Here is a 144,179-nt window from a genome sequence, read left to right as displayed (position 1 = left end):
ACGTATTTGTCTTTAATGCATTGAATTTTAGTGACAGTTCCTTCTTTAGTACTTTTGCAATATGCTTTGGCTCTTGCACTCTGAATCTATATGTTTGAGCTAATTTCTTGTTGATAGCAAGTAATGCTTATAAGCATACATAGGTCCTCTGCACTGGTCTTAACAACTCATAGAAACAGTGCATCTGTTTTGATCTAATCATAATTTTGAAACCACTGGTTCATGATTATGGCTCACTTTTCTATTCAAATACCTGTTTTGAACTTTGATAAAGTTCTCAGTGCTATTCTTTTTGAATAACTTCTTTCAAGGCACCAAATATAAAATAGTACAAAATATGGAAGGCTAGTAATATCCATTCTTTATATGAAAGTGGCTTGCTTTAAGGAGGAATAGTTACAGATTTGATAGTAACATGAAAGGAGTAAATTTCAAAGTACAATAATTTTCTCAGCATAAAGTGAAATGGAAATTTGGTGTTTTTCTGGTAAGTTTGACATATATGCAGAAATATTTGAAAATTTCACTTTTTAAAATGTGTACACAGTAACTGGTTTTAGAATGTATTTGAAATTGTTCTTTTTATCTCACTTTACTCACTGGTTAAAGTATTATTCTAGAGATAATTTCACAAGAAGTGTCTTCAGAATATAAATAGTTACAGTACAGAAACCTGATTATTTTCTTGGGAATATTCTGCAAGCCCTATGAAGGCAAAACTGCCTTTCAGAAATATTAAATTAAATATTTATATATTAAACATTTATAAAATTAAATATATATTAAATTTATGTATAATTAAATATATAATAAATTAAGTATTTAATATATATTAAATTATCTATTACATGACATTTCCAAAGCAAATAGACCATTAATAAATCTAAAAGCCATTTTTAATGCTTATTGTCCTCTCCTTTTTATAGTGTTTGCTTTAATTCACCAGCTCCGTCTATGTGAAATGCTGGCTTCCGTGACACTAGAACCCTTCTGTTTTCTTGTCACTGTTCATTGCTCCCTCTCATGAGAAAGACAGTGTACACAGTTCAACTACTCTTTTCCTCTGACAGCTCTGCTCATTCTGTCCCCATTACCTTGGTAGCTTCTTTTCTTCTTTCTTCTTTGACCTGTTTGTGTCTAAAGGGTGCATGCTTCGCCCTCTTTCCTTTCACACAACTCACTCTTCCTTAGTAATCTCATCGCTCATATTACCAGCCCTAAACTGGTAATTGCCAACACATCTTTTATCTAGAGTAGAGGATGCAAACTTTTTCTGTAAAGGCCCAGATAGTATATAATTTAGGCTTTGCAGGCCACACGGTCTCTGTCACAACTATTCAACCCCACTGTTGTAGCACAAAAGCAGCCATAGGCAACGTAAATGAAGGAGCACAGCCATGTTCCAATAAAACACTGGAATTTGAATTTCATGCAATGTGGATGTAGTCCTAACTCCTAATACCTCAGAATGTAACTGTATTTGTAAATAGAATCTTTAAAGAGGTAATTAAAATGAGGTCATTATGGTGGGCCCTAATCCATTATGACTTGTGCCCTTCTAAGAAGAGGAAATTTAGACAGAATGATATAGAAGGAAGACCATGTGACAACATAAGGAGAAGACAGCCACCTACAAATTCAGGAGAGAGGCCTCGGAAGAAACCAACCCTGACAATACCGTGTGGACAACTCAGACTTCCAGCCTCCAGAACCGTGAGAAAATAAATTTCTGTTGTTTAAGCTATCCAGTCTGTGGTACTTTGTTGTGACAGTCCTATAAAACTAATGTAACATATTCTTCTTCTTTTTTAAATTAATAAATTAATTTTTTTACAGTAGGTCCTTGTTGGTTATTTATTTTAAATATAGCAGTGTGTACATGTCACACTTCTTCATTTTTTTTCAACCATTTAAATTAGGCAAAACTATTTTTACATCACAGGAGGTACACAAACAGGTGATGGGCAGGCCCTCGTTTGCTGAGCCCTGATCCAGAAGTCCCTTTTCAAGCTTCGTTTTATAAAGCAGACAACTACGTCTTCACTTCCTCAGATTTCCTCAAACTCAACCTGTTCCTAGGGCAGGTCATCCTGTCCTTCTCTGTTATCTAATCTGGTTTATACTTTCTCCTCTTTTGTGTTCCCTGCCTTGCTGAGTGGAACCACCATCTACTTTGTCACCCAAACCTTAAACCTGGTAGTTATCCTAGATTTCTCATTTCCTTCATTTCCCACATCTAATATGGAACCAAATCTTACTGATTCTGTTTAATATTTCATTGACTACGTGGTGTGTCCTATCACTTATTCTTTTATAATACTGTGCAAATTTGTCCAGATCTTTAGTCTTACTGTCTACATTGCTGCCAGAGAGACTGTCTAAAGTCTAAATCTAATTACATTGCCCTTCCAGTGAAAACCTTTTAAAGCTTCTCTGTTATCTAAATCCTAAGCTTCTGAACATGATATACATTGTTTTCCATGAGGTCTTTCTTCATCAAATTCATTCCCTAATGGACTCCTCTTTCAACAACGGTTCAAATGAAATACTTGCCATTGTCAAGAAGGGGCACAAGGCTACCTACTTCCCGGCCTTTATTTATGCTGTTCTCTTTGCAATACTTTACTTTTCCTTCTTCACTTGATGGACATTTGCTCCTTAACGATGGGAAGTATTTTTCATCTTTAGCTCTTACACAAGGCTTAGCAAAAGGTAGACTCTTCAAAAATACATGAATTATTAACTGTGATCAAAAGAGCTGTGTGAAAGATAATAACATATATATATTTGCACATACGTATGTATGTGATGTTAATGTGTGTGTGTATGTGTGTGCTTATGTACATAAATATGTGCACACAAAATCTCTGATTTCTGGCCTAACTAACAGTGGTGTAACAGGTGCAACAACTTTTAGAGCTGGGTTGAAGGATAATTGGACTCCAAAGAGTTTGGGTCCAGAACTCCATCAGTTGAGGATGTATCCGGAAGCATCAGGGAAAACATCCCTGTCCATTTCCTGCTCACTCTGTCTGTAGCCCATTCGAAGCATGCATTGTCTTTTGCTTCCAGTTACTCAAGCCCTACATGACCTTCAAGGCTCCACTTAGAGCTGTACTCCTTCAGGGATCCAGAAGCCTGTTCCCACTATTCCAAAGTTTAGTGACTATTCGTTTCTCTCTTGTAATATTTAATAACGGCGTTTAGCACTCGCTTTTAAAATTTCCTTCTGATTTGGAGGTTTGTCTTCCCTTGCTTTGCAAAATACTTTGTTAAATGGTCATCTCAGCACATAGCTTAGTCCCAAGCACCATGTAGGCAGTTGGCAATTGAAGGACCAGGTCAGAAAGAGTCCTTTGTTTGATCACTCTCATAGCTCTGAGAGTCTACCCTGTATTGCATACATGAACTTTAACATTTGAGGGGTCACTGAACTTTTTGAGAATCCAGCAGATAGTGCCCCTCAGAAAAACCATAAATGTACACACACACACACACACACACACACACACCATCTATGCAAACAATTTTGTATATGATTTTAAGGATTTATCAACGCCAGCTTACCAGACTGCAAGTTCCTTTACCTACATGTGTTCCAATACCTATGTGTTGTATTTTTTAATACTTAGCACAGTACCTAGCTGTTCAATAAATCTTGTCTAAAATAAACAGTACTGAACTCAAGCCTTTACTAGACAACATTTCCTATATTTGTATTCCATACAGTACTTAGCACAGTGTCTTGGCCATAATAGTAATTTAATAAATATTTGTTGAATCAAATTGAATTCTGCTTTCTTTGTATCTCAGAGAAATACCAATTATAGTGATATAGGTAGGTGGGGCTAAATAAATATTTACAATGACCCTTTTAACACTTAATCTTATTGTTTTAACATTCTACAGACCTGAATCCACTAATTTGAGTATATTAGTGTTAATAGATATACTCTTTTAATCTTTTTTTCATGAAGTGTTTAAATTTTAAAGCATTTAGTTAGAAAAAACACAAAGAATTCATCTGTCCTTTTATAAATGTCACTACATTCTATTTTGAGAATAATGTGAATAAGGACCAGGTCTGAGAAGTCTAAAATAAAGCATTTCTACCAGTGAAGGGAAAGTGTGAGGCACCTTTTTCTTCCACAATCAACCCAAATGCCTCACCACTTAAAACAGATTCTCTTCTGCTTGGGTAGCAATCCTGTTCTTAGCAGTTTTTGGAATAATGAACAACCCTCTTCATAATGACAGAACTTTAAGCCTTAAAAATAAAATAAATAATTAAAAAGGAGAAGGGAGAGCTGACTGATTGGAACGACACCAAATTTTTATTTTCAATGGCATTTGTAGCTGCTAGAAGTGACACAATTTATGTCAGTCTAGGAACTCGAGGTAACCAAACATAATAAGTTGTAATTGACCAAATTAAAGTCAGAAGAATTGTAGTTAGTTCATTAAATAAATAATATGGAGAATTTCCCAACTTAGCGGTGAGGTACAAAACAACAGATCATTTATACAGTAGAAAACAAGATGAAAAGGGATAAAATGAGAATAAAAACCTAACTTTCTCTTCAAAGAAAGCAAAGAAAAGACAAAGAAAAGAAACATTAAAAAAGGAAGATTCAATTAGCAAGGAAGGGAGAAAAGAGAGAAATACAAGTGGGATTCTCTATGAAGGAAAAGAACGTGATGAGAGTTTAGATCATAATCTATAAATAGTCTTTTATTTTATAAATCCTTCATGTGGTGCATAGATTACACAGTGAGCCTCCCGTGTCCTTAAAATGTATAGTCTCACAGCACATCCCTTTTAAGGCAATAACAAGCACAAAGAATTAGGTCTGGAAAATGACTTGCACTTCTCTTGATGAGGAGGGAATTTGGGAATATGGCACAAATTGTCAGGAGAGCACGGGAGGGATAAGGCTTAGTCGTCTATGAAATATTTCGGAGAAGTAGTATGCCCCGCTTCTAACTTACCAGTGTGAGGGATAATTTTAATTACCATTCTGTAATGAACCTTCCTCCAAATAACACAGAAGACCACTTTACCTGTCATTCTTCACACACGTGTCAGGTCCTGTGTTGTTTGTCTCTTCTCATCCCTTTGTTCTGATTTTCAATTCTATAAGATGCTAGGGGTGATGGAAGGGGGCTAAGGATGGAAAAGCAGAGTGTGAGAGGGTCGATATTTTACAATTAATTCTTTGATATGTTTTGTTGTCTTTTATTGTATTTTCAAGGACTCCTTTCCATAATATTTCCAAATGCTTGAAATAAAGAAGCAGTCTTTCAAATCCTATATCAAACATAATACTTTTTCCGTTTTTTAGCAGGGCAAAGAATGGCAAATGTAACAACCATCATATTTGGCACTTCTCTAGAATATTCTTTATTACTGGCCTTTATGACTTATTTTTAAAAAGAACTGTTATTTTTAAAGAAGAATTAAAATAGATTCTGACATGCCTGAGCTAGGGATGAGTTGTACACATCTGCATTCTTAGCTCTCTCTTCCCATCTGGCCCAGAGAACCAGAGTGGCTGAGGAAAAAGCACTCATCCGTGGTTGGATGAGCATGGTCAATGGATTTCCCCTCCTGTCAGACAGGTATCAAGACATTTAAAAAGCTATGCCATCTTTTTTTAGGAAGATAAATATATCACATCTTCCTTCAGTCACTTATCTTGAGAATCACTGTCTTCTGAACATTTCTTCTTGCCAGAAAGATTATAGAGTTTTATTTTTAGTATTTTCATTACAAAGGAAATGTGTTGTACTTTAACAGTTAAAAAATATATATAATCTATACTCCTCACTACATTTTTTTCACCCTAAATATCTAAATATCACTGAGTTTTTCAAAATGTCCATGGAAACAATGATTTAATATAATAAAGTTATGTGTGTCAATAAGAGTTGTACTTCTCCAAGGATTATCTTCCCTCTTCTTCGGAATAAGAAGAGTCATTCATTTTAAGAGTCACTTTCTAAAAGAGTTCTTTCTAAATACAATATCCCTACTTTCATTGTCTAAACTTCTTTTGCTGACCACAATTTTGTTGCTTTGTACATTTCCATCTTCAGAATTTTTGTCATATTTCATATACTCTCTCTGGGAAATCTCATTCTGTACCATAATTTAAAATCTTTTCTTTGTATCAACAGCTCCCAAATCTACACTCCCAGCCCAGCTCACTCTTCAGCTTTAAAACTATAGGACATATCCACTTGTTTGTTCAACATGTTCTTAAAGAAGGTCATTATTCAGTGGGAACCTAATCCAGGCCCACTCCCTCTCCCAGATTCCACCTCTTAAAGAAGATACCACAATTGACCTGGGTATCATCTTTAACATTTTCTCTTTCACAATTTCCTTTCATCCCTGCCTGACATAGTGGCATCCAAAGATATACCATATCCTGTTAATGTTCCTTCTGATACGTCTCTCAAAGTCATCCCATCATTGCCACCCCCACTGCTAGGTTCTATTACAGTGTCTTACCATCTCTTGCCTGGGGTTGCTTTTAGAGAGAAGAAAAATTCATCATGCCCAGTAATGACTCATACTCCAGAATTATCAAAATAGTTCTACATACCCCCCTCATTTTGCCCTGATCATTATGATCATTATACAGGAAGTGGCCAGAGAAGATGATCCACTTTTGTAGAAAGTCATATTCAGTGACCAAACTGTCTTTCTGAACAGTGTGGACCAGGACAAGGTAAGGGAGAGTCAGAAAGCTTCTGAAGTCAATGTTTTATGAGACTGTTCCAACACACAGCAATACCAGATGATTGTGAATGGCAGAGTACATGGAAGACCATCAAAACCTTGAGTATTATCCTCTTGTTCACTGGCTGTTGCATGATTTTCAAACTGCAAATGGACTGGAAAGCTGAAACCCTGATACCTGTTAGTGGCCAGTTGGCTGATTGGACTAGAACAGCAACATCATAATCTGAAAAGATGTCAGTGATGTTGAGGCACCACTAAAAACCCTGAAAGGGGACCAAAGGCTAGATATAGCCAATCTGCCAGGAAGATGCTTATAATCTGCTGGATTATAGTTTCCCAAGTGGCAGACTAAACATCTAGGCTACTTGGCAATAGCCCAAGATTCATTAAAACTATAACTAGGTTCAGCAAGGGCTGTAATAGCTAGAGCTATGAGAACTGCCACACTAAAAGGAAAAACCACAGATATCTTTGATTCTGTACAGCTGGCGCTGAGGTTGAAGAGCCACAATACCCCAGTGGACACCACCAGGTTTCTGCTCCGCTAAATTGTTCAAAGAACCAGGCCCAGATATTTAGGGGAAATTCTGTGAATTCAGGGTTCCATTCAGCCAAAAGCTTTGCTTTAGGCTGCAGGGATGACAGAGAGATGGGTTAAGAAGTATTTTATGTGTCCCCCTAGCACTTCTCCAGATGCAGATCTTTTTTTTCTTTTTTAATTAATTTATTTATGGCTGTGTTGGGTCTTCATTTCTGTGTGAGGGCTTTCTCTAGTTGTGGCAAGTGGGCGCCACTCTTCTTTGTGGTGTGCGGGCCTCTCACTATCGCGGCCTCTCTTGTTGTGGAGCACAGGCTCCAGACGCGCAGGCTCAGTAACTGTGGCTCACGGGCCCAGTTGCTCCACGGCATGTGGGATCTTCCCAGACCAGGGCTCGAACCTGTGTCCCCTGCATTGGCAGGCAGATTCTCAACCACTGCACCACCAGGGAAGCCCCAGATGTAGATCTTTTTGATCAGAAAAGTCCCCCTAGACTTTATGAACATTCTCAGTACCATCAAGTGAAACACCAGTGTCAATTATACATTCAGCAAGGGAGGTCACAACAATACTACATTAAATTAACTCAAAGCGTCACACCCATACAAGATCACTGTTAACTTCTTTTCCCCACTGCAAACCTTGCCCAAAGCCTATCAGTTGAATTTGAGTGTCCCTTCCCCCCATGGGACTGTATAGGATAGTAACTTTCTCCCTATACCAAACAGAGCTATAAAAATTTGAGTCCTTACCTTCTCCAAAGTTCCCCAGATTACTAGGATGGGTATGTATGGACTTCAGTTCCCCTTCGGGATAAGGAAGTTCCCCCTAATTATCTTTCTTTTTAAAGCAGTTGTGTAAGGTTAGAGAAGGAGAGAGGGAACAGGGAATGTGCAGGGTGAGAGTGGAACTAGGCTATTAAATAAAGCACATTTACCTTAGGTCTCCAGCAACATGGTGGCTGTTCATGGCTCAACCAAACAAACTTCCAATGTTATTGGCCCACCAAAGGCCTATATGGGGCAGCAAAGTCAGCATTGCTGGCGCCTATATTACAGATCTGGGGGCCCTTTGATTCAGCCATGGACAAATAGCCTTTGAGCAGCCACAGACAAATTGCTTTGAGACTGTGACCCTGAGGTTTGTATTCCTTGCTTGACTTGGGCTTAACTCACATAGAAGTCTTCTTTTTAAAAGGAATCTACCTTAATCTACACCATTTGCTATCCCATTATCAAAACAGTATACCTTAAGTGCTTACTCAATTTCGACATAAAGGCTAGGAGAGTTTTCTATGGTGTCAAGGCTGACTGCAACAATTTATCTACATGTCTTTGAGTGGGTTTCTAATTCTCCAGTGGGGTGAACTCCAACACTCCACTGGTATTGTTAAGTCAATCAGGGCAATAAGAGTCCAAAGTTTAGTCAATGCCTCATCTGGGGTTTCTCAAGGGAGCTCGTCTGTCTCAGGGAAATCTCTGTAAAAGGGCCATATCTCCCTTATAACAGCCATGAACCACTGCAACAAACAAACAGAAAACGACAACAAAAAGACCTTTGTGACCTTTTGCTGTCAATTCTAATGGATCTAAGTTAGTCATACTAGACTGTGGGTGGGGCTGAGCTATAAGCCTGCCTGGCTGTTGCATTCCTCCTTAACAAGCAATTAAGTCCCCTGCCTCTCATTTCCTCATGTCTCAAGTAAACCAGCCAACGTTCTAAACTTTGTCTGCGTCCTGTCCATACTATTCATTAATTTTCCTTCTTTCAGCCAGTGTAGTGTACATTCTTTAGTTATTGTCTGAAATGGATTGGAAACATCTGCCTACTCAGGATGACCCTTAATGTTAGTTGTCTGGGTGACAATGGGGCAGACCTGAGACTGACTACCAGATTGTCAAGGAATCCTCACCCTCCACCTTAGGAGAAAAATTAGCAGCAACCAGGGCACCATTCACGCATCTATCTCTGAACCAACTTCCTGATACTTGGCCTACAACCACCCTCCTAACGTTTCCTCATTCATAAGTAATAAAACAGAACACCATTTACTGACAGGCTGGCCATACAATTTGGTCAATATGTCTACTACTGAGTCCTATGGACCTCCCTCAGATACCATTAATTGCCCTGTGGCACTAATTTTTCCTCTTCCAGAAAGCATGTCTTTGTCAGTATCATATTCACCACCAAACTGTCAAGAACTGTGAAGGATCTGAGCTTTACTTTACAGGGGGTCTATGGATGCTTGCAGTAGATGTGAGACTCCTTTGTCAGAGTCAAAGAACTTCATTACTCATGGCACAGAAACTAGCATGAAAGTCAGCATACATTATGCAGAGTCTCCGAGCCCAAGTTCTCACAAAGAGGGCCAGATGATACCTGCATGTGCAGTAGGTTGCACTCCAGGAGATGAACTCAGAACTTGGGAACCCAAATCTTTTATAGTGGGCAGTAAGCATACCTGACTATGCCCTGGAGGGAGACATTATCTTTATTACCCCAGACAGTAAGCAAATCTGCCTCTTCCTCTGGAGGGAGATACCATCTCTATCTTCTAAGGCTGCTTTCTATACAAATATCCTTAAAAAGATAATCTGGGGCAAAGCACTCTTCTCCCAAGATACGCAGAAACATGAAAGAACCACGGAGATACTCTCTTACTTTCCTCTCTACACACTCCACCACAGCCCAGGAACCAGGTGCCAGATTCCAAGGTTCAGAATGTTTAGCTCTGACTCATTTCACCATGGTTAACATAGTACTTAGACTGTAAACCTTTCCTTTGAGAGTTCCTGTTATATTGGGACATATGCCAGTTCAAAAATCAAGGCATTCAAGGCAAAGTTATGTTGCACAGCATAATTCCTTATTCACTTTTCTAGTTTTCTTACTTCCTCTTTCACCCCTTCTTTTACCCTTTTCATGGGTAGATTATACTTCATGATAGATTATATTCCTAAAATTTAAATACTGTTTTAATAAATGAAATAGATTTTATTAAATATTATACTCAGTATGTTGAGAATATGACTAGGGAAAAACCTACTTTATTCTGGACAGCTATTTTAAAACCTAGAAAAGTATAGCCAGTACTCAAATAAAGGTGGAGACAATATGTTAAGTTTATGAGCAAATGAAGATTTACACTCTGCACAAGATTTAGTATTTGCTATTTCCCCTCAATTCTGAGAATTGCATTATAGAATGAAGTTGAGGAGGGAGGACTCTGCCTCATATTTCATTTATTTGATTAAGTTTTTACAGAGGAAATAAGATTTCAATTCAATAACTCTAAGATACGTTGTTTCAGCCCTTACCTTAATACCTTCAGTCAGATTCTATATAAGATGTTTATATAAAGGGACGATGGAATACCAGGGTTTTGGTGTAAGATCAGAGTAAATGTTAGGACATCTATAGCAGAATATACTAATGGTTCAAATTAATTCATTCCAATGGGATGTACTTAAACTGGGTGTAGCTCAGTCATAGAAAAACATGAGAAGTCCAAAATATATGCGCATATCCAGCAATGCATGACCACAAAAAAATTCTTTATAAAATAAAGAATTGAGGGAAAGTTTCCCTTCATCATCCTAAAAGTATGCTGTATTGTAATTTAGAGAATTATAAACAAATCCTAATGAGTTAATATCAACCACTTATCTTTTGTCAGACTACCCACGAGTAGGCTGCCCATTTACAGAGTAAAAAGGATCTAGAATAATCTTTGTTGCTACTTTCCTTTTAATGAAGTGCAACCATTTCTGAGATGCATATATGACTTTAGAAATACTTAACATTTCTTTAATGATGAGAAATCTCAGCGCTTACTGACAGTGAGATGGAAGGTATTACATTTTACACCATAAAACTTGCTTTCTGTTCCAGAATTCAAGTAATATGATAAGTGAGGCCTATGACATGTCCTTTAAAGATACAAGGACAGAAAGGCATGCCATTTGCTTCTAATTTTAATTGTTCTAGTGAGCAATAATTTTCGAGCTCCTTGTCAAAGAAGGGAAAATGGTAAATTAAGTTCTTATGTACAAATCCATCCAAGACCAGAATTCTCTAGCCTTCATGTAGAAACCACTGGATCATCACAGGGTTTACCTACATCCCATGGAGAAAATTATTCAAACTCATGTCTGGATTACACAGGTGATCCCATCTGTCAGTCCTTTGAAATCCTTTCTGCTCTCTGGCCTTACTTGTTCTCTGTTTTCAGCGAGTCTTCTGGCAAAAGAGCAGTAGTCAAGGCAAGCTGGGAACCAGAGTGTTATCAACTTGTTTGTGATGCTTTCTCACCTGGCTTTCTGCAAAGCTCTAATAACAAGAGGAGGTGGTATTGGCCTGTTAATAATTAATAGCACCCAGTGCAGATGAAGCACTTCTGTCATAGGGCTTCATCAGTAAAGTCATGGTACAACAGGGGCTACAGGTTTTGTAAGCGTGAGTGGTATTTGCATATGTCAGAACAGACCGTGCATGCTAACAGCACAAACACTTCACATCTGCTTCTGTTTACTCCCATGCTAACACCCCAAAGAACAGAGGTCCTGTGTTAATTGCTCAGTTACATACTGACTGTTGATGTGTTTTCCACAGAGCTTTTCCTAAGTGCACTGTTGCAAATAAACTGCTAATGACTTTGCTTATTCCAGGCACCCTTTCAAGGAAATCTACAGCACATACTCAGATTAATGATTCCTCTATTTAGCAGTGTGTCTTGTGACTAGGTTTGCATAGAAGCAGCATCAATTAAGTAGCAATTATCTGCAAAGTGGGAAAAAAAGAGGGAAGATATAAATAAATAATGAGCATGATGCTAAAACCTCTGAGAACAACTAAAATTGAAGTCTGAGGCAAGGGCACTGACTAGTGAACATATTTTTCCCATATTTTCTTACCTGAAACCCACAGAGCCCCTGCAAAATCCAGAACAATTACAAACACTTATGTTCTTAAGTGATATTTTTATATTTGATATTCAAGGTGACCACTATTTTGAAAGAGCAAAGAAATGAGAAAACAGAGCTGTATCTAAACACCACTAACAAGACAGTTTAGAAAATGAGGGAGAGAGGGAGAGGAAGGATTGGCCTATAAATGTTTGTTTTGTGAAAGGACTCGACTAAAACATATTTTCTATGGACTAAAACATATTTTCTATGTGCCTTAGTAACAGAGGTCAGCACCATGTCTCAATTTATCCCTCTATTCTTGTCAAGCAATGGCCTTTATTAGTACCTCATAAGACTTATCTGGAAAACTCTACATTATCTGCCTGTAAAGAAAAAGAACAAATGGGGTTCTGAGGCAATACAAAGTGTTCAAATTAGTAGGCTTGGTAACAAACTTTATAAGATTTATCTTTCCTTACTAACCTTGGCTTATAACAGCCAGATAGGTTCTTTCAGCTCAGGATCCCCTTAGGAAACACACAGAAAGGCAGAGACCCTGGTGGCATCCATCTGGCCTTGGTCCTTATCAACCAGGATGTTTTTGACCTCAGTCTCTTTCATTAACATGGACTGGGCAGAATGTGAATTAGAGCAGTAGGCAAATGTTTTAAGGTTTCTCCAGAAGATCTAGAGCCCAGTAATTCCTTTGATAGTTTTTTCCCCTCAGGGCTCAATGACTATGATAGTTCAAAAGTGTGGTTTATTTTCTTTTTTCACCTACAATGATCATATTTTCCTGCTCCTAAATGATGACATTTAGTTTGACAAATATACATGAAGAAAGACAATTACAATTGTGTAATGTATTGACTAGAATACCATTAGGCTAATGTAACAAAGAGACCCAATAAAACAGGAGTTTACAGAACAAAGAAGATGTTTCATTGTAATATCCCAATCCAAAGGGAAGCTCCTGGCTGCTGGGCTGGTCTGCCCCATGTGGTAAGTCATGGACTTTGGTGACCATGAAGGGGTACCCCCCAGATTTTCTTAAAGAAAACCTGCTAGAAGACAAGCTGCTGCACCTTCAGATCCTCCAAGACATTCATGTTGATGCCATACTAGCCCCCCAGGCTACTCTCAGCCAATGACTAAGCATGGTCGGGGTGCCAGAGCCAGGCCATCTTTGCCTGATGCAGGACCTTCTCATGGGAAATTCTGTTCAGGGAGTCCACATTGGCTTGGCTGACATTTCTCAGAGATGTTCTTTAGTTTGGAACATACCCTGCCCATCCTTCTTACCTCCTGCTCTCCTTTCACAGGTGTCAAAACCGCGCTCAGGCCAAAAGCCTCTCCCCACCTCTTCTTCTCCCTCTCCCCTTTTAAATACCTTTCACAAATATTCCCTCCAATATTTGTTGTAGGTTCAAGCTCATTTAGCTGCACTACTTTCTTGCAACTGAGAAGTCTTTAAACTTCTGCAGGTACTCACTCTTTTACCTGAAACCCTTTGAGCCAAAGGGTTTTCTGAATTCAGAATATGGTGCATCTACCTTATATTATATACTGACGCCATCTGGAGTATTATGCAGTAAAATCCAAACACACACACACACAAAGTAGGATAAATAGAGGCTATACATGATATCACATAATTATAGGTCACTTTATTGCCAATAAATACGTCTAGATCAGAGTGGGAATGGTCTCTAAATAAATTACCAAAAAAAAGGTGTTTGGTTTTCAGAATTGTGAACCTATATCTTTTGCACTATTGTTAACAGTTACTGTAGGCTCAGATCCATAATTTCCCCCTCCTTACTTTATTGAGCTGTTAGATCCCAGTCCAATAGTTCTCACGCTTCAGCATCAATAAAGGGGGCAGTTTTCAACTCCTAAATTTTTGTTCAGTAGGTCTAAGGTAACACCTGAGAATCTGCCTTTTTAACAAGCTAGGCAGGCCCATCACCACCTGTGATTCTGATGCAGAAAGCCTTGGGATTCACACTTTGAAAATACTGTCCTAGACTTTATGCTTCACTATGGTAAACTACTAATGTCCTTAGTTCCAGGTGTAATCTGGATTTTGAGGCTTTTTGTTTTTTAAACGCAGAAACAGCTAACTCACTTATTCTCTTGTTCTTCCTCTCTGAGTCTGGCTACTTCTGCAGACAAGTCCTATAGCCATTGACTTCCTAGTATGATATTAATTTCACCAATAACTCTTCAGGGATGTTTATCTTGCAATGGCAGGAGTTAGCTTTTTGAACTGAAATAGAGCTGAATAATTTCCACTTATCTTTGAATATCTGTCTCACCAGAGTATCAGCTTGAGCTTACAGAGTTGTGCAAGGAGGCCCCTGTTCCCCTTATAGTTGGAGTTATAGGTAGAAAAACTTTAGATACACTCTAATGGGTAAATGAATCCACAACAGGTGTAGCAGAACAACTGGCATGAAATAAATTTGTAAGTGTCCTCTCAACTCAGGACTACTTTTAGCTTGGTTCTCTTGCAGGACCAATTTTCTTTTGAAGGAGTTAAAACAGTTATATTTCTAAACTTTCCTTTCCCCTTCCAAAGATATTTCTGATTTTCTATTTTAAGCTGAGTGCTTCCTGAAACTGGAGACTAATCAGAGACTGGAAGGTGATATTTTAAGAGGACAGGTTAAGGGAAAAAAAAAACGTTGTTTGTAAAAGGATCTGGGTATTTATTTGGGCAGTAAGTTTTCTGCAAATAAATGTTTGCTCCCCTCGTAATAGGAATTTAAAGTCCTCTGCTAAGCACAGCTTGAATGGTTATTAATATTAATAAGGGAAAACACAAGAAAAACCATGTCCAAAAGCATCCTTTAGAATTACATAAATACCATCATTTCTACAGTTTTACAATTATCAAACTGAAGAATATGACATTTTGCCAGGATTTAACTGGAATTAGAGGTTAAATGTGGTGTATATCCCTGGAGAAACAATTTTAAGAAAATGTTAGAAAAAAACTAATAATTTTATGCTAAAATAAACACAGGCTTTATGGTACAGAATATGAAGTTTGTGTGCTTTAATTAGTAAAACACATGCCTGTTAAGAAATATCATAAATAAAAATGCCTCTTTAGTCCAAGACCTCACATCCTATAGAGCTCTGTCTTCTTTCTCAGTGATTCAGGGTAAGCTGGTGGGTAGAAAACACTGCAGTTGATTGTGACATGTGTGGTTAGGTATTTCCTGTAAAGAGTGTAAACGTGCCTACTTTGTTATTCTAGTGCCTGCTCTTGAATTCTCCATCTCAACTGGCAATATATGGAGTTGAAAACTGTATGAAAATTGTGTTTTAGTTATGCTACTAAGGATATGCAACAGGATGTTAAAGTTGAACTATTTCTGACTCTGTTTTGGCTAAAGCCCCAAGACAATATTTGCCAACTATTCCACATTCTAAAGCTAGACCACCTATGTAGGACTTGTAAAGAAATGGAGGAAATGAAGAAGGAATCCACAAAGCCCTTTTCCCCCTTCAGGTAACCACCTATAGGAGTCAATAGGGGCTGAGGAGAAGCCCTAATTTTAGATGACTGGACATTTTAATTGCTGAAATGAAACTTTCTTTTTGTGACCACACGTGATCAGAAGACTTTTTATTACCTATGAGTGACCCCAAAGTCATAATATTTCCTTTCAATTTCATCTGCATAGCAGAGAAAATAACCCTACAAAGTGGGTTTTAACGAACATTACAAAATAAATTTTTTTTATTAATACCTGTGACTAGGACATGAATCAGGAAAAAAGAAGCCATATGAGGCAAAATTCAGAGCTTTCTAACAATTCTTTTCTTTTTGTTTGCTTACATTTGTGAACCCTAAGCTTCCACCAAAACAGGACTTTTCCTTTCCACTTTACAATACATTCTCTGCTTCCCTCTCCTACAGGTCATGAACTCTTTCCCCATTCAATGCTGTCCTTGGTGTTCGTTTTATCCATACTTCACTTGATTTAAAATATTGGGATGGAATTGTGGTACTACCTTCTACAGCGTCTATATTCTCCCATTTGATGATGCTGGGATGACGGTAAGTGTCTCTCAATTTCCAGAAATACTTAAGCTAAAAACAGAAAATTACACTCTAAAAGATATGGTAAATAAATAACAGTTATAACATTAAAAAAGTGCTTATCATTTGGCTTATAAATTCCTGACCTGCTTACCAGTTTATCTAACCAGGAGGAATAGACTGGGATCCAGGTTATATAAATTGACTTAATCCTATTATTATGAGAACTCTGACTTCCAGATCACAAGACATTTTTTTCCAAGCTGAGCAAAGGAAGAATTCATTTTACCGTCAGGGAAAATATTTTTTAAGGAAGTCTTTTTAAGTATATGAGAATTGTTTTAAAAATTCTCTAAAACCAGAGGCATAAATTCATACTGAGATGCTTCCTAAAGGTTACATATCAAATACTGAGAGATGTCAAAAAATGGATCTTAAGAAGACACTAATAATAGATGCAAATATGAACAGATATTTATGGGGCACCAATTGTTAGGCACTGTGCTGGTTCTGGCCATATAGTGGTAAATAATGGATAGTTCCTAGTCTCTAGGTGTTCACAGGGGTAGAAAAGAAAACATGTGATTCTAAATTAATATTTAGAATCATGCGTATGATATGAGGATATGTGAAAGATAAAATGAGAGATGACCACAGGAAAGGGGTTATCTCTGTTAGGAAGTCAGGGGAACCCTCTGGTCAAAGGTCAAGTCAGCACTGGCTTTTGAAGAACAGATCAGGAGCTGATGGGAACTTCCAGCTGAGGAGCAAAAAGGGAGGATGCCCACATGCAAAGCAGCGTGGGGTATTCAGGGACACCACTAGCAGATTGGTAAAGCTGCAACATTAAATGCACCCGGACAGGAGTGAAGCTAGTAAAGGAGGCTAGCACGGCCAAAAGGAGCAGGTGATAAAAGGTCTTTGCTAAGGAACTTCACCTTGAGAGCAATGGGAAGTCAGTCAAGGATTTTATGCCAATGAGAGAGAGATGAGGAGATGAGCATTTTAGAAGAATTAATCTGGTGCAAAATAAGACATGAAGTAGAGGGCAGGGGAGTCTATAAATAAGTAAAAAGAAACCAGATTCCTAGTGGCAGAGGAAGTAGAGAGAGGAGAGACAGCTGCTTCTACTGGAAAGAACTGCCACTGCCAGGATGAGGAGTCATTGCTGGGATGATGCTCAGAGGAACAGGAAGCAGAAAGCAAACAAAGCAGGAGAGAGCTCTTCTTCCTCTTTATCCTAGCAGAATCCCTCCAGTGTCTCCTACTGCACAGCCTAATAGCCTTCACCATGGACGTGAGACGCAGAAATGTGCTTTGCAGAGTTCCAGCACTGGCATCACAAAGCCAAGTATGGAACAGTGAGTCTGGAGCTAACAGACAACAGCTTGATAAGCAGCACAAATGGAAATCAGAAGGTCTTGGGCTGTGTGTGTGGAGGAAGGGGCTTGCTAGAGAGAGGACCTTTCTAATTCTGGCTTTAATTCAGTGACTTGATGAGTCTGCCCACAGCCTAAATTTCAACTGGACACTGAGCAGTCCTTCCTGATGAGCCAGCTGCTCCGGAAGATAGCTGAGGGGCACAGTTCTGCAGACGGAGAGGTCCATATCCTTAATGCTTTTGTAAATTTTGAAAATAAGTTAAGGATAGGATGCTAAGAAATGCACTCTCTCAAATGCCAAGGAATGTGCCTAGGAGACAGGAAGTTTATCCTGAGATGCAGAGATTGGAAGAGCTGGACAACTCTTTGGCACAGAGTCATCTCAGTGGGTGGGATAATTGTACATCTTAATTGTCTTTGGACCCCAGGTCAAGAGATCTTCTCCCAGTTCCTCAAGGCTCTTTTAAGAAACATAGATAGTAGACTCCAAATTTTTTAAGTAGTTGATATGATTAAAGTAGCCTATTGAAAAGATTAATCTAGCAATGACACGTTAGATGAAAAGGAGGAGTGAGAATCTGGAGACAGGAAGGACTATTAGACAAGTAAGCCTATGGTCTGACTTATGGTTGTGACCGGGGAACTAGGAAGACAAAAACATAAACATCATGCGAGAGGGAAAGGAGAACCGAGTGAAATTATAGCAAATGAAACTTATCACATAATTTTATAGCCTGTTGTTAATATGTCCATCTCCTTTGCTAGACTCTGAGCAATGTGCTTACAAAGACAGTTTCTCATTTATCACTGTTATGGAAGGAGGAGGGAAACAAACTCTAAAGGAAGAGTTGTAACACTGTTAAAACATCAAGAGAGCAATACTTCTCTGAGCAGCTTAGTGAGAAGAGTATCCCTGGTGGAGACTTGGGGGAGGCCGCCAAAATAAATGTGAGTGGTGTTGGTAGCTGCTGGACGGTAACCTGAGAGATACTGGCAGGCTCAACCTGTGGCAACTGGGAAAGTCATGAAGTCCATTGTCATCAGCAAATGTCATGCAATAATAGCTGAGTCTATGAGGCTGTCAAGTAGATGGAGAGGGGCACACATTTCTTCAGTGCTTGTAATGGCTGCCAAAGCAAAAGTATCTAAAAACTCCACAATCCTGTTCATAGAAGGGACCACCTCGAGGATAGGACAATTACAGTGATGATGGTGGTGATAATGTAGCATCTAAACATTAAGTTCCTTCCATGAGCCAGGAGCTAACACATATGTTATCTTATTTAATCCTTACAGGTGATTATAAAGTAGATACCATATTTCACTCTACAAATTATGGAACTTGGATTTAGTAAATTTAATTAGTCAAGATTACATGGAAATAAACAGAAGACCCAAGCCTGCTGTCTTAAAAGACTATGATGTGAACTACTAGGTTTTGTAAAGACGCTCAGGACCAAGAGCTCAGCCTTCTTCTTCTCAGCCCTTGCTCCCTACAAGAGATTGTGTGACCTTGGACAAATTACTCACTCTCGGTTTTAATTTTCTCCTTACTCAAGCTGAGACAGCTGGATTTGTACTTTATTTCTATGATTTCTACCATTCTATGATTCCCCCTCTTCACCTACCAATCTGCAAAGATGAAATTGGTTAAAAATTTAAAAAGCAGTAGAGAAGCAAAAGAGAGAAAATAGAGTAAATATTACTGCTCTTTAGTTCAGGAAAATATTTGTTATTTGTTAAGCAATATTTGCTTACAATACAAAATATTTTATATAAAATATAAATACAAAGGTATTTGCTTCTTTTTTTTTTAAACATTAAGTGGCTTCTCTCCTTTAACTGTTCCTTTTTTATATTATAGTACTCTCTTTGAGGTTATTTTTAGTTATTTTAAAGTCCCATTCCTATTACTATATTAATTCTGTTTTTTCAAGTGTAAATTCAGATTGATGGTTTTATTGCCCTGTCCTTCATAATGTTGGTGCTTTTTTTTTTTTTAACATCTTTATTGGAGTATAATTGCTTTACAATGGTGTGCTAGCTTCTGCTTTATAACAAAGTGAATCAGTTATACATATACATATGTTCCCATCTCTCTTCCCTCTTGCATCTCCCTCCATCCCACCCTCCCTATACGACCCCTCTAGGTGGTCTTAAGTATTTGTGATTTGTGATTCTTGATCATGAACTCAACTTTCCAAGTGCTATTTCCCACTAGATTGTCCATGGCCAACTTAAGTTTGCTGTAGATTTCTGTAGATGCACTTTATCTGGTTAAGAAGCTCTTGTCTATTCTTAGATTGCTAGAAATTTTATCATGAATTGCTTTAATTCATCTATTGTGTTTTTAATATCACTTACAATATTTTTTATTTTTTGTTCTATTGATTATCATTTTTCCCATTCTTTCCTTCTTTTTAGCCTTTGTTATACTTCTATTACTTTATTATAATTTCTATTTCTTCATATATTTCTTCAATCATTTTAAAATTCAGCAAGATACTTTGCAACTTTCTCTGGTTGTTGTGACTGCACTTTCAAGGCCCATTCATATGAATGCAGCCGCTTTCGCTGTGAGGTGTTTGCAGGACATGGGGTCCCAACTACTCTCCTTGCACTGGTTTAACGATACTCTCCTATTTCAGGTGAGTGTTAATAGCTCATTCCCGAGTGCCCTGGGGCTGTGTCATGTCCGATACCCTTGTGCCTGGTTATGGTATCAATTGCATATATATGGTTTTGAGTATACTCTTCAGTTTTGGCAGTAAAGAATTTCCCTTTCTTTTATTCTGTTCTTTTCTTTAAGCATGGCTGTGATTTATGTGGTTTTGTTTTATTTTGTCTAGTACATCTATATGTTTCCATGTTGCTGGAAAGCATTAATGTTATAGTAAACATTTCTCTATGTGTTCTTTACACACTAGTTTAATTTGTTTTTCTTAGAATAAATTCATACATATGAACCTTCTGATAGAAAAAAAAGCAATTTGGGCTTCTGATTTTTCTTCCAGTTGTCATGCAGCAAGTTTACCAGTTGACACTGATACCAGTAGTATCTGAGAATACCTGTTTCTCCAGAGACATACTATATCTTGAAGGTTGAATAAAAGGTCACTAAGTGAAGAAGAAGAAAAGACATTCTTTCCAAACAAAAAAGAACAGTAGGTGACAGTGCAAAGAAATATTCAAAACATGTGTTTGGGGAGTTACAAGAGAGTCACTAGGATCTAATGGAAAAGTCATAGCTTCATGAATCATTAAGTATTAAAAATCTTTGCTCTGTTACTTCCCTACAGACATCCTGGAAAAGTGGATAAATTAATTAACCTCTTAGATCTGAATTTTGTCCCCTGTGAAATGGTAGTCATCCACTTTTTAGGTCTCCAGTATTAAATAAAATATGTTGGTAGTGTACCTAGTAGGTGATCATTCCATAGTAAGTTGTAGCTCATATATTCATGCCAACAACAATAGAGCCATAATAACATAGAGTTGAGGCAGAGGATGGAAAATAATCCTGACTCCATAGTATGAAGGTCTCTTGAGGTCAGAAAAGGAAAAGGTTTAGATTTATTTTCTGGGCTATGTAAGATAAGACTTTTTGATTTTGCAGTTTTAAACCAGCCATGCATTCCTCAGATAAACCTCATTTGGTAATGATATATTGTCATTTTTATATATTGCTGAATTTGATTTGCTAATATTTGCTGAGGAGTGCGAATCTATTAACACAAAGGATAGTGGCCGTAATTTTGTTTTTCTTATGAAGTCTTTTTTATTTTAATTTTAGAATCTGGGAAATGCCAAACCCATAGAATACATTGGGAATTGCTCTATTCTCTTCAATTTTCTGGAAGGGTTTATTTAGAATTGGTAACATTTTTTCTTCAAATATTTGTTCCCCAGTAAAACCATCAGGATCTGGAGTTTTCTCTATGTAAAGGTTTTAACTACAAATTAAGTTTCTTTAATAGATATGGGGTTATTCAGGTTATATATTTCTTTTTGAATGAGTTTTGCTAGTTTGTGTCTTTTAAGGCTTAAAGATATTCATAATAATTTATTTTTACTGCTTAACTATCTATAGATTCTCTAGTGATGTCACCTCTGTCATTCCTGATATCAGTAATTTGTGATTTCTCTGTTTTATTACTAATCAACTTGGATAGAATTTCAGAGATTTTATCGTCTCAGAGGGCCAGCTTTTGTTTGTGTTGATTTTCTCTATTGTTTTTCTGTTTTATAATCTATTGATTTCTGCTCTGATATTTATTATTTCCTTTCTTTTACTTCATTTGGTTTTAATTTCCTCTTCTCTTATTTCTTAAGTTGGAAGCTGAGGTTATTGATTTGAGACCTTTCTTCTTTTATAATCTTTGTGTTTAGTGCCACAAACACTGTAGTGCTATAAATTACTGTATTACTGTATCTCACAAATTTTGGCCTGTTTTCATTTTTGTTCAGTTCAAAATACTCTCTAATTTTCTTTTTTCATTTCTTCTTTGTCCAATAGGCTATTTAGAAGTATGTTATTTCTAAATAACATATCTAGTTCATATCTTTGAGATTTTTAGAGATCTTTCTCCTAATGACTGTTCTATGATAATTATGACCAGAGAATATACTGTATATGACTTGAACCCTTTTAAATTTATTAAAATTTGTTCTATGATCCATATTATGGCCTATCTTCGTAAATGTTCCATGTGCACTTGAAAAGAATGTATATTCTGTTGTTGTTGGATGGAATGTTTTACAAATGTCAAGCAGGTCAAATTAGTTGATGGGGTTGTTCAAGTCTTCTACATCCAGACTGACTTTCTGTCTATTTGTTTTGTCAGTTACTGAGAGTGTGGTATTTAACTATCTGTCCATAATTGTGGATCTGTCTACATCTTGCAGTTCTACCCAGTTTTTTTCCCCATGAATTGTGTAGCTCTGTATTAGATGCATAAGTGTTTAGGATTGTTTTGTGCTCTTAATGAATTTCGTTTTTATTATTATGAGGTAATTTTCTTTATCCTCATTACAATTCTTTGCTCTGAAATCTACTTCGTATGATATTATAGCTATTCTATCATTTTTAAACTAATGTTAGCTTGGTATTATAATATTTCTTATACTTTTATTTTTAATCTATTTGTGTTTTATAGTTAAAGCACATTTCTTGTAGGCAGCGTATTGTTGGGTCTTGCTTTTTTACCCAATCTAACAGCTTCTATCTCTGAATTGGGGTGGGTAGGTTATTTTCATTTCATCTGCATACTGATATGGTCAGGTTTAAGTCAATTACCTTGCTATCTGCTTTCTGTGTCCCATCTGTTGTTTGCTCCCCTTTTCTTCTTTTTCTGCCTTCTTTTTTGATTACAGACTATCTTCCATGATTGCATTTTATCTCCTTTGATGGTCTTTAATTTTTTACTTTGGTTATTGTATTAGGATTTATAGTAAACATCTTTAACTAATTAGAGTAACTTCAAGTGATATTATACTGAATAGGGACCTCATAATTATATACTTTCATTTCTCTCTGGTCTTGTGTTTTTGTTGCCATATATTTACATATGTTATATACCTCACACAATATTCTTATTGTTTTTAAGCAGTCAATTATCTTTCAAAGAGACTTAAATAATAAGAGGACAGTTTTCTTTTAAACTTTTTAGTGTTATATTTCGATTTGAGAATGTGCTAAAAACTATGAATTGATTCCCTAGAAAAAGTACACATCAGCACAAAGTATACTCTAAATACTGCAGATAATTAATGGGGCTTTCTGAAACCTGAAGCCCATTCACAGACACCTGCTTTAAAAAGCAAAGTTGTCATGTAAGCAGTGGGAGTTCAAAAACACTGGAACTGGAGGTATTAGTCTTAATACGATTTCATTTACAATAACATTTGTGAGCCTTGTGGAAATTCTCATTGTAGTATATTTATAATGTCATGTTATGCAGCCATTAAATAATAATTTTGAGGACTATATTCTAACATACGAAAATGACAATGAAATATTGTGTGACAAAAATAAGACACAATTTTATACACACTGTGATCATAACTGTATATTTAAGCACGTATGTCATTTATGATGTTTTTGGCTGCAAGTAACAGAATACCTGGCCAAAAGTGGTATAAAAAATAAGTGCTTCTTTTTTCTCACTTCAGTCAGTTGTATACTTCAATAGAGGTATACTGTTTCAATGTTGGCTCCACAGTGTCAGCTTCTGTTGGCCATCATCTCATGATCATGAGGTGGCTGAACATTTCTCACCTCAAATCCTTCTCACACATCTCTAATTTAACGGGAAGCAAGATATTTCCCATAAGAAGTAAGTGCCCTTCCTTATTCAGACTACCCCTCAGCCCTCACTGGCCAGGACTGGGTCACATGCCCTTGCTGCAAAGGAGTCTGGGAAAACAAGCATTGGGTAATTTTGGCCTCTGTTGTGGAAGGTGGTTTCTTTTAGCAAGAAAGCAATGTTGGGAGACAACTGAGAGTCTCTGGCATGGTAAACATGAAAATATTCTGGAGAAAAATTCATCAAGACAATAATACATAGCAGATTATTATTGATTTGGAATATTTGTTCTACATTTTCCAAACTTTCAGAACTATGATCACAATATTTTCATGAATAATTTATTTAACTGAAGAATAATTATCTTAGGTTGAGCTAGACATAATAGTTTATAATAATTCAAGTTCTTCTTTTTCCTTTCTTAAGATGATGAGGTCACATTGGTTGTCTCCTTTACAATTTGCTAATATTTCTAAATTGACCAAAACATTGATTTCTTACATTAGAACATTTAAATGAGCTAGCCATTAACTTCTCATATTTTGGAACTTCCCTGGTAGTCCTGCAGTTAAGACTCCATGCCTCCACTGCAGGGGGTGCAGGTTCAATCCCTGGTCAGGGAACTAAGATCCCGCATGCCGTGTGGTGTGCCCAAAAAGTAAAAAACACAAGCATTTAAATTAAAAAAAAAAACAAAAAACTTCTTGTATCTTTCTTTCCCTTTCTTAGTTTTATTATTGATGGTAATAGTACCTGTTTTATGATGGAAGTATAAAATTATTAGTGTAAAATAAATATTTTTCTTCAAGTGGAATTATTATTTATTCTACTTCTCAAATATTTTTATGAATACCCAGCACATATTAATTTATTAAGTGTGGTATCATTTACCACCAAAATGATACTTACGGTATCATTTATTATGTTTAACTGAAAAGGTATATATAATCTTGTGTACTTTAAACAATGAATCTTTGTTAAAAAATTTATCTCCTGAAAAAGTTGAATGAAAACTTTTCCTTATTTTTGGAACATTTATAGATTTCTTCCCATTCACATATCTTAAAGCATTTTGATGAATCTTAATGAGGGAAGAAGTGCAATAGAGGTGACTTCCTTAGGGTATTTACTTAGAGTGAGAAGAACTTTGGTATCTTTGATAAGTTACTTAGACAAGAAAAGAAAATGAGGAGTTTTGTGGACACGATGTCAACAGATGGATTATTTTTCTTGTCTTCCCCATAGTCCTGTTGTGTTTTGTTTTTCTTTACCACTTCTATGTGAAATCAAAACATAATTTTTTTTTTTTTTTTTTTTTTTTTGCGGTACATGGGCCTCTCACTGCTGAGGCCTCTCCCGTTGCAGAGCTCTGGACGTGCAGGCTCAGCGGCCATGGCTCACGGGCCCAGCCTCTCCGCGGCATGTGGGATCTTCCCGGACCGGGGCACGAACCCGTGTCCCCTGCATTGGCAGGCGGACTCCCAACCACTGCGCCACCAGGGAAGCCCCAAAACATAATTTTAATGTTAGCATTTGGAAGATGTTGTTTGAATTTAGTACGTTCTCTCAGGCAGTTATGTGTAGGGCAATTTTAAGTCAATAATAATATATAATTGTAATTCAAGTTTTAATTTTTTCTGCTTGCCAGTGAAAACTGGATAGGAAAAGAAGGAAACAATAAAAATGTCAACATCAGTGGAAAAGTATTATTCAAAATGTACATTGTGGAGTTAATTCAAACATTTTGTCCATATCCAGTTCTTGAGTCATTTTTTGCAGTTCTACTTCACTATTTTTACTGTGTAATCTTTTAGTGCCACCAATATATTTGAAAATAAAGCTTCATTCAGATAACTGTAAAAATACTTAAATAAAATAAGAAAATACACTGTTAAAAGAAATATTGCCAGCTATTAATAAGTAGTCATGCTACTATACCTAATATTCCTGACAAAAGGGGGAGGGGCATCAAATTAGCTTCCACATTAATTCCCTTTTCAAAATTTTAGTGTGTTTGAGTTTAAAGCAATACTAATATCTTCTATCCAGACTTCTTAAAATGTATTTTTTATACCCTTGTACAGTAGATATTGAAATATATAGTGAAAACTTATATAACATCACCCATTCTACATATCCTGCAAAGTGGAATTTGGCATAAGGCTGGTTTAACTTATACAACATTCAGGTGAATTCATTACTGTCAGGAAGACAAAATAAAAATTTCAGAGGTGTTATTCTTCCTTAATATCAATCCTGAGATCATGCCATAATAGCAAGACCCGACTATACTATAATCTCCAACTGAATACTGCGCATAGGTAATAAAACATTGGTTATATATTAATCCTAAACTATACATTCCATCTCATAGTAAAATATAGTTTTTTCCCCACTTCCTCCATCTATTGATATTAGAGAATCTACTCTATCCTGAGACTAATGATGGAAATAATCAGGTTACAGGAAATTGGCATGCCACCAAACCTTTCTTAATTCATTTAGGATGCTAGTCTAATCAGGGATTATGCCAGGTATTTGACATTCAAAGTTAAGTAGAATGCAGTTCCTAATTTCAAAGATCTTAGTGTCTAAAAGAAGGACAACCAAGTAATAATACATGTCCATCATATATTTCTAGCACCGAGTTCAGAACCTGGGATATGCAAGGCATTTTAATAGTAATACTAATAATAGTGGTAACACTACTACTGCTACAACTACTACTGTTACTACTAGTGGCTGACATTTATTGAATGTTTGCTATATACAAGGCACTTTTCTAAGCACTTCATTTCATTGCTCTTAAAAATGCAATAATGTAAAATTCATTATTTGCCCATTTTTACCGGATGACAAAACAAAAGCCCAGATATCCATTGTCAAGGTATTGATTTGGCACCATGGCCAGCTCTGTCTGGTGATATCAAGGAAAGTGTCATAGATGGGGTAAACAGAAAACGGTGTATCTGAAGGCAAGAGGACATCTGTCTCTCTTCCCTTGGCCACGCTACAATTAAGTTGTCCCTAAGTATGAAAATATACAATCTTATGGAAAATAATAAACAGTTTTAACAATTAATGCTTTTTAAAAACTGTGTTCTCGTTTTACCCTAAAAATCATTTATTTTAACCTAAATCTTATTATTCTGGATTCACTGATGATGGGAAATCTACAATCACTTGAATGGTGCCATTCTCTTAGATAATTTATGTCATTAGATATGGATTGAAATAGTTTATTATTATTTTTTCTTTCTTATTTCATAATGAAGTATTCTGGAAAGATAAACAGTAGTACATTCAGGAGCTACTGGGCAAGCACAGAGTTTTGTCATAAGCATTGTTTATAATAGCCAGGACACAGAACCAACCTAAATGTCCATTGACAGAGGAATGGATAAAGAAGAGGTAGTACATATATACAATGGAATATTACTCAGCCATAGAAAAGAATGAAATAATGTCGCTTGCAGCAACACAGATGGACCTAGATATTATCATACTGAGTGAAGTAAGCCAGACAGAGAAAGACAATTATCATATGATATCTCTTATATGTGGAATCTTAAAAAATGGTACAAATGAGTTTATTTACAAAACAGAAATACAGTCACAGATGTAGAAAACACACTTATGGTTACCAGGGGGCTTGGAAGGCAGGGGGAGATAAATTGGGAGATTGGGACTGACATATACACACTACTATATATAAAATAGATAACTAATAAGGACCCACTGTATAGCACAGGGAACTCTACTCAATACTCTGTAATGGCCCACATGGGAAAAGAATCTAAAAAAGAGTGGATATATGTATAACAGATTCACTTTGCTGTACAGCAGAAACTAACACAATATTGTAAATCAACTATACTCCAATAAATTTTTTTAAGAAGTTTGTTGAAGAATTAATAAATGAAATTAAAAAGGGGCTATTACTTTAAGTCCTTTAAGGGTAGTTTTGGTCACAACTGGCTTTTTAAATTTTAGAACATCTATTTTAGATCATACCTTAATTTGGCCTCAGTAGAATAAAATGAATACTTAAAAAAGGAAACATATTTAAAGCAAAATGGTCCCAATCCCTACCTTAGAATGATGCAAATCAACTAACCTGTGTAAGAAAGTTTAAATCTCACAATTTCTTTAGAAGTTAGAAAACCTGAAAAAAATAAAAAGGTATTATATATTTTCTTGTGTAACCATAAAATCATATGCATTTCAAATTTAGATATCTGACAAGAAAGTGTTACATGTCTGTGGCAGGATTAATTTTTGCTCTGTCAGAACTGACCTGGTGCTATAGTTATTTTAAGCCCTAGAATTAAAGTGTTATGGTTGCCAAATACTAGGTGCCATCTAGTGGCCATTGAGAGGTAAGACAAATGTTCACAAGAATTCCAAAGTATCCTGATTTTCTCCTTTTTTTCATGGTGAGTTATATTTATCTCTTTCTGAATGATATAATCCATTTTAACCAGGCTTCAACTTCCTCAAATTTCTATTTCTACAAGTGAAATTACCTTCAGAGCTATTGGTGTCTGTTTAGAATCTTGATTGGTTTAACATTTCAACTTTGTGTCAAGAGATTTTCTTACTTGATTTTAGTCGAAGGGATATTCTCATCTAGTATATTCTAATTAAAATGAATGTCAGATATTGTATTGTTTTCCAAAAGTCTCAAATCTATGTTTTCATTTTCTTCCCCAAATTATAACTAAGTTGGGGATGCCCCACAAAGCTAGACAAAGGGTCAAACAGAAGTATTTGACTGCCATTAATAATGCTCATAGTTAGTCATTTTGAGTGTAGAAAGTCAATAGCTTTGGATTTATACAGAATATAGATGTAAAGTCTCAAGAAAATCTTTAACATTTTAGAATTCCCGTATTTAGAACTAGAGAGAAATGTGGACGAAAACCAGTTCTGGTGAATGTTAAGAATTCTGTTTCCAAGAACTTGTTGGAAATAAAAGATTAATAAATTATAGGGACTTCCCTGGTTGTCCAATGGTTGGGATTTCACCTTCCAGTGCAGGGGGTATGGGTTCAACCCCTGGTAGGGGAGCTGAGATCCCACATGCCTCTCAGCCAAAACACCAAAACATAAAAAACAGAAGCAATATTGTGACAAATTAAAGACTTTAAAAATGGCCCACAGCAAGAAAATCTTAAAAAAATAATAATAAATAAATAAATTGTAGTGCATCTAATGTTGTGCCTTTAATAAGCATAATAATGTGATGCATTACTTGATATTGATACTTATTCTGATTTTAACAAAAATCTATAAAGAAATGGTAAATGAGTTACTGCTCATTTGATCAAATCAAAGTGAAAATTGAGGAAAATTAACATTAACATCATCTTGACATCTGGCGTTTATATACATTTACTATATAGTTTTGATATAACACATTCATTTTATTTTGGTAAGTTATCACTCACTTTTTAAAATAAATTTATTTATTTATTTTTGGCTGCATTGGGTCTTCATTGCTGTGCACAGGCCTTCTCTAGTTGCAGCGAGCGGGGGCTACTCTTCATTGTGGTGCCCAGGCTTCCCATTGTGGTGGCTTCTCTTGTTGCAGAGCATGGGCTGTAGGCGCGCAGGCTCAGTAGTTGTGGCTCGCAGGCTCTAGAGCACAGGCTCAGTAGTTGTGATGCAGGGGCTTATTTGCTCTGCGGCTTGTGGGATCTTCCCGGACCAGGGCTCGAACCAGTGTTCCCTAAATTGGCAGGTGGATTCTTAACCACTGCACCACCAGGGAAGTCCCTATCACTCAATTTTGATCAGTCACTTCCAACTTGGGAAATTCCACATTAACCCCATGATAAAGCAAAGATTTATCAAGATTCTCTAATCTGACCTGAAAGGACATCATTTCTATGTAGCAATCCTGGTGAGTTAATGGGAAATGAAATATTTAGAACTTATGAAATATTACTTGTTTAGTAGAAATTATATACAAAATGCATGGGTGCAAAGGTTACCTTCAATCAACAAATATTTATTGAATATCTACTATAAGCAAGGATCTGGGGATATATCTATGAACAAGATACACAATGTTGTCACCTTTAAGGAGATAGTATTTTAGGAGGAATATTTAGGAGAGATATTTGATGGATAAGTGAAAAAACTCATGGTGGATTGGAAAATAAAGACTATTTAGATGCAAAATAAAAAAATAATTAAGGAGGTTCTTAACTTATTTGGTGATTTGAAGTTTGGAAACTACTTATCTAGGCCCTTCTATAAGCACTTAGAGATTTATATTGAGAGTAATTTGGTGCAATATTCTTTCCTATCATAACTAGTGCCATTATAATGAGTTAACACCTGTCTCTGAGTTTTAAAAATGAAATACTAATGAAAACAGTAACCCATCACTATAACTGTGTCCCACTATCTAAAGCTTTGAAGAGATTTGTGTAACCAGGATATTGAAATGTCAGTAGGACATAACATGAAATTATTTTTTTTACCAATCACTGCCCTAACCAGAGCTATGTTAAATCTTATTTTTCTTGTAGGTATCAGATCTCCTAAGAATATCTGAGCAGATTTCTATAGCTTTCTAGTCATTTCCAGTTATTAAAATCTCAGTTACTCTTAGTCCAAGTTGTTTCCTCCCAGCTAGAACCTCAATCACGGAAAGGGGAGGAAAATTGGTATGCTACTGCACTCTGATTCTAGACTCTTAAATTTGGGATCGGGTAGAAGGATTATGGAGAAAGGGCAAAAATCTTTTTCCGAACTGAGCACATGGTGGAGTGCTGTGTTGGGTGATGCTGCTTTCTTAGGTATCACTGGTTAACGCTGTATGGAGGGAGTATTGATGCTGGTACTCTTCTAGGAAATGTGCCTTAGCCTTGTAGCTGCTCCAACTCAGCCTCGTTCAACTTCCTTCTACTTCCAGAATAAAACTCTAGCTTCAAAACCCACTCTCAGCTTCTAGCGCTGGGGTCCCAACAAGATGATTCAAGTTCAGGTATCCTCAGCTGTGTCCATTTAATTAGTAGGAAACTGATGTATCCTTGGCATGCCAAATAGTGGGAGTGGCAGTTTTGATAGTTAGGAGGATACAGGGCATAACAAATGCTAAATTTAGAGACTGAGAGGGAGGCCTGACAAATACTAAGGACTCCAAAATTAAGGGGAGAATAGTAGTAGTTAGGTATTGTGATGAAGATTAGGATGTGTGATACATGAAACCATTGCCTAATTTATGAGCGAAGTGACCTTTGATTCCCCAATATTCTTAGGTATTTTTAATACCCAGCATAGCCTAGGGAAGACACTAGAGATTAAGCAGTGTCATTTAAAATTTTTAAGTTGAAGACCCACCATGTTTCCAGGTTCAAGATACAGATTCTAGGGAGGTAAGGAATTGGAAAAGGTTGAGTGGAAAAGGGAGATTGTTCAATTCAGTTAAACAACCAGGTAAAGTGTGTCACTAACACTAGTGGCTGGTTATTTTAAACAAAATTGGTTCTACAGATGCTGCTTTAGGTGACATTCCATACCATGTAAAATCATTTCTACAATACCTAACACTTTTGTTGCAAAAATATGATTTTCTTATTAAAGTGGTGATGAATAAATACAACCACTTTTTGAAACTGTATATGTTTCCTTTTTCCTTCATGTCTTACTGTAACTGTGAAACATGAATATTAAAACCATGTCTAGAAAATCTTTTTGAGTTCCTTAGAGAAAATCATCTATAAATACAAGGGTTTATTATTATTACATAGTGGGTGTTAGACAATAAAAAAGCCCACATGACTCATTTGTATTTGCATGGCACTTTTATTTATTTATTTTTAGCTCAATTGTCTTGATGCCATTGTAGAAATAATGCTCTATTGAATCAGAGCCCACAAAATCTGTGTGAATAATCTATTAGCACTCTAGATCACACCTGATTAATGCTAATATAAATGTGAATACAGTTTTATTGCTGTTAGAAATGTTAGTTCTACTTATTTACCTTCATTTTTTTTAATGATGGGAGCAAAGAAAAAGAAAGTCGGGTATGCGTGAAACTGATTATGGAAATTGTGCTGGTAACATATTTAAATTTCTATTCTCATCAATGCTACACTACTTGTTCAAGTGAGGAAACACATGGGTGCCTTCATTCTGAGATGTCTTATCTCATATGGGAATAGAGAAATGAGGAGCTCACTTAAATAATATTTACAAATATGCTATAAAATATTACTCATTTTGTCTTGATGTAAATCCCTCTAAAGTCGATTATACACATTCCAATATTCTTAAAATTAAATACAATAACATTTACTTGAGACAAAAGCAATATAAAGTAAAACTATTAAAGGTAGTTACGGGAAGGGGAAAATATATGCCAAGGAGTAAAAAAGAAATACAACAAAATTATTTAAAACAAAATCAATGTAAATTAAATTTAGTGGAAATAGCTGCTAGGAAGGGAAAGGTATATGCCAGGAAGTAGTAGCCATAGGGAAAGAAAGACAGGAGGTATTGAAGAAAGACCTTCTGCTTTAAAAAATTTCCATACTATTGCCCTTTACCCTCCTCTTTTTTGGAGTCTCAACAGAAAGGAAATAAAGGCTAGCATTGGAAAGGTTTAAGTTTGTTGATCCTTCCCTTTCAAAAATTAAATTGGGGCATCTGCTTAAACATGAGACACACACAGTCTTCTTGTGTTTATTTCCTACACCTACTCAAATGCCATTAAAATACAGTAAAGAAATAGTAAAGTGTTAGAAAAAAAGAAAAAATAAAGTTGGGGGAAGAAGTAAAAACTGAATGAAAGCTTTCAACACAGTTTCTAAAAATGAAACTCAGAAGGATAATTGATAACTAAAGGGGGAATTGAGGCAGTTATAAGATAAATGCCTAAGGAGGGGAGAAAAAGCAAAAAAAAGCAAGAGAATTTTCTCAAGAACTCTTGAACACAGGTATTAGAAGCACCAGCTATGAGAAAAGATGGAGGATGAGATGGATGGTCTTATTCAGAACAATTATGTCCTTGGGTCTCCTCATTCTTTCTGAGAAGCCTGCTATGATCCCCCTCACCCTTAAAGGGCACACTCCTAGTTCGGTGAATGCAAACAGACCCAGGACAAAGACACCTCATTAAGACATTTCAGAATACCATAAAGATGTTCTGAATAAAGGAATAAAAAGAAGATCCCCAAAGTGACAGACACAGGACAGGTCACAAACAATAACGGGAAATCAGAGCACAGCTGGAATTCTCTCAAGAATAACACTGGAAATTAGAGAACAATGGAGCAATATTTTCAAATTTCTGAGGACAAATCATTTTCTATTTGATACAAATACCCAGCCAAATTATCAGTAGCTAGCAAAACTATCAATCAAGTATGAAAGTAGAATAAAGGTACTTTCTAATGTGCATGGGCAAAAGAAGTATAATTCCAATACATCTTTTCTTAGGAACCTAATAAAGGGTAAGTATCAGCAAAATACAGGAATAAACTAAGAATAGGGAAAATTTAGGATTTAGGAAATGGGTGATCCAACACAGAAAACTGGTGAACGTAGGTCGTAGAATGACAGTTCTATTTCAGGCTGAGAGAGAATCAGTCCAAAGTTGAGAAAAACGAAGGTATAAGGAAAAGGTCTTACCCAGAAAAGAAAATGAAACTAAGATGAGTTTCAACATCTAGAAAATATTGTTAGGTGTTTGATAGATCTATCAAAATAATTGGCAAAAACAGTGAAAGCTACATCACCCATTACTAAAATTAATGATAAGCACCTAGATAACTAAGCAAACAAATGTTCTTTGTGAAAAAGAAATTCTAGTTCATTACTTGGGTCAGCTCAGCACAGAAAAGAGTTGCATAGTCTTAACAATGTAAACACTTACTATTGTTTAACTGAGAGCAAGGAGGCAGAAGTGAGTGAGAGGAAGTGTATAGTAGTTTAAAAGAGCTAATTAACTAGTCATAAATTAAGAAATTAAGCCGATACTGTATAATATTGATAAATCAAGTATATCTAGTATAAATAAATTCTTTAGGAATATTTAAGTTAATACCTGAAGAAACAGCTAAGAAAGTTAAAAGATTCTGCCTGTAAGGTACAGGACTGGGACGAGGGTAAGGTGGCAGAAGAGTAAGACGCGGAGATCACCTTCCTCCCCACAGATACACCAGAAATACAACTACACGTGGAACAACTCCTACAGAACACCTACTGAACGCTGGCAGAAGACCTCAGACCTCCCCAAAGGCAAGAAAGTCCCCACGTATCTGGGTAGAGCAAAAGAAAAAAGAATAAACAGAGACAAAAGGATAGGAACGGGACCTGCACCACGGGGAGGGAGCTGTGAAGGAGGAAAGATTTCCACACACTAGGAAGCCCCTTCACGGGCGGAGACTGCGGGTGGCAGAGGGGGAAAGCTTCGGCGCCGCGGAGGAGAGCACAGCAACAGGGGTGCGGAGGGCAAAGCGGAGAGATTCCCGCACAGAGGATCAGGGCCGAGCGGCACTCACCAGCCTGAGAGGATTGTCTGCTCACCTGCCGGGGTGGGCGGGGCTGGGAGCTGAGGCTCGGGCTTCGGCCGGAGTGCAGGGATAGGACTGGGGTTGGCAGCATGAACACAGCCTGCAGGGGGTTAGTGCACCACGGCTAGCAGGGAGGGAGTCCGGGGAAAAGTCTGGACCTGTCGAAGAGGCAAGAGACTTTTCCTTCCCTCTTTGTTTCCTGGTGCGCGAGGAGAGGGGATTAAGAGCGCTGCTTAAAGGAGCTCCAGAGACGGGCGCGAGCTGCGACTAAAAGCGTGGACGCCAGAGACGGGCATGAGACGCTAAGGCTGCTGCTGCCGCCACCAAGAAGCCTGTGTGCGAGCACAGGTCACTATCCACACCTCCCCTCCCTGGAGTCTGTGCAGCCCGCCACTGCCAGGGTCCCGTGATCCAGGGACAACTTCCCCGGGAGAACACACAGCACGCCTCAGGCTGGTGCAATGTTATGCCGGCCTCTGCTGCCGCAGGTTCGCCCCACACTCCAAAGCCCTCCCTCCCTGCGGCGTGAGTGAGCCAGAGTCCCCGAAGAGGCCGCTCCTTTAACCCCATCCTGTCTGAGCGAAGAACAGACATCCTCCGGCGACCTACACGCAGAGGCTGGGCCAAATCCAAAGCTGAGCCCCGGGAGCTCTGAGAACAATGAAGAGACAGGGAAATCTCTCCCAGCAGCCTCAGAAGCAGCGGATTAAAGTTCCACAATCAACCTGATGTACCCTGCATCTGTGGAATGCCTGAATAGAGAAGGAATCATCCCAAATTGAGGAGGTGGACTTTGGGAGCAAGATTTATGATTTTTTTCCCCTTTTCCTCTTTTTGTGAGTGTGTATATGTATGCTTCTGTGTGAGATTTTGTCTGTATAGCTTTGCTTTCACCATCTCTCCTAGGTAGGGTTCTATCCATCTGTTTTGTTTTGTTTTCCTTTCTTTAAAAATTTTTTTTTCTTAATAATTATTTTTTATTTTAATAACTTTATTTTATTTTAACTTACTTTATTTTATCTTCTTTCCTTCCTTCCTTTCTCCCTCTCTCTTTCTTTCTACTTTTTCTCCCTTTTATTCTGAACCGTGTGGATGAAAGGCTCTTGGTGCTGCAGCCAGGTGTCAGTGCTGTGCCTCTGAGGTGGGAGAGCCAACTTCAAGACACTGGTCCACAAGAGACCTCCCAGCTCCACGTAATAGCAAACGGTGAAAATCTCCCAGAGATATCCATCTCAACACCATCACCCAGCTTCACTCAACGACCAGCAAACTACAGTGCTGGACACCCTATGCCAAACAACTAGCAAGACAGGAACACAACCCCATCCACTAGCAGAGAGGCTGCCTAAAATCATAATAAGGCCACAGACACCCCAAAACACACCACCAGACGTGGACCTGCCCACCAGGAAGACAAGATCCAGCCGCATCCACCAGAACACAGGCACTAGTCCCCTCCACCAAGAAGCCTACACAACCCACTGAACCAACTTAAGCCACTGGGGACAGACACCAAAAACAATGGGAACTACAAACCTGCAGCCTACAAAAAGGAGACCCCAAACACAGTAAGATAAGCAAAATGAGAAGACAGAAAAACACACAGCAGATGAAGGAGCAAGATAAAAACCCACCAGACCTAACAAATGAAGAGGAAATAGGCAGTCTGCCTGAAAAAGAATTCAGAATAATGATAGTAAAGATGATCCAAAATCCTGGAAATAGAATAGACAAAATGCAAGAAACATTTAACAAGGACCTAGAAGAACTAAAGATGAAACAAGCAACGATGAACAACACAATAAATGAAATTAAAAATACTCTAGATGGGATCAATAGCAGAATAACTGAGGCAGAAGAACGGATAAGTGACCTGGAAGATAAAATAGTGGAAATAACTACTGCAGAGCAGAATAAAGAACAAAGAATGAAAAGAACTGAGGACAGTCTCAGAGACCTCTGGGACAACATTAAACGCACCAACATTCGAATTACAGGGGTTATAGAAGAAGAAGAGAAAAACAAAGGACTGAGAAAATATTTGAAAAGATTACAGTTGAAAACTTCCCTAATATGGGAAAGGAAATAGATAATCAAGTCCAGGAAGCACAGAGAGTCCCATACAGGATAAATCCAAGGAGAAATATGCCAAGACACATATTAATCAAACTATCAAAAATTAAATACAAAGAAAGCATATTAAAAGCAGCAAGGGAAAAACAACAAATAACACACAAGGGAATCCCCATAAAGTTAACAGCTGATCTTTCAGCAGAAACTCTGCAAGCCAGAAGGGAGTGGCAGGACATATTTAAAGTGATGAAGGAGAAAAAGCTGCAACCAGGATTACTCTACCCAGCAAGGATCTCATTCAGATTTGATGGAGAAATTAAAACCTTTACAGACAAGCAAAAGCTGAGGGAGTTCAGCACCACCAAACCAGCTTTACAACAAATGCTAAAGGAACTTCTCTAGGCAAGAAACACAAGAGAAGAAAAGACCTACAATAACGAACCCAGAACAATTAAGAAAATGGGAATAGGAACATACATATTGATAATTACCTTAAATGTGAATGGACTAAATGCTCCAACCAAAAGACACAGATTGGCTGAATGGATACAAAAACAAGACCCATATATATGCTGTCTACAAGAGACCCACTTCAGACCTAGAGACACATAAAGACTGAAAGTAAGGGGATGGAGAAAGATATTCCATGCAAATGGAAACCAAAAGAAAGCTGGAGTAGCAATTCTCATATCAGACAAAGTAGACTTTAAAATAAAGACTATTAGAAGAGACAAAGAAGGACACTACATAATGATCAAGGGATCGATCCAAGAAGAAGATATAACAATTGTAAATATTTATACACCCAACATAGGAGCACCTCAATAAATAAGGCAAATACTAACAGCCATAAAAGGGGAAATCGACAGTAACACATTCATAGTAGGGGACTTTAACACCCCACTTTCTCCAATGGACAGATCATCCAAACTGAAAATAAATAAAGAACACAAGCTTTAAGTGATACATTAAACGAGATGGACTTAATTGATATTTATAGGACATTCCATCCAAAAACAACAGAATACACATTTTTCTCAAGTGCTCATGGAACATTCTCCAGGATAGATCATATCTTGGGTCACAAACCAAGCCTTGGTAAATTTAAGAAAATTGAAATTGTATCAAGTATCTTTTCTTATATTCATTAAAGATGATACAAATAGATGGAGAAATATACCATGTTCTTGGAATGGAAGAATCAACATTGTGAAAATGACTCTACTACCCAAAGCAATCTACAGATTCAATGCAATCCCTATCAAATGACCACTGGCATTTTTCACAGAATTAGAACAAAAAATTTCACAATTTGTATGGAAACACAAAAGACCCCGAATAGCCAAAAGGCTAAACAATAGACTACTTAATAACGAAGTGATCACTGAAGAAATCAAATAGAAATAAAAATATACCTAGAAACAAATGACAATGGAGACACAACGACCCAAAACATATGGGATGCAGCAAAAGCAGTTCTAAAAGGGAAGTTTATAGCAATACAATCGTACCTTAAGAAACAGGAAACATCTCGAATAAACAACCTAACCTTGCACCTAAAGCAATTAGAGAAAGAAGAACAAAAAAAACCCCAAAGTTAGCAGAAGGAAAGAAATCATAAAGATCAGATCAGAAATAAATGAAAAAGAAATGAAGTAAATGATAGCAAAGATCAATAAAACTAAAAGCTGGTTCTTTGAGAAGATAAACAAAATTGATAAACGATTAGCCAGACTCATCAAGAAAAAAAGGGAGAAGACGCAAATCAATAGAATTAGAAATGAAAAAGGAGAAGTAACAACTGACACTGCAGAAATACAAAACATCATGAGAGATTACTACAAGCAACTCTATGCCAATAAAATGGACAACCTGGAAGAAATGGACAAATTCTTAGAAATGCACAACATGCCAAGACTGAATCAGGAGGAAACAGAAAATATGAACAGACCAATCACAAGCACTGAAATTGAAACTGTGATTAAAAATCTTCCAACAAACAAAAGCCCAGGACCAGATGGCTTCACAGGCGAATTCTATCAAACATTTAGAGAGGAGCTAACACCTATCCTTCTCAAACTCTTCCAAAATATAGCAGAGCGAAGAACGCTCCCAAACTCATCCTACGAGGCCATCATCACCTTGGTACCAAAACCAGACAAGGATGTCACAAAGAAAGAAAACTACAGGCCAATATCACTGATGAACATAGATGCAAAAATCCTCAACAAAATACTAGCAAACAGAATCCAACAACACATTAAAAGGATCATACACCACGATCAAGTGGGGTTTATTCCAGGAATGCAAGGATTCTTCAATATACGCAAATCAATCAAAGTGATACACCATATTAACAAATTGAAGGAGAAAAACCATATGATCATCTCAATAGATGCAGAGAAAGCTTTTGACAAAATTCAACACCGATTTATGATAAAAACCCTCCAGAAAGTAGGCATAGAGGGAACTTTCCTCAATGTAATAAAGACCATATATGACAAATCCACAGCCAATGTTGTCCTCAATGGTGAAAAACTGGAAGCATTTCCACTAAGATCAGGAACAAGACAAGGTTGCCCACTCTCACCACTCTTATTCAACATAGTTTTGGAAGTTTTAGCCACAGCAATCAGAGAAGAAAAGGAAATAAAAGGAATCCAAATCGGAAAAGAAGAAGTAAAGCTGTTTGCAGATGACATGATACTATACATAGAGAATCCTAAAGATGCTACCAGAAAACTACTAGAGCTAATCAATAAATTTGGTAAAGTAGCAGGATACAAAATTAATGCACAGAAATCTCTGGCATTCCTATATATTAATGATGAAAATTCTGAAAGTGAAATCAAAAAAACACTCCCATTTACCATTGCAACAAAAAGAATAAAATATCTAGGAATAAACCTACCTAAGGAGACAAAAGACCTGTATGCAGAAAATTATGACACTGATGAAAGAAATTAAAGATACAAATAGATGGAGAGATATACCATGTTCTTGGATTGGAAGAATCAACATTGTGAAAACGACTCTACTACCCAAAGCAATCTACAGATTCAATGCAATCCTTATCAAACTACGACTGGCATTTTGCACAGAACTAGAATAAAAAATTTCACAATTTGTATGGAAACACAAAAGACCCCGAATAGCCAAAGCAATCTTCAGAACGAAAAACGGAGCTGGAAGAATCAGGCTCCCTGACTTCAGACTATACTACAAAGCTACAGTAATCAAGACAGTATGGTACTGGCACAAAAACATAGAAATATAGATCAATGGAACAGGATTGAAAGCCCAGAGATAAACCCACGCACATATGGTCACCTTATCTTTGATAAAGGTGGCAGGAATGTACAGTGGAGAAAGGACAGCCTCTTCAATAAGTGGTGCTGGGAAAACTGGACAGGTACATGTAAAAGTATGAGATTAGATCACTCCCTAACACCATACACAAAAATAAGCTCAAAATGGATTAAAGACCTAAATGTAAGGCCAGACACTATCAAACTCTTAGAGGAAGACATAGGCAGAACACTCTATGACATAAATCACAGCAAGATCCTTTTTGACCCACCTCCTAGAGAAATGGAAATAAAAACAAAAATAAACAAATGGGACCTAATGAAACTGCAAAGCTTTTGCACAGCAAAGGAAACCATAAACAAGACCAAAAAACAACCTTCAGAATTGGAGAAAATATTTGCAAATGAAGCAACTGACAAAGGATTAATCTCCAGAATTTATAAGGAGCTCATGCAGCTCAATAACAAAAAAACAAACAACCCAATCCAAAAATGGGCAAAAGACCTAAATAGACATTTCTCCAAAGAAGATATACAGACTACCAACAAACACACGAAAGAATGCTCAACATCAGAGAAATGCAAATCAAAACTACAATGAGATATCATCTCACACCAGTCAGAATGGCCATCATCAAAAAATCTAGAACCAATAAATGCTGGAGAGGGTGTGGAGAAAAGGGAACCCTCTTTCACCATTGGTGGGAATGTAAATTGATACAGCCACTATGGAGAACAGTATGGAGGTTCCTTAAAAAACTACAAATAGAACTACCATATGGCCCAGCAATCCCACTACTGGGCATATACCCTGAGAAAACCATAATTCAAAAAGAGTCATGTACCAAAATATTCATTGCAGCTCTATTTACAATAGCCAGGAGATGGAAGCAACCTAAGTGTCCATCATCAGATGAATGGATAAAGAAGATGTGGCACATATATACAATGGAATATTACTCAGCCATTAAAAGAGATGAAATTGAGCTATTTGTAATGAGGTGGATGGACCTAGAGTCTGTCATACAGAGTGAAGTAAGTCAGAAAGAGAAAGACAAATACCATACGCTAACACTTATATATGGAATTTAAGAAAAAAAAATGTCATGAAGAACCTAGGGGTAAGACAGGAATACATACACAGACCTACTACAGAATGGACTTGAGGATATGGGGAGGGGGAAGGGTAAGCTGTGACAAAGCTAGAGAATGGCATGGACATATATACACTACCAAATGTAAAATAGATAGCTAGTGGGAAGCAGCTGCATAGCACAGAGAGATCAGCTCAGTGCTTTGTGACCACCTAGAGGGGTGGGATAGGGAGGGTGGGAGGGAGGGAGACGCAAGAGGGAAGAGATATGGGAACATATGTATATGTATAACTGATTCACTTTGTTATAAAGCAGAAAGTAACACACTATTGTAAAGCAATTATACTCCAATAAAGATGTAAAAAAAAAAAAAAGGTGTAGTACTGGTAAAGGTGGTAAAACCGTTGTGTTGGAAAATGACAACTTTTTAAATATAAGCAATTTAATCACTGGTAAATTGTTAACTATGCATATGCATCACTTGGATTAAAATAAAACTTACTTTACACAGTTACAATTACTGATTTGCGCATCTCTATTTGGGAGGTATTTCAACCACAAACTCTATGGAGTATTACCTGCATATGTTAAAGTTTTCTATATCATCCACAGTAAGCAAATCAACAAATACCCAGATGGCAAAGTATTAGGCAATATGTTTAGTAATGTCATGTTGTTGCAATTTCTCCTTATACCTGGGAAAGTTCCACAAAGTAGAGCCAGCCTATTTTTAGATATGATAACTTTGCCTGAAAATGTAATCACTTTAGAAGACTTCTCAGTTGCCTTCTGGGACTTTTAACTACGCCTATTATTACAGTTAAAAACAAAACAAAACAAAGAAACAAAAAAACCAAAGAAGCTAGTGTGAAAGAAAGAAGGTAATGTTTAAAGATATATTACTCCTCAGACCTCCAAGAATTCCTCAAAGCCTACATTCTTAAACATATTTTATGATCTCTCTGATCTCTGATCTCACTGTTTTCTTAGTATAAATGGGCAAAGCCCTCTGCTAGGAGCTAGGCTTACAATCAGTGACATTAAAGCTTAGTTCAGTTACTTTATGGTCAAGAAATACACTCCAGACATCACACTGTCTTGAAAAGATCTCATTAAAAAATATTAAGGCATTATAAATAATTTTTAAATGATAGAATAAAGATGTTCTTTTTGTTCCAGACAGCGCTTATGGGATATTTTCTGTTAAATTAATAAAACAAAGAGGCCATTAGACTGAGGTAGCTCTAATGCCATGGTGACCTATGTAAGGAAACCAAAATCTAAGCCTGTAAATGCCTCAAGGTTACAAAATTGAAACCTAAGGACAACCAATCATGAACATCCAACTAGACTTTAAGCTAGAGCCAATCAATGATTTCCTTACTTTGCTTTCATCTTTTTCCTATAAAAGTCTCTGTCTGAGCTCCTGTGGGATGCAGTGCTCCTAACCACTTCCAGTTTGGCACTGCCCTGTTCAAATCAATTTTTGCTGAAATAAACTCTTAACATTTTTAATATGCCTCCACTTATCTTTCAACATTTCCAATGGATTTGTAAGGTCAATTTTAATTGGAAAATTAAATAGTTTGAAAAATAGTTCTTTTGAAACTTTGAAAAAGTAATTGCATTAAATATATCAATCCATACAAAAAGAAAGGTTAGCTCAAAAACTGTGTTCAGTAGCTGTTATTGTCCTATTACAGTTCAGAAGAAGGCTTGACATCATATTTTTGTGTCACTATTCCAGTAATAGAACTACTTGCTCCTAAAAATATTTCTTGGTTTCCTTGCTCATAAAACAATATTTTTTTTTCCTTCTTGCAGATAAGAAAAACAGCTAACCCACTGAAAAACAATCCAGAATACTGTGTAAAGAGAAGTAAGATAAGGCACAGGTTGATTCAGAAGGATTATTCCCAGAACAACCTTGCAAGCAATTTATTGAACTGCCTTATTGGGTGGATGCGTTATTTGGGGGCAGCAAAAGATAGAGTAGATAATTTAAGAATGTGATTGGGCTTGTCAACTGAAAAAAAAACACACAAGGTAAGGTGAGTTTTATTCAGTGTCTTACTGAGGACTATAGCCCAGGAGACAGATGCTCTGAGGATCTGTTCCGAAGAGGTAAGGGGAGAGGCCAGTATATAAGTGATTTTGACTAAGAAGTACCTGCAATCCAGCATACATCTCAGTAGGTTATTGCTAGTCATAAAGAACAGATATTTCAGTTAATGATCTTAGTGCTTTTGTAAGTATGGAAAAATGCAATAATCCGTGTTCATAAACAATTTTTTTTTCCCCTGAAAAACAACTCTCTAAGGGCCTATATTGTCTGTTTTTCCTAAAGCACAGAGTGCCTCATCCTGTTCTTCATCCTGAATTTCTTTCAGGATGTACTGTAGGTCAGCAACTGCAATGGCTAATGACTTAATCCTTGCACAACACGATGGTGGGCAACATTTGTTCATAGGCTTAAAATTTTTGTCATCTTGACAATTGGCTCAAACACTCCCCTTAGAAATATGTTTTACCTGGCTATTTAGTAGCTTCTCTGAAGTATGTTCAAATGTTTGATTTTAATAAGAGCCCCTGCAGAGTACATACGGGTTGTCATTTTCTGGGGTATTGTGTTAACTTCACAATTTCATAACGGGATATGATTGTATTTCAGAAGATGTCAGATTAATTTATCTTTTGTTTTTCTGGTCATTTAGAATTTTTGTTGCTTATATGAAAGACACCAATGGCTATAGCCAACTTGGCTATACTTTATCCCATAGGATGGCAATAAATTCTACCAGTTGTACCTCAAACACTAAAATATCTTTTTGTCTCAGAGACTAGAATCTCATGTTAGAAGAGAGTGATTCTAACATGCCTGTTCTATTTTAACCCATGTATCCTTGAACATAATTTAAATTAGACACTCTCAGAATCTTACTGATGGAAGGGGAATTAAAGACCACCTAGTGGAATTCCTATCCCAAACTGAAATCTCCTCAAAGAGTCCAAGGGAACAAAGTGGGACAGCAGACCTCCCATGGAATGCCCCTCCTAGGAAGGGATATTCATTCATCAACTCTTCAATTCACTCATTTACTTGTTAAGTAATCAGTCTTAGATTGTCCAAGTCTATTACCTCTTTGGAATTTAAATTTAAAAGAGTTATTAAAAGTGATCTTTATTTCACAGGAGATTCTGTTCACAGACCATCTTAGATGATGGGATTATGATATTGTATGTTTTAAGGGCAAATACAAATTAAAAATAAGAGGCTTAATTTTCCCTGTTAAAAATTAGGAAAGATACATCCCTTTCCCATTTCTGAGAGCATTTTCTTTTGTAAACTTGCAATTGTAAATTCTTTCTCTGCCCCTTTGAGATGTATGTAAATCATTTTGAAAGCCTCTTGCTAGTTTTACAACCCAGAAATATCTTTCTCAGTGGCCTGGGATCCTTCCCTTTGGAATGTAAACATCAAAGGAGACAGTGCCCCTATCTCCCAGTTTCTGTGGGAGGTAGGAGCTTAACTCCAGTTGCAAAACTATCTCTTGTCATAAAGATATGAGAAATTTGTTTTTCCTTTGTATAAACCTAACTACCAGGTGAATTTAGGATAAACTGAGTGTGATAAATGGTGCTGTCAAGTTCTCTTACTTGAGGACTTGCTATTGTTTATCTTGCAAACATGTATATAATGGGTCATATCTGCTTGGCTATAAAAAAGGATGAGATTTCTTTCTGTCTTTCTGTCTTAGCAGATTGCCTGTGATGTGCGTGACATACTGGTTTAATGCTTATTCAAAAATAAAATTGTTTTCTTTCTCATCTACCTTGGTGGAGAGGTTTTCTGGGTTGGGAAGATTTTGCTTTTAACTATATTTCTCAAACGATATTTAAATGCTTTCCAAGAAGAACTGTTAATATGAGTCACTTGAGGGACTTAATAAACAAATTCCTTCCATAGATCTGCTGAGTTAGAATTTCTCAGGGTCTAAGAATTTGTGTTTAAAAATAAATGCTCCCTGGTGATCCTGATGGATGGGCATTGGGATACTGGACTAATTTGATTATTCGTATTGACCTATAAAAACATCTACTAAGTTCATGCATGTGAGACATTTCATGTCCAACATAAAGATAAATTACTCAATTCAGGGGTTCTACCTTATTTGAAATTTGACTTTTATATACAATGAGGCCATAACAGTACTTGGTATATAATGGTGACTCAGTGAATCCTGTTTTGTTTGTTGGCATTTTGACAATGTCAAGGTGAAAAAAATTCTATAGCCTCTCTCAGAAATCCATTTTAATTTCTCTCTTTTTTATCCATCCTTAGCTACTTATCCTCAATTCCTGATACTCCCTTTAAAGTCCCATCATCCCTTCTTAGTATACTATCAATATTTAGCATACTACATTATAAACTAAGTTTTCAAAACTTACATTCTACCCTGAGTTATTATTTACGTCTATTAAGTTTGTTCATATTTAATTACTGTAAGAAAGCAAAGCAAAACAAAACATTTGGATAATTTTTCTTAATTTTCTAGTACTTGTGAAAAGTGATAGTGCTATAAAGTATTTTCAGTTATGATGTCTTTTATTTTAAAAAATTTTCTCATTTGTTAATGTAATACCGTAATTTATAGGATTCATAAATACTATATTCTATGGATGGGTACATTTATTTTGCATAGTAACTTGTGTTAGGGACATAAGTAAGAAAGAAGTAGTTTATTTACTTAAATATTTAAACTAATTAAAAATTTGAACTGCCAAATAACTATGTCAATATTCAAGTTTATTTCTAGGTTTTTCTCACTCACTTTATAACAATTCTTATTATGATAATTTCCCAAACTGATGTATATGTTTATACCTGGGTTAATTATTAACAATATGTATTTATTATTCTGCCCCAATTCTTTTTTAAACAATGGGCAACTGAGTCTTATAAGGAGGACTGAAGTGTCACAACCATTTATTGATTGGAAATAAACTACATTATGTAATTTTTGGCGGTTTCTCTCAAAGATTTCCTGGGTCAGCTCATCAGAATTACTCATTGTTGAAGTATCGCCTCAGGGTTTAGTTCTTGGACTCTATTTTATTAATAGTTATTTAAAACTTAGGTTCATTTGGAGGAAATTCTAATTATCCAAATTTTTGCTGATATGTGTATGTATGTATGTGTTTTTTATAAACTGTGCTTGCTTATGTAACTTCTAAAAGAACCTTCAAATACAATATTACCAAGTTGAATATCATCTACTTAATTAACAAGGCCTGACAGACTGGGAGGTTATCAGGAGATAATCACAGCCCTCAGGTGCTGTGAGGCACTGGGTGCAGCCAAGTGCCTCTAATTCCCCAAGGGTGTGATTAGCTCATGATGACAATGCTCCCTTGAGTTGTTTTATTGCTTTTATAAAAAGCCTTTATTGTGGAGAACATGTTTATTTTCATCCAGGAGGAGGATGGACAGTTTAGACTGCCGAGTGAATAGCAGTTACTTCTAACTTCTGGTACACGCCATGACAAATCTGCTCATTTAGAATACTTCCCAGCCAATCTGGATGTTTTGACTACCTCAGTACTTCTGCAATAAAGCCCAACTTCCATATAATACAGCTGTAAAATTGTGTTTTCAAGTTAATGGTGTGCATTCTCTAAAATTAGAAAGTGAATCATGTTGTAGAACGGCTGCATGTGAAAAACTGACCAATGATTCAGTGCGGAACAATATTTTGTGTACACAAATGGTCTCAAACCATGATTAAAGATATCAGCTGATTTGGAAATACAAATGAATACAGGTGAAACTGTGACAGACAACAGAAAGCTTTACTTTCCTTTGAGGCCTCTGTTTCCTCCTCATAAATCCAACCCCAGTGGTTTTCGAGGTCAAGAAGAATAAAATTGAAACATTTCATTAAGACCTGGAAAGTCTGGTTGACTTGAAAGAAAAAACAAACAAATGCAACGGTAAGAGTTGTGACTTGAGTTTATTCAGTGTCTTATTGAAGACTATAGTCCGGGAGACAAAGCCTCTCACATAGCTCTGGGAAACTGTTCATAGAGGTAACGGGGGAGGTCAGTATATATGTGATTTTTGGTGAAGGGTATGGGTAATCAATTACACATCTCAGCTGTGGATTCCTGCTAGTCATGAGGAACAGATATCTTACTTAATGGTTTTAGTGCTTTTCTAAGTACCGGAAGATGCAAGATTTTGGGTTCATAACGTTTTCTCCTGAAAATATCTATCTGAAGGTCTGTTCTGCCAGTTTTCACAGAGCACAGAGTGCCTCATTCCTGATCTGATTTCCTTTCAGGGTGTGTTGAAGGTCAGCAACTGCTTTGGCTAATGACTCAGTTCTTGTCGAACCAGATGGCAAGTGACGTTCTTTCATTGGCAGCTTCACATGAGCTGGCCCCAATGACTTCTCAGAAGTCGTCCTTCCTTCTTTCACTTGAAAAGGCCAAGCTTATATCAAGATTTTGCACCGCTATTCTCTCTGAAATGGAACATTCTTTTCCCAGGTCTTCACCTGGCTGCCTTTTCTCATCATTCCAGTCTCAGCTGGGATATCACCAACTCTGAGAGGCCACCTCCCTAAAACAAGTGTTCACATACATTCTACTCCATTACCCTGTTTCAGTTTCTTCACTGCACATATTAATCATTGAAATTATATTATTAACTTGATTGTCTGAATTCACCAAATAGAATGTAAGTTAATGAGGGCAGCAACTATCTTCCTTATTCACACTTATAACCCCAGCTTCTAGAAGAGTGCTTTACATATAATAAACAGTCATATGAATACATGTTTAATTAATATATATCCAATTTGTTACCATTATATACTTTTTAGTTGCCTATTTATCATCCATTTTCCTTCCTTCCTCCTAACAGAACTCATAGGTTGTACTTTTCATCCTTCCCCCTTCACTGATCTGTCAGGGGAAACTGGACCAATGCCAACTCCAGGCAATGAGTCCCCTTGGACATATGAACCTATTTGAGCCAATGAGACTTGAAGAGGGACTTGACAGAGACTTCTGAGAAAGCTCTTCCTCATTTTCTGTAAGAGCTTCAAGAACATCTTTCTCTTTGTTCCACTGATCATGGTCAACGGGAGTCATGAAATTCACTTGTAATGAGTGACAAAAAAAAAAAAACACTTCATTTAAGCAAGAGTGTTTACATCATGTGTTGGATATAATTTCTTCAGTGTGAGGATAGAAAAATTGGATTTTCATGAGAATACAAATTTATTACAGAGCTATTTTATGAAGCCTGTAGGATCCTCTGATTCAGAGAAGCAAGGAGTGATCTCACCTAGGCCATTTTGCATGCACAAACAAGATCAGGCAAGTTAGACCATAAAAAATGATTACACAGTCACTCTTACTTTTTATATAAACAGTTCTTCATATTTCATTCTACAAACTCTTAAGTTTATTTACAATATTTTGATTTCCCATTTTTATCAGCAGAGTAGGTTACTAAATAAACTATTTAAGAGTACTAAATAAATGGTTTTAACTGCTATAGTGTATCAGAAATGAATATTAAATTCATGAATTCAATCTTAAATAGGAAAGTAAGCATTTAATTTTGAAATATAGAGAAACATATATAATGGATGATATAAAAAAAGGCTAGACAAACTATATGTAAGAGTACTTATATAATGCCCCTTTCCCCCTAAAAAGCTATATTCCTTAGTTGTACACACTAAAATGTCATACATAGAATATTTACTAAGAAAGCCTTGTAGGGCTTCCCTGGTGGCGCAGTGGTTGAGAATCTGCCTGCTAATGCAGGGGACACGGGTTCGAGCCATGGTCTGGGCAGATTCCACATGCCGCAGAGCAACTAGGCCCGTGAGCCACAACTACTGAGCCTGCGCGTCTGGAGCCTGTGCTCCACAACAAGAGAGGCCGCAAAAGTGAGAGGCCCGCGCGCCGCGATGAAGAGTGGCCCCTGCTTGCCACAACTAGAGAAAGCCCTTGCACAGAAATGAAGACCCAATACAGCCAAAAATAAATAAATTTAAAAATAAATAAATAAATACTCCTGTTCTCTGTTTTTTTTTTTTTAAAAGAAAGCCTTGTAGCTTTGAATAATAATGATAGTAGCTAACATGTATTAAGTGTTTATGTGCCAGGCATTGTTGTTCTAGGGATTTATGTGCATTAACTCAACTTAATCTTCTTATCAACCTTAGGAGAAGAGGAAATTATCCAGCAAGGGACAGTGATTTGGTAACTAGAAGAGGAAGGGCAAGATTTTAGCCTAAGTAGTTTGGCTCCAAAGTTTACCTGTGGAACCAAATTATGTGAACCCCGAAGCTGATTTGTAAACAAAAAGTAACAAAGCAGATTTTCAGCCAAGGAAGAAGACTATAAGTGTGTATTTGAACATGATCCTCATCATCTATCAGTCCACCTTCAGCAAATAAGTTAATCATTACCTTTCTCCTGATGCAGAGGCCACTATAGTGAGAATACTCATTGAATTAAGTAGCTTATAACAGAATATGGTGGCCACTGATATTATTTATTCTTAATTGAGATGGAAAAAACCACAGATATCATTTCACCATGGTCCATAAAATGAAAATAGCATAAGACAACTCTGATATTTTTGAAAACAATTTTCACAATTTCTTAGACCCTGTTAATATTCTATTTGGTCCACAAAAATATTTGTCTTGACCTTTTCCAATATTTTCAGTTACTCTTATAGGCAAGAAAGACCAAGCACATGACTGTAGCTTGCATACCTAGAGATCTGCATCACAAAAATAAGTTTCCCATGAAACCAAATTAAATTACAGTTTGAAAGGAGGGATTGACCTCATATGATGCTATGAGAAGGGTACATTATGTTTGTGATATTCTTCCCCTAAATCCAGTTAGCTCAATCCAATCATGAGTAAACATCAAACTCAAATTGAGGGGCATTCTACAAAATACTGGACAATTCCCCTTCAAAAGCATCAAAGTCATGAAAGATAAAGATGGAGAAATCATCACAGATTAGAGGAGACTAAGGAGATATCATGGCTAAATACAACGTGGTAACGAACTAGATCTGGCAACAGAAAAAGGACATCAGTGGAAAAATGGAAGAACTCTGAATAAAATCTACAGATTAGTTAATAGTTTTATGTCAATGATAATTTCTTAGTTTTAATAAATGTAACTTGGTTATATAAAGTGTCAAGAACAGACAAAGCTGAATGAAGGTTATATGGTAATATTTTTATAATACTTCTATAAATCTAATGTTATTTCAAACAAAAAGTTAAAATAAATACACACACACAAACATATATATATATGTACACCCCCACCATCCCTCTCTCAAAAAAGGAGAGGTTGAGACTGTCTCTACATGAAGATTCAAAGTGACTTCTATGATTTGACTCCTTTCACACACAATGGCAATTATCAAAGTAACGTTAAGATGATCCTTCCCTCCCAAATGATCAAGTCAATATTGGCTCTCCTATATGTTGGGACCAGATTTATTGCCTAGCTTAACTTGGAGATAGTATAGACACAGAGTGTAAATTTTACTACATGATTCTAACAATTGATTTGTTTAGGACCTAAGCACATGTGCAATCGTATATGACTCAATAAATACAGGTTGCTGTATTTATTGACTCAATAAATACAGGTTGCTGTATCTAACTTTGCTGAAACAAAGTTAGAAAATGCTTTTTATTCACTCTTCACATTTGTACTTCATTTAAATGGTGACGATTTGACTATTTTTTTGTTGTTCTTAAGTATCTAATAGTAACACTATGCCTGGATCCTCCATAAAGTGGCCATAAAATCAGATATTTTCATTTGTATGACTTACACATTGGTAATACTGAAATGCTTGCCTGTCTTTTTCTTCTGTCAAAAATATCTCACCACCTAGACTGCATACTTCTGCTAAATTTACCTTATGTTCCATTCCCCAGTCCCACCCCATATCTATGTTCTTTCAGTAAGAAATAATTTGTAAGAGTAAATTAAGAATACAATTTTCACCTTTGATTTGATTTTATTATTCATTTTCCTTACACTTATTTTCTTCTTGTAATACTTAAGAATATATAAAAATATTGCCTAGCCACTTAAGAGCTAAAAACAACCAAATAAAAATATAGTGTTAAACATTTATTATCAGGTAATAATAGTTCCATTTCCAAATCCCATCAAGTTCTCATTTCTGAAATTCTTTTTTTTTCTTTTGCGATATGCAGGCCTCTCACAGTTGTGGCCTCTCCCATTGCGGAGCACAGGCCGGACACGCAGGCTCAGCGGCCATGGCTCACGGGCCCAGCCACTCCGCAGCATGTGGGATCTTCCCAGACCGGGGCACGAACCCGTGTCCCCTGAATCGGCAGGCAGACTCTTAACCACTGCGCCACCAGGGAGGCCCTCATTTCTGAAATTCTGTTGAGAGAGACTCTTTCCTGCGTTATTGTTAAGTGACCCTGTTTGCTTCATAGTTAGTCACAATTTTATATCTCTTCTGAAAATGGTATAAAATAATGTGCAAATTCTCTAATGCATTTGCAAGATAAATATTTTCTTTTAATGACTACTAATGAACCCCTGTTTTATGCAGGGTGTGAAAAGTTGCCAAGGGGTGTAACACAATTATGATGACAAAAAGCATGAGTTTTAAAAAGCCATTTCATTTGTACAATGTGTGTGAAAATCCAGGAAAAGTCCTAAGGGAAAAATTAATTTTAATAAGCTTTTAGCCTTGCTTAAAGACTGTGTAAATTTAAGGCATGAAGACCTATGTATTAATGTATCAGGAATAATACGAGAGTTTCATCCTGTAGAATAAATCTATTTCATCATCAACCTGTTACTTTACATTTGAACTATAGCGACATTTGGTTATTTACTAGAGAAAATATATGTTATGTCTCCTAGGAGTGAAATGCTGGGTAGAAAGTTTAAAAAGGTGAAATCTTGTTTTTTTTTTAATTGGGGTATAGTTGTTTTACAATGTTGTGTTAGTTTCTACTGTACAGAGAAGTAGAGTTCCCTGTGCTATACAGCAGGCTGTCATTAGTTATCTATTTTATCTTAAATAATTTTTTGATGTGAATTTATTTATTATTAGAGAATACTGTTTATCCTATAAGCCCATTGATAACTGAAACCTAATCCTTGGAACTTCTATTTTAATAGATTCAGAGATAATCACATTTTAAAGAAGTATTTGGATTTTAAACCTTTAAATATGAATAAAGTATCCCATGAACACTTAATGATCTAGTTCCAGGTAAACTTTATTGATTAAAAAAGTCTGAAGATTCTAGGAGCTACAATACATGACTTTCTCATGAAACGGTTATTCCTGAATCAAACATAATAACTAGGAGGAAGTTTTCATATGATTTTAATAGCTAAAAGTCAAGGACATACTCCAGCATTTAAGGTGGAAGAGTCTCCATGAAGATTTCCAGGATATTTGTTTTTACGGGGTTCATTATTGCTAATAGCTCTCTTCTTCATCTTTGCTTCTACATTTAACTTCCAAAAGAACCAAAGTATGGGAGGAATTTTCACAATGGTCTCCTGAATGTGAAACAACCAAGGCAAAATAAAGGAAAGTGTTTCAATAATACCAGAGATATTATTGGTATCTTTGAGAGAGTGTGAGAATAGACTTGTGGTTAAGAATTTATACGTTAGAATCGGAATAATTTGAACTCTAATCCTGATCCTGCCACTTATTAGCACTGAGACTGTGGCCAAGTAACTTATCCTCAGTTTCCTCAACTCTACATGTGAAATAATTATAAATAGTCCTTGATTCATTGGGTTATTTTGTGATTATATAAAGTACCTTGGCACTTAATTAAAACTGTCTTTATACTGGCTATGAAATAGTTAAGTCTTAAGATCTTAAGAGGCTGGGAGATGGACATTTTAATGTTGCTATTGAAGGGGATCAGAATATGCCCCCCCCAAAACACACTACTTTGGCAGATTAACTTATTTTGAATTAAAGTTACTTAAGAAACAGATGGTGCAAGAAGGTCATTCTGACCTGCTTTGTCTCCCTGAAAGCAGGAAATAAATCTTCCAGGTGAAAGGTACCATCTCTATACCAGGAGAATAGAAGGCATCTTTATCACCAGAGATAATGAATTTAGGGCTGAGAAGGCTGTATAAACAAACCTTGTTACTTCCTCACTAATTTGCTACCCCAAGCCCACACCCCTTTGCTTGTCAATTTCTTCATAAATTTATTGTTTACTTGCCTAAAAGGTATAAAATGGCCACTTTCGTGGCCACTTCTTTGAATCTCATACTTTTATGGACTCCCTTATGCGTGAAATTCGTTTTTCTCCTGTGACTCTATCTTATGTCAATTTAATTTTAGACCAGCCAAAGAACCTAGAAAGGAAGAAGAGAAAAGTTTCCCTCCCCTACACTATATAATGAGAGAAGCAACACAGCATTCATAAAGCAAGAAAATCTTATCTCATCTTGGATCTCAAATAGAATGTTCTCTTCTTACCAAAAGTCATAGAATATAGCTCTGGTCAGTGCAGCAGAGCTTCCGAATGAACATAGGATAGAGTTACCCTTGGGGCAAGTAGGGGCAGTGCCTGGAAAGGGCCATGAGGGACTACTAGAGCTCTCCTAATATTCTGCTTCTTGGTCTTGATGATGGTTTTATAAGTGTGTTCACACTGAAAGTTCATTTAGCTGTGCACTTGTAATTGGTGCACTTTTCTGCATTTATGCTGAAACAGGAAGGGGCAGGGCACAACCTTTAAAAGAATGACATAGCTGTTGAGGACATGACATAAACTAGTTAGAACCAACTAGGTTCAAGATGGTGAATGACTGACTTCCAGCAGGCCTCATTATACGCTCATTGTAATACATCAGCATGCTAAATGACACACCCACAGGTGCCATGACAGTTCCGAGGCTGACCATAAAAGGCCAAAAAGTGGGTGGTGACCTAATCCCTGGAATAATCCTCCCACTCATTAGCCTATGAAATTACTCAGCCTATAAAAACTAACCACCCCATATTTCAGGGCCTCTCACCTTCTAAAATAGCCCACACTCTTGTCTGTTGAGTGTGCATCTCCCATGGCATCTTGCCTTCTGAGATGACCCACACTCTGTCTATGGAGTGTGCTCCACTTTACTCTGGCTCGCTCTTGAATTCTTCCCTGCACGAAGCCAAGAACCCACACTTGGTGGCCCAACCAGAGGCTCCCCTGAGACTTGGGACATGACCATCCTTTCACACCTCACTTTCTTTCCTGCAACAATGCTATACTTCAGTAAAATTTACAGTTCACACTCTCCAACTATCCCTGCATACTTTATGTTCCCATAATTTATTTGCCATCTCTTTTTCCCACTAGCATGTAAATTATATGTAATCCCTACTGGATTTTTTGGTCTGTGTTGTCTGTTTTGTTCACTCTTGTATTTCTAGCACCTGAAAAAATCTTTGGCACCTTGCAGGCACTCAAAAAACATATTTATAAGTAAATAAATGAGATAGAATATTGGCTAGAGGGTGAATGGTGTTATAGAGAAAATGAGAGAGATATAAAAGCAGATATTCTGGATAAGAACACTGGTTTAACATTAACTGGTAGAGAATTAAGAGATGTATATACATAGCTACTTAACAATGTTCTGGTCAAAGTGCTTTTTAAAGCCATTTACCTGAGACAGAGGATTTTCAGCGATGAACAAATTCATATACTAAGTATAATTTAGTTAAGTGGAAAAACCTCCATTTCAGAGCAAGTTTTGGCACCCCGTGGGTAGCATACTTGCTTTCTTAATATTAAATTCTGCTCCTGTAGAGCAATTTACTTTAAAACAGTTCCCCAGGTGGGGCACAACGTTTCTGATTATTTTCAGTGTCTAGCCAATTAGATAGCAGGGCAAGACCTAGATTAAAAAACCAAACATTGAGTCAAGTGGTTTTGGGGCTCTTTAATTTAGCTGAACCTCTTGTTTAATCACTGATTATCAAGACTAAAACTTCCAAATTGCTTTTGTATTCCAATATTGAAAATTCTTATGAATGTGAACTGCTTACAGGATCACATGAGAAAGGATGAAGGGTTCAGGATTACACATGGGGGGTGTCAAGATAACAAGAGCATAATACAATCAAATACGAACAGAGGAGGATGGACACACAAGAAAATGAATATCCCCTTACTAAGATAAATGTCATGAATCTCTTTACTTTGGCTTGCATTCTTTTTGAGAAATTACTTTATGGAGAACTTTCTTACTAACAGGGGCAGAAATATTTTCCCTTCTTTCCTTTTAGTTTCTTTGGCTGGATTAAAAATTAAATTGACATAATGCAGATTAACAGGAGAAAAACAATTTTAATTTTGAACATACTGGAGCCCCAAAGATATGACTCAAAGGCAAGGCAGGCAATTGAGGCTTATATACCATCCTGAGCTAAGGAATGAGATATGGAGGGACCTGGGGCTTCAAAGGGGAGAAAGGTGATTCACAGGACAAAGAGCAGATGTTTGGTAATCAGAAGTTTGCCCCACCATGCAGATAGGCCTTTCAGATAAAGATGTTATCTCTGTGGTAATAGCTTTCTTTCTGGTGTAGGCTCCCTATTTAAATTCTTTTAGGCAGTTAAGAGGGAGGATAGAGTTTTTCAGGAGTCTGCTGGGTCTTGATAGCCCTCAGCTCAAAATAATCCACATGCCAAAGTGACATATTTTGGGTGGCATATTCTGCTCCCTTTCACTAATTAACATTATATTGAAATATGATATAATATTCAAGACAAATTTACTGAGAGCATAAATTAAAATTAGAATATTTTACTAATAAATTTGAAAAGATAAAGAACATCACCATCAATATAATCACTCATTATACTTTAAAATAGTGCTGGGATGCAGGACACACTACCCCAAAACATGGCACCCTGGCATATTGAATATTCTAAGCTGAAGGAGTTTGAAAATCCAGCAGAATCGGGAAGGTCACTTTGACTTCCTCCCCACCCTTGCCCTACTTCCCTGAAACAGGTCATAAAACCCTTAAGTGAGAGATGCCTTCCCTATAATCAGAAGAAAGGAGCATCTTTATCTCAGAGAACAAAGGGACGCCAAGCGGACTCCTAACAAACGAGCCTTGCCAAGTTTCCCCAGTTTACTGCAATTACCTATACTCCTTAACCTATCATATTCCTCTACAACGATTCATTCGTCATCAAACTTGGCATAGAAATACAAAGGTCTGTTTCTTTGGGTCTTCATTTCTTTATGAAGGCTCTTGTGTCATGTAAAACTTATATTAATTTAATTTGCATGATTTTCTCCTGTTAATATGTCTTTGTCAGTTTAATTTTCAGATCCAGCCAGGGACCCTAAGAAGGGTGAGGAAAACTTTTTCGTTCCCTAAAACAGCTAAAATCTAGCATTTATCAAGCACCTCCTAGAAGCTGGAAACTGTACTAATTTGCCAGTATTTATTTATTTAATTTTATTTCAGCCTTAATTCAACACTGTAGGAAAGAAATTATCATATCTATCTGAGAGGATCAAGAGGAGACCCATGCAGAATTAATGGCCAGCTAATGGTCCCATAGGAAAAAAAATGGCATGAATAATATCCCAATCTCGGACTACCTAATTATTTGTAAATTTAACTTTCCTTATAATATTGTTCTAGAAGAGTAATAATATACATCAATTCAAAACAATATTCTACACCTTCAGTGTGGCTTGGGGGGTCAACATTTTTTCTTGAATTCAAGAAAGCACAAGAACACAAATTAAAAGTGAAGAATTTGCAGATATGTAGATTAAAAACATTTCAGTGTATATCCTTATGCTAATAACTTTGAAAATGTCAATGAAATAGATGATTTGGGGGAAACTACATATTATATTAATATGTATAATATTACCTCATATAGCCCAGATTTGGAGCTTAAGAGGCAGGCAACCTGGAAATGCCAATGGATGCAGACAAAAATAACCCCCCCCCAAAAGCCTGCTCTCTCTAGCCAATGACTAAGTAAGGGGCAACCTGGCAACAGAGAAAACTTTTAGAAAATAGCTGCTTTACTCCAGCTAAACAGCATAGAATAAATGGTGGCCTCATTGCCATCTACACCAGCAAAGGCCATGTAGGGATCCTGGAATTCCACCCATGCCAGGCCTTAATGAGGTGTCCCAACCTTCCCCCCACTAATGTGGTGTCAGAGACAGCAAAGAAGGTAACCAGGAATATGATTTCTGTCAGGGATGAGGTCCCACCCTGTGGAGTCAGTGGAGACCACGTGGGTGAGGAGCCTGGATTTCCAACCTTAGTAGCAATGACTAGGAGCCAGCCCCTCTCATCCTCAGTGGGGTGCTGTCAAAGGAAATCTAGTGGAGACTGAGTTCATTCACCACTGCCCAGAAGCAACAAGGTCCCTCCTCTCCTCTGCAGTGTCAGTGGAGGTCCATAGGGAACAGTAGTGAGACACTCCTATCCCTCCCAGCCAGGGAGGTATCAGTGAGTCACAGTGAGGAGCAAGAACTTCCACCCTAATCCAACAGTGATGAGGAGAGGCCCCTCTGGGCTTTGTACTCAATGGAAGCCAAGTGAAGAACCTAGATTTCTACCACCACCTGGCAGTGATGAGGCAGTACCCAGCTCCTCCTGTGGAATAGTGCCAGAGAAGCCAGCCTAAACAATGTTTAAACAACATTCAGTTTCATAACATAATACTCATGTTTCAATTGAAGAACCAGGAATATCTCTAACCACATGAGAAAACACACTCAATAAATGCCAACACCAACATGACAGAGATGTCAAACCTACCTGACAAATAGGCAGATATCATAAAAATGTTTCCAAAAGCAATTAAGAGTGTACTTGAAAAAAATGAAAAAAATATTAAAAGTCTCAGCAGAGAAATTGATAGTCTTGGCAGAGATAGAGAAGATGTAAAAAAGAAAAAGAAATGGAAATTTTAGAACTAAAAAAAATAACTGAAATAAAACACTCAGTGGATGAACTCAGAATGGAGGCGAAAGAAAATAGTCAGTGAACAAGAAGTTAGAACAATAGAAGTTATGTCATTAGAAAAACAGAGAGAAAATAGACTAAAACAAAGAAACAAACAAAAAACCAGAGCCTCAAGAACCCATGTGACTGTAACAATTGATCTAACATTTGTGTCACTGGAGGGGCTAAAAGTACTTGACGAAATAATGGCTGAAAACATCCCAAATTTGTCAAGAGACATAAAATTTCAGACTCGAGAAAGTGAACAAATCTCTAAGAGGATAAACTCAAAGAAATCCACACCAAGACACATCATCATCAAATTCTGAAAAATAAAGACAAAGAAAAATCTTGAGAGCAGTGAGACAGAAATGACACTTTGCCCCCTACGGGAGAAATAATATGAACAACAGTGCATTTCTCATCAGACACCTTAGAGGCCAGAAGGAAGTGGCATAACTTTTTTACATGCTGAAAAAAAAGAACTGCCAACTCACAATTCTGTTCCCATTAAAAAATGTCCTTCAGGAATATTGGGGAAATCAAAACATTCTGAGGTATAAAGGAAAACTAAGAGAATTTGTCACCAGCAGACATACCCTAAAAGAATGGCTAATAAAACAAGTCCTCTAAACAGAAAGTAAATGATAAAAGAATTAGTTTTGGAATATCAGGAAGGAAGAAAAAAATATAATAAGCAAAAATACTGGTAAACAATATTTCTTTTTCCTCTTGGATTTTCTAAATTATGCTTGATTGTTGAAGCAAAAATTATAAAATTGTGTGATGTGGTTCTAAATGAATATACAGGAAATATATAGTACAATTATATTATAGAGAAGGGAGAGGTAATGATGTAAAGGGAGGTAAGATTTCTGCACTTAAACTGATAAAATGATGACACCAAGAGATTGTGATTATATATTATATAATCTATAGATATTATCTATCATCTATCTACAATGACCCCAGCCCCCAAAAGCTATATATAAAAAGAGATCCATTCAAAAACACTATAACTAAATCAGAATGGACTTTAAAAGAAAAGTTTAAACTTAGTAATACACAGGAAGACAGGAAAAGGAAACAGAAAAAAAAATTTACACAGAGAACAATCATGCATACACTAGAAATGGGGAAAAGTTTTAAATCATTAATCTCAGGTGTCACCTAAAGAACCTAGAAATCCAAGAGCAAAATGAACACAAAGCGAACAGATGGAAAAGAAGAATAAAAATAAGAGCAGAAGTCAATGACATTGAAAACAGTGAAATGATGAGGAATGTCAATAAAACAAAGATCGTTTGTTGAAAAGATCTGTAAAATTGACAATCCTTCTGCAAGAGTGACAAAGATAAAGAGAGAGAAGACATAAGAGAGTAAAATCATATACAATTTTACCAACAAATATGAAAAAATATGTTTAATAAAACATTAGCAAAGTATCATGTATATTCTATGTACTTCTATATGGATACACACATACACACATCATGCATGTATGCATGTATTTGAGTGTATGCATATATATGGATACACATAAACAAAGTTTTGTTTGTACAAAGAAGAATTATTTATCATTGAAAAGTCTAATCATACGATTTAATGCATTAATAAATTAAAATTAAAAATAGATCATCTCATTAGGTATAGAACATTTTTGATAAAGTTATACTCCTTTTTCGATATAAAAAGAAATTCAATTAAAATTAAAATAAAAGGAAACTCTTAACCAAATAAAGATTATCTAATAAAAATCCAAATTATTATACCTAATGGTGAAATGTAAGAATCATTCCCTTTAAAATAAGAATGAGACAATATCTATTATCACTGTTTCTATTCAATATATTTCTAGCTTCCCACAATAGCAGCTGGAGAGGAAAAAGAAATGAAATTTGTAGGATTTTGAAAAGAAGAAACAAAACTATACTCATTTAAAGATGCTACAGTGAGCTAAATATATAATGCATCTTCATCATATTATGTGACTGCCCATCTTCTCTTCAACTGCCCTCAAAGTAGAAGGCTGAACTAATATTTTCATCTTCTTTTATAGCTAAGGCATCATCATATGACAGCTAGACATATACGTGCAAGAATCATATCTGAAAGTGAATTATATGAGGAAACATGTTTTTGGAGAGTTTTAATTTATCCTCTTATTGGTAGTGCAGAGGCATCATGAAGATATAAATTCCACCAAAATTAATCTATAAGTTCAATGCAGTTCCAATCAAAATACCCACGGAGATTTTATGGAATTTGACAAATTTATTCTAAATCTATATTTAAGAGCAAAGGTTTAAGAATAGGTAAGATAATTTGAAGATGACTAACAAGGTAGAAGGATTTATCCTACTAGCAAGAAAGACACATTAAAGCTACAAAAGGTTACTAAAAAAGAGGCAGACAAATAGGCCAATGGAATAGAAAAGAGAGCTACAGAACAGACTAACTTGAAACATGAAAACACAATGCAGAAAGGATGAGTTATTCAATAAATGGTGCTTTAATAATTGGTTATCTCTACAGATCAAAAATCTGTTAGCTTTCTATGTCAAAACCTACAAAAAGTCAGGTCAGGTAGAATAAAAATGCAAATAATGGCAAACACTTACTCAGTTCTTATTATGTGCCCAGTGTGATTCTAAGCATTTCATATATGCCAACCCACTTAGTTCTCATAACAACCCAGTGAAGTAAGTACTATTAATATCATTCCCATTTCAGAGAAAACTGAGACAAAACAGGTTAATTAATTTGTCCCAGGCCACAGAACCCTAAGTAGAAGAGCTGTGATTTGAATTCAGGTAATCTGACTCTTGACTCTCTGTGTAAGCCACTACACTGTACTGCCCCCCTTTCACATGGAAAGAGGGAACAAATTTCTTAAACAAGATTAAAAGAGTGCAAACCACAATAGAAAAGACTGTGAAAGAGGGCAAAATTTGCCACCCCAAAATATGTCTCTTGGGCATAAGGATTAGCTTAAGCTGATTATTTATAAGAAATAGCAGGTACAGGAAAAGCTCTGAAAACTGAGTATGTAGAAGTTACACTTTTGTAAGAAACATTTACATTTATAAGGGAAATCTCCATCTGTAAGGACTTCTTCCTCTGTACCAGGAAGATGATGACTAAATCTCTAGAAACTCCTTATCAATGGAGAAGACCATGACATAAACCTGCATAACAACCGTATCCTATTTACTGTGCTCTTCCTGATATCTTCCCATAACTGGCTCCTGCCCCTAACATCTTCTTTTGTCTTTAGCTGGGAATGCTACTTAAGGTGGTGGTTTGGGTCATTTTTGAGAGTTACTCAGTCTTCCTGGGTCTCTCCCATGTGTATAGAAGATACGTATACCTTGTAAAACAAACAATGTTGCCTGCCATCCAGTTCTATAAGAATCACTAGCCATTGCATTCGCTGACCTTCAGTACACCCTGAAAGGAATTCAGGACAAAAATCAGGGTGAAGCATTCTGTTTTGGATATATGGGACCCAAGGTAGTTGAGATGCCTATCTAAGGAAGAATTTCAATGGCCTCAGATTCTTCATCTTCCCATACATGGATAAGCATTACAATCATTAACTTGAGATATCTGGTTTTGTTTGTGTGTGTGTGTGTGTGTGTGTGTGTGTGTGTGTGTGTGTGTGTGTGTGTGTGTGTGTGTGTGTGTATGGTAAGCAGTAATCTTTTACCAAAATGTATACTTGACTACATGTATTTCCCAGACAAAAAAATAATAATAATTTATCTATAATGGCTTCTCTCCTATCTCTTTGAAGCAGTTCCTTAGAGCTATCTAAGAGGCTGTTTCCTTGGCTATAGCCCTCAGTAAGGTCCTTAAATAAAACTAAAACTCACTGCTCTTACATTGTGTGTGTGTGTGTGTGTGTGCGTGTGTGCATTTTCAGTTGACACCATACTATTAAACTCCTACTAAATTTGTTTTTCTGATAAACTGTCTCTTATTACAGGGGGCGGGGTCTCAGCCAAGAACCTAGAAGGATAGAGGAAAAGTTATTTTTCCTACCGTACAATTGATAATTGGACTACATTAAATTTAAGATCTTTTCATCAAATGGCAAAGATAGTGAAAACACAAGCTACAAAAGTGAAAAGATATACATCTTCACCAAAGAACTCCAATAATTAATAAGAAAAAAGGCAAACAACACAATTGAAAATAGGCAAGTGACAGAAAGTCATTTCACAAATGAGGAAACTTGAAAGGCCAATAAATGTTTAAATATTTTCAAAGTTACTACTATTTAGGGAAATGTAAATGACTTGTGTCATACTCATGAGATTGGCAGAAATCATTCCGAGGAGCTGGCCAAAACCTGAAACCAAAAGTACTCTCATATTTTCTAGTAAGAGTATAAGCTAAACAACCACTTTGGAAAGCACTTTGGCAATAATTAGCAAAGTTGAAACTCTTCGAACCTTGTGATCTAATAATTTCACTCTGGTATCTGCTCTTTGAGATACATACTGCATTGTATGTAAAAGTAAGAAAAAAATGGAACAAATGATTATAAAGAGAAAAATGGACAAATACATTTAGAATATTTCTACAATGGAATACCACATAACAGTTAACATGAATCAACAAGAACAGAGTTCAAAAACAAAAGCAAAGAAACAGGTTGCAGAAGGAATGTGCAGTGTTATATACATTTATGTAAAGGTAAAAACAAAATAATGCCACTGTTTATTCAGGAACACACCACAAGCAGGATGGTGGTTACCTCTGAGGCAAAGAAGAGAAAGGTATTTGTTCAGGAAGAAACAGAAGGGAGTTTCAAAGGTATTTTGGATACTTTATTTCTTAAGGTGCTTGATTTACTATTTTCCATACTTTTTTGTGTAGATATGAAATATATGAAAATAAAAGCAGAAAAGAAAATCTTTCCTTAAAAGTTTCTGCTTGAAAGGTCATGCTTTATTGAAATTTGATTTGGGTAGAATATCTCCAATCTAAGGATGTCAGCTACCTGAGGGATTCCTGTATGATGACAAGTTTTCCCAGCTCGAAGGGCTTGAAACAAACTCTTATTCTCCCATAGTCTTATTTCAAAATGTGGCTAGTACAATATCTGAATCTGTGATGAAGGTATTGAATGAGTATTATATACCATTGTTAAAGTTATAGATATCAATAGAGTTTAAGTGGTTTTAAAGCCACACCCTTATTCTATTGCTGAAATAGACTTCCAGCCTCCCAAGCATATTTCACTATATGATTTATTTTTTAAATTTTGGTTATTTCCTTAATTCTCATTATTTGTTTGTATGTTTTGCTATTACCTTGGGGCATGTCTCTATCTTCCATTATATTGTGAGTTTCTTGAGGGACAGAACTCTGCTTCTGTTGTGTGGAAGAGAGGTGGCATGTGTGGCAATGTTGTCTGTGCAAAACCAAAAGTTTGTGGGTCTTGTTTATTATCAAACCTCCTTTCATCATAAAAAGTAATGCCATTTAGTCTGTAATGAACTTCCAGAGATCAAAGAGAGTTATCTTGTTTGGTAATGTGGATTTTGTTATTATCATTAATATTACAGATGCTAAGGGCCAAGATGCATGGCTTACATGCCTCTATGTAATGTCACTTTCCACACAAGGGCTAAGCAGCTCTCACCCAGATACGCGACCTGTGGCAGTTACATTTCTCATGGACTGGCGATGGGGTGGACCTAGAGATATAAAAATAGTACTTGAAACTGCCTGATTGTCACATGTTAGAGACTGAAAGAGGATATTATTTTGGGATCAGGTGCTTCTGAGCTCTCCAGCCCCAAATGCTGCATGAGGAAGCCCTGTCTTAGGAGACAGTGTCAATACTTGAGAACGTTAAAAGAAAAATACTTAGGAGTTGAGAGTATGTGACAGTTTTCCTCATAGTGATTTTTATCTGGTTCCTCTGCTTTTAATATTGAAAACAATCTAATAATCTCTCTGATTTGTTATTAAAAAGACACACACAGTCTAGGAGAATATAGATTTAGGGCAGTGGTTCTCAAGCAGGGTTGAAATTGCACCCCTCCCCGCCCAAGAGGAATCTGGTAACAACTGGAGACATTTTGTGCTTGTCACAAATTGGTGATGGGGGAGGTTGTACTGGTATCTATTGGATAGAGACCAGATACATTACTAAACATCTTATAACGTACAGAGAACCCCTGGCCAAATAATTATCTGCCCCAAACATCATTAGCGCTGATGTTGAGAAATCCTGCTCAGTGGCAGAACCTACAGTATATTTGAAGGCTCCATGTGTCTGTATGATTTTCACACTTATATGTACACAAACTCTCTGTGAATTGACATCTCCGGTTTTCACTGCCCCCTTGTTCACCCTCCCCCACCCCCAGCACACACATATATATATCTTTGGTCTCTTCTTACTATTTGGCCATTGACACAGAGAAGTTCTTTAAAATAAGAATTGTTTTTGGTTTGTTGTTTTTGCTATTGTTCACATTATAAAGCAATACTTGGTTTTAGCAGAGATATGAAAGATTTACAAATGTATAAAGAATAGTCTTGAATGGTGGGAATCCATATATTTTTGTTTGTTTTTCAAATTAGAATTTTGGAAATTATTTTCCAATAATTTTCCCAATTAGAAATTAGACTGCTTATACAGTTTTGTATCATTTTTGTACTTTATATTAACCAGTCACATTTTTGACATATTATTATTCTTTTGATTTTGATGGCTACATAATAGTCCATTACAGGAGTCATCATAATTAATTTAACAAATATCATATTTTGGACATTACTGTTGTTTCCAATCTCCCCCCTCAATAGGGAATAGTGCTATATTTATATCTTTATGTGCCCCTCCCGACATTTCTTTAAAGCAAAGTCCTAAATTTTGAATTTCTGGGTCAAAGATTATGAAAAAAATTGGAAAGCCTCTTGTTACTTATTACCAATTTACTATTTATAAAGATTATACTAATTTAAACTGTCATTGAATTGTATGAAAATGGCAGTTTTCTCTACTACTGGATATTAGTATTATTGTAAAACACTCCTGAACTGGTGAAGGAGCTCAAGGAGTAGAAGATAATAAGGACAACTAGATATCTGGATATTTCTTTCATCTCATGGAGGTCAGCAGCATTATTTCAAGACAAAGCACACATTGCCTAGGCTCAGAGGTCACCAGCTCAAACTTGTCGGGAGTCAGGCAGGCAATTCACGAGTCGAGGAGGGCTTGGCAGCATGAGTGTACCAGGCACCTCCAGAAGGAGGAAAAAGACAAAGCTGCAAATGGGATTCATGGGAGTCAAACTACCTTTTCTCAATTCTGTTTAGAACTTTCTCAATCACAGAGCTTTTGGATAGGAGGAAATGTTAGATAACTTAAACCAACCACTTCACGTTACCAACAAGGAAAATGAAATCCAGGAAATTTCAGGGATTATCAGAATACTCAGAGTCAGGTAATGGTATAATTAAAGCAGCACTCAAGGTTGGCTGACTCGCAGCGCTAAGCACCTTTTACTGGATGATGCTTTGATTTGGCTTTGGGTCAGGATAGTGAAAGTACACAGTCACACAGAAACCCAGAACATGAAAAGACTCAGAGAGACCTTACAGGAAATCAAGTTGTTTACTTCAAGTAAATTATTTCTAGTAGGCATTTACTTGATTGCCTCAAAAGTATACCATCATGAATTTATTCTCTCAGACTGGCTGAAGAGTAAAGATTGACAAAGATTGAAGACAATGGGAATGGCCACAATAGTGGAGGTAGGTAACCTACATGGGTAGGTTAAAGCCAATGGCCATACAGTTTAAAATAAAGGCAATACACACATAATTCATCAGACACATAGATCCATTATATAAGATCAAGTTAGAAGGCATCATTCCTCGTGCAGTATCAACTTTAGACAAGATACAATGTATGTGAAAAGAAATATATACATATATAATATTATATTATATGTTATACACATATATAAGCAACACACATACTTTTTTTCTCTTCTTGGAGGCAAGAATAATATAAAAAATAAATACCTGAACAAGATACAGGTAGATACAAGTTAGGTTAACAAGATACAAGTTAGGTTAACAGCAAAATAGAAAACTTTTTGGCAAAGTCTTAGTAACTATTACTTTATCCTGTGGGAAAAGCTCTAGCGTATTGCAAAGACCTCCAAACTTGTAGGTCAAAGGAATTAACAAGGGAAATGTTAAATTGCTTTGCTTTCACCTGCCCTAAATTAATATTCACCACACCCCACAAGAGAAAACAGCTATTAATAATGTTTTCCCATCCTTTTCAAAATAGCTTAAACATGTATTAGACTGTTTGTCAAGCCAAATAAAGCAATTTTGGATGTGTATCAGACACTTAGAAAATGCTTTAACTCTTTCAGTAAAAGTTTAATGATCATACAACAGTCACAGTTGTTTTAGATATAAAATGTTCTAAGGATGACATCTAAATGGAAACAGATTTATAATTCAGGAGATAGCTTAATTTCTGACTGTAGCACTTACCCTCTTAGTGTTTAAATAATGAAACTATTATTGTCCATTAAATAAATCCTCATTAACATTAAAAGTCTCTTATCTGACCATCTTACAGCTGTATATCATGATTTAGGCAAGCATGTGGCTACAAATTCAGTTAAGCCAATTGATGAATATTTTGACTAAACATTAAATATTGATTAGGATTGCTAAAATCTAGGTAAATGAAAAATAATCCTTCAGGTAGGACAGATCATTTACATGGGCATAACTGAGGGATAAATCTCAATCTGTTATTTTCATAAGCTGGGACAGAACTGTTCTGCCATTGATGATAATCAAGGACAGACAGTTTGGGAATAACAGAGCCTGGAGAGGCTAAATTTGGGTTCAGACATATTTAGTATCAGGTGGCAGGAAGATAAATATCAACGGGGGCATAAACTGTGGAAACTAACCTATGGGGAGAGTCAAGGCTAGAGAAAATTTTGATGGTCACCTAAATAATAAAGTCTTTTAAAAATAATTGTAGATCATCGTGAGAACTGTAGAATCGTGTGCAATAGGGTAAACGATGACATTTGCAAATGTGGAAGATAAAGTTTTAGATAATCATGAGTATACACAGTTGCACATACTGTTCCTCAGTTAATTCTGAAAATATTCAAAGAAGTTGATCAATAATATCAAACCATAAAGTACAGAGATCATATTTGCTAATAAAATTATTTGAGTACTTTTTTTCTTTTATGGGGGATGCAAATTAACAATGACATGCCCATTATTCAGAAGTAAAAGGCAAACTGAAAAGACCGAATGATTAACTGAATCTGTGAAAAATAAAAATATGATCAGAGGGGCAAGAATAGTCATTTATCATGTCAGCTCAATTCTAATAGTTATATCTGTGAGTTAGAATGTTAAGGTCACCATTTGATATAGAAGAAATTGGAAACCGCCAGTGACAGCAAATGTTCAAGAGGTCAGTTCACATTAGATTTAAAGGTCTTTAACAACTGTGTGCAGATCGCATGTAGAAGGTGATGTAATATCTTCCCCTGTGAGGTTATATTAATAAAGTCGTCAACCTCAAGTGAAGAAGCAAAACTTCACAGTAATATGTCAAAAATTGTAATGCCAATTCATCTGTAAAAAATTCACTATGTTATTAGCTACGTTTTTTGGCAACTATTTTTGCTGCTTATTTGTGTTAAAGGTTTTTATGAGATGTGGGCTCTTTCTTTCTGGCTCAGTTGATCTCTTGCATGACACTGAATCTAACCTCACAGGTTGCCAGAGTGGTGCTATTTCAGAAATGAGTACCTATTCTGAATAGGCTGTCTGGAGGGGAAAGCCTATTTCTACTAAACAATCAGTTTAGACTGGAAATCCAACAAAATCTGGGTATATATCCTAATATTTTATAGCATCTCAATGCCTTTAATGAGTTTTCATTTTAGAAATTTCATACTATTTAATATCCTATGCATTTTTAAAGTTGGACATTCACAGCAGAAGGAGTTTTAATTCAATTCTTTTCAACAAGTGTTGAATGAGTATTCACTATGGCCAAGGCTCAGAGTAGGAATTTCAGAGATACAAACAGGAATGTGAAAAAAAAAACTTCTTTCATTATGCTCACCATCTCTAGAGACAAGAAGATGAGAGAATGGAGAAATAGTTACATGCAGAGTAAAATTGTGATGTTTGACTTTCCAATACTGTTTTATGTGTTTTATTATTTCCTGTGACTTTTGGGGGGTTGTCTTCAGTAAATCCTCCAATCAAAATTACAAAATAAAACACTTGAGCAAACATAAGGATCTATGTCTCTGACTAGAAGATATTATGTAGGAAATTTGAAATAGTGAAGAATTGGAAAACTGTTTATATTTGGTCCCAGAATTGTCTTTGTTCTTATGTATAAATAGTCTTCTCATACTGCCCCTCAGGAATGCATGAACTCCAAACAAGACTTTGAAGCCACATCACAATACATAACCCACAAGTCACTGGATAAGTTGCTCTCTCAACTTGCTCAGTTGCCCTCCATTCTACAACAAAGACAGCAACAACTTCAATATAAATAGTACTGAAAGCAATGGTATGGTCAACTTTGTGTTGTGTTAAAAAACTCCTGAGCTGTAAGACATAAATTGAAATAGTGTTTTAGTTTCAACTGCATGGAGTAGTAAAGGAAAGTAAATGCTAGGGAAGAGTGTGAATATATTCATAGCTAAATTACAATAATATGAACAGGAAAGTAAGACTTTATCAGACTTTGTATTACGAACAATCTTCTTGAAAATATGTTAGTCATCCCAAATCCAGGAACAATATATTGAACAGGCAGGATTTGGCTAAGCATGTTTTTAAGGCTTGATAATACTTTGCTCCAGGTAGAATGACATATAACCTTAACTTAGCATAAAAAAAAATATTATTCAGTTTTGTGCATTATTTTATTGAGGTATGACAAAATTTACACGTTAATTAAAACTTTTTAGGGCCACTATACAACGGGCAAACAAGCCAATATAGAAAGATCTTACTTTTTATTATTAGACAAAATGATACATGCCTACTTTAACAAAGAAATCTAATTTAAAAAAACCTTGAATAACAGGCTAATTACTAAAAAATTTTTTAGTTTTTTACTTACTGTTGATGTAATCTCATAAGTATAGATAGATGCTATAATAACTGACTTGATAACTTTGAGCTGGAAGATGAGGTGAGGGATTCTTTGAAAGAAGTATACATAAATGATAGAGATCAAGATCCCAATAAAACAAAGAAATTTGAAAAATGAAGGGGAATTAAACTAACATATTTTAATATTTTTGTGAAATAGATTCCAAATTTTAATCACATTATCCTATTAGAGAAGTGGTCAAAAATAAACAGAATAAGATTCAATAGAGAAAAATACCAAAAAATTAAAAAAAAACACACATTGCAAGAATGAAGATAAAAATTACATTGTAATGCACAAAGTACTAGACACTACTTGTCAAGCATAATCAACCACTAGCCAATAATTTAACCAGCTCAGATGAAAAGGGAAAATTAAAAAAGGAGCAAAGATATTTAACTGAAACTTTCTGTTTATTACTTCCAAGTTGACTGGGGTTCATTCATTCATGCACTGTGCCAGATAATGGGACTCTTAACAGTGGATAAGACCAACATGACATCTCTATTCATGGAAGTTATAGTCTACAGAGAGAAACAGTCAATATTTGAGTAATCAAATGAATATTCAGGTAATTAAGAATACTGATGAGTGCTATGGAAGTAACAAACAAGGTATTAAGATGGACAATAATAAGTGGCTGCCTGATTTAAACAGGGTAGTAAGGGAAAACCTGTCAGAGGAAGTGATGTTTAAGTTAATATCTGCATGACAAAAAGGAGCTAGAAATCTGAGCGTGTGTAAAAGGGAGTATTCTAGGTAGAGGGAAGAACAAGAGTCAAACAAGAGTCAAACAAGAACAAGAGTCAAAGCATTGAGACAGAAATTAGATTGGTCCCTGGAAGAAGAAACAGTTGCTGTAGCAGAGAATGTATTTAAGCAGAAGAAAGGGGAAAGTATATTTTTACATAAGAAGCAACTTATAGGGAAAGACATATGAATCGACATATCGATAAATAATTATTAATGCAGATAAAACAAATTCTAAAAGTTACCTAGTCTAACCCCTTCCTACTTAATCCAAGTCTCACTTTTCCTATTTGGATAGAACATTCATCCCCTATGACAAGGAAGGAGACTAGACAAGCAAATTCTCAAGAGGATATTTGTGTATTTGGTTTTCTTTGTGTTCTACCATATCTGGAACATTTAGCATTCCTGAAATTTATATTTTGGAGGGTCACTGGAAGACCAGAGGCCTATTTATACAGTTTACATAGGTTACATAAAATTTTTAAATTGTTTTTTGTCTTCGAGTTTCTGGAGATGACTCACCAGTTTGGGTGGTCATAACATATTAGACTTTCAAAGAAGTAGCCCAGGGTCCAGAATCATATTTTTAATTTTTATTAAAATTTCTGCTAAACCATGGTCCAAGTTGTCTTATTTTTCTTAGGTACTGTGCCTGTGGGACTTCACTGATTTGCCAGGATGTCCTACTTCAAGCCGATTTCAGAGACAGAGTAATTTGTTACAATTTTAGAAACTAGGTGAATTTGCAGAATTGGGCCATGACATAGTAATATAAATGACTTTCAAAGTAAAACTAAAATAAATAAAGTTTGTGTGTATGTAAGAGAGATAGAGACGGAGACAGAGACACAGAGAAAAAGAGGAGACTCCATTATCAAATATAGAAATTTAGATAAATGATTCTCCCCCCTATTTCCTTTGTCCCAATAGTCTCTTATGTAGTAAGAATTTAATTGCCTCTTTCTTTATACCGAAAAAAAGGAAAGATTTGAAGAACAGGGGCTTTAATTTCTATATGGAAATTGAAATATTGATACTCTGGCCTCTTACTAAGAATTGTTAAGAGGTGAACCCTCCTCCTTCAAACCAGCTCCTTTCAATACATCAAAAAAGACACCTCTTTTAAAGAAAGTGTCAGACAGACCTGAATTCTGTTGATATCTATTCTCTGGCAGAGGTTTCAGTATGTTTTTAATAAAAGTAAATGCCACCAAAATTTCCGGGCACTATGTTTCAAAGGAAAACATTCAGAATCCCAGAGAAGGTTTATAAGATGGTTACGGGTAGTTAAGCCACGCAAGTCCTAAGCCATGAGAGAGCGTGCCTGTGCTCCCCAGCACTGGGACCCAGAGCATGCAGCCATGGCTGCTGACTGCACAGCTTTCAAAGATAAAATGGAGCATGTGGACATTTAGGTGCTGACTCCAGCTAAATTGGTTAATGACTAGTATCATCTAAATAAGGTAGCAAGTTGAAAGGACTCATAATCTCTCCCTGTGCACAGATTTTAATTAAAAAATTATAATGTCCTTGTTGTAATTATTTATCAGTAACTGTGCTCCTGAGTATTGCTTCTTTTGCCTTCATCTGTTCTGTCAGCACAGCTGAACAATGAAATATTCACTTGGCCAAGATGAGGGGAAACTGAATGATTCTTATTCACCACGAAATAATACTCGAAGAACTGTGGCAGTGAGGCAAGATTCTAGGCTCTCCATTTATAACTTTGTATTTTTAGGAGAGTAACCTCGGTTTCCTGATCTGGGATGGTTAGGCTTGACATATACTGTATTTTTTCTACTTCTGAGAGGTTTCAAGAATATGACCAGAAAGCATGTTTTCTCAGTATCTAGAACTTAACATTACACATTATAACAACGGCATTTAAAAAAAATATGCCATTTCCTATTTTGTGACTGTGGAATCTGTAGTCTATAACATATGTTTCAAATAGTGAAAATTAGGAATGATGCAAAAAAACAAAAATGACTAAGCAACTTTTTGTTGATAACACCCATAATTATTCAAAACAGCAGTGAGAGAACAGACTCATTAAGCAGTGAAGCTCATTTCTGAGTCAAAAGTGGGGCTGCAGAAAATAGAGATGGATATAAACCATGTAAAAGAAAGCAAGATCTTCATAGTAGACTTCCCCTGAGAAACTAACCTTAGTAAATAAGTATTACATTTCTCCATTTCTTCTGGGGGTTCAGGAAGAAGAAAAGGAATTTAACTGTAATATGTGAGATTTAACTTTAATAAAAGAAATACATTATGAGTGTGAGCAGGGTAATAGTAAAGCACTGTTATGCAACACTTGTTAAAGGTCTCTCCTTCCTGTAACCTCCCCAGTCTGCACCTCTTCCCATTCTGGTTACATGTTCCTATTACATAAGGTATTTGAGAAATGTAGCTTGAGACTTCACCCTCTCAACAGACTTTGCATTTAGTGTGAAAAATCTTAAAAACAAGAATACCTCAAAAGCAAAAAGAATATTTGGGGATAATGATATTTAAAAAAATGAGTAGGTTAATGTATTTGTTCAAGGAAGTTCTTTAAGTTTGAATCAAAAAAGTTGTCACCAAATCCAACAACAGATACTTAAGACAAGTCTGACTTCAAGGGTAACAGACAATAAGGAGGACGCAGGGAAATTTATTAAATTGTATTTCCACACATGTTATGGAAGTGTGTCTGTAAGAGGGTTGAACACAGGAAAATGTAGCTCCTTTAATTTCTCCTAGTAATATCTTGTACTTTTTTGTGTAGAGTCTTGTTTACCTCTTGTTAGAATTATCCCTAGGTCTTCTTATTTTTGAAACTATTATAAGTGATATCTAAACATTTTTACTCTCTAATTGCTTATTCCTGGCAAATATAAAAAATTCAAGATATATATATATATATATATATATATATATATATATATATATATATATACAGATTTTGCATATACAATTATTTCTCATTATTCACAGTAGTTATGTTCCATAAAGTCACTGAATTAGAGAATATTGAACCATGGAATCCTGGGGGTAATGCAGTTATCTTCTTATGAACCTCTGGTCACAACATTTTTGTCAATCAATCAATGCATAACCTTGTTTTATGTATGTTTCTACCCAAAAACATCTTTATTTTAATCTATATTGTTGATTCATTAATATTGACTTCACGGTCAACGGCCTTATAATACACACCTGAATAAAGCTTATCTAACACACATATTTTCTCTATAAGGCACAAGACAGCACTTTAGCTCTATCCTTGGGGGCTATTTTAAACAGCAAAACCACCAAGAAAAGCACAAAATTGCATAAAATATGTCACAGTAGACTGTGAAAAGGACAAAGTCTATAATATGAGAGCTGAAACAAGAAGGCAGAATGTCACCTTGTTTGATCTCAGCTGGGAACATGTGTTGGGCGACTCAAATTTTTCACCCTTCGTGTATGTTTACAAATGACCATGAAATTGCTACCTGTACTGATTTTGCTGCCACAAATAAATTTTAACAAGTAGAAGAATTCACAAATATGGAATTCTCAAATAATGAAGATCACCTGTAGTGATTTTGCTGTATTCCCTTAATTCTAATAATTAAAAAAAAAATAATATACAATAGTGAATACAATTGTGAATGATGATAGTATTTTGGGGCTTTTTTTTGTTTTTGCTTTTTTGTCTTTCCAATCTTTATAAGTTTTATTTCCTTATATTGCCTTACTCCACTAGATAGCAACTCTGGTGCAGTGTCAAATATAGGTGGCAAGAGCAGGCATCTTCTTCTTAGTTCTAAACTCAGAGGGAAAGCTTTTAATATTTTAGAGAAAGTATAGCGTTTGCTGTAGGGTTTGTTGTAGACTCTTTTATCAGTTTAGGAAAGTTCACAAGTCCCCTTTTACTCTTAGTTTAGAGCTTTATTATGGATGATTTCTAAATATTGTCAAGTGTTTTTTTTTTGCAACTGTTGAATAATTATATATATGTGATTATGGATATGTATATATGCATTTGGGTGTATATATATATAAACATATATATTATTTATTTCTGGAATAAACCAATTTGGTTGTCACGTATAATTTTTCTTTATATAACTTTGAATTTTATTTGTTAATAACCTCTTTAGAATTTTTGTATCTATGTTCATGAGACAGATTAGCCTATAATTATTCTTTCCTGCAATGCTTTTGTCAGGTTTTCATATCAAAGTTACTTGCCTTGTAACATGATTTGGGAAGTGTTTTCTCTTTTTCTATGCTCTTGAAGAGTTTCTGTAAGTTTGGTATTACTTCTTAAATGTTAGAAATATTCACTTCTGAAGCCAACATAGCCCAAGGTTTTCTTTTGAGAAAGCCTGCTAATTATATGTTTTTTAAAGTGGATACAGAACTATTCAGATTTTCTATTTCTTCTAATGTCAGTTTTCATAAATTACATCATTCCTTGAGTTCTTCATTTATAAAAAGTCTTAGATTTATTGGCATAAATAAATTCAAGTTATAATTTTAGATGTATTGCACAAATTTTGATAGATGATATTTACATTATCATTTAATCAAAATATTTTCTACCTTCCACTGTGATTTCTTTTATCCAGGGATTATCCAGAAATAATTGCTTAATATCAAAACATTTGGATTTATTTCCAGTCGCTTTTTTGTTATTGATATTCAACTTTATTTCAATGTGTGATTACAATATTAGTTTGAGAATTGATGTGTTTCAGAATATAAATTTTATTTTATATAAGGATTTTATTATATATAAATTTTTTACTTTATATAAAGTAAATTTTATTAAGGATTCATATACACTCAAAAATACTCTGTAGTTGTGTTCAGTGTTCTCTGTATTGCTAATTATGGTCAAGTTTATTTATCATGTTTACCCATGTTTTAAATCTACATATTCTTTCAATTACTGAAGAAGATGTTAGAATTTTTCCTAACTTGACTGTAGATTTGACTGTTTTCATTTATGTTATTTTATAATTTTACATTTTTTAAAGTCTTTGTTAAATACACCCAAATTTACAATTGTTATCCTTTTTGGTAGAAAACAACACTAGGAAATATTTTTTTATTTTTTTGTAACTCTTGTTGCTTTAAAATTTACTTCCCCGATATCAATATAGCTATACCAACTTTCTTAGGTTTAGTGCTTATATAACACAACTTTTCCCACCCGATTATTTTAAATCTTTCTGTATTCTTATGTTTAGGGTGTGCTTTTTGTACTTAGTAACTTTTGCATTTCGCATCTAAAATGACAATTTTTGTCTTTTAATTGGAGTACTTATTTGAATTTTTTAATGTATTAGACTGCATCATATGTAATTGCCATCTTTACAGAAAAATAGAAGATCTGCAATTTTATGTGATTAAATCTAATAATTAGTAATGTATTTGGGTTTAAATCTACCATCTTACTATTTGTTTCCTATTTTTACAAACTTTTATGTTCTTTAATCTCTAGTCTTGTCTTCTTTTAGATTAATCAATTTTATTTTATGATTTCTCCTACATGAGTGTGTTACTTACACTGTTTTTTACTTTTCTTTGGGTGGTTAACCCAGAGATTACAAATGTACCCTTGACTTTTAAATGTGTAATATAAATTAATACTTTTACCACTTGTCAGATGAGGCAAGGAATTAGGAAAGTTTTACTCTATTTACACACTTCCTCACCATCTTTTGTGCTGTTGCCCAAATTTTACATATTTTTGAATATTTAATAAACTTTTACTTTAGAATAGTTTTAGATTTACACAAATGTTGCAAGAATATTATAGAGTTCCCATATATACAATTTCCCATTTCCCCTTTTGTTACCATCTCACATTATTATGCTACTTTGTCATAATTAATGAACCTATATTGATACCCTATCATTAAGTAAAGTCCATACTTTATTCAGATTTTCTTGTTTTTTCCCTAATGTTCTCTTTGTGTTCTGGGATCTTATCCAGGATCCACAACATGTTTACTTGTCATATCTCTTTAGGTTCTTGTCTACTGTGACAGTTTCTGAGACCTTCCTTGTTTTGATATCTTGAGGATTTTGAGGGGTACAGGTCAGGTTTTTTCTTTGTTTTTTTTTTCTTTTTTTTAAGAGTGCAGGTATTTTGTATAACGTCCTTCAATTTGGATTTGCCTGATGTTTTCCTTATGGTTAAACAGGCATTGCAAGTTTGGGGGAGGATGGTCACAGAGGTAAAGTGCCATTCTCATCACGTATCAAAGGTATGATTTATCACTGATAATATTAACCTTGATCGCCTTGCTAAAGATAATGTCTGCCACATTTCTCCAGTGTAAATTTTACCCTTTTTTTTTCTTGCTTTCCAATACTGTACTTTTTAGAAAGAAGTTACTGCACAGAATCCATACTTAAGGAGTACGGAGTCATGCTCCACTTCCTTGAAGGCAGAGTGTCTGTGTAAATTATTTATAATTCTTCTGTAAGGAAAATCTGTCTACTATTCCCTTTTCAACTATTCATTCAACCAGTTATTTACATAAGTATGGACTCATTGGTATTTATTTTATACTTTGGGTTATAACCCAATATCACATTACTTTGTTACTCAAATCATTACTGCTTTGGCCATTACGAACTCTTTCAGTTGGTTCCTGTGTCTCTTTGACATATCCCCATTGTATCATTTTTTTGAACAATTCCCTACTTTGTGGCACTACAAGACGATCCAAGCTCTTCTTGTATATTCCCTGTCCCAGACTAGAAACAGCCATTTCTTCAAAGACTCCTAGTTTCTTTTACTGGAAGATGGTATTCGGAATCAAGATCTATATTCTGGATATGTTTTTTGCTACTGAGATGCTCTTGATTCCTGTCCTCAGCAGACAGAACTAGGAAATACATGTGGTATACTGACAGATGTATTTATAGATGTCTGTAATTATTTGTATATGTAACCATCTGTTACATAAGTTAAATATGAGTTTATATTGATGTCCCTGACTCTCATCTAGTACCACATGGTTAATTCTAGTCTTTTCTTATCTGTAACTTCTCACTCCAATCTTAAGAAACCTGGATCCCACTATACATCATCTCTTTGCTTATTTGCTCAACCCCAATATACATGTATAGTGGTGCCAGAATTGTTAACCTATACTCCCATGGGAAACAACTTTATTTACTAGAGTACAGTGCTTATGTATAGTTTCTTTAATCCTTAGTTTTATAGTCTCTACTTATTTTCTAATTTACTTAGGTTAAATTTTCTCTCACTCCCTTCAATGAAGTTATACCATACATCTGTAACACAGTTAGATTCCTTTGTCACAATATGCATTCCATTATGAAGCCCACAACAGCCAAATTGATTTTTTTTAATTGCATTCATTAAGGTCTTGCTTTTTGTGCTGTAAGGTTCTATGAGTTTTGACAAGTGTATATTCCCCAGTCTTTTACATGTATTTAAAATCTCATAGATATTAGAATTATTTTGTATATTCAATATTCATTTTCATTTGACCACGTATTTACACTCTTCTTTCCTAAGCAAATGTACAAATAAAACAACCCCTGGGTTTTTATGTATAGAAACTGGTCTTATTGTGTAGATTGATAGCTGATTTGAAGCTTGAGGCACAGCCTGGGTCACAAGCATCATAATGTCAGCCTGTCAACTATCACATTTCTCCAACACAGCATCCAGTTACTTTGGACAGGGACTGGCCTGCTGGAACCTGACAGTTCAGTCACTGCCAGCAGTCTTATAATAGCTGATGGAAATTGCAAACAGTAACCTTTTCATTTAACACAAAGATTCTGTCCAAAAACCTAAAGCCTGGGAGACACCAAAAAAGATTTCGCTCAAGTCAAAGTAAAAGTTCTGGTTTTATTTTTATCTTATTTTTTAGTCTTTTTTCTTTTTTTTTTTAAATTAAGGGGTGTTTGCAACCAAGTGGATTGTTTGCAAACAACAATACTAAGAACCCTGAAACCATGAGCCCTGTGATTAAAAGTCCCGTGTCAACTGCTCTGCCTCCAGCATTAACATCTACATAAGGCCATTCTGACGACATAGGAGTGAAAGGGTACCCTTTTATCACTGGACTACACGAAAGTGACAGAAAGAAGTTAGGAGTAAAGGCTTTCAGAAGAATGTTGGTCTCTTGGGTATAACTAAGCAACCTCTGAGAAAGTCAGCGGTATTTCAACACTTGAGTACCATGCTTTGCTAGGTTATTTCAGACATTACAAGTAATGTATTGTTTAGTTGTACCCATGTACACCATTAAATGCATCACAGTGTGGCATGGATTCAGCAAGTTTTAGTCATAACATGCCAGCTGGAGAATATTAAGGGGGGAAAAATCTGTTTTCAATTTCTGCTTAATGTTCTGGTGAAAATAATGTAAGTCACTTCTGTGAAAGTATTTACCTTCCAAACACTCTAACTACTCTTCAATAATATAGGTACTAAAAGAGAGTTTTCAGTAATTTAGTGTTTGCTCACTCCCTCTACCTTACTCAGCTTTTGCATTCCTTTCTTACTCTTCATTGATGCATATATGTTTCAACATGTTTCTTTTACTTCTAGAGTTAACCTTAACACTAGACTGACACTGGCAAGTTTACGGAGCAACAAAAGTGTCTTTGTAGGCAAGAATTATACAAACACTGTGACTGTATTTTGCAATCGTTTTCCTGAACACTTTATGGCTATTTAAGCCTCATGGTGGTCTTTCACAATAAGTACTGTGGACTATGAAAAAAATGTGTAAGTTTCATTTTTGCCATTAAAAATAATTTTCATTTGCTTTGCTGCCTCAATCATTAAAATCTACCCAGAGGGATTCCTCCTTATCTACTGAGCATGTCTACTAAGTACTGCTCCATATTTAACTCGCTCTTAGATCACACCATGGCTTGAGAATTCTTTTAATCTCTTTTCCATTTATAACTGTACTGCTTGACCTTTTTTCAGCAAGGTGTCTTGTATATAAAATGTCAGTGAGAGGATTACAGACATGGGACAAAGACATAGTTTAATTAAAAAAGGTCCTGTGAGATTGAAAAAGGTTACTGGCCTAGATCACAAATATTTAATGCCAGATGACTATTTATGAGGTTAAAATAAAAAAAAAGAAAAGAAAAGATTTACTGGCCATTTGTAATTGATCAACCATTAAATTTACAAAGATTCGATTATACTTCTGATGAAAATGTTTGCTTTGTATTTACAGTAAATTAAAATGTCTAAGCTATGAGCTATGCCAGTTATAAAATAAAAATTAATTCAAATTCCCTATAAGTGAGACAATATAACAGAGGTATATAGACCTGCTTATTTTTAATGTCGAAGTTTGAATATTTAAAAACTCATTCATTGTTCCGAAGTCACGATATGAAGCTATGTATGGATTGATTAAACCCAATGCATCCATGTAACAAATGGCTTTCCCACTCATTTATCTTTCCATCCAACCTCATGTATATCTACATATATAAAAGTCAAAATATTGAACACCAGTTATTTAACCACTGATTTGAAAAGGATGTCAATTATTCAGAAGGGATACCCAAACAATCAAAAAAGGATACTACTATTAAAATCTAGTTTGACTAAAATGTGTGAAGCCAGCATAATACACAAACATACAAACACACACAGACACACACACACACACACACACACACACACACAACCTGTCAACATGAAGCTGAAGCTATGTCAACAACTAGTAATTCAGCAAGGAGGATCTTTCTTTGACTTCAGAATTTGATACTAAACCTATACTCCTTAATGATTATAATAGTACATGGGGATGTTGAAGAATGCTAGAGAGAGGTACCAGAAGTTTCATTTAAACTCTAGAATTAGCAGTCTTATAATGTTCTGAAACCAACAATCGAAACTCCTATTCACTAAACTCAAAAGCTTCCAAGCACCAAACATCTCACCTGAGCATTAAGACAGTCCTGGGCTGGGACTTCCCTGGTGGCACAGTGGTTACGAATCCACCTGCCAATACAGGGGACACAGGTTCGAGCCCTAGTCCTGGAAGATGCCACGGAGCAACTAAGCCAGTGTGCCGCAACTACTGAGACTGCACTCTAGAGCCTGCGAGCCACAACTACTGAGCCCGTGTACCACAACTACTGAACCCCGCATGCCTAGAGCCCGTGCTCCACAACAAGAGAAGCCACCGCAATGAGAAGCCTGCACACCGCAATGAAGAGTAACCCTGCTCACAGCAAGTAGAGAAAGCCTACGTGCGGCAACAAAGACCCAACACAGCCAAAAATAAATAAATAAAATAAAAAAAGAAAGTCTTGGGCTGCAGTTGTCCAACTTGAAATAAAGATCAAGTTTCCTTAAACCATGAATTAGGGATCTCATTCTTCTTTGCAACCACCTCACGGTATTAACTCTGATCAAACATTTCTTCAGGTGGATGAGAGTTTGCAATTCTTCTGCTGGAGATACTCAAGTGCTTTGTGGACTTATAGAAGGCAAGTTTTGATGTTTTTACATGACTCCAAATTCAAAAATTTAAAAACTCAGATGAAACTCCATAATTAGCATTATATCTATATTTGGATGTTTCAGGTATTTGAATGTTTTAGCCATAGAAGCACCAAGAAGAGCAGCAGTAGGAGAAAAACAAAACAAAACAAAACAGTTTCAATAAATCTGATCCATTCAGTGTCTGCATGAAATATACCCAGGAGGAAATTTCTCATGGTAATCAGGATAAAAGAATGTATTTACTTATTCATTCATTCACTCAACAGATATTCAATTTAATTGGTAATTACTATGTGTCCAGCACTGTGCCAAGTGCTAGGGATAAAATGGTGAACTAAAACATGTATACTTCCTGTTCTCATGGAGTTAAGAGTTTATTGAGGGTGAAGGAGGGACAGATCATTGTCAGAAAAATCATACTAATAAAAGTGTAATTACAAACTCAGATACATGATACCAAATAAAAAGTACTCTATGAAATCCTGTAATGAAGGAAGTTGATTTAGATCGTGGGGTGAGGGGAGTACTGGGAGTCAGTGGTCAGAGAAGGCTCAAGGGTGAGACAGTTATCTGAAAACCATGGAAACTCCTAAGACTTCAGGAGAAGTAACCTTTGTACAGACACTTTTACCACTTAAGAATCACAAGTCTTATACAGAAAAATAACCCCACTATGATGAAGCATTAGCAGAGGCAACACACAAGAAACTTAGGTCCCCAAAATCTGGACTGATAAACAACCTTAAATATTATAAAGTAAGTATTTTAAAATAATCTAAAATTATCAACACAGGAATGGAAACCATAATGTATGATAGGATAACCTATCATAATGTATGATAGGATAACCATAACCATAGACAGGAAAATTTGAAAAGAAGGACCAATCAAAATTTTTAAATTCATTAAAGAAATAAAATAATTTAATGGAAGAGTTAAACAGATTAGGAACTGCTCAAATGATGTTAGTAAACAGGAAGCTGGATCTGAAGAAATCACTTAATAGATATAAAAAGCAACAATTTTGGGGGCTGGTGAGTCCCAAGTCTGCAGGGCAGGCTGGCAGGCTGAAGACCCAGGGAAGAGTTGATTTGCAGTCTTGAGTCAGAGACAGTCTAGAGGCAGAATCTCTTCCTCCTCAAATGATCTCAGTATTTTGTTTTGTTTTGTTTTGTTTTTGCGGTACGCAGGCCTCTCACTGTTGTGGCCTCTCCCATTGCGGAGCACAGGCTCCGGACGCACAGGCTCAGCGACCATGGCTCACGGGCCACTCCGCGTCATGTGGGATCCTCCCGGACCAGGGCACGAGCCCGCGTCCCCTGCATCGGCAGGCGGACTCCCAACCACTGTGCCACCAGGGAAGCCCGATCTGTTTTTTTCTTAAGGCTTTCAGATGAGTGAATAAGGTCTACACAAATTAGGCAGAGTAATCTGCTTTGGTCAAAGTTTACTGAGCTAAATGTTAATCATGTCTAAAAATTACCTCACAGCAACATCTAGACTGTTTTTTCACAAAACCACTGGGTAGCTTTGTGTAGCTAAGTCGACACATAAAATTAACCATCACAATGAATGAATATTGAAAGATGTGGAGGATAAAGTGAGAAAACCCTACATCCATCTGAAAGGTGGTATAGAAAGAGAGATAGGGAATTAGGAGTGAATCAATATCCAAAGCAATATTGCCTGAAAGTTTGTCAAAATTGAAAGAAAACATGAGATTTTAGATTGAAGTGGCACACGAATTCAGAGCAATAAAATAAAATAAAATCCATAACTAGTCATGTTGTTATGAAACTGCAGAACATAAAAGGTAAAAAGAAAATATTCCAAGGTTCCAGAATAAAATACCAACCATCTAGTAAAGAAAGGTAATTAGAATGAGAGCAGACTGCTTATTGGCATTAAGAGCTATATAAGGTAATGGAAAGATATCTACCAAAAGCTCAGGAGAAATCAGTGAACAATTAGCTTTTATACCCAGCTAAATGACTGGTTAAGAAAGAAGGTAAGATAAAAACATTTTTTTCAGACAAAGTCTGAGAGCTTTTCAACCTGTGGGCTTCACTGAAAGAAATATTAAATGATGCATTTAAGTACCAAAAAAGAAAGAAAAAAGAATTTTGAAGAAAAAAACTAGGATGCAAGAAACAATTCTCCCAAAGAAATTTTAAATATTTCGGTAAACTAAATAAGCTTTAATTGAAAAAAAACATTTTTTTGAAGATTTTAAAAGCAAGTAGTATCTAAAATACTAGACAACTAACATAAAAGAGGGGAAGGATAAGTTAGAAATTAAAATTTTCTAATCTTTTTGAGAGGATATTATTTAATATTATTTATTGCTAAATTTTGTTCTGTCAAGAGGGAATGTTAAAAACAAAAGGACAACTGCTAGAACACATTTCTAATAGAACACATTTCTAAATTAGTAGAGGAATAAAAGAGAAATTAGAAAACTTGAGCAGAAAGAATAAGCAAGAAAGCACGTAAAATAGTAAACAAAATAAGGTGGTGGAAATAAGTCCAGATATATCATAATATCAAAAAATGTAACTAGATTGATAAAATATTAACTTTATTCATCATATTGAATTTGTTTAATCTAGCTTTGTCTCATGAGAATACCTAAGCATCAAAACACAGCAAGGCCAAAAGTAAAGAGATGGTAAATGATATACTGAAAAATACTAAACAAAGAAAGCTACTGTTGCTATGTTAATTTCAAATAAAACAAATGTTAAGTTTAGCCCATGGAATAACTAGCCCCTTGAATAATCTTAAGTCACTGTATTTATATTCGCTGGAAGAAAATTAGTAATTGAATTTATTAAGCTGCTAACTTCTGGGCACTCTGAGAGGTTCTTAGGAAACTTTCAGGACAGCATCTTAGGAAATGTCATTCTGTTCCTAAATATTTTTATATACTAATATACAGCCAGGTAGAGTGTTGCTCTGGGACAGTATGATATATTTGGATGCCTTCTCAGCCCTTTGAAACTTCTTATTGGCTTACAGAACCCAGTGCTTACTCTCTGGTTTGGAAAAATAAGCTAATATTTAAAATTTATAATTAAAAATAAAAAATAACGGGCCACATACAGGTTTTTGTGTAGAATGAGAGCTATATCCTATGTATCTGAGACATTTGGATTAGTGCCTGGATGATGAGTTTAGCTGTTAATGCTATGGGACTTCTGACTGCAATTCAGGCTACCTACCACTAGATGGCATGTTGCTTATTTGCAAAGAGCAAGCATCTCAAACCCATCCAACAAGTAGCCATAAGAAGGCAAGTTGCTTAATATTATAGATAGAAGGGTGATGATCATACACAGATGATAGATAGATGATAGAGATATTCTACTTGTCAACAGAATAAATATGAATTAAATATTAGTTACATACTTAAGAGTTAAAATCAAGTATAATAATATCAATATAGTCTAATTAAAAGAGATTGGAGTAAAGAATGTAGGCTCTAGACTTTGCATCACTACAAATGTGACTTTTAGATGAGTCATGTGACCACTCTGGACTTCTATGTCCTATAAAATGAAGAACTAGGTGATTTCTAAGATCCTTTTCCAGTGCTGCAATTCCATAATACCATTTGAGGCAATATATGAAAAAAAAAACAATTAAACTTATTCAGGCATCTGGTGAAATTTATATTTTCTTTTAAAATTTGTTTCATTTACTGTTTTACAAACACTATTTTAATTTTTAGAAATTCCAGATATTTGGCGACCTCAGCCTACGCTAGTCTCATATGTGTTTGGATTTTATAAGCTCTTATTTTATCTGTATCTCTGATCCCTCATCTGTAAATTGAAAATAATAGAACTTGCTCCAATGGTTATGTGAGAATTAAAAGATATATGTAAAGCATCAAATACATGGGCACAGGTTGACATGCACTTTGTAGAATTTGATTTTTTAATATTTAGAGAAAAAATGTTCAGAGATAAAATGAAATTCCAGTGATACAATCTCAAACAAGCCTGATTAGGTATACAGAAAGGGATGGAGCTACTCAACTTGCTCTCAGAGGAGCCCAGAAATGAAAGGGACAAGGAAAATTTGTTTCCATGATCTTTTTTAAGAAGTATTTATTTATTTGGCTATGCCGGGTCTTAGTTGTGGCATGTGGGATCTTTAGCTGCGGCATGCGAACTCTTAGTTGCGGCATGTGGGATCTAGTTCCTGGACCAGGGATCAAACCTGGGCTCCCTGCACTGGGAGTGCAGAGTCTTTAGCCACTGGACCACCAGGAAAGTCCTCCATGATCTTTTAAAGTAAAATGAAGTAAGTTTTGAAAAGAAAATAAGGAGTAAAATATCATTTAATTGAACATATGTAAAAACAAAATTAATTAGGTGAAGATCAATATTAGTTATCAGTGTGATAAAGCTGCCCAACAGGCTGATGTTACTTTAGACTCTATTAACGGAAGTGAGTCTACAATGAGGGAGGTGCTAGTTCTATCCTGTTCAGCTCAGGTCACTTCTCAAGTAGAATATTGTGCTTGGTTCTAAGTGCAAACACTATCAAAAGTTTACTGGCTGTCATACTTTAGGATATAGATACCCATGACCTGGATGAGGGGGATAAAGGCTTTCCAAGGAAATAAACCAATTGTGGGTTTGAGAGAGAAAGTCCACTTTGGTGGTCATGGTTTACTATTTGAAGGTCTAAGACAAGATTAATAGTCAAAACTGGGGGGTAGGTAAGGTTGCCAGATAAAATACAGGTCACCCAGTAAAATTTGAATTTCTGATAAACAATATGTATTTTTGCATGGAACATATACTAAAATTATTTGTTGTTTATCTTAAATTCAAATTTAAGTGGGTATTCTGTATTTTTATCTGCTAACTTTGGCAAACCTGGGGGGTGATTTAAGGAAAGCCATGTTCAATGAACAGAAAACACAATGACAAGAATTTCAGAAGGGAGATAGTTAAAATCCACATTAGTGAATGCAATACTGTGGCAAAATGTCAGTCTGTCATTATTTAATTGATATCAGTATAAGTATTTTATTGACAATGGTCAGAATTTATAAAATTAAAAATCATTGACATTTAATATAGTTTAAGTACTAAAACTTTTGGAAAAGTTCCTCTGCTGCTACCAGCCTGGCTATGTTCACATACTCTTCTGTTTTCTGTGCCAGGGGTCTATTCCAGCTGGGTATCTGCAAAGCACAGCTGTTGGGTTCAGCTCCTTCCCACCCTCTTAAGCTCCCTTGAGAGAGCCTTTGGGAACATTGTGCAGGAACAGCCAGTACTCTCTGGCACCTACTCAGCTGCCTGTCTGACAGCCTGTCCTGCCTGGGACCTTACTCCTTCCTCTCCCTAGAGGAGATTGGAGGGACCTCAGAGCTCACATTTGGCGGTTCCTGAGTGCCAAAGAGGGAGGCAGGGTGCTTTGTGCTTAAGGTGCCAATGCTGGAACGAATGCAAGGAGGCAAGGAAGGGGGATGAGAAAGATTAGAGTGAACTACTAAAGGTGAATGAAACTGCTGACTGACGCCTAAAACAAGGATTCACAAAAGTGAGGAATGCACTTGTAAATATAAATGAGTCATAGGATACCAGAGTACCGAAAACAGACAGAAATCCAGCGCCAGGGAATTCTGAGAGCAAAGTATAAGACACTAGCAATATCAACTGATAACTGTAATGTTGAGAAATTTTACAGCTTCTAAAGATAAGTGAGATAAGTACACAGATACTTACACCTATCAATTTTAGGTAACTCTGTTATTCAGGGTTCTCCAAATAAACAGAACCAATCTCTATGTAAAGAGATTTATTATAAGCAATTGGCTCATGTGATTATGGATGCTGAGAAGTCCAAAATCTGCAATGTGGGACAGCATGTTCAAGACCCAGGAGAATCAGTGGTGTGGATCCAGTCCTAAGGCTGGCAGACTGGAGACTGAGGAGAATCAACAGAGTTGTTCCAGTCTGAAGGCCAACAGGAGGAGACCCAGGAGAACTTATAGTACAGATGAAGACAGAAGGCAGTTTGCTGGAGAATTCCCTCTTGCTCAGGGAGGCCAGTCTTTTAGTTCTATAGTTCCTTCAACTGACTGGATGAGACCCACCCATATTATGGAGGACAATCTGCTTACTCAAAGTTCACCATTTTAAATGTCAGTCTCATCCAAAATCATCCTCCAAGTTGACAGGTTAAGTTAACCATCACAGTAGGTACATACTACATTTTGTTTACCTATTCATCTATGGATGGACATTTGGAATGTTTCCACCTTTTGGCTGGTGAATAATACTGTTATGAACATGTTGTAAAAATACCTGTTTGAGTCGCTGCTTTCAGTTATTTTGGATATACACCCAGAAGTGGATTTGCTGGATCATATGTTTAATTTTCTGAGGAACTGGCAAACTGTTTTCCACAGTATCTACATCATTTTACATTCCCACCAGCAGTGTACAAGTATTCCAATTTCTCCACATTCTGGCCAACACCTATTATTTTCTGTTTTTGTTCGTTTCTTTGTTTTGGTTTTTTTTAGAATAGCCATTTTAATGGGCTTGAAGTGGTATCTTACTGGGGTTTTTATTTTCATTTCCCTATCATTAGTCAATATTGAACATCTTTTCACGTGCTTATTAGCCATTTGTATATCTTTGAAGAAATACTATTTAAGTTCTTTGTCCATTTTACAATCAGGTATTTTTTGTAGGTGAGTTGAAGGAGTTCTTTATATATTTTGAATATTAATTCCTTATCAGATTATGACTTACAAACATTTTCTCCCATTCTGTGAATTGCTTTTTTTGCTCTCTTAATAGTGTCCTTTGATGCACAAAAGTTTTTATTTTTCATTAAGTCCAAATTTATTTAGTTTTCTTGTGTTGCCTGTACTTTAGTATCATATCCAAAAATGTCATGAACTTTTTCCCTGTGTTTTCTTCTAAAAGTTTTGTAGTTTTGGGTCTTATGTTTATGTCCTTGATCCATTTTGAGTTAATTTTTGTATATGGTGTAAGGTAAGGGCCCAACTTCATTCCTTTGCATGTGGATATCCAGTTTTCCTAGTGCCACTTGTTGAAAAGACTGTCTTTTCCCAGGGTTGAATTTTATTTTTAATTTTTTTTATTTTTAACATCTTTATTGGAGTACAACTGCTTTACAATGTTGTGTTAGTTTCTGCTGTATAACAAAGTGAATCAGCTATACATATACATATATCCCCATATCCCCTCCCTCTTGCGCCTCCCTCCCACCCTCCCTATCCCACCCCTCTAGGTGGTCACAAAGCACCAAGCTGATCTCCCTGTGCTATACAGCTGCTTCTCACTAGCTATCTATTTTACATTTGGTAGTGTATATGTGTCCAGGCTACTCTCTCACTTCATCCCAGCTTATCCTTCCCCCTCATCATGTCCTCAAGTCCATTCTCTACATCTGTGTCTTTATTCCTGTCCTGCCCCTAGGTTCATCGAAACCATTTATTTTTAATTATTTTTTTAGATTCCATATATATGCTTTAGCATACAGTGTTTGTTTTTCTCTTTCTGACTTACTTCACTTTGTATGACAGACTCTAGGTTCATCCACCTCACTACAAATAACTCAATTTCATTTCTTTTTATGGCTGAGTAATATTCCCTTGTATATATGTGCTACATCTTTATCCATTCATCTGTCGATGGACACTTATGTTGATTCCATGTCCTGGCTATTGTAAATAGTGCTGCAATGAACACTGTGGTATGTCTCTTTTTGAATTATGGTTTTCTCAGGGTATATGCCCAGCAGTGGGATTGCTGGGTCGTATGGCAGTTCTATTTGTAGTTTTTTAAGGAACCTCCATACTGTTCTCCACAGTGGCTGTATCAACTTACATTCACACCAACAGTGCAAGAGGGTTCCCTTTTCTCCACACCCTCTCCATCATTTACTGTTTGTAGATTTTTTGATGATGGCCATTCTGACTGGTATGAGGTGATACCTCACTGTGGTTTTGATTTGCATTTCTTTAATGATTAGTGATGTTGAGCATCCTTTCATGTGTTTGTTGGCAATCTGTATATCTTCTTTGGAGAAATGTCTATTTAGGTCTTCTGCTCAGTTTTGGATTGGGTTATTATTTTTTTTTTTGATATTGAGCTGCATGAGCTGCTTGTATATTTTGGAGATTAATGCTTTGTCAGTTGCTTCGTTTGCAAATACTTTCTCCCACTCTGAGGGTTGTCTTTTGGTCTTGTTTATGGTTTCCTTTGCTGTGCAAAAGCTTTTAAGTTTCATTAGGTTCCATTTATTAATTTTTGTTTTTATTTCTATTTCTCTAGGAGGTGGATCAAAAAGGATCTTGCTGTGATTTATGTCAAAGAGTTCTGCCTATGTTTTCCTCTAAGATTTTTACCCCAGGGTTGAATTTTAGAAGTGGAAAAATCAAGAGGAAATCTAACCTGAGGCTAAGTAAGACCAATTTCCAACTGATAAAAGATCTAACTTCTCAATAATATTGGAAAACTTACTAATTGTTAATTGCTTTTCTCAGTCAAAAAACAATCACATATGTAATTTAAATTAGTGTCAATTTTATGCTGGATATTACACTTATACTTTTGCTCTAAAACAGCTATAGGTAATATTCTGCGTATATTTTCCTAAATTATTATTGTCTATTTCATACTTAACTGAATCCTTCTAACTGTTGTTTGTTACTTTTCAGAGGATCATATTTTTCAGCTTGTTTTTTTCCTATGTATCTTTTTTTTTTTCTATCAAATCCATTCTTTAAGCTCTCAAGGTCAATTAGAATAGTTTTCTCATTTTAACTAACATACACTGAAACTCCTACCTTTAGATCATCTGCAAAAATGCATTAGTGGGTTATACTCCCTCTCTAGAGCCATTAATGAAGATGATAAAATCATTAGCTTAAGAGATAATTCCAAAGAGTGACAGATGTACAACAGCTCTTTACGCTGATGATATCTAGTTCTAGCAGAAGCTTTATAAAGCCACTGATCAAAAGTTGAAGTTGCCCCAAATGTAAAGACTGGAGAGGCATAGAGTACTTAAGATTAATTAAATAAATTTATTTCTCAGACATTTATATACCAACCTCATTATAGTTCATGGAGTTCAGCTGGTCTACCAGATTTTTCCTCTCAGAGACACTGGAGTGACTATGTTTGCTCTTATAACTTTGTCCTCAAAGGACGAAATGATTTGCCTTGTTAACAATGGAGTCTCATCTTGTTTAAGAAAATAAAGGATAGCACAGCATTTTGCCTATTGCTAAGCTTATTGGTGGTAGTGTATTTGAAAGGAGAGTGAAAAAAATGAGAACCTGAAATTGTGTACATTTTTTCAGCTGCTTAGTTTTTTAAATATACATCAGTAAGCCCTTGCAAAGGAAACTTCAAAGTTCAGTTCAGTACAATCCACTTGTGTTTGTTATCAGAGTAACTGTACTTTAAACAGTTAATAAAATGTATATTTAGCCGAGAAGGTTGAGGGACAGATATATGCATGAATTTAACTCTGCAACTTCTCTGAATGTGAAGTTCAGTAGTCGTAAGTTCACCTATTCTGGTTTTAAAAATCTATCTAGGGCTTCCCTGGTGGCGCAGTGGTTGAGAGTCCTCCTGCCGATGCAGGGGACACGGATTCGTGCCCCGTTCCGGGAAGATCATGCCGCGGAGCGCCTAGGCCCGTGAGCCATGGCTGCTGAGCCTGCGCGTCCGGAGCCTGTGCTCCGCAATGGGAGAGGCCACAACAGTGAGACGCCTGCGTACCGCAAAAAATATATATATATATACTTAGCGGGTAGGGGTGACAATATTTGCAATATTTCTATTGTAGTGAGAAATCAGGAAATAAGAAATCTTACATGCACGTATTCAGAAGTCAACATTATTATATGCCAAGCACATGTTTTAGCAACCTCAAAACTTTTCTTTTAAATTTTATTTTAAAAATCATCACAGAAAGCCAAAGTCTTAGCCTAAAATTTTAAGCAACAAGAAAACTAAATATGAACATAGATAGGACTCTGAAATATGCTGTAATCCCTCTGGGATCATAAAACAATACAAATAAATCAAATATATAGCTAGATTAATTCAGGTTATGGTGTTTAACAGATAAAGTCCATGACTATTCGGTTACAAAATTATTGGCACATTAAAATATTTCAATAGTCAGAGTGGGATTAAAGCTAATTTGCAATTGGTAGTAATGACTTCAGAATTTGCTTTATCATGAGAAAACTAAAATGCACTAGAAAGGCAATGCAATATAATGAAATAGTGACACAGGGATTCCCTGACTTAATAAATTAATTGAAAGAATCTACAGGCAGAGTGAGCATTTATTATAAAAGGCTTGTATCCAGAAGAAAAGAGATAAACATACTCTAATGGTTTGTTAAATAAATAAGAATTTTATAATATGTAAGTAAACCTGAAAAATGAGGTATAATCTTGCATCTGATTCTGATTTATATAAACTTGCTATTTCCATTGGAATGTTGAAATACTCACATATTTTAGGTAGATATTGACAGTTGAAGAGGAGAAAGGAGCAGTGAATAGAGATTTAAAGTCCCACATTTAAAAGCAAGGCATTATCTATTTTATTCCTATTTAAACTAATCAAGGGGGGCAGTACCATAACTTGCACATAACAGCACTATAATTTGCACATAGCTGACATTTAATAAACAAATATTAATTGAATGGATAAATAAAAAGCAGCACTTATTTCTAACACAGTTTTGTAGCCTTAAGGTTGTTAATTTAGAAATTAACTTGTATTCTTAATACCTGACTATCCCAGTAAAAGAAGTACAATTAAAAAGAGTGAACCTCTCCCCTTCAGTTTTTCCTTCACTCCCTTCTTTCTTTTAGATCTCAATGCTGGCATGTAGTGTCATTTGGAAATGGATTCTCATGTTTTGATTAGTTTTTATTAACTGGCCATTTGACATGTACCTAAATTATAGTTGAAAAGTAAATAGAAAGTCACCTATTTACTGATAGATTCTGACACTTGAAATGTGGAGTAGTTTTCAGGTGGCAGAAGGAGAAAAACTGCTATGAGAGACAAGTAACATTTACTATTTAGTTCCATTCTTTTGTTGTTGTTGTTTTTTTTGGTCATCCATCCCTATTTGAACTGGCAGCTTAGAAGTGTTAAATAAGAATTTACCCATTTGGGGCTTTAGTTAACAATCTAGGGTCATGCAGATGCTTTTGTTTTGGTTGAAAAATCTAGATAAGAATAGAAAAGGAAAATAGAAGAAATCCCAAGGATTCCTACTTTCTTTCTCTTTTCATCTTTCATGTGGTAAAATTAGTTTAGTTCTCAGGTCAAAGACCATAGCCCCCCAAAATCTTAGATATCTAGCCTGAAGTAAAAGAGAAAAACACATGAAGTAACTTTTCTTATACCAACTTCATACAGACCAAATAAAATTAGACAATAATACAGGATAATCATGGATAATACTGTCACCCTGTAATTTTTGACAAGTTTTGTCTCGGGAAATTCATCCTGAATTTCATTCTGTGGCAGTCATCTTTTAAAAATAATAATTTTCAAAGTTCGAGAAAGATTTTAAAGTCACTTAGATCTGCTTAAAATATTTCCCCATCCTTTCTTGGTTTCATTGATTATATCAGTCAGTCAAGTTCAACAGATTTATTTTCCAAAGAAATATCTGAATAGCTTATTTTTATAAACCAAACAACCAATTTTCACACTCATATCTATTGTGAAGGACTAACTTTTGATTATGTGTGAAAATCTATGGCAAGTGAATAAAAAGACATACATATTCTTTAAATAGTAAAACATATGCACATTCAAAATAAAAGGGGCAAACTGATTATCAGGAAAGTATGTTTGATTGACTCATGATTTAAATATTAATATACTAAAATATAGAAAAATTTACAGTCATTTTAAAAGCCAACCAAGACACGTGCATAATTAAAGATTTTAATTATGCTTGTTATAGAAATTAAAATACTTGGAATAAAAAAATACTCAATGATGCCAAATGAAATATCAGCATAAATTATAATTGTTTATTTTTCGATTACATTCTGGTGCTATTGTCATGAATCACACATTCTTAAAGCACAATTTGTCCTTATGGAGTATAAGATTTTCCTAAAATTACTATGCATGTGCTATGATGAGTTCTTTCCTCCAGAGGGCAGTGCAATACAAACTCAGAGGGCACAAAGTGCACCAAAAAACCAAACATTAAGTAATTTCATTTTATTCCAGTGGTAAGGGCAGTATAGCAAAATTTCTAGGATCTGCTATAATGCCAAAACACCTGACTGCAAGATAGAAAGTGCTGTCAATCATCCAATTAGTTTGACAATGTGTCAATTTCTTTAATGGAAATTGTTTTTTAAAATAAATTGACTAAATTGATCCTCTGTTGGTTGACCACAGCATCAGTAGATTTTTTTAAAGAAGATAGTTTTTTAAAGAAGATAGACAAAAATGTTCCTGGGACTCTGAAAGACTTTGATTCACATTGTATGAGCACCTTAAAAAAGAAGTATTCCTCTACTTCCCCTATACAATGGAAGATACACGCTTGATTTTATGAACTAACTTTTTCTTGCTTATGGCTCTCCAAAAACTTTTCCAAAGCTACAAGTTAAATCTACTTACAGCATATTATAAACCAAATAGAATTTTTATACTCTCAAGAATAGTTCTTGCAAAACTCCTAAGACTTTTGCACTACTATTGAGAACTATTCAGCAAATGCCAAGCGATATTAAACTTCAAACTCTAGGCACCCAAGGTAAGGACATTAACCAACCTCTAACGTCATGCTAAAGACTTAAAATACTTGCCAGGTTTTTCATATATATATTATCTCATTTAATCCTTACAACAGTTCTATTTTCCTTCCTCATTTTACAGATGAGGGAACTGAGTCATAAAATTAAGCAAATGGTCAATGTTTCACTGCTCTTTGGTGGGAGAATCAAAAAGAAAATTCTGTTTTTTTCCTAATGCCAAGCCTTTAACCATTATGTTATTTTTCTCTCAGTTTTGGAGTGATTAGTATTATGATGTGATTAGCAGTATGCTCTAAACAGCTTTGGTTAAGTCCAGTGTCACGTAAACTTCAAAGAGGATATATCACCATGGAGGTAACTGAGTCACATGTGCTATACAAATTTGTGTTAAGAGAAAATTTTAACAGTGGTTCTCAAAGTGCTGTTTCAGATCGCAGCATCCTGGGAACTCACTAGAAAGGCAATTTCCCATGCTCCATCTCAGACCTGCTGATTCAGAAGCTGGAGCTGGGAACTACCTGGCAATTTGTGCTTTAACAAGCCCTGCAGGTGATTCTTATGTTTGCAGAGTTTGGGAACCACTAGTATCTACATCATGGCTAAGACGGTTTCTTGCCTCCAGCCAGACCATATGGATTTTAACCCTGGTTCTACCACTTTTAGCTATATGACTTAGAGCAAGTATCTTAATGTATTTGAATCTCAGTTTCCTCATTTGTAAAATGGGGTTAATAATAGTCAATTCATATGGTTGTTAAGAATGTTGTAATAAATGGGTAATACAAATAAAGAACTAGTGTCCAGCACACAGAAGTGGTGCCATAAAGTTTAGTTACGGTTATTATTTAAATATACATATACACGTAGATCTTGAAAAGATATATACCTATATCTGTCTATATATGTGTACTTACATAGACAGATCTTGAAAAGCAAAACCCCCAAATGTCTTAGTTTCTCCTTTTCACTGTATTTTTCAAACATAAAATTAAACAACAAATTTAGGTTTGTAGTAAAGAGTTTAACTCTGTCTTTGATATTTGATTTTAACAGTTTCCAACCCCCAACCCTGTCTTTTCTCCTCTAGCCCCACATTTGGGAAAGCCCATAAGAAAGCCAGGATGTAGCAAGTTCAAATTACACAAGAGGAATCCTCACTCCATTGCTGCCCCCTAACTACAATGAAATCAAAGTTAGTGTCCTCCCTACTCTTGCAAGCCATTTTCAGACCTGCTGGAGAGCCTTCCCTGCTGTCCCCAGAAAGCCCCATTTTGTGCATAATAAATCTCTTCATACCCTCTTGGTATGTGTATGTGTGGCATTACCACTCTACATTCAGATCAAATTTTAAGTGGGCTGTTGATCCCATTCCCCATGGAGCAACCACAGACCAAGTTTGAGATCTGTCTTTCTGATGCACTTCTCCAAATTCATTCATGCATTTGCTCCCTTTGAAATGGACAGCTCATCTGACGGATATGGAAATTCATTTTTTTGTTATTGTTTTAATACAATTTTCTCCCAAATTATGAAAATCCTATAAACTAGAGATAATTAAAAATTCTAGGGCATATCTTCTCCTATAGTAAAAATATTCTGAAAAACTCTCATGGGAACCCATTTTCACATTTAATCCTTCAGTAAGCTTCAAATATTCTTTGATTGAGGACTTCCACTTTGATTAGCCTCCATTTTCAGAGACCTACTTTATGAAGAAGAACTTTCAGGTGTGATGCAATAACAGGACAGAGAGCCACAATGCGGAATTCTTGCTAAAAAGGCTTTGAGCTTGAATCTAATAGATTTCTGCATCTGATCACAGATTAATAAGTAACAGAAGATAGAAGTGGAACATGTTAAAGAACACCACAAGAATAGTTAGTCAGATTCAGAATGTAGGAAATTTTACAGCACACATGACCTAATTTCTTCAATAAATACACATAATTAAAAGAGAGAATTGTTATCGATTAAAATGTGGTATATACATACATGGATATATTATTCAACTTTCAAAAACAAGGAAATCCTACCATATGTGACAACATGGATGAACCTTGAGGACATAATGCTAAATGAAATGAACAGGTCACAGAAGGACAAATACTGCATGATTCCACTGGTTTCAGGTATTTAATGAAAGGTAGCAGAATATTTCACCCCAAAATATTCCTCACTGGATATTTTGGATTATCAGCTCATAAGGATTATTTGAGCTGATTATTTTGACAAACAGCAGACACAGGAGAAGCTCTGAAAACAGAGGAGAAGTTATCCTTTTGTAAGGGAAATTTACATGTGTAAAGGAAATCTCTGTTTGTGAGGGTGTCTCCCTCTCTACAATAAGAAGAGAAGGATGACTCTAAATCATAAGAGAATCTTACCAATGGAGGAGGCATCAACTTAGATCTGCATAACAAACATTACCTTCCTCATTTACTGTGATTTTCCTGGTAACGGTTTCCTGCCCCTACCCCTCAAAGTTTCTCTTTTTTCTATTTAGTTGAAGATAATATTTAAAGTGATGGCTTAGCCTACCTCTGAGAGTTACTTATTCTTCCCTGGGCATCTCCCATGTGTACACAAAGTATACAGGTTAATAAATTTCTGTTTGTTTTTCCCTTATTAATCTAAAATACAGTAGTCACAGCTAAGAACTCAGAAAGGTAAAAGGAAATTTATTTTTCTTCCCCATACACTAAAACAGTCAAAGACATGGAAGCAGAGTGTACAATGGTGGTTGCCAAGACCTTGAGGGAAGAGGGAAATGGAGAGTTGCTATTCAATTGGTATAAAGTTTCAATTAATCAAGTTGATTAAATTATAGAGATTTGCTCACTGTGCCTATTGTTAACAATACTGTATTGTACACTTAAAATTTTGTTAAAAGGGTAGATCACATGTTAAGTGTCCTTACCACAACTTTGAAAAAAGATTTTTTAAGAATACAAAAAATACATATATTTTAAGAGTCACATCAAATAAATGCAATTTGTACCTTGCTTGGATATGATTCAAAACCAGCCAACTGTACAAAGATAATTTTGAGATAGCCAGGGGAAACTGAAAAAGGACTGAATATTAAATAAGAAGAAGAAATTGTTAATGTGATAGTATTGCTGCTCATTTTTTAATTTTTTAAATCCTTATGTGTTAGAGATTCATAGTGAAGTGTTTATGGATGAAATAATAGCATGGTGGAATTTGGATTAAAATACTCCATTCAAATAACAAAGAGAGATGAAATAAGGATGTTGATCATTTCTGAAGGTGAGTGATAGGTATGTGGATTTTTATAATTCTCTCTCTACTTTTAAATATGTTTGAAATTTTCCAGAGTAAAAGATTTAAAAAATAAATAAGCAAAGGCCTCTTTTTGCCAGAATTCTTTATAAATATTGGGGACTTATTTTTTTTATTTTTTCGGTACACGGGCCTCTCAGTGTTGTGGCCTCTCCCGTTGAGGAGCACAGGCTCCGACGCGCAGGCTCAGCGGTCATGGCTCACGGGTCCAGCTGCTCCGCGGCATGTGGGATCTTCCCAGAACGGGGCACGAACCCGTGTCCCCTGCATCGGCAGGCGGACTCTCAACCAATACGCCACCAGGGAAGCCCAATATTGGGGACTTACTAAAGAATGAACTCTGAGTATGAAATTCATCAACAAAATAACATAGCATTCTCCTAATGTCTGGTGATTTCAAATAAAGGTACAGATAATTCAAAACTTAAAGTAGACTTATCTTTGTTCACAAGACAATGTAAATGAGCAAAGTACAAGGAGTTAGTAAAGTAATAGTTTATTCACAAGCCACATGATTTGAGAACTGTGATGAGGAGGACTGTTGAGTCCAAAGTCAGAAGCCATTATTGCCACAAGCAGTATGCCCCTTCTCTTAAAAAAAAAAAAAAAAAAAAAAAAAGTTGGCATTACACAGCCATCTGCTCACATCCCACGCTGTTTATCTGGCTGTTTGCTCTGCTTGTCAGAATAGCATTTGGATATTCCCACCATGGCATGAGGGTCAGGCTACCCACCTGGTGCTAGTGACCCCAGGGTTATTTTTCTTCTGCAGCTAATTTTTTTTTTAGCTCATATCAGCTTGGGACTTGGAGAATTCAGCTGTCCAGTCTCGGCATCTCAGCCAGTCACCCGCTCAGGGAGGCATCCCTTCTGTGTCCCAAGTCCAACTCTATGTTCTTGCCAATTTAGAACTGACAGTACAAAATGTTGATTTGCATGTTACTCATAAATAACTTGGCCATGACGTGTAATGTTTACCAACCTGCATCAGCATTTTCCTTACATCAGCCTGACTTGAAAGGACTAAAACTGATTCAGCTATGCAAGATTTTATTGTTGTTATAGTTGTTATTGTTTCTGTTTATTTGACTATTTCTTTTTTGGTGGGATGAACACTAATGGATATTGTCTAAGATAATGTAACATTAAATTTAATCCCATGCTTTTCTAAGTCTTATTAAAATGAATACCCATGGGTTTATTTCTTTGCCAATTCAATTCCATGAGACTGCATTGAATACTTCATACATGCCAAACTTGGGACTGGGTGTATGGGAATACAAAGATCATTAAGACATGATCTCTCTCTTGAGAGGCTTACAGTTAATCTTCTTGGGGTTAGATTGATGGTGGGACATGGTGGATAACAGCCATGTAAACAAATAACTGTGGTAGAAAATGATAAATATATACCAGGAATAGTGTAAGTGATATACAAATAAACAACGCTTAGAAGTATCAATGTATTATAAGCCTATGACTTACAAAGGCAAATGATGTGAAAAGAAAAAATGCCCCAGAGTTTCAGGAGTCACATGTTATTCTCATAAATACATCTGAATAAAAAGTTAAAGGTGCATTGTATATAATGTGGTAGCCACTGGCCACCTGTGTCTATTTAAATTTGAATTAGTTAAAACTACATAAAACAAAAAGATCAGTTCTTTATTGGTCATTAGCCATATTTGAAGTGCTTAATGTGGTTACTGGTTACTGTATTGAATGGCACAGGCACAGGGCATTTCCATCATTACAGAAAGTCCTATTGGACAGTACTTACTTACAGTGCCATGGTCTATAGCAGTCCCTCTCACTTTAATGTGCAAATGAATTCCCTGGGTATCTTGTTTACATGTTAATTCTGGTCAGAAGGTCTGGGGTAGGGTCTGAGATCCTGCACTGTTAATAAGCTCCTGGATAATACTGATGTTGCTGGTCCATAGACCATACTTTGTGTAGCAAAGGTCTATACTATTCTATTAACACTAATAAAGAAGTAATGTTTCAAAGGGTTTTCCCCCTAGTTACCTCTGTTAATTGAAGCTAGGGAAAAGTTAAATGATTACTATATTTTTAATAGAGAGAGTTTTTCCTCCCAAAATCTTTGATGTTACATTCTACAATTTAATCATAACCATAATAAGGTCATTTTAAAGACTTTAGCACTGAAACATAAAGTATAACAAAAATATCTTTGTTTTAACTATGCACAATCCATATCCTTCCCCCTCTGATTCTTGGCATTCATGAATCAATAAAAAAAAAATCAAATCTCAAATCAGTTTTAAAGTGAGTTGAAATTCATTTACCCACCTTAAATATAATCCTAATGTATTTAACTACTGCTCTAATAATGCCACATGCAGTTTTCTCCTTTGATTAGTTCATTTCAAAGTTTTACTTTTCTCAATATATTTTTTCCTAGTTAATACAATTATAAGGGATTTCACAAGAAAAAATAATTTCAACTTTAATAAGAGACTCATTCTTGTTCCTAAAAATAGGGCTGTTATTATTATTTAGGAAGGAATGAGAAATGAAAATAGCCCTAATTCCTTGGTACTAACAGAATGTGTGCCACTTCTATTTCTGCTCCCATTCACTGGCTCTTTAAATTCAACAAAGACACACCATTCCAATGTCAGTTCAAAATATCCATTTCCCCAAAACAGATCAGGGACAGTATCAGTTCTCTCTTCAGTATTTCAGTTCTGGCATGGCTCTCTGGAAAGCTCTTAATTACGTTTTGATGTTGCACATTGCTTATCAGTGTGGCTTCTAATCTCATGCTAAAATCAAACACATCAAAGTAAAACAAAACAAACCAAACAAAAAAACTGGGTTCTTTTCATTCTTCTTTTATTTGGGGAGTGATTAGACATTTAAGTCTTCCAAAATCTCTTGGAGACATTGAAGTTTCCTGAAATTGTGCCTTAATGACCTATTAATTTAAATAACCCATGTAATAATACGTGCCCAAGTAAAATAGTTTTACCAACCAAAGAGTCACAGGTAACTTATAAAGTCATATTATGTGTTTCCCATCTCTACTGAAATGATCAAAATTAAAAAGTTAACAAAAGCAGGAAGCTTGTTTCCTACTAACAAACTGAAAATATAATCCATTAGTCACTCTTTTCAAATTGCTACCTAATTACTTAGAATCTTTCCAACTCTAATTTACTGATTTAGATAGAATACCATGAAGAGGAAAGAGCGAGTTGTTTACAGGATAGAGCCAATTATGGCTAGACTGGGGAAGGTTAGGGTTAAACCCTTAAAGAGACAAGAGATGCTTGAGGTGGTACAGAGAGCATTGTTGTTATCTGGTCTCATCTGGTTGAGCTTGAAATCACCCTGCTCTTTGGTTTTCTTTACGCTATCTACGTTAGAAGAAGCTGTGGACCAAAATTCCTATTTTATATTTGCCCATCTGCAGCCATTCACAAAGAGTTCCATTTCATTTGTTTCTCACTTTAATCAACAGGCCATTTTAGCATGAAAATAATGATGAAAAGGGATAAAGCGAAGCAAAGGTGTAAAGAAAAATAGAGACCAGAGGTGGCTGGGAAGCAAGCAAGAAAACAAACAAACAAGAACTCTGGAAGAGTTTACCTTTACAAGTGAAAAAAGCCAGAATGAAGATAAGGGAAAGGTGACCTATTAAATTAGGTTTCCTGAGTAGTCTGCTCTTTGATCTTGGAAATAGGTAGGAGACAAGGTCTGAGATAAGTAGGATTCCCTTTTCTAGCTGTGTTTCCTTGCTGTTATTTTAATTTATATTAATCTTTTTGTGGAACAGAAATAACTCTTGAAAGAGTATAGTTTTCAAAATGATGGACTGTGATTTACGAGGTAGAGAGATGCTCTGTCAAGTTGACTGACTCACTAAAGGAGGTAACTGTTCTTTACAATACATTGTTATCAGAAAACTGAACAGAAGTCAATACAATGTCTATTTCTTCAACTCCTCAATAAATGCAATAAAATGCGTTCCTTCTCCTTCAGTGAATGACCAGGTTTGACAACCAGATAAAACAGAACAACTGTGGATCAGAAAGTAGGATTTCCAGTACGACCCAATAACTTTTATATTAAGGGTGCCTGTGAGCTACATTAATATTGATGATTCAGGGATTACAGGTGTACTTTTTTCTCAAGAGTATGCCAGCTAGTGGGATTAATAGCTGTTTTTCCTTATGCAAGTAGGTATCTGCATACACACTTTGATTTGAAGGGTTTCTCAGGTTTCCACCTATCCAACAGTAGTTTTCTATTTATCTGTCAAGGTGCTACTGTACTTCACTACTTTAGGAATTCAATGATTAAAAAAAAACGAAAACCAGATTACTTAGAAGGCAAAGGAGAGAGGCTCTTCATAGATAGAATGAGACAGCCAAGATATTTGGCCAAGATCCTGAAGCCAAAATTTGTGTTTTGAGGAAGATAAGGAAAGAGTGGGTGAAAATCTCCCTCTTTATTATTAGCAAAGGCTTTAACCCAAACTCCCATATGAAGATAGCTGGGTTAGATCACTCGAGAGACTTGGTTTAGATTGACTGCTATTTATTTGTTTTAAAGTCATTAATTTTTCCCTGACAGACCTGGATGGTGATTTCTTTTCCTTGGTGATAATCTGAATCCTGTACAGCTTTCTCAAAACAGGAAGCCCCTCCCAAGTGGGAAGTAGCCCTAGTCCAATTTACCTTACCTTACCCAAAGTGTGTAAAACAAATCTAATTAGTAAAGCTGCTATGAACACTCATGTATAAACATTTTTGTGGGCATTTATTTTAACTTATTTCGATAAATACCTAGAAAAGGAGCTGCTGGATCATATAGTAAGCATACATGCAACTTTGTAAGATACTGCCGAACTATTTTCTAGAGTGGTTGTACCGTCTAAGTAGCCCCACCAGCAGTGTAGAGAGTTCCAATTGCCCCACACCTTCAACAACATTTGTTATACTAAGTGATAGTTGGCAACATATGGTTATTCTATATTAATATAATGAATTAATATAATTTCCATATTAATATAACAAATACTACTCAGCAACAAAAAGGAATAATCCACTGCAACAAAACAACATGAATGTATCTAAAAAACATCCTGCTAAGTGAGCAAAGTGAGACACAAAAGGATACATAGTACATGACTCTGTATTTTTGAAGTTTTAGATAAAGGCAGAACTAATCTATAGAGACCAGAAGCTTATCAATGGTTGCCTGAGGCGCAAGGTATGGGGTGGTGGTGGGGCCATGACTGGGAAGGGCACAAGGGAACTTGTGTTTGGGTTGATAGAAATATTCTATAGCTTGAATGAGATGACAGTTACATAGGTATACACCTATGTCAAAATTTACCAAATTGTATGGTATTTAAATGGGCATATTCATTTTATTATATACATGGTACCTCTCAATAAAGTTTATTAAAAAATGTAAGGAAAATCAATCTAGATTTGAAAGTTAAAGAAGGGGAGGAGCCAGAGAAAGGTGAATCCAAAAAGACCAGTGTCCAAAAAAAAGCTTCACCCTGTAGCAGAGCGGCCCCAAAGACTCTTGAACTCCTCCTGCTCCTGGAATGTGGTGTGGGGAGCGAGGCCAAAGCTCTCACTGGAAGCCAAGTCTGTCAGTATCAGTTGACAAGATAGGTGTCTGGCTACTAAGGTAGGAAAGGCTCTATGAAGAACAGGAGGGAAATCTCTAAAATCCACTTCCTCTGATTCACACATTGGCTTTGTCTGAACCTAGTGGTATTAACCTCTCCCATTGGCTTTGTTTCTTTGTTCTCTTTGGTTTTAAATATTTGAAAAGTTACATACTTGGATTCATATGCTATTTGCATCCTTTTTTAAATTTTTTTTATTTTTTTGCGGTACGCGGGCCTCTCACTGTTGTGGCCTCTCCCGTTGCGGAGCACAGGCTCCAGACGCGCAGGCCCAGCGGCCATGGCTCATGTGCCCAGGCGCTCCGCAGCACGTGGGATCTTCCCGGACCAGGGCACGAACCTGTGTCCCCTGCATCGGACTCTCAACCACTGTGCCACCAGGGAAGCCCTGTTTGCATCCTTTTGATGGATTTCCTTAACCAGTCTCTCTCCTTGGTCCTGGTTTTTGTGTGCAATTTCCCAACTTTGTCTTTTGGGATACGATAACAGATCTTTGAAAACCTTTCTGCCACTGGTATATTCAAATATCCAATTTATTTGCGTGCCTAATAATGCAAATCTAGTAATATTCTTTTTTACTATGATTCATGACATAAAAATTAAGTCAGAGGGATTTTATAGTTATAGTCTTGGAATCATTTTTTTGGTATCAGCTAGGAAATACTGAGAAGCAAGTATTTAGTTGTATACTTTTCAGAAATACTCTTTCAGAAATAAATCCTCTTTCAGAAATAAATCTTAATTGACTGTGGTACAAAGACAGAGTTAAACAGATTTATATTTATTTTATCAGAAAATAAATATAAAATATTGGTTGTATATTTATATCTAAAGAATACTGTTTTTCTGTGTCATTTGTGACCTATTTACTCAAAGCACATGTGTACATGCGTATAAATATTCTTTTTGCATATATTTTTATAGGGACACATTTTCAACATAACATTATTTGGACTTGTCATTATTTTCCAATGTGACTGGAAAGTTACTTTAAGAGAAAAATACCGTTGACCTTTGTTTTTCTACTTCAGATTTTTAATTTTTCCTTGCATGATATTCAGGCTTCATAAGTGATGAAGTTAAAGAATTATTTTAGTGTCAAACTTCCTGTATTCAATGAGTTTTAAATATAAAATATCTAATTATAAAAACTCTGTATTTAATGATGCTATGTTCAGACAAAATTGTAAGATTTATAAAAAATACTTTTACCAGTTCTCAGAGTTTCCTTAAATGATATATAAACACCAAGTGATTATATTTTATTATTTATCAATTATTTACTAAATAAGATGGTATTTCTTCCTCCCTCCCTCCCTCCCTTCCTTCCTTCATTTCTTTTTTAAATTTCAAACCAGTGAGAGTAACACCTAATTTAAATAGTAAGTCGATGTTTTGGAAACTATAAAATAAAGTTTTCTTCTTAGTCTACTTCCTGTTTTCTAATAAATTTTATTTTAGTCCTACCCTGCTGATAAGGCATTTATTATGACACATCTAGACTACCTGACAGAAATACAATTTCTTTCCATGCTCTTTTACATTATTTTTGCTCATCTAAGTAGCCTGAAAAAGACAGTGTAATTTAGAGAAACTTGCTAAAGTTCCTCTTTTGATGGCTTCTCCTTTTATTAGAAAAGTGCTGAATCAACTTAATAGTCATTCTGGAGAAAGGTACCATGTACAATGTCAACATCAGCCTGCACAAAGGGAAAAAAAACTCTGAATGTTGAGATATTAATTAGCAAATATAGAACTAAAAATAATAGATGTAGTTAAACACTCTTTTTGTTATATCAGTCCAATGCAGGCATTACCAGAGAACAAATGTAAGGACTACCAAATACTTCTCCATTTAAATGACATGTGTTGTAATCATTGTTAAGCAAATTGATTGACATTGCTGATATTTGTACCTAAATATCATTATGCAAATGATTTTAAGATTATTAAATGTAATAATAATAATATTTTTAAAGGTATAATCTGAGTTTTTGCCACACTAGCTAGATTATTTAAAGCTACTGTTGTCCTATTTAGGTTAAAGGAGACCCTCAACTACTCATTATTTTTCCCTCCGAATTGTGCCATGTTTCTTTGATATCTACAAGTTGCACTGAATGTTTTTGTCAGAGCTGGTGTTGACACACTGTCCTATGATCTGTAATGAATCCAGGGCTGGTGCTGGTGGGGCTCAAAGGGTGCTGTATCCATGGATAAATACCAACAGGGTCAACCTTATCTAAAAATGTAAGGAAGGTATACTATACATAAGATGGAAGGAAAATTACAAATCATACATTCAAAGCCCTAATTTATGTGAAAATAGATTAAGAAGCTGGTACAGGTCACAGAGCAAATTAGTGGCAGAACTGAGATTGGAGTCTAGGGCTCATGAAGGTCTGCTGCCCTGACGGAAAAGTTTTTTATTTAGCCCTTACTATCTCTCATGTTGTTACTGACTGTCATATGCTCTGTTCAACACCCATTTCTCGATGACCTGCTCCAAATGACTTGTTAGAAAATATCACTTGGCTATAGTAATTCACAAAATTCTAAGGAGGTCTGAGAGCTTCCTGAACACTCCCCAGGAATAGGGAGCTCACTCTCTGACACACAACTGGATAAAATCTGAGACAATGTAACAAAGATCTTCTAGTGGACCTTGAATCCACATCCTTATGATTCCCACCTGTCCATTGCCCGTCTCAAAGTCTCCTAGAGTAACACAGCTCAACAGCCCTTCCAATATTTTCAAACTTGGATCATGCTTTTCTCTATTTCAGAATTCATCTCTCCAGATCTATTAAAAGTTATTCATGCAATAGTGTCCATATATCCTTCATCATCCTCACTGCATTCCCCTGGATGTGCTTAATTGCTAATGTTGAACCTCTCGCAATTGATTTTATTATAATAATAATAATTTCAAAGACAGACTTTAATCCAATTTGCTTATAAAAGTTTGCATGTGAATAAATATCCCATATAATCTAAATGAGATGATTCTGAGCAGAAATTTTGATGACCCTTCTTTTCTAGTCCTATCAATTTGTTCTCACAAAACCAACCTAGTAGAAGACTTAAAGAAAAAAAGGGGGAAATGGTATATTTTTCTCTTCTCTATACAAATACAACTCAATCTTGATGATTGCTTTCTGCTGAACTTATTTTATGTACATATTATTTAATATTTTGAGCTTTGTGGGGACATTGAAGGAGGAGAAAGAAGAATAATATAAAAACCTGCAGCCAGAAATGAAGAAAACTCTGTATCAACTGTCTTTGTGTAGGAGATGGAAGAACAAGAACCTACCACCTAGGCATTCTGTTCAGCTACCTTGATCACTGTAAATAAGGATATAAGAATTGAGTCAACGTCTTGGAAGTCAGATTTCCTGAAGTTACGTTTTCTTTTTTGGTTCTCAACTACCTTAAGAAAACTTATCTAGATTGTGTACATTAGATTATTTATAACAGATTAGCCAGGCAACAGTTTAGAAGTAGCTGTCATTGTCATCACGTGTGTGTGGGTTGGCATTCCAGGTGGCAAATCTGGGCGAATGTAATACTTCAGTGTTTTGGACAACAAATCATGTAAAGTATTACTTGTTAAAGAAGTATGTGTGCTCTGAGTGTTATAATTGGACTGTAAAGCACATCTTCATGTTCTCTCCATTTATGAAGTATATTTTAATTTCTGGTTCTAAGTGGAAGAAAATAAATATATCAATGATATGATTTTTGCATGTGTTTCAGTACTTAATGTGATTTACAATTAAATAGTAGAATATATTGTGTTTTTTAAAGTTTTATTGCCTCCATTTAACCCATACGATTTAGGCATGAGTCATTTAAATTAGTCTTTGCATAATTTTAATTAGCTCAACTTTCTCTAATTATTACATTAGCTGAAGTTCTCATTAAGTCTTCCTGTTCCTTATCTCTGAAAGGCAGTGTCATAATGAGGGTGAAGGACACTTAGAGGACTAAGGAGATAGTAATTTATAATTTAATGTGACAAGCTGACATTTCATTTATTATGATGAAACCATTTTTGGTAAAGAGGATAAATCATATTTTAAAAATACATGTATTAGTAAGTACAATTGTAAATATTTCAATGAATACAATTATAACTTGTGTATATTCCCAAATTCTTTAGCCTTGCGGGAGGGATACCCTTCCTTTAGTATTCAACTAAAACCCCTAAGTCTCCATCCTGTATAATCATGACAGAAGTCCAATGATCTAAGTGCTGTATTTTATGAAGTATGAGGGGCATAGCTGTTCACATTTTGATATCACTGAAGTAGGATGTACCCTATAGTCAATGTAATCTTTCAATCATTGTCAACCAGGCAACAGTTATGAAATAGCTATCACTGTCATCACATGTGTGACTTTGTAGATATTCCTGGTGGCAAAACTGGCTAATGTAACTTCTCAACATTCTGAACACTTGAATGTAAGGACAATTTAATGAAGAAATATGGTAACTATTTGTTGTACAAAATCTTTCTCATGAATCCCACAGCAAGATTAGAAAAGCACTAGCTTCAAAACTAGCATCATTGGCTTGGAAGAAAATATCAGAATCAATAGTAGAGCACTCTTTGAAGATATGTTGCCTCACCAAGAAAGTGTTGGAAAGACCAAGATATCAATGACTGGGTCAAAAAGTGACTCAAAGAGTCAGACTTAGAAAGCAGAATCAAATATAAAGAAGCTTTAGAACTATTTTATTCATTTTATTTTCTTATATTTTTATTTTTATGTATGTGCAAGAGTGATATGTGATAAAAGTCTATGTTTAGGTAAATCTAAAAGGGCTCTTTCCTTAAGTAGAAAATAAAAATGTAAGTTATAAGAAAACATTATATGATAATTTAATTTGCAGAAATTTTTCTTTCATTGTGGCACATAAAATAACAGTGCACCTTAAAATAATGGCACCTTAGAGTCAAAGAACATAAGTCTAGAAACTTCCAGGGAGTCATCATATGCTCTATCATTTAGTACTGACTGTTGCTTGTCATCTTTCTGATGATACGAGACTTCACACAAATCATAGGGCCACTTCTCAAGGTTTGCGCCTATTATAACAGCAGTTTGCCTTATGAGGAGCCACAAAGCAGAGTTGACATTAAGATATGGCATTAAGAAATCTTTACTGGAATCTTTTGGATGTGAGGGGAAAAAATGTAATGCCACAACAGCAAATTTTCACCTGGAATATTTGATAGCATTGTGTTTAGAGTACTTTTCCCTGATCCTCCACAGAGAGATCCTTTTTATATTTCTCCTTGGTCTTGCTTCTCTCTATTGTTGCAAGAAACAGCTTGCCTCGCTAAAAAGGGAATACCCTTAGCCAATATTGAAACCCCACTGATGTCTAAGAAACTTGCCGAGTTTTCTCCCAGTTAAAAATAAAGGTGGGCTTTCACATTATTATGGAGAGTAGCTAATTTTCTCATTGACTCGAATTTCTCCCTTCTAGAATGGCATTTTTACTTTACTATTTCATGACTAAAAATCCTATTAAAATGTCTCTTTGTAACGTGTGTGCATGTTTTCCAAAACCAAAGAACAGTATACTCTTAAAGATATATTCTGCTTCTATTACTAAAACAATAGAGAAAAACATGAGGCAGCCTGTTAAAATAGCAGCTTGTTCCTGATATATAAAAAATTCACTGGAAGAAAATATAAAAACAAAAAAAACCCACTAAAATTTCAGAGACCACCCTGATGATTTGAATTTTGATGCTATATTTGCTCTAAGAGCTTAATAACACAAATGAATGGGTTTTAATAGACACTGATATCCTCTGAAACCACAAGAGAGTGAGACAGATTTACAAATAGGGATTGGTGAGATTTGAGCATAAATTCTACTTCCAAAGTCTCCAGAATGGAATTAACTAAAGTTAGGCAAAGTCACTAATTTTTCAATATGATCTATAAATACTGCAAATGAAAAACAAAATAAGAGCTACAAAGTAGAGCAGTAGTTTTCAAACTTTAGAGACATAAATTTCACCCAAGGAGCTTGTTAAAAACTGGAGAGTTCTAACTCCTAGCCTCTAATTATTCTGAATTAGTAGGTCCGTGGAAGGTCTAGAAATTTACATTTTTGTCACGAAAACATCAGGTGATTCTGAAGCAAGAGTTCAAGGCATCACATTAAGGAAGAAAAAAACCGCTATAAAGCCTGTATCTCAAATAGGAAAAAAAAAGAACCCAATAACATGTTACAATAATATGCCCAAATGGTTTGGACCATTTGCCCGCATATCTGGATACATAGTCTAACAATTAGCAGATTTATGATAAAAATAATTTACAATGATTTCAAGCATCTAATGGACAAATTATTCCTTAATATTTAATGATCTTCAGAGAGAAAAAAAATCTTAGTATGATAATTTAATTACATTACTTGTAAAAATATCAGTTATTTAAAATATGTACACAGAACATCATAGTCTTGGTCTTGCACACTGTATTTGGTGTTCAGTGTAAACTAAATTTCAATAAATTTTATCATTATACGTCAGCTCCCTCACACAAGCACATGCCCCAGATAACAGCCCCAGAGTCACAAGCAAATGCAGGTTCCTGAGTGACTTCCCTAACAGCCCTTGTGATCACCAGCCTCCCCTGTGCACCCCTTAGGAAAGACCTCTGTAGCGCTTACCAGCACCCTGCTTTTTTGGTTGGAATTGACCAATTCACCAGAAGGCCATGAACCTCAAAGCATTCTACTCTCGGACCCTAAGACATGTGCCCCAGGTTCTACCCTCTGTCTGCACTCTGCTTTGACCTCTCAATGTGGCCCCTTGAAACATGCCGTGTACTTCCTCCAGGACCTGTGAGTAATAGACTGCTCTATTTGAATTTCCCTTGCGGTCTGTTGTTGAACCTCCACTCACCATATGGCACCCTGTGCTCCATTTAACAAGTGTTAATTTTAAAAAGTCAGACACAAGGCAAAGGTTTTACCGTTTTAGAAATCTTCCAGAATATACTCTTGAATAAGTACAAATTTACCTTAATCTCCTCCACTACACGTATTTATACTGTAATCACTAAACTTCATCTCTCTGAGGGTCAATAAATTTTCCTTAACATATGACTTGAATACTGTGGTCTCTGTTTGATACTGGAAACATTATATGATTAGGAGTTGAACCAATTGAAAGTATAATGCTCTTGACAATTAATATTCTATCTTTTCCCAAAAGTATTATTTAATAATATTATTACTTTGGATCAGAATTAAAGCAAAGGTAGGATGCATGACGTTTAAAATTTCCTTCCAAGCTAATGATTCATGAATATTAAAGAAATTTACTATTTTATGATGCAGTTGAATGTAAATAACTTTATCCTTAAAACATAAATAAATAAATAAATAAATAAAACAAATATTTTCTCCCTTTTATATTTAGGTCCAATTCATGTTTGTTCCATTGCTCCCAAACTCCTTGGGGTTGTTTCAAGGTTGTAAGAGGAGACTTGTTGATGGATGCACGATGTAATTTTACTGTAGCCAAGCACCTGCCCTCCCACTGCCTGAAAAGCAGAGGAGGAAGGCCAAGAATACGCGTAAGAGAATTCAACTCATCACTATTCATGTACCTAGAAATATAAAGTTCCAGATATATAGCATGATAGAGCTCATGCAAACTGATAGCTGTAACAGGGCTACAAAAAAAAAGCACCGGAATGCATATCCTTTCTAAGGAGGGTCTCTTCATGCTCACACCCAGCCCCTCAACCCCCACTACTTAATCTTAAGCCTTGATTTTGCTGATTTGATGTATACGGAAGAGAGAACATTGAGAGAACACTAGAGCTGTAATTGCTTTACATTGGGAAAGGCATGGAGGTATCACTGAGGAAGAGAAGGGAGTGAGAAGCTGGGAGGACAGGCATCAAAAAGTGGGTGGAGCAGAAAGAGTACCCTTGACTCTAAGCGTGAGAGGAAGAGAGCAAAAAAGAAGAAATTTTGGAGTTGCCAAGTGAAATGGAATTTGAGTGGAGAGAAATGTATAAAGCATACTTTGTGAAGTTTTGACCTGTATTTTTTAATTCTCCTTTTTGTTTTTTCTTTATTAAGAAATTTCAGTGAAGACTTCTTACCGAAGATAGAAATATTTTCCAATACTTTGTAATTTGGTTTGTGATTTTTAAAAATGCAATGAAAAGGGACTTGAAGCAAGATAATAAGACTCAGATATTTTCCAGTTATATCAGAAACAGGTATTATTTAAGTAAAATTTCAGATAATACAAAACCCAAGTCAGGAAATTGTTCTTCCATCAGAAGTGCAAATCTAATGAATATAATCATTAGGGAGGGGGACTTGCCCTGTAGGTGGATTCTGAGTTCCGAGTAATCAGTTTGTCTGAGATTCCAAACCTACTAATTATTTAGAGATGAACTTAGAAAAGAGGAAGAAGAAAAGAATGAGGAAGGTGTGTGTGTGTGTTCACACCTAAAAGACTTTCTCTCTGGTTAGTCAAGTGTGACTATTCAGACTGCCAGTAGGTCTCCTCACAGTGCTCAGGGTTATTGCCTTGAATCACTGAACTCTTGAGATAGACTGGCATGTAATGAATACATGGAAACTTACACTTAAGCCTTCACAGGTTATACACATTAAAAGGATGTAAAGTTCGTTTCAGAGTTTCTCCTGCAAGGCATTACTCGTATTTAGCAAATGTCATTTCCTTAACACCCCAATCAAAACAAAGAGAAGCACGCAAAACTAAACAGATTAACATGCCCTATTTTCTAAATTTCCTTTAAATATTTCTCATAACACAAGTAACACATATTCATTGTGCAAAATAAAAAATTCCAAGTAAGAAAAAAATCAACCAAAATATTCATAGCTGCTCTTAATATTTTGATATATACAAAACTTAAATAAACATTAATATTTTGTTTCCTTAAAATTTTCCATTTCATATAAGTTATCTAATTTGCAGGCATACAGTTGTTCACAGTATTCCTTTATAATTCCTTTTATTTCTTAAGGTCAATAGTGAGGTCCTTTCATTTGTGATTTTATTAATTTAATTTTCTTCTCTTTTTTTCTTGGTTAGTATAATTTCTATTAATTTCATTTGGTTCACTGAATCTTATTGCTGTAGTGTTCCAAGTGTTACAAAGCCCATCTTTTAATTTTCAACTATTATACTTTTCACTTCTAGAATTTTCTTTCTGGTTCTTTTGTAGTTTTCATTTATGTGCTCAATTCCATATCTGTTTATCCATCTGTTCTATTAAGTCATTAAACATGTTTATAATAGTAGGCTTTTTAAAAACTGAAGTATAGTTGACTTACAATATTATATTAGTTTCAGGTGTACAACACAGTGATTTGATATTTTATAGATTATACACTATAAAAAGTTATTATACAATATCGACTATATTGTCTGTGATGAACATTACATGCCTGTGACTTTATTTTATAACTGATAGTTTGTACATTTTAATTCCATTCACATACTTTGCCCCTACTCCTACCCCCTCCCCTCTGGCAACTACTAGTTTGTTCTTTGTATCTGTGAGTCTGTTTCTGTTTTGTTATATTTATTCTTTGTTTTGTTTTTTTAGATTCCACATTTAAGTGAAAGCATAAGCACTTGTCTTTCTCTGCCTGACTTACTTCACTAAGCATAGTACCCTACAGATCCATCCATGTTGTCACAAATGGCAAGACTGCATTCTTTATTATGGCTGAGGAATACTCTACTGTATTTATAATATATACCACATATTCTTTATCCATTCATCTGCTGGTGGGCACTTAGGTTACTTCCATATCTTGGCTATTGTACTGCTATGAACACTGGGGTGCATATATCTTTTGAAATTAGTGTTTTCTTTTTTTCGGATAAACACTGAGGAGTAGAAGTGCTAGATGGTATGGTAATAATATTTTTAATTTTTTGAGAAATCTCCATGTTGTTTTCTATAATGGCTTTACTAATTTACACTCCCAAAAACAGTGCATGAGGGTTTACTTTTCTCCACATCCTCGCCAACACTTGTTATTTCTTGTATTTTGGATGACAGCCATTCTGACAGGTGTGAGGGGATACTTCATTGTGGTTTTGATTTGCATTTTCCTGATGGTTAGTGATGTTGAGCATACTCTCATGTGCCTGTTGGCCATCTGTATATCTTCTTTGGGAAAATGCCTATTCAGGTCCTCTGACCATTTTTAATCAGATATTTACCCCATATCAGACATATCATTTGCAAATATCTTCTCCCATTCAGGAGGCAGGCTTTTCATTTTACTGATGATTTCCTTCACTGTGCAAAAGGTTTTTTGTTTGGTGTGGTCCCATTTGTTTATTTTTCTCTTGTCCTTGCTGAGGAAAGAGATCAAAAAATATTAAGACTGATGTCAGGGCTTCCCTGGTGGCGCAGTGGTTGAGAATCTGCCTGCCAATGCAGGGGACATGGGTTCAAGCCCTGGTCTGGGAAGATCCCACATGCCACGGAGCAACTGGGCCCGTGAGCCACAACTACTGAGCCTGTGCGTCTGGAGCCTGTGCTCCACAACAAGAGCGGCCGCAATAGTGAGAGGCCTGCGCACAGCGATGAAGAGTGCCCCCACTTGCTGCAACTAGAGAAAGCCCTTGCACAGAAATGAGGACCCGACATAGCCAAAAATAAATAAATAAATAATTAAAAAAAAAAAAAAGACTGATGTCAAGGAGCTACCACCTGTTTTCTCTTAGAAGTTTTAAGTCTTACATTTAAGCCTTTAATCCACTTTGAGTTTATTTTTTCATATGGTGTGAGAAGATGTTCTAGTTTCTTTGTTTTACATGTAGCTGTCCAGTTTTCCCAACACCACTTATTGAAGAGACTGTCATTTCTCCATTGTATATTTTTGCCCCCTTTGTTGTAGAATAATTGACCATATGTGTGTCGGTTTATTTCTGGGCTCTCTATTCTGTTCCATTGATGTATGTGTCTGTTTTTGTGCCAATACCATATTGTTTTGATGAATGTAGTTTTGTAGTATAGTCAAAGTCAGGGAGCATGATACCTCCAGCTCCGTTCTTTCTCAAATAGTTTTGGCTATTTGGGGTCTTTTGTGTTTCCATAAAAATTTTTAAATTATTTGTTCTAGTTCCATGAAAAATGTTTTTGGTATTTTGATAGGGATTGCATTGAATCTGTAGATGACATTGAGAAGTATGGACATTTTAACAATATTAATTCTTCCAATCCATGAACATGAAATACTTTTCCATTTATTTGTGTTGTCTTTATTTAATCAATGTCTTATATTTTTCAGAGTACAGATCTTTCATCTCCTTGATTAAATTTATTCCTAGGGGTTTTTTCTTGACTTGACTGTAAATGAGATTATTTTCTTGATTTCTTTGTGACTGTTCATTATTGCTATATAGAAATGTAACTGATTTCTGTGTATTAATTTTGATTCCTCAAAATGTAGTGAATTTATTTATTAGTTCCAATAGTGTTTTGAGTGAGTTTTCTATAGATAGTATCACGTCATCTGCAAATAATGACAGTTTACTTCTTTTCTTCCAATTTGGATGCTCTTTATCATTATTTTTTCATCTGATTGCTGTGGCTAGGACTTCTAACACTCTGTTGAATAAAAGTGGTGAGAGTGGTGGCCGTATCTTTTTCCTGGTTTTGGAGGTAAAGCTTTCAGTTTTTCACCATTCAGTATAATGCTAATTGTGGGTCATAAATGGGATTTATTATGTTGAGGTATTGTTCCCTCTATAACAGCTTTGTTGAGAGTTTCCATCATGAATGGATGATGAACTTTATCAAATGCTTTTTCTGTATCTATTGAGATAACCATGTGATTTTTATCCTTAGTTTTGTAAATGTGGTGTATCATGTTGATTGATTTGTGGATATTAAACAACTCTTGCAGCCTTGGAATAAATCCCACTTGATCATGGTATATGATCCTTTTAATGTATTATTGTATTTGGTTTGCTAATATTTTGTTGGGGATTTTTGCATCTATGTTCATCAGGGATATTGGCTTGTAATTTTCTTTTATTGTAGTGTTTTTGTCTGGTTTTAGTATCAGGGTAATGCTGTCCTTGTAGAATCAGTTTGGAGGTGTTCCCGCTTCAATATTTTGGAATAGTTTGAGAAGAACAAGTATTAACTCTTCTCTAAATATTTGGTAGAATTCCTCTGTGAAGCTATCTGGTCCTGGACTTTCATTTGGTGGGAGATTTTTTGGTTAGTGATTCAATTCATTACTAGTAATTAAGTCTGTTCAGACTTCTTATTTCTTCCTGATTCAATCTGAGAAGATTGTATGTTTCTAGGAATTTATCCATTTCTTCTAAATTGTTCAATTTGTTGGCCTATAATTGTTCATAGTATTTTCTTAGAATAGTTTATATTTCTGTGATATCAGAATGAGAAGTTGTAACTTTTCTTTCATTTCTAATTTTATTTATTTGCCCGCTCTCTCTGTCTCCTTTTTTCTTGATGAAGTTGGCCAAAGGTTTACCAATTTAATTGATCTTTTAAAACAAACAGACAAAAAAACCCAGCTCTTAGTTTCATTGATCTTTTCAACTGTTTGTTTTTTTAAAAACCTTTTAGAGCTTTATTGTAGTGACATGGAAAGAAAGTTCAAAACATAGGATGTGGGCTTCCCTGGTGGCGCAGTGGTTGAGAGTCCGCCTGCCGATGTAGGGGACACGGGTTCATGCCCAGGTTCGGGAAGATCCCACATGCCACAGAGCGGCTGGGCCCATGAGCCATGGCCGATGAGCCTGCACGTCCGGAGCCTGTGCTCCACAACAGGAGAGGCCACGACAGTGAGAGGCCTGCGTACCGCAAAACAAAAAAACAAAAAACCAAAAAAAAAATAGGGTGTACACTGAAAAAATATGTGAGACCTTAGCTAACACTTAACATTGATTTTCTCTGAATGGGGTGTGTGTGTGTCAATCTTCTATGTTACCTATTGCTACAATTTATAATTAAAATATATTACCTTTGTAATTAGAAAAAAAGTAATATTTTTAAAAGGTAACTTTACAATTTCTTTCTATAGGAGATTACATGCTTTATACAAAGCCAAAAGAAATTTTAGAAATTCAACGTTTAAACTATGAGCAGGTAATAGATACAATTTTTGTTATATTAAAATAGTTAATTTTTACTTATGGATATATTCATTGGTCTCTATCATTGGCTTTTCTTTTTTTTAATTTTATTTTTTTATACAGCAGGTTATTATTACTTATCTATTTTATACATATTAGTGTATATATGTCAATTCCAATCTCACAATTCATCCCACCACCAACAACCCCCTGCCACTTTCCCCCATTGATGTCCATACATTTGTTCTCTACATCTGTCTCTATTTCTGCCTTGCAAAATGGTTCATTTGTACCATTTTTCTAGGTTCCACATATATGCGTTAATATACAATATTTGTTTTTCTCTTTCTGACTTACTTCACCCTGTATGACAGTCTCTAAATCCATCCAAATCTCTAGAAATGACCCAATTTCGTTCCTTTTTATGGCTGAGTAATATTCCATTGTATATATGCATCACATCTTCTTCATTCATCTGTCGATGGGCATTAGATTGCTTCCATGACCTGGCTATTGTAAATAATGCCGCAATGAACACTGGGGTGCATTTGTCTTTTTGAATTATGGTTTTCTCTGGGTATATGCTCAGTAGTGGGATTGCTGGGTCCTAGGGTAATTCTATTTTTAGTTTTTTTAAGGAACTTCCATACTGTTCTCCATAGTGGTTGTATCAATATACATTCCCACCAACAGTGCAAGAGGTTTCCCTTTTCTCTACACCCTCTACAGCATTTGTTGTTTCTAGACTTTCTGAGGATGCCCATTCTAACTGGTGTGAGGTGACACCTCATTGCAGTTTTGATTTACTCTTCTCTAATGATTAGTGATGTTGAGCATCTTTTCATGTGTTTGTTGGCCATCTTTATGACTTCTTTGAAGAAATGTCTATTTAGCTCTTCTGCCTATTTTTTGATTGTTTGTTTTTTTAATATTGAGCTGAGTGAGTTGTTTATATATTTTGGAGATTAATCCTTTGTCCGTTGATTCGTTTGCAAATATTTTCTCCCATTCTGAGGGTTGTCTTTTCGTCTTGTTCTAGTTTCCTTTGCTTTGCAAAAGTTTTTAGGTCCCATTTGTTTATTTTTGTTATTTCCATTACTCTAGGAGGTGGATCAAAAAAGATCTTGCTGTGATTTATGTCAGAGTGTTCTTCCTATGTTTTCCTCTAAGAGTTTTATAGTGTTCAGTCTTACATTTAGGTCTCTAATCCATTTTGATTTTATTTTTGTGTATGGTGTTACGGAGTGTTCTAATTTCATCCTTTTACATGTAGCTGTCCAGTTTTCCCAGCACCACTTATTGAAGAGGCTGTCTTTTCTCCATTGTATATCCTTGCCTCCTTTGTCATTGATTAGTTGACCACAGGAATGTGGGTTTACCTCTGGGATTCTATATTTCTGTTTTTGTACTGGTACCATATTGTCTTGATTACTGTAGTTTTGTAGTATAGTCTGAAGTCAGGGAGTCTGATTCCTGTAGCTCCGTTTTTCCCTCAAGACTGCTTTGGCTATTTGGGGTCTTTTGTGTCTCCATACAAATTTTAAGATTTTTTTGTTCTAGTTCTGTAAAAAATACCACTGGTAATTTGATAGGGATTGCATTGAATCTATACATTGTTTTGGGTAGTATAGTCATTTTCACAATATTGATTCTTCCAATCCAAGAACATGGTATATCTCTCCATCAAACTGTTTGTGTCATCTTTGATTTCTTTCATCAGTGCCTTATAGTTTTCTGAGTACAGGTCTTTTACCTCCTTAGGTAGGTTTATTCCTAGGTATTTTATTCTTTCTGTTGCAATGGTGAATGGGATAGTTTCCTTAATTTCTCTTTCTGATCCTTTGTTGTCAGTGTATAGGAATGCAAGAGATTTCTGTGCATTAATTTTGTATCCTGCAACTTTACCAAATTCACTGATTAGCTCTAGTAGTTTTCTGGTGGCATATTTAGGATTCTCTATGTATAGTATCATGTCATCTGCAAACAGTGACAGTTTTACTTCTTCTTTTCCAATTTGTATTCCTTTAATTTCTTTTTCTTCTCTGATTGCTGTGCCTAGGACTTCCAAAACTATGTTGAATAATAGTGGCAAGTGGACATCCTTGTCTTGTTCCTGATCTTAGAGAAAATGCTTTCAGTTTTTCACCACTGAGAATGATGTCTGTTGTGGGTTTGTCATATACGGCCTTTATTATATGAGGTAGGTTCCCTCTATGCCCACTTTCTGGAGAGTTTTTATCAAAAACAGGTGTCGAATTTTGTGAAAAGCTTTCCCTGCATCTATTGAGATGATCATATGCTTTTTATTCTTCAGTTTGTTAAAATGGTGTATCATATTGATTGATTTGCATATATTGAAGAATTCTTGCAACCCTGGGATAAATCCCACTTGATCATGGTGTATGATCCTTTTAATGTGTTGTTGGATTCTGTTTGCTAGTATTTTGTTGAGGATTTTTGGATCTATATTCATCAGTGATATTGGTCTGTAATTTTTCTTTTATCGTAGTATCTTTGTCTGGTTTTGGTATCAGGGTGAAGGTGGCCTCATAGAATGAGTTTGTGAGTGTTCCTTCCTCTGCAATTTTTTGGAAGAGTTTGAGAAGCATGGGTGTTAGCTCTTCTCTAAATGTTTGATAGAATTCACCTGTGAAGCCATCTGGTCCTGACCTTCTTGTTTGTTGGAAGATTTTTAATCACAGTTTCAATTTCATTACTTGTGATTGGTCTGTTCATGTTTTCTATTTCTTCCTGGTTCAGTCTTGGAAGGTTATACCTTTCTAAGAATTTGTCCATTTCTTCCAGGTTGTGCATTTTATTGACATAGAGTTGCTTGTAGTAGTCTCTAATGATGCTTTGTATTTCTGCAGTATCTGTTGTAACTTCTCCTCTTTCATTTCTAATTTTATTGATTTGAGTCCTCTCCCTCTTTTTCTTGATGAGTCTGGCTAAAGGTTTATCAATTTTGTTTGTCTTCTCAAAGAGCCACCTTTTACTTTTATTGATCTTTGCTACTGTTTTCTTCATTTCTATTTCACTTATTTCTGCTCTTAGCTTTATGATTTCTTTCCTTCTATTAACTTTGGGTTTTGTTTGTTCTTCTTTCTCTAGTTCCTTTAGGTATCAGGTTAGATAGTTTATTTGAGATTTTTCTTGTTTCTTGAGGTAGGATTGTATTGCTACAAACATCCCTCTTAGAATTGTTTTTGCTGTATCCCATAGGTTTTGGATCATCGTGTTTTCATTGTCATTTGTCTCCGGTTACTTTTTGATTTCCCCTTTGATTTCTTCAGTGATCTCTTGGTTATTTAGTAATGTATTGTTTAGCCTCCAGGTATTTGTGTTTTTTACATTTTCTCTCCTGTAATTTATTTCTAATCACATAGCACTGTGGTCGGAAAAGATGCGTGATATGATTTCAATTTTCTTAAATTTACTGAGGCTTGATCTGTGATCCAAGATGTGATCAATCCTGTGGAGAATGTTCCATGTGCACCTGAGAAGAAAATGTAAACTGCTGTTTTCGGATGGAATGTCCTATGAATACCAATTAAATCTATCTGGTCTATTGTGTCATTTAAAGTTTGTGTTTCCTGGCTCGAAGGGAAGATGGCGGAAGAGTAAGACGCGGAGATCATCTTCCTCTCCACAGATACACCAGAAATACATCTACACGTGGAACAACTCCTGCAGAACACCTACTGAAGGCTGGCAGAAGACCTCAGACCTCCCAAAAGGCAAGAAACTCCCCACGTACCTGGGTAGGGCAAAAGGAAAAAAGAATAAACAGAGACAAAAGAATAGGGACGGCACCTGCACCAGTGGGAGGGAGCTGTGAAGGAGGAAAAGTTTCCACACACTAGGAAGCCCCTTCGCGGGCGGAGACTGCGGGAGGCGGAGGGGGGAGCTTCGAAGCCGCGGAGGATTGCACAGCAACGGGTGCGGAGGGCAAAGCGGGGAGATTCCCGCACAGAGGATCGGTGCCGACCGGCACTCACCAGCCCGAGAGGCTTGTCTGCTCACCCGCCGGGACGGGCGGGGCTGCGAGCTGAGGCTCTGAGGCTAGGGTTTCGGTTTCGGACGGAGCGCAGGGAGAGGACTGGGGTTGGCGGCTTGAACATAGCCTGAAGGGGTTAGTGCACCACAGCTAGCCGGGAGGGAGTCCGGGGAAAAGCCGGCACCTGCCGAAGAGGCAAGAGACTTTTTCTTCCCTCTTTGTTTCCTGGTGCGTGAGGAGAGGGGTTTAAGAACGCTGCTTAAAGGAACTCCAGAGACGGGCGCGAGCCGCGGCTGAAAGCGCGGACCCCAGAGACGGGCGCGAGCCGCGGCTGAAAGCGCGGACTCCAGAGACGGGCGCGAGCCGCGGCTGAGGGCGCGGACCCCAGAGACGGGCGCGAGCCGCGGCTGAGGGCGCGGACCCCAGAGACGGGCGCGAGCCGCGGCTGAGGGCGCTGACTCCAGAGACGGGCGCAAGCCGCGGCTGGAGGCGCGGACCCCAAGGCAGGCGGGAGACGTTGGGGCTGCTGCTGCCGCCACCAAGGGGCCTGTGCGCGAGCGCAGGTCGCTCTCCACTCCCCTCTTCCGCGGAGCCTGTGCAGCCCGCCACTGCCGGGTTCCCGGGATCCGGAGACGACTTCCCCGGGTGAGCGCACGGCGGGCCTCGGGCTGGTGCAGAGTCATGCCGGACTTTGCCGCCGCAGGCCCGCCCCGCATTCCGTGCCCCTCCCTCCCCGCCGCCGGCCTCCGTACGCCAGAACCCCCGAATCAGCGGCTCCTTTAACCCCGTCCTGTCTGAGCAAAAAACAGACGCCCTCCAGCGACCTACACGCAGAGGCAGGGCCAAATCCAAAGCTGAGCCCCTGGGAGCTGTGAGAACAAAGAAGAGAAAGGGAAATCTCTCCCAGCAGCCTCAGAAGCAGCGGATTAAAGCTCCACAATCAACTTGATGTACCCTGCATCTGTGGAATACATGAATAGACAGCCAATCATCCCAAATTAAGGAGGTGGACTTTGGGAGCAAGATCTATGATTTTTCTCCCTATTCCTCTTTTTGTGAATGTGTATGTGTATGCTTCTGTGTGAGATCTTGTCTGTATAGTCTTGCTTCCACCATTTGTCCTAGGTTCTATCCGTCCATGGTTTTTTCTTAAAATTTTTTTTCTTAATAATCAATTTTAATTTTAAGAACGTTATTATACTTTACCTTCGTCCTTTCTTTCTTTCTTTCTTTCCTTCCTTCCTTCCCTCCTTTAGACAACGAATCATCCCAAATTGAGGAGGTGGTCTCTGACAGCAAGATTTATGATTTTTCCCCCTTTACCTCTTTTTGTGAGGGTGTATGTGTACGCTTCTGTGTAAGACTTTGTCTGTATAGCTTTGCTTCCAACATTTGTCCTAAGGTTCTATCCGTCCCTTTTTTTTTTTTTTCTAATTAAGAATTTTTTAATTCAATAACTTTATTATACTCTATTTTATTTTTACTGTATCTTCTTTCTGTTTTCCCTTCTTTCCCTCCTTCCTTCCTTCCTCCCTCCCTCCTTTCATTCCTTCTTGCCTTCTTTCCTTCCTTGCTTCTTTCTTTCTTCCTTCCTTCCTTCCTTCCTTCCCTCCTTCCTTCCCTCCTTTAGACAACGAATTATCCCAAATTGAGGAGGTGGTCTCTGACAGCAAGATTTATGATTTTTCCCCCTTTACCTCTTTTTGTGAGGGTGTATGTGTACGCTTCTGTGTAAGACTTTGTCTGTACAGCTTTGCTTCCAACATTTGTCCTAAGGTTCTATCCGTCCTTTTTTTTTTTTTTTTCTCTAATTAAGAATTTTTTAATTCAATAACTTTATTATACTCTATTTTATTTTTACTGTATCTTCTTTCTGTTTTCCCTTCTTTCCCTCCTTCCTTCCTTCCTCCCTCCCTCCTTTCGTTCCTTCTTGCCTTCTTTCCTTCCTTGCTTCTTTCTTTCTTCCTTCCTTCCTTCCTTCCTTCCCTCCTTCCTTCCCTCCTTTAGACAACGAATTATCCCAAATTGAGGAGGTGGTCTCTGACAGCAAGATTTATGATTTTTCCCCCTTTACCTCTTTTTGTGAGGGTGTATGTGTACGCTTCTGTGTAAGACTTTGTCTGTACAGCTTTGCTTCCAACATTTGTCCTAAGGTTCTATCCGTCCTTTTTTTTTGTTCTAATTAAGAATTTTTTAATTCAATAACTTTATTATACTTTATTTTATTTTTACTGTATCTTCTTTCTTTTTGTTTTTCCTTCTTTCCCTCCTTCCTTCCTCCCTCCCTCCCTCCCTCCTTTCGTTCCTTCTTGCCTTCTTTCCTTCTTTGCTTCTTTCTTTCTTTCTTCCTTCCTTCCTTCCTTCCTTCCCTCCTTCCTTCCCTCCTTTCCTTCTTTCTTTCCTCATACGTCTACTAATTCCCTCTACTTTTTCTCCCTTTTATTCTGAGCCGTGTGGATGAAAGGCTCTTGGTGCTCCAGCCAGGAGGCAGGGCTCTCCCTCTGAGGTAGGAGAGCCAACTTCAAGACACTGATTCACAAGAGACCTCCCAGCTCCAGATAATATCAAACGGCGAAAATCTCCCAGAGACCTCCATCTTAACACCAGCACCCAGCTTCACTCAACGACCAGCAAGCCACAGTGCTGGACAACCTGTGCCAAACAACTAGCAAAACAGGAACACAACCCCACCCATTAGCAGAGAGGCTGCCTAAAATCATAATAAGGCCACAGACACCCCAAAACACACCACCAGACGTGAACCTGCCCACTAGAGAGACAAGATCCAGCCTCTTCCACCACAACACAGGCACTAGTCCCCTCCACCAGGAAGCCTACACAACCCACTGAACCAACCTTAGCCACTGGAGACAGACATCAAAAACAGGAGGAACTACGAACCTGCAGCCTGCAAAAAGGAGACCCCAAACACAGTAAGATAAGCAAAATGAGAAAACAGAAAAACACACAGCAGATAAAGGAGCAAGATAAAAATGCACCAGACCTAACAAATGAAGAGGAAATAGGCAGTCTACCTGAAAAAGAATTCAGAATAATGATAGTAAGGTTGATCCGAAATCTTGGAGATAGAATGGACAATAGAATGGACAAAATGCAAGAATCAGTTAACAAGGACCTAGAAGAACTAAAGATGAAACAAGCAATGATGAACAACACAATAAATGAAATTAAAAATACTCTAGATGGGATCAATAGCAGAATAACTGAGGCAGAAGAACGGATAAGTGACCTGGAAGATAAAATAGTGGAAATAACTACTGCAGAGCAGAATAAAGAAAAAAGAATGAAAAGAACTGAGGACAGTCTCAGAGACCTCTGGGACAACATTAAACGCACCAACATTCGAATTATAGGGGTTCCAGAAGAAGAAGAGAAAAAGAAAGGGACTGAGAAAATATTTGAAGAGATTATAGTTGAAAACTTCCCTAATATGGGAAAGGAAATAGTTAATCAAGTCCAGGAAGCACAGAGAGTCCCATACAGGATAAATACAAGGAGAAATACGCCAAGACACATATTAATCAAACTGTCAAAAATTAAATACAAAGAAAGCATATTAAAAGCAGCAAGGGAAAAACAACAAATAACACATAAGGGAATCCCCATAAGGTTAACAGCTGATCTTTCAGCAGAAACCCTACAAGCCAGAAGGGAGTGGCAGGACATACTGAAAGTGATGAAGGAGAAAAACCTGCAACCAAGACTACTCTACCCAGCAAGGATCTCATTCAGATTTGATGGAGAAATAAAAACCTTTACAGACAAGCAAAAGCTGAGAGAGTTCAGCACCACCAAACCAGCTTTACAACAAATGCTAAAGGATCTTCTCTAGGCAAGAAACACAAGAGAAGGAAAAGACCTATAATAACGAACCCAAAACAATATAGAAAATGGGAATAGGAACATACATATCGATAATTACCTTAAATGTAAATGGACTAAATGCTCCCACCAAAAGACACAGATTAGCTGAATGGATACAAAAACAAGACCCTTACATATGCTGTCTACAAGAGACCCACTTCAGACCTAGAGACACATACAGACTAAAAGTAAGGGGATGGAAAAAGATATTCCATGCAAATGGAAACCAAAAGAAAGCTGGAGTAGCAATTCTCATATCAGACAAAATAGACTTTAAAATAAGGACTATTAAAAGAGACAAAGAAGGACACTACATAATGATCAAGGGATCGATCCAAGAAGAAGATATAACAATTGTAAATATTTATGCACCCAACATAGGAGCACCTCAATACATAAGGCAAATACTAACAGCCATAAAAGGGGAAATTGACAGTAACACATTCATAGTAGGGGACTTAAACACCCCACTTTCACCCATGGACAGATCATCCAAAATGAAAATAAATAAGGAAACACAAGCTTTAAATGATACATTAAACAAGATGGACTTAATTGATATTTATAGGACACTCCATCCAAAAACAACAGAATACACATTTTTCTCAAGTGCTCACGGAACATTCTCCAGGATAGATCATATCTTGGGTCACAAATCAAGCCTTGGCAAATTTAAGAAAATTGAAATTGTATCAAGTATCTTTTCTGACCACAACGCCATGAGACTAGATATCAATTACAGGAAAAGATCTGTAAAAAATACAAACACATGGAGGCTAAACAATACACTACTTAATAATGAAGTGATCACTGAAGAAATCAAAGAGGAAATCAAAAAATACCTAGAAACAAATGACAATGGAGACACAACGACCCAAAACCTGTGGGATGCAGCAAAAGCAGTTCTAAGGGGGAAGTTTATAGCAATACAAGCCCACCTTAAGAAGCAGGAGACATCTAGAATAAACAACCTAACCTTGCACCTCAAGCAATTAGAGAAAGAAGAACAAAAAAACCCCAAAGCTAGCAGAAGGAAAGAAATCATAAAAATCAGATCAGAAATAAATGAAAAAGAAATGAAGGAAACAATAGCAAAGATCAATGAAACTAAAAGCTGGTTCTTTGAGAAGATAAACAAAATAGATAAACCACTAGCCAGACTTATCAAGAAAAAAAGGGAGAAGACTCAAATCAATAGAATTAGAAATGAAAAAGGAGAGGTAACAACTGACACTGCAGAAATAAAAGAGATCATGAGAGATTACTACAAGCAACTCTATGCCAATAAAATGGACAATCTGGAAGAAATGGACAAATTCTTAGAAATGCACAACCTGCCAAGACTGAATCAGGAAGAAATAGAAAATATGAACAGACCAATCACAAGCACTGAAATTGAAACTGTGATTAAAAATCTTCCAACAAAGAAAAGCCCAGGACCAGATGGCTTCACAGGCGAATTCTATCAAACATTTAGAGAAGAGCTAACACCTATCCTTCTCAAACTCTTCCAAAATATAGCAGAGGGAGGAACACTCCCAAACTCATTCTACGAGGCCACCATCACCTTGATACCAAAACCAGGCAAGGATGTCACAAAGAAAGAAAACTACAGACCAATATCACTGATGAACATAGATGCAAAAATCCTCAACAAAATACTAGCAAACAGAATCCAACAGCACATTAAAAGGATCATACACCATGATCAGGTGGGGTTTGTTCCAGGAATGCAAGGATTCTTCAATATACGCAAATCTATCAATGTGATAAACCATATTAACAAACTGAAGGAGAAAAACCATATGATCATCTCAATAGATGCAGAGAAAGCTTTTGACAAAATTCAACACCCATTTATGATAAAAACCCTGCAGAAAGTAGGCATAGAGGGAACTTTCCTCAACATAATAAAGGCCATATACGACAAGCCCACAGCAAACATCATCCTCAATGGTGAAAAACTGAAAGCATTTCCACTAAGATCAGGAACAAGACAAGGGTGCCCACTCTCACCACTCTTATTCAACATAGTTTTGGAAGTTTTAGCCACAGCAATCAGAGAAGAGAAGGAAATAAAAGGAATACAAATCGGAAAAGAAGAAGTAAAGCTGTCACTGTTTGCAGATGACATGATCCTATACATAGAGAAGCCTAAAGATGCTACCAGAAAACTACTAGAGCTAATCAATGAATTTGGTAAAGTAGCAGGATACAAAATTAATGCACAGAAATCTCTGGCATTCCTATATACTAATGATGAAAAATCTGAAAGTGAAATCAAGAATACACTCCCATTTACCATTGCAACAAAAAGAATAAAATATCTAGGAATAAACCTACCTAAGGAGACAAAAGACCTGTATGCAGAAAACTATAAGACACTGATGAAAGAAATTAAAGATGATACAAATAGATGGAGACATATACCATGTTCTTGGATTGGAAGAATCAACATTGTGAAAATGACTCTACTACCCAAAGCAATCTATAGATTCAATGCAATCCCTATCAAACTACCACTGGCATTTTTCACAGAACTAGAACAAAAAATTTCACAATTTGTATGGAAACACAAAAGACCCCGAATAGCCAAAGCAATCTTGAGAACAAAAAAAGGAACTGGAGGAATCAGGCTCCCTGACTTCAGACTATACTACAAAGCTACAGTTATCAAGACAGTATGGTACTGGCACAAAAACAGAAAGATAGATCAATGGAACAGGATAGAAAGCCCAGAGATAAACCCATGCACATATGGACACCTTATCTTTGATAAAGGTGGCAGGAATGTACAGTGGAAAAAGGACAGCCTCTTCAATAAATGGTGCTGGGAAAACTGGACAGGTACATGTAAAAGAATGAAATTAGAACACTCCCTAACACCATACACAAAAATAAGCTCAAAATGGATTAAAGACCTAAATATAAGGCCAGAAACTATCAAACTATTAGAGGAAAACATAGGCAGAACACTCTATGACATAAATCACAGCAAGATTCTTTCTGACCCACCCCCTAGAGTAATGGAAATAAAAACAAAAATAAACAAATGGGACCTAATGAAACTTCAAAGCTTTTGCACAGCAAAGGAAACCATAAACAAGACCAAAAGACAACCCTCAGAATGGGAGAAAATATTTGCAAATGAAGCAACTGACAAAGGATTAATCTCCAAAATTTACAAGCAGCTCATGCAGCTCAACAACAACAAAAAAACAAACAACCCAATCCAAAAATGGGCAGAAGACCTAAATAGACATTTCTCCAAAGAAGATATACAGACTGCCAACAAACACATGAAAGAATGCTCAACATCATTAATCATTAGAGAAATGCAAATCAAAACTACAATGAGATATCATCTCACACCAGTCAGAATGGCCATCATCAATAAATCTAGAAACAATAAATGCTGGAGAGGGTGTGGAGAAAAGGGAACCCTCTTGCACTGCTGGTGGGAATGTGAATTGGTTCAGCCACTATGGAGAACAGTATGGAGGTTCCTTAAAAAACTACAAATAGAACTACCATATGACCCAGCAATCCCACTACTGGGCATATACCCTGAGAAAACCGAAATTCAAAAAGAGTCATGTACCAAAATGTTCATCGCAGCTCTATTTACAATAGCCCGGAGATGGAAACAACCTAAGTGCCCATCATCGGATGAATGGATAAAGAAGATGTGGCACATATATACAATGGAATATTACTCAGCCATAAAAAGAAACGAAATTGAGCTATTTGTAATGAGGTGGATAGACCTAGAGTCTGTCATACACAGTGAAGTAAGTCAGAACGAAAAAGACAAATACAGTATGCTAACACATATATATGGAATTTAAGAAAAAAAAAATGTCATGAAGAACCTAGGGGTAAGGCAGGAATAAAGACGCAGACCTCCTAGAGAACGGACTTGAGGTTATGGGGAGGGGGAAGGGTGAGCTGTGACGGGGCGAGAGAGAGTCATGGACATATACACACTAACAAACGTAGTAAGGTAGATAGCTAGAGGGAAGCAGCCGCATGGCACGGGGATATTGGCTCGGTGCTCTGTGACAGCCTGGAGGGGTGGGATAGGGAGGGTGGGAGGGAGGGAGACGCAAGAGGGAAGAGATATGGGAACATATGTATATGTATAACTGATTCACTTTGTTATAAAGCAGAAACTAACACACCATTGTAAAGTAATTATACCCCAATAAAGATGTTAATAAAAAAAAAAAATAAATAAAATAAAGTTTGTGTTTCCTTATTGATTTTCTCTCTGGATGATCTGTCCATTGGTGTAAGTGAGGTGTTAAAGTCCCCCACTATTATTGTGTTACTGTCGATTCCCTCTTTTATAGCTGTTAGCATCTGCCCTATGTATTGAGGTGCTCCTATGTTGAGTGCATATATATTTATAATTGTTATATGTTCTCCTTGGATTGACCCCTTGATCATAATGTAGTGTCCTTCCTTGTTTCTTGTAACATTCTTTATTTTAAAGTCTATTTTATCCGGTATGAGTATTGCTACTCCAGCTTTCTATTGATTTCAATTTGCATAGAATATCTTTGTCAATCCCTTCACTTTCAGTCTGTATGTGTCTTTAGGTCTGAAGTGGGTCTCTTGTAGACAGCATATAGATGGGTCTTGTTTTTGTATCCATTCAGAGAGCCTGTGTCTTTTGGTTGGAGCATTTAATCCATTTACATTTAAGGTAATTATCGATATGTATGTTACTATTACCATTTTCTTAATTGTTTTGGGTTTGTTCTTGTAGGTCCTTTTCTTCTCTTGTGTTTCCCACTTAGAGAAGTTCCTTTAGCATTTGTTGTACAGCTGGTTTGGTGGTGCTGAACTCTCTTAGCTTTTGCTTGTCTGTAAAGTTTTTGATTTCTCCTTAGAATCTTAATGAGATCCTTGCCAGGTTATCTTGGTTTACGGTCTTCCCTTTCATCACTTTAAATATATCATGCCACTCCCTTCTGGCTTGTAGAGTTTATGCTGAGAAATCAGCTGTTAACCTTATGGGTGTTCCCTTTTATGTTATCTGTCATTTTTCCCTTGCTGCTTTCAATAATTTTTCTTTGCCTTTAATTTTTGCCAATTTGATTACTATGTGTCTTGGCATGTTTCTCCTTGGGTTTATCCTGTATGGGACTCTGCGTTTCCTGGATTTGGGTCGCTATTTCCTTTCCCATGTTAGGGAAGTTTTTTTTTTTTTTTTTTTAACCTCTTTATTGGGGTATAATTGCTTTACAATGGTGTGTTAGTTTCTGCCCCATAACAAAGTGAATCAGTTATACATATACATATGTTCCCATATCTCTTCCCTCTTGCATCTCCCTCCCTCCCACCCTCCCTATCCCACCCTTCCAGGCGGTCACAAAGCACCGAGCCGATATCCCTGTGCCATGTGGCTGCTTCCCACTAGCTATCTAATAGGGAAGTTTTTGACTATAACCTCTTCAAATATTTTCTCTGGTCCTTTCTCTCTCTCTTCTCCTTCTGGGACCCCTATAATGCGAATGTTGTTGCGTTTAATGTTATCCCAGAGGTCTCTTAGGCTGTCTTCATTTCTTTTCGTTCTTTTTTCTTTATTCTGTTCCGCAGCAGTGAATTCCACCATTCTGTTTTCCATGTCACTTCTCCGTTCTTCTGCCTTAGTTATTCTGCTATTGATTCCTTCTAGTGTAGTTTTCATTTCAGTTATTGTATTGTTTATCTCTGTTTGTTTGCTCTTTAATTCTTCTAGGTCTTTGTTAAACATTTCTTGCATCTTCTCGATCTTTGCCTCCATTCTTTTTCCGAGGTCCTGGATCATCTTCACTATCATTATTCTGAATTCTTTTTCTGGAAGGTTGCCTATCTCCACTTCATTTAATTGTTTTTCTGGGGTTTTAACTTGTTCCTTCATCTGGTACATTGCCCTCTGCCTTTTCATTTTGTCTATCTTTCTGTGAATGTGGTTTTTGTTCCACAGGCTGCAGGACTGTAGTTCTTCTTTCTTCTGCTGTCTGCCCTCTCTACCTTGTTCTTTTGTTTGGACCATATTCCTTTGTTTTTTAATTTTCTTTGACTTTCTCTGTCTCTGTGAAATTAGGCAAAACAGTTACCTATACTGGAGTTGAATGTGTGTCCTTGTGTAGGAGCATCCCTATGCAGCCTGCATGTTCCTATGGCTTTGACAAGAGAGCTGGAGCTAAAGTGTGAGGGACCACAGCTTTTTTCCAGGACATGCCAATGCTGCCAACTTGGTGGGGGTGAGTTGAACCTGGGTGGGTGGTGGGGGCTAGATCAGTGTTTGGTTCAAACTGGGGCCTCTCCCAGAGTGTAGTGGTGGCTGTTACATTTGGGGAGTAGGGGTAGAGCCAGAAGTACTAGAGCTGGAGCCTGGCATGGGCCAGAGATTTTCCCAGGATATGCTGGCAGCCACCAACTTGGCAGGGGTGGGCTAGATATGGATCGGGCTTCTCTGAGGGGGCACTGGTGGCTACCATTTTGGTGGTACGGCTAGAATTTTAGGGTCTAGATGGGAGCTCAGTGCAAGCTGGGGTTTCTCCTGAGGCACACTGGCAGCTGCTGCCTTTTGGGGGCTGGAGCTGGAGCAAGAGGGGTTGAAGCTAGAGAGGCTAGAGATGGAATCTGACACAAGCTGGGGCTTCTCCCAGGGCACACTGGCATGTGCTCCTTTGATGGGGAGGCTGGGGATGAAGGGAATAGACTGAAGACTGCAGAGTCTGGTCCGGGGGCTTCTCCTGGGGTGTGTGAGGTCTGATACCTTTGTTGGAGTGGTATTTGGAGCTTCAGCCCGATGTGGGCTGGTGGGTGTGCTCAGGTGGTCTTGTCAGCCTCTCTAGAACACCAGGAGCTTTTCAATCAGCTACCTCTGTGCTGTTACTGGAAGCAAATAAGTTTGTGTTCATGCCCCTTAAGGGTGGATTCTCAGTTTCCTATAGCTTTCCAGTTCTCTCAGTGGTAAGCCCCACTGGTTTTCAATACCTGTTAAGGGGGCTGATCTTCCCAGTGCTGGACCCCAGGGCTTGGGTGCCCAATGTGCAACTTGAACCCCTCACTCCTTAGGGAGGATCTTTGAGTTTGTGATATCCCCTTCCCTTTCGGGTCACCAGACTGGGGTGCAGATCTTGACTAGATCACTTCTTTTCCCATCCTACCCATCTCAGTTTGTGTGTGTGTCTGTGGGTTTTTTCCCCCTTTATATCCTTAGTCATAGAAGACTCATTCTGCTAGTCTTCAGGTCGTTCTCAGAGAGAGTTGCTCTATATGTAGTTGTAGTTTTGCTACGTTCATGGGAGGAAGTGAGCTCAGTGTCTTCCTGCTCTGCCATCTTGATCCTGCCTTCTATAATAGCAGTTTTTTGTTTGTTTGTTTGTTTGTTTTGCAGTACGCAGGCCTCTCACTGTTGTGCTTTCCCGTTGCGAAGCACAGGCTCCAGACGCGCAGGCTCAGCGGCCATGGCTCACAGGCCTAGCCGCTCCGCAGCATGTGGAATCTTCCCGGACCGGGGCACGAACCCGTGTCCCTTGCATCGGCAGGCGGACTTCTCCACCAGGGAAGCCCTATAATAGCAGTTTTAAAGTCCCTGTCTATTCATTCTAAACTCTGACTTTGCTTGCTTGTTTATTTTCCTGTTAACTGCTTTTTATGTTGATTACAAGGCACTATTTCCTGCTTCTTTCTGTGTGTGTGGTAACTTTGCATTCTATTTTATTTTTGAGAGAGTCCCCATTATTTACTATTCTTTTTAAGTGTTTTGAATTTTACTTTGACTTGTAGTAGCTTACCAGGAGATTTTTAAAACTTCTGTCATGCTTATTTTTTGTTTATTAAGATGGGTTTACTTTGCATTTTTCCTTAATCCTAATGTGTAGTCCTTACTTTAAGCATGGCCTCCTAGGATTTCAATTGAACACATGAAGAGCTCAGTAGTATCTCTCCACTCTAGCTGGGCTGCAGCTCCAACTTCTCTCAGGATTGCATGGCTTATGATATCTCTGACTAGATCTCTACACCCCCATCAGCTGTTCTTTGCTATGCTTCATGGTTCCTCATTCTGTATGTGACCCCAGAAGACACTCTTGTGTAGGAACTGTTTTACTTATTTTTGTACATTCAGAAGTGTCTCATAGAGTGCTTGACATATGGTTACACTCAGAAAATATGATTTTAAATGAACTATTTATTCAAAAATAGGTCAAGATTATGCAAAACTCTGTGTAGAAAAAACAAAGTGAGACCCTTTTTAAGAATTTAAATATGGGAGAGTGGGTGAAATGAGTGAAGGTGGTCAAAAGGTGCAATCTTCCAGTTAGAAGATAAGTAAGTCCTGGGGGTGTAATGTATAGCATGGTGACTATAGTTCTGTTAACAATACTGTATTGTAAATTTGAAAGCTGCTAAGATAGTACATCTTAAAAGTTCTTATCCCAAGACAAAAAGCTGTAACAATGTGTGGCAACGGATTTTAACTAAACTCACCATGGCAACCATTTTGCAATATATCCATATATCAAATCATTATGTTTCACACCTAAAACTAATACAATGTTATATGTCAATTACTTCTCAATAACAATAAATAAATAAATACTGATAGTATAAAAAAAGAATTTAAATAATATTTTGTCCATAGTATAAAGAAATCAAACATTTCAAAATGGTTTGCAAAATTTTGTTCAGTAAAATCATACAATATGAAAAAGAATCATAGAAAAGAAAAATTACATTTACTATTTTGGAATTTGTCTTATTTTAGTATACTGAGCTTAAGTATTAAGTTTATTCATTTCAGTTTATTAATGCCAGTTGTATCTGTTTAAAAGTGTTGAAGATGGAGAGTTAAAGTTTACAAAAATGCTCACCAGTATAACTGCATTTAGAGTTTCATCAAAATATTAAAATTTTGTTTCAGTTATTTACTACAATTTTAGAAAACCATGATATATCAGGAAATGTGGTTCTAGTTCTTAGTTTTACTGTTTATAGCCATTATACCCCTGTCAAGTCATTTAGCTGGACAGGACCTCAGATTTCACATTGCTAAAACTGAAAATCATATTACTTTCTTAGAGTTGTTTTGGAGGTTAATTGTTCTAACATGCAAAACATTTTTGTAGTGTGATTTCTTACACTACAAAAATGTAGGCACTCAGTAGTATTAACCAATTTGGATTGAAAGTGAATCCCAATCAAAACACTACTTAAACTTGTAATAATGTCATAATCAAACTGATTTGCACATGTAATTATAGAAAAATTGGAGAGTTTATATCAATATTTTCAATTAAACTAAGAAGTTAACATTAAAATATTTTACTTTCTCCAGTTACTATAATTTTCTATGTTAAAAGCACATATATTTTACAGTAATTTTTAAACTAAAAACAAGACACATTTTATCTTTATTTCATTAGTTAGCAACCTATTTCAAAAATGATCAAAGAAGATTCATTTATTTTTAAATTTCAGCTGCATTTCTAAATATCAGCCACAATTTGAAAATATTAACCATTATATTTTCAAAGGAAAACTTATTTTTTGAAACGTTTGTGTTCATTTTATTCTAATTTTTCTCTTTTGCTGTATTGATTTGCAATTGAAAATCAGTAGCACTTGGTGCTATAGAAGACTATGTAAATTATTTCTTGGCAAGCTTTGGTAGCACATATGCTTCTTTTAAGAATAACTAAGAAGCAATCTGCTGATTAGTATACTTTACATCCTTGCGTCCAAGTCCTTCAAGAACATTCAATATCTGTGCCACCTAAATAGAACAAATACTCTGACTCCAAGGTATTCATTCTCATTTCCCCTGTATGCCATGCCATTCAAAATCGGTAGAGCACAGATATATTTAAAATCAAGATGAAGTAATGATTCCTGTTTACACTGTACTATACCTTAAAACAAGAGTATAAGTGGTTTTTAAACATCCACAGAGAAATTAGCAATAAAACTTAACAATAAAACTACTATTTTTTTCTATTGACAGAAATAAAACAAAAATAAATAAAAATGTTCATTCCATAGAAGTGAAACAAAATCAGCTACCATAACCTTCACTGTGAACATCATCTTAATTTATATTCTTCAAACAATTAAAATCATAGAATTAAGGAGAAAATGTTTTATGCATCTCTTAAAACTGATGAACAAATGCCAATATTTGTTCAGGTGAATTAAGGTTACTTATTAAATACACCCAGCACACCTTCTAGATTCTCCATTTGTATTGGTGTAATCAAATTGTCCCTAGCTTCTCCAACACTAGTTACAGATATAATATTACTAGCTCTAATGCTCAGTGCTTCCAGTTGCTTGGCCAATCCTATACAGAGTGTCCTGCTTTCTTAAATATAGCAAAGGCATGTTTATGTAAGTCTAAGCATCAGTACTAGCTATTGCTCATCTCCTGGTAAACCAATCTAGGACATATCCTAGACCACCAAATACACATATATACAATGGAATATTTCTCAGCCATAAAAAGGAATAAAACTGAGTTATTTGTAATGAGGTGGATGGACCTAGAGTCTGTCATACAGAGTGAAGTAAGTCACAAAGAGAAAAACAAATACCGCATGCTAATGCACATATATGGAATCTAAAACAACGGTACTGATGAACTTACTGGCAGGGCAGGAATAAAGATGCAGATGTACAGAACAGACTTGAGGACACAGCAGGGAAAGAAGAAGTTGCTGCATAGCACAGGGAGGTCAGCTCGAGGCTTTGTGAAGACCTAGAGGGGTGGGATAGGGAGGGTGGGAGGAAGACTCCGGAGGGAGCTTCAAGAGTGAGAGGACACGGGGGTATATGTATACATAGAGCTGATTCATTTTGTTCTACAGCAGAAACTAACACAGCATTGTAAAGCAATTATACTCCAATAAAGATTAAAAAAAAAAAAAAAAAAAGAGGCTCTGATCCTTCCAACATTTCTTCCACTAGAGCAGGACAAGATAACTGCTGCCCCTAATGTCAGAGTATATCTTGAGCTGCTCCTAAGTTCACTGGCAAAGTGAGAGAGAGAACATTCCTATTTTGATATGATCAACTAAAGGTCTCACAGCAAATTTGAGTGAAATATGTTAAATTGGTTGAGAAACAGCTATTTCATCTGCTGTGACACATAAATCTAAGGTCTAACAGCTTCAGTTCTCAAAAACTTCACCTGGTCACTCTCATCTGAATCACTTCCATAAAGAGGTAAGATGAACAACTTTATTTTTTTTTAACAGGTAGAGTTATATGAATTGAAATTTAAGGTAATACCAAAGCTTATTTAAATTCTCTAGTAGTTTCGAATTTGAAGACTGACTTGAAAATTTCCTTGATTTTCTGTGTAATACCTGGCACATTCATTCTGAGTTCTAGTGTGAACTGCTGAGAAGGGGAACTTCTCTAATTACATTTTGCTGTCTCCTTTCCAATTTTCCCCTACACCAAGGAGAATAACATTCAAATAAAATGACCAAAGCACTGAAATGAAAAAAGAATATTTAGACGATCTCTCAAATCTTAACTCAGTTTAGAAGTGAAAAATAACCACTGACACAAGGATAAAATTGTTTTCTTATCTGGCCTGGTCTGAAACTAGTAACTAGTGAACCATGTTATAATCAATACCATTAAAGCTAACTTAAAAAAAAAAATCCTCCTTACTATCCCTCTCTCACATGCAATCCATCTTTACTTCTTGTAGCTTCTAATACTTTATTTCTACATTATAGTCTCAAATCCAACCATTTATTTCCATTTCCACTGACAGCAAATTAGCCCAAGCCTCTGGCATCCTGCAGAGGGATTATTGCAATTGCTTCTCCAATTAAAATATTTTTAAGTGTAACATTAATTCATGCAAAAAAGTATTAGAAAAATTATAACAAAATTAAACACAAAATGAGTAACCACAATTCAATTCAATAAATAGAACATTATTTGCTTCTTAGAAGACCCTTCAAAAGTATTTTTGCCATGCTACAGTTGACAGTCATTTGGATTGTCCTTAGTTTGGAATTATAACAAATAATACTGCTTTAAACATTCTGTACAAGTTTTTGTGCATATACATTTCTCTTGTCTAGTAGCTGAGTCAAATGGTAGGAATGTGTTCCTTTTATGGCCAGTTTTTCAAAGTGGCAGCACCAATTTACACTTCCATCCACAGTATCTGAGAATTCTAGCTGCTCCCCTTTCTTGCCAACACTTGGTGTTGCAGACCTTTTTTTTTTTTTTTTTACCAAATTACTAATGATGTTGAGCAACTTTGCATATGCTTATTGGCTATTTGTATATATCATATATCGATCATGAAGTGCCTGTTTATATCACTTACCTATTTTGAGGGAGCATTGTCATTTTTTTATCGTAGCATTTTTTATATATTCTGGATATGAGCCCTTTATGAGTTATTTTGTGCTGCAATTTTCTTGTCCTATTCAGTGCTGTGCCTTTTCTTTCTCTTACTGATATCCTTTCAGGACATTTCATTCTTTAATTTTAATGTAATTTAAATTTCAATTTGTCAGACTATCATTTCCTTTATGGGTGATGCTTTTTGAGTCCAATTTAAGAAAATTTTACCTGTACTACAGTGATTAAGATATTCCCCTGTTATCTTCTTGAAGACTTGCTGTTCTGCTTTTCATTTTCATGTCTACAATCAACTAAGAATTGACTTTTGTATATGAGGTGAGGCAGGGGGTCAAGTATTTTCCCCTCACGTCAATACCCAGTTAATACAGTGCCAATAATTGAAAAGACTCTGCCCTTTCCTGCAGTGCCACCTTTATTTTAATCAACATACTTATATGTGTGGTATGTTTCTGAGTTCTCTATTCAATTTCATTGATAATGTTTCTATTCTTGCACCAATAGTACATCAATAGTTTTTACTCTGTAGCTTTTTAATAGGTCTTAATATCTAATAGAGTATGCCCTTCTCAAGTTAACTTGGCTATTCTTGGCCCATTGTTTTCTATTGAAATTGTACAATAAGCTTGTCAATTTATACATAAACACATAATCTATTGGGAGTTTTATTGTGATTGCATAAAATCTAAAGATCTCTTTGAGTAGAATTCTTGACATTTTTTACATTACTTAGACTTCCAAACCATAAACATGTTTCATCTATGAATTTATATTTTCTATATGTCAGCAATTAATTTTCTTTAGTTTTCCACGAAGAAATTTTAAACATAACGTTAAGCTTATACCTACATATTTGTGATCTTTTGATCTTGTGATAAAGGAACAAGTTTTTAAATTTCTTCTTTTTGTTGCTGATATACGGAAATACAATTAATGTATATTGACCTTATATTCAGAAATCTTAATGAAATTACTTATTAATTCAAACAATCTGTAGGAACTTTGGGTTTTCTATGAACATAATGATGCCTGTAAATTGTAATTTATTTGTCCCTATAAAATTCTTGTATATTTTATATTTTTCAATTGCTTTATTTCACTGGCACAAACCTCCAGGGTAATGTTAAACAGATGGGATGATAGCAGGAAATGCATGTCTTATTTTTGCTTTCAGGGGAGAATACATTCATCTTTTCATAATTAAGTACTACCCTTTCTGAATTATTTTGTGTAGATATTCTTTAGTTTACTAAGAGTTTATATTGTAAATGGATGATAAATTTTCTCCTTTACTGAGTAATTACACTACTTTTCTAATGTTAAACCAACATTTAATTCCTGGAATTAAAACAACCTTGTCATGATATATTATCTTTCTTAATATCTTTGTCATATTTAGATGTTTTGGTATAAGATTATGATAATCTCAGAAGTGAGTTAGGGAGTATTTCCACCATTATCTGAAAATATCTGTTTAAGGCTGGTGTTACTTTGTCCATAAGTATTTAGAAATTTCACTACTAAAGTCAGGTGTGTGCAATATATTGTTTCCTCCCATGACAGGTTTAGTAAGATTTTTATAAATTTCATCTAAAACTTCAAATTTACTTTTATGAAGTAGTTCATGTCTTTTTATTAGCATTTAAATACAAGTAGGATCTACAGTGATGTCCTCTTTTTTATTCTTCATATTAAGAATTTGTAACATCTTCTCAGGATTTTTTTCTTCACCTTCTCTGCCAAGCATTTATAAATTGCATCAGTTTCTCTAAGAAAGGACATTTTGGTTTTGTTAATTTTTTATTGCATATTTGTTTCCTATTGTATTTTTTTATTACAACTGCAATGAGATAACTGTTGAAGTACACTAAACAGTATATATTTAAAAAGCAAAATCTGATCTGTTTTGGTATATGTATACACCTGTGAAACAACTGCCACATTCAAGATAGCCACTTTCCTCATCTCTGCAAGTTTTCTCATGGCCCTTTGCAATCCATCTTTTCTTCCCCCTTCATCCCATGCAATTTCTGTTAATACAGATTCATTTGCATTTTCTGGAATTTGTGATGAATAAAATAATATAGTATGTACTTTTTGGGGGGCTTGGCTTCTTTCACACAGAATGTATTTTGGGATTCATCCATGTTGTTGCTTATATCAATATGTTCATTCCTTTCTGTTGCTCAATAGTATTTCATTGCATGGGTGTGCCACAGTTTATTCCCTCCATCTGTGTTCTTATATTTAAGATAGTCTCTTATAACTAATATAGAGTTGAGTTTCTTTTATTCCAATATTACAATCTTCTTATTATTACTATTGCTTTGGGTTTTTAAAATTTATCATTTTACTATTTGCTTTCTAATTAACCCATGTAGTTTTTTTTCTTTTCTTTTCTTTTTGTCTCCTTTTGGATAGATTAAGAACATTTTTATTATTTCATGCATCCCTTCTATTGATTTGCTAGTTTTACATATGAAGAATCTTAATAGTAGGCTCTCAAGAGATTATATCATATATGCTTGATATATTGAAGTCACTATGGTTAATATTTTTTCAAGTATTTAGGTATTCACCCTTTCTTGACTATGTGTATCCCTATGGATTTACCCTTTTCATTCCTCTTTACTCAGTCTTTATTATATCTCTGAGCTTCCTTCTGGTATCCTTTTCCTTCTACTTGAATAATGTCATTCAGTAGATCCTGTGGTGTGGGTCTGCTGGTGAGGAATACTCTGAGTTTTCATTTTTGAAAATGTCTTTATTTCTCCCTCATTTGGAAGGCTATTTTCACTGATTACTGAATTTTAGTTAGCAGTTATTTTCTTTCAACCATTAAAGATATCATTCTGTTATCACTGACTTCATTTGTGCTCTTCTATTAATAAATCAGCTGTCAGTCTTATTGCATTCTTACAGGTAATATGATTCATTGCTGCAAAATTTGACTGCTTTATACATTTTCTCTTTGTCTTTTATTTTTAGCAGATTCATAGTGATGTGTCTGGGTGTGATATTATTTATATCCACAGGGTTTTGATGCTCTAGTATCTATGATTTGATGTCTTCAATTGCTTTTAGAAAATTCTTTGCCATCATCTCTTCAAATATCGCTTCTTCTCTAAGACTTTTCTTCCCTCTTTTTCTAGACTACACATATATCCCATATGTACCATTATACCTTTTCCTCTATTTTTCATCTTTTTGTCTCTTTGCTTCCATCTGGTTATTTTCTCCTGACCTATCCTTTGTTCCTATCCTATTTCCCTTTTCAACATTGTCTAATCTGCTGGTGAACATTTCCATTGGTCTTTATTTTAATTCCTATATTTTTTAGTTCTAGAATATCCTTCTGGTTGTTTTTTAGTTTCCAATTTTCTCTGAAAACTTCCATCTTGCCTTTTAATCCAGTAAATGGATACACTAACCATAATTATTTTAAATTATGTCTCTTTGCATCATTACTTGTTAAAATCTTTCAGTGTTTTCCTATTACACTTTAAAAAGAATGCCAGGATCCTTCCCTCAGATTAGATGGCCATGTATGGTCTGACTGCAGCTAGATTCTTCAACTGCATCTATTATGATGCTCCCTACTCCCCACTCTGTATGCTGTATTTGACTCTGTGGCTGCCCTAAGCTTTTCCTCAAGTCACAGTTTTTCTCTTCCTCAGGATTTTTGGGTCTTTTACATATCATCTTATTAGTGACTCCCCTCAAATGACTCTCAGTATTTGCTTTTTCCTCCTTGCCAGCCTATTTCTTACCTATAATGGCAGTGACTATGCTTTCTTCCTGTTGTAAATCCAGGTCTTAGCATATTATTGGCACATGATAGGCATCAAATATTTGTGAATGAATGATTCAGTGAATGAAAGCTATACTTCTCCTATTTAACAATTCTCTTAATAGTAAAAAGATGAAAAACATCTAGTTATTATCTTATTCATCTTTTTATCTCTCAGAGCACCTAGAATATATTAGATAATTGTTCAATACCTTTGACAAGCTGAGTTGAACTATAAAATGCTCATGGTTGTGAAATTCATAGATAGTATGAATATAGATATGATATAGATATGTTTATAATATATATCCCTCCAAATCTATATATTTATATATGAATGACATGACCGTAACTATTACCATGACAATACCAATTACTAACATTCTTAAAAACTTGTACAATTTTAATGAAGTAGTGAACTTGACCTTTCACAGATTTTCACCAATAACTTTTTCTACAACTTTGAATACCTGTAGTTATAGATACCAAACATAGTTTGGTCACGTTTCAAATATACAAGCAGAGAGGAGATATTTGATTTGTAGGAATTATTTTAAAATGCTGTTTTCAGACCACTTTATTTTTAATATATATCAACTATTTTTTAAACACATGCAAAATTACTTGAATACTTAATACTTTCCCTTTGTTGTCTAAGAAGGGGTCAAATTGACAATCTCTGATTCTGACTCTCGCAACATTTCCTGTGAACTTGTAAAAAGAAATAAAAATAAGAATGCTAAAATCCAGAAGGAACTTCTATTTTAATAAAAATACCAAGGAGTTAATTAAAAAGCACAAATTTGGCTTGCACATTCTCTGAAACACAGAAGTCTGCTAGCCAAGAACTAGGTAGATAGAAATTTTAGCTATTCTATTTTCTCTGGATTTCATCTTAAAATAGATATTTGGCACATATCTAAACAGATGATTGGCTCACTTACTTAAAACTGCATGAAGAGTGCTTCCACAAAGATTTGGTTTACTCTTGCACTCACCCACACCTCATTATTACTTACACTTCTATAGCTATTCAGATACTCTGTTTGCCAATGAATGGCATAGAAGTTGGCTAGAAATGGCATTTTTGGATGGCTCATCTCCTTGGGTGAGGGAAGAGCCAGAAACCTGGGGACAACAAGGCATGATGGGAGTGGGAGATTTTCACCTGCTGTACTGGTTCAAAGTGCCCAAGAACCTTGTCATGTGGACAGAAGAGGATTAGTGGCATTCACTAAAACCATCGGAACAGTTGTGCAACTGACTGTAAGTATTTTTAAAAGGTTTTGAAAGGAAACCTTAAGCTGTAAAATCATCACTTACTGAGAATAATTGCCATCTAAAACTCAGGATTTAAAACAAAGACTAAAGTTGAAAATGGAGGGAGGGTAGATAATTTTGTTTTTAAATGGCCACTAATTTCATCCTATCATACAGGGAGATGTTAGAAGATACTGTTTTATTTTTGATTTGGATAACTTAAATTTTTCATATCAAAAAATTTAAAAACCATTGAAGTAGTATAAACATTCAGAAAATCATAGAGAGTTATAAAACATCCATGTGCCTACCACCTAGATTAAAGAGATTTTGTTATATTTGCTTCAGATCTCTTCCTCTTCCCCTTCGCTTTATTTATTTTTTAAAATAAAACATTAAAGAAGCAGTTCATGGTTCTTTGTATCCCTCCCCTATCCGTTCACTCACCTCCCTTTCCAGTTTCCATCACAATCCTGAAGTGTAACTTGCCTGCCTGCATTGTTTCTATGGTTACCAAACATGTTTTCATCCTTCACCAAAGTAGAAAACTGATTTATGTGTGTTAAAATTCTATAGAATGTATCATGATTTATGTATCATTTTAAACAATACTGAGTGAAAAATGCAAACTGCAGAATTATGGAAATCCTACAGCAGTTAAAATGAATGAATTTGACTTATGTGTACTAACATAAGTAAATCTTAGAAACACATTACACAGTATAAAAGCTGGCTTTTGTAATAATCTAGTGTTGATACATATAAATCAAATTTAATAACTCTTGCAGCTGTGTGGTTTTCTGCCATATAAATAAACCACAAGTTATTTATCCATTTTTATTTGATAAAAGGATATTTAGCTTGTTTCCAGCTATTTTCTATTACAGTTAATTATATAATGGACATCTTTGTACACATCTCTCTATGTGAATACATCTTCAGTGTATGTACCTAGTAGAAGATATGTTGGAATATTTTCAATTTTTATGGGTATTTTCAAATTAGGCTTTAAAGATGCTGTACCAGTTTATACCAGTTATACATTAAGAATCCTATGTATGAGTTTACAAATGTATATTTCCCATATTAAATTGGTGTATTTGGTTGTTGATTTTTTTTAAGATATATGTTGCAGGAGTTTTTATATGATCTGGATACTGCAAATTTATCTGTTAATATTTTGAAAATATCTTTCTGCTATCTGTCTTATATTTTCACCATTTCTTTTGTGTCTGTTTTATTTATATCTGTCAGTAAGTCTTTTTACAATTTGTGTTTTCCTGTGCTGTTTGATAACTTTGTACTCCAAAGTCTTAGATATTTTTCTATACTTTCTTCTAGAATTTTTAATTTGTAGTTTACATTTAGGTCTTTAATTAGGGAGACAATATGTCCCATTTTGCCAGAGTCTCAAATGTTTTAGAATTTATCCCAGATATTTCATTGCATAGTGAAGTATTATGATAATAGTTGCCTTCAAATAACCCATTACTTCTTTGGCAGACCTCCTCTTTAGATTTCCAACTTCTGCTGTATGTCTTGTCTGGTAAGTCTCTTCAGGTGTAGTGGTAGAATTCAAACTTTAAGTCATGATTAAATCTAAGAGATGACCAATGATAACTCTCTCTCTTTTCCCAATCTTTTCCAGGTGCAATGATACCAACTTTTCCTTTTCCTGGGTAGCATGGCAATGAAGTGCTCTCTGACATGAGGAACCAAGAACAACTGACTCCTTCCAGTGCTTTGTGTTTGTAAAATATTATACTTTATTGTCCTTGCTAGCCATTTGGTGCACCAGCCAGTTGTTTCATGGCCTGTGAGATGCACAGTGTCCTCGGGCTGTCCATCACTGGGTTCGGTGGAGATTATGTAATAGGTGTTTGCAAAATATACGTGTGGAAGATAGAGGCTGAGAAATCCTGCTCTAGTGTATGTAGAGAGTAGTCTGCATTCTCTTGCTTGAGTGGCTTTGTAATTTATTACATGATATAAACCTACAACTATTTGTTTGTTGTTTGGCTTTTTAATTTTTCAGTAAACCCTTTTTGCATCAGTAAGCTCAACATAAAAAGTACATATTTAATAAAAAGTTAGGTATTACATTTCTGTTTCTCAATAAATTTGATGATGAAACATATGATTTGCAGGATAAATGTGTTAACATTTGCCATTCACTATAGAGACCCTAGTAATAACACCAACCACGAGAAGACCAGAAGATGTAAATCTGCTGAAGAAGTATCAAAATCTACTTAAAAATTGAGTAATCAGAAAAGACTAAAGATGACAATTTAAGATGTGTAGATGCAGAAGGTGGATTATGTTTCACTCTACAAATACTGATTTTTCATTTAGATCAAATGACTATTCTTCTAAATTAATACCTCATTAATTAACTCATTCTTAAGCCAAGTTTCTTCATGTATGTGTAAAAAGTGCATCAATATCTGTTAATGTATTTAATTGGCAGAAGTAAAATTTTGCAGGAGTTTTTTCTTTCCAGTGTTATCAAATGCATCAAGTAGAGGATCAGTTAATTTAATTTGAATAACATCTTAATCTTTATCGTGTTATTGAAATCGAATTGAAATTTTGGAAATTCATTCTGTCTGAAGCAAAGCATCAGATCTTATTTTTACTATTATTATAAATTCAGTTAAAATAATCAATAGCAGATATAAATAATATTGCTCATTTGTGATAATAATCTGAAGACAAATTTTTGTGAAGCAAAGAGCAATGTAAACAATGTTCTTACTAAATTAAGCACACCGTTGATGGGAACGTAAAACAGTGCAGTCTCTATACCGGAAAATAGTATAGAAGTTCGAAAAAATTAAAAATAGAACTACTAAATGATCTAGCAATTCCACTTCTGAGTATTTATCTGAAGAAATGAAAACACTAACTTGAAAATGTATCCTCATCCCATGTTCAATGCAACACTATTCACAACAATTGAAATATCCATCGACCAATGAATGGATGAAGAAAATATGATACATATATATGACAGAACACTATTCAGCTTTAAAAAGCAAGGAAATCCTACAATATGCGACAACATGAATGAACCTGCAGGGCATTATGCTAAGTGAAATAAGCCAGTCACAGAAGGACAAACCCTGCATAATTCCACTTACATGAAGTGCCTAAAATAGTCATACAAAAAACCCCAGCAGAATGGTGGTTGCCAGGGATTGAAGGGAGGGGGAAATAAGAGTTGCTGTCCAACTGGTTTAGTTTCAGTTACACAAGATGAGTAAGTTCTAGAGATCTGCTGTACAGCGCAGAGCCTATAGTTAACAATTCTGTACTGTACACTTAAAAAGTAATTATATTGTGTGCTTACTAGAATAAAGAAGCTTATAAAACATTAAAAGTAGACTACGATTATAGTGCAAAAATAGCTGAAT

Source organism: Delphinus delphis, chromosome 9 (assembly GCF_949987515.2).
Source record: "Delphinus delphis chromosome 9, mDelDel1.2, whole genome shotgun sequence".
NCBI classification, from domain to species: domain Eukaryota; kingdom Metazoa; phylum Chordata; class Mammalia; order Artiodactyla; family Delphinidae; genus Delphinus; species Delphinus delphis.
The sequence above is the reverse complement of the archived record's forward strand: the minus strand, read 5'-3'. Positions refer to the sequence as shown.